This window comes from Buteo buteo, chromosome 17 (genome assembly GCF_964188355.1).
Source record: "Buteo buteo chromosome 17, bButBut1.hap1.1, whole genome shotgun sequence".
NCBI lineage: Eukaryota > Metazoa > Chordata > Aves > Accipitriformes > Accipitridae > Buteo > Buteo buteo.
In genome coordinates this window covers 29,857,043-29,958,068 of record NC_134187.1, presented here as the reverse complement: position 1 = coordinate 29,958,068, position 101,026 = coordinate 29,857,043, and the positions used below count along the sequence as shown (strand labels likewise).

The 101,026-nt window shown below is 52.3% G+C and overlaps 4 protein-coding genes across 11 annotated transcripts; 1 reads left to right on the top strand and 3 right to left on the bottom strand.

Moving 5' to 3' along the window:
• Nucleotides 1-2,363: 2,363 nt before the first annotated feature.
• On the top strand, nt 2,364-8,235 carry TARBP2 (TARBP2 subunit of RISC loading complex). The gene is made up of 9 exons (XM_075049561.1): nt 2,364-2,459; nt 3,416-3,597; nt 4,372-4,477; nt 5,089-5,172; nt 5,360-5,432; nt 6,295-6,412; nt 6,520-6,647; nt 7,380-7,569; nt 7,722-8,235. The coding sequence occupies exons 1-9, from the start codon at nt 2,407-2,409 to the stop codon at nt 7,877-7,879; spliced, it is 1,092 nt and encodes a 363-aa protein (XP_074905662.1). The 5' UTR covers nt 2,364-2,406; the 3' UTR covers nt 7,880-8,235.
• A 14-nt stretch (nt 8,236-8,249) lies between these two features.
• Nucleotides 8,250-9,467, bottom strand: NPFF (neuropeptide FF-amide peptide precursor). Its single transcript, XM_075049562.1, has 3 exons — nt 9,347-9,467; nt 9,068-9,189; nt 8,250-8,594 (listed from the first exon to the last, which is right to left on the bottom strand). The coding sequence occupies exons 1-3, from the start codon at nt 9,461-9,463 to the stop codon at nt 8,477-8,479; spliced, it is 357 nt and encodes a 118-aa protein (XP_074905663.1). The 5' UTR covers nt 9,464-9,467; the 3' UTR covers nt 8,250-8,476.
• Nucleotides 9,468-10,212: 745 nt separating this feature from the next.
• LOC142041034 (cyclic AMP-dependent transcription factor ATF-7) lies at nt 10,213-80,551 on the bottom strand. 8 transcript variants are annotated; one of them, XM_075049553.1, is made up of 13 exons: nt 80,454-80,538; nt 65,323-65,399; nt 59,451-59,519; nt 33,906-34,002; nt 30,627-30,745; nt 27,843-27,977; nt 27,037-27,194; nt 24,331-24,430; nt 22,984-23,097; nt 21,689-21,835; nt 20,163-20,360; nt 18,760-18,868; nt 10,213-16,029 (listed from the first exon to the last, which is right to left on the bottom strand). In XM_075049553.1, the coding sequence occupies exons 3-13, from the start codon at nt 59,496-59,498 to the stop codon at nt 15,812-15,814; spliced, it is 1,443 nt and encodes a 480-aa protein (XP_074905654.1). In that variant the 5' UTR covers nt 59,499-59,519; nt 65,323-65,399; nt 80,454-80,538; the 3' UTR covers nt 10,213-15,811. The 8 variants fall into 8 exon arrangements, with proteins under 8 accessions (XP_074905654.1, XP_074905655.1, XP_074905653.1 ...); XM_075049554.1 differs by lacking the exon at nt 80,454-80,538 and adding an exon at nt 70,908-71,273; XM_075049552.1 differs by lacking the exon at nt 65,323-65,399 and having other exon boundaries at nt 80,454-80,551.
• Nucleotides 80,552-81,200: 649 nt separating this feature from the next.
• ATP5MC2 (ATP synthase membrane subunit c locus 2) lies at nt 81,201-83,513 on the bottom strand. Its single transcript, XM_075049930.1, has 5 exons — nt 83,437-83,513; nt 82,554-82,627; nt 81,920-81,997; nt 81,540-81,700; nt 81,201-81,452 (listed from the first exon to the last, which is right to left on the bottom strand). The coding sequence occupies exons 2-5, from the start codon at nt 82,590-82,592 to the stop codon at nt 81,338-81,340; spliced, it is 393 nt and encodes a 130-aa protein (XP_074906031.1). The 5' UTR covers nt 82,593-82,627; nt 83,437-83,513; the 3' UTR covers nt 81,201-81,337.
• Nucleotides 83,514-101,026: the final 17,513 nt, after the last annotated feature.

Here is a 101,026-nt window from a genome sequence, read left to right as displayed (position 1 = left end):
ATATCGGCACCGGGACCCCCATACTGGCACCAGCACCCCATATTGGCACTGGGACCCTATAGCAGCACCGGGACCCCAATACTGGCACCAGCACCAGCACCCCATACTGGCACTGGGACCCTACAGCAGCACTGGGACCCTATATCGGCACCAGGACCCCCAATATTAGCACTGGCACCAGCACCCTATACTGGCACCGGGACCCTATACTGGCACTGGGACCCTATATCACCACCAGGACCCCTATACTGGCACCAGGGCCCCCATATTGGCACTGGCACCAGCACCCTATACCGGCACCGGGACCCTATACCAGCACTGGGACCCTATATCACCACCAGGACCCCTATACTGGCACCAGCACTGGCACCCCATACTGGCACTGGGACCCTATATTGCCACCAGGACCCCCAATATTAGCACCGGCACCCCTATACCGGCACTGGGACCCCATATTGGCACCAGGGCCCCCATATTGGCACTGGCACCAGCACCCTATACCGGCACTGGGACCCGATACCGGCACCGGGACCCTATACCGGCACCGGGACCCCTATACTGGCACCAGCACTGGCACCCCCTACTGGCACTGGGACCCTATATCGGCACCAGGACCCCCATACTAGCACCAGCACCCCTATACTGGCACTGGCACCAGCACCCCATACCAGCACCGGGACCCTATAACAGCACTGGGACCCTATATCGTCACCGGCACCCCTATACCAGCACCGGGACCCTATATCGTCACCCCCATACCAGCACTGGGACCCTATACCGACACTGGGACATTATATCGCCACCAGGACCCCCATACTAGCACCGGCACCCCTATACCGGCACTGGGACCTCCATACTGGCACCAGGACCCCTATACTGGCATGGGCACTGGCACCCCATACCAGCACTGGGACCCTATACCGGCACTGGGACACCCATACAGGCACCAGGACCCCTATAACAGCACTGGGACCCTATAGAGGCACCAGGACCCCCATACCAGCACCTGGAACCCCATACCAGCACCAGGACACCATAGGGGTGCCAGTGCTGGTATAGGGGTCCCAGTGCTAGTATGGGGGTCCCGGTGCTGGTATAGGGGTGCCGGTGCCAGTATGGGGATCCTGGTGCTGGTGCCCATATGGGGGTGCCAGTGCCAGTATAGGGTGCTGGTACAGGGGTCCAGGTCCCAGTATAGGGGTCCCGGTGCCAGTATGGGGTCCTGGTGCCCTCTATCCCCATCTCTGTCCCCAGCGTTCCCAGTCCGACCCCAGTGCTCCCAGTCTATTCCCAGTGCTCCCAGTCTGCCCTCAGCACAGGCGTCCATTTGTCCCCACAGCTCCTTGTCTGTCCCCGTCACACCCCGACGGCCCCAGCTGGTCCCAGTCTGACCATTGTCACCTCTGGCCTGTCCCCATCACTGCCCGTCCATCTGTCCGTCCCCCTCCCCGTCTGTCCCCATCGCACCCTGCCTGTCCCCACTGTCCCCGTCCATCCCTCTCACACCCTGTCCGTCTGTCCCCGTCCCACGCTCTCCATCCCCGTCCATCTGTCCCCACCACGCCGCCTCTGTCCCCATCCATGCCCCCCCATCCCTCCCTGTCCGTCTGTCCCTGTCCACCCCATCTGTCACCACTGTCCCCATCCATGGGTCCCTGTCCATCTGTCCCTGTCCCACCCTATCTGTCCCCACTGTCCCCATCCATGGGTCCCTGTCCCTCCCTGTCCGTCTGTCCCTGTTCCCCCCCCGCCTGCCCCCACTGTCCCCATCCATGGGTCCCTGTCCATCCCTGTCCATCTGTCCCTGTCCCCATTGTCCCCATCCATGGGTCCATGTCCGTCTGTCCCTGTCCCCTCCTGTCTGTCCCCACTGTCCCCATCCATGGGTCCCTGTCCGTCTGTCCCTGTCCCCACTGTCCCCATCCATGGCTCCCTGTCCATCCCTGTCCATCTGTCCCTGTCCCCATTGTCCCCATCCATGGGTCCCTGTCCGTCTGTCCCTGTCCCCTCCTGTCTGTCCTCACTGTCCCCATCCACGGCTCCCTGTCCATCCCTGTCCGTCTGTCCCCGTCCCCCCTGTCCCCATCCATGCCCCCCCCCCTCCTTATCCCCCCCCCCCCGCCCCCGTCCAGAGCGGGAAACTGAGGCAGGACCGCCCCCCCCCCGCCACGTAGCCCCGCCTCCCGCGTCCTCCACCTTCCCAGCGTTCCCCGCGCGCGGGGGGTTGTGGGAAGCGTAGTCCGCCGCGGGGGAGGGGGTGGGGGGGAAGCGGCAGCAGCCGGCGGCGGACTACGCTTCCCATAATCCCCCGCGGGGCGCCCCTCTCCTTTCCCATCATCCCCCGCGGGGCGGGGCCTCAGCGGGCGCCCCCTGGCGGCGCGGGCGGCGGGACGGAGCGCGGCGGGGATGAGCGAGGAGGGGGCGGGCGGCGGGGCCAGGCGGAGCGGCGGCTTCCCCAGGTACCGGACACCCACCTACCCCCCCCCAAACCCCTCCTTACCGGGATACCCCCCTCCTTCTCCCCCTTCCCGGGATACCCACCCCCGTCCAAACCGGGATTATCCTTCTCCTGACGGAGAGAGGGAGGTTGAGGCCTACCGGTAGGCCGCTGGGGTTGTCCCTCGGTTACCGGGGTCTGTGGGACCGGGCTCTACGCTGCGTGTGTGTGTGTGTGTGTGTGTGTGTGTGTGTGGGGCGGCTACAGGCCTGTCCCCTTGCTCTGTGGCGGTGTCACCCGTGTCGCGGCTCCGTCCCTGTCCCCGTGTCCCCACGGCGTGTGGCCGGTACCAGCCCCCTCTTCCCCTTGTCCCCCACGCTACCCGGGGGCTCCATCCCTGTCCCCGTGTCCCCCGTGCCACGTGGTGAATGCCAGCCCACCCTGCGTGGAGGCTTCGTCCCTCGTCCTCGTGTCCCTGCGCTGCTTGTCGGTGCCAGCCCTGTCCCCGTGCCAAGTGGCGATGCCACCCCTGTCCCCATGTCTCCACACACCAGTGCCACCTCTGTCCCCGTGTCCCCACGCCGTGTGGTGATGCCACCCCTTTTCCCACACGCCGGTGACACCCCTGTCCCCGCATCCCCGCTCTCCACATCAATGCAATCCTCTCCCACTTTACCCCTCTCGCCGGTCCCCTCTGCCCCCTGCTCAGGCTGGTGACAGCCCTGTCCCCATGTCCCCATCCCATGTGGTAGTGCCACCCCTGTCCTCCTATCCCAATGCCATGTGGCGATGCCACCCCTATCCCCACGCCCCTACGCTACATGGCAGTGCCACCCCTGTCCCCGTGTCCCTGTGCTGCCTGGCAATGCCACCCACGTCCCCACACCACGTGGGCCATGCCAGCCTCTCCCACCACCCCGCTGCCCCCAATCTGTACCCGCACCGGTCCCTTCTGACCCCTGCTCGGGCTGGTGACAGCCCTGTCCCCAGCCTGGAGCAGATGCTGGCCGCCAACCCCGGGAAGACGCCCATCAGCCTGCTGCAGGAATATGGCACTCGCATAGGCAAGACCCCCGGGTACGACCTCCTGAAGGCCGAGGGACAAGCCCATCAGCCCAACTTCACCTTCCGTGTCACCGTTGGGGACATCAGCTGCACTGGTGGGTCCCTGACACCCTCTGCTTCCACGCTGTCCCCCTGCCTCACCTCCCTCGCCCCCACGCCGGCAGGGAGTGAGGTGGGGGGACAGCCCAGAGAGGGTGACCTGGGGTGGATCTCGCTTGCCTGGGATGTGGAAGGGGAGGGACAATGAGGACATGGGGATTGTCCCCAGGAAGGTGGGGATGTGTGCTGGGGGATCCCTAAAAGTGGGTTGTGGTGGGGGATCCCCTGGGATCCCTAAAAAAGTGGGTCCTGGTGGGGGAATCACCTGGGATCCCAATGCCTGGGACACTCAGGGATCTCTTGGGACCCCAAAAAGTGAATCATGGTGGGGCATTACCCAGGACCCCAATGTCTGGGGCACTCAGAGATCCCTTGAGTCCCCAAAAAAGTGGGTCCTGGTGGGGGATCCCCTGGGATCTGTAAAAAGCAGGGTCTGGTGGGGTATCACCTGGGACCCCCATGCTTGGGACACTCAGGGGTTCCCTGGGACCCCTATAAGTGGGTCCTGGTGGGGGATCGCTTGGGACCTCGATACCTGGGGATCCCCTGGGGCCTCAAAAAGTGGGTCCTGGTGAGGGATCACCCAGGACCCCAATGCCTGGGACATTCGGGGACCTCCGGGCACCCTGCGGCCGGGGTTATGGCAGAGGGATCCCCCAGGACCCTGACCCCTGGGCTGTGGCAGCCGTAAGCACAGCCCATGGTCTGCGAGGGGTCTGTGGGGGCCCCAGGCGTCCCCCCAACCCTCGCTCAGCCGGTGTCTCCCCCAGGGCAGGGGCCCAGCAAGAAGGCGGCGAAGCACAAAGCGGCCGAGGTGGCCCTGAAGCTGCTCAAAGGGGGGGACATGCTGGAGCCCACCGCCCCCGAGGAGCCCAGGTGAGGGGGGGACGGGATCCCCAGGGTGCTGGGGGATCAGGGTGGGGGTCAGGGTGCAGTGCAGGATGGGGTTGGAGGGAGTTGGGGGGGGCTGGGGGGTGCTGGGTGCACAGGGGAGGTTGTTGAGTGTGTCCAGGAGGTGTGAGGGGAATTTTGGGGTGCTGGGTGGGGGCTGCGCAGGTGGTCTGGGGGTACCCAGGGGGTTGGGAGTACCCCAGGGGTGCTGGGCACCCAGGCCTGGTGCGTTTGTGGGAGGTCTGCAGGGGCTTGAGGGTATCTAGGGGAGTTTGGGGGTACCCAGGGTGATTGGGGATGCTGGAGGACTTGTGCATCCCAGGGGATTTGGGGGGTTTGGGCAGCTCAGTTGAATTTGGGGGTGCCGGGGTGGGGGTTGAGGTGGTGGGGGGTTAGGGGTGTCTTAGGGGAGCCAAGGGACTTGGGGATGCCTGGGTGGGGGTTGGGAATACCAGGGGATCTGGGGTCCCAAGGGAATTGGGGGTGCCTGGCAGGATTTGGGGCACCTGAGGGGCTGGGGGTGCCTGGGGCATTGGCAGAGAGAGAGGTTTGGGGGGGCCAGCTCGGGCGTTAACGTCTCACCTTTTATCCCCAAGCTCTCCTTTCCCCCCAGAGCCCCCGGTTGAGCTCGGCCCCGTGGCCGCCCCCCCAGCACCCGCTGCGCCCCCACCCTCGCCCAGGTAATGGGGTGGGGGGCACCCAGGTGCCGGGCCTGGGCAGGGGGAGCACCGTGCCCCCCCAAAAGCTCAGCTCCCGGCACCCCGTTACACCTCCTTGCCTCCCCAACCTGGGGGTCCTGGCGTGGGGGGGCTCAGAGCTGTCCCCCCGTCGTGCCCCCCTCATGCCGTGCCCATCTGCCCCACGCAGGGGCACCCCCCTGGAGATGAAGACGCCCGTGTCCCCCCCCCAGTCGGAGTGTAACCCCGTGGGGGCTCTGCAGGTGGGTGACACCACGGGCTGTGACAAGAGGAGATGTGCCCCCGCCGCCCCGACTTGGTGGCTGTCCCCGTTTTGGGGGTGACGAGCCTGTTTTGGGGATGGCCATCCCTATCCGGGGGGGGCCATGCCCCTTTGGGGGTGACCTTACCCATTTTAGGGGTGGCGGTGACATTTGGGGGCTTCCTCTCCCCAGCTGGGGGGTGCTCTTGCCCCTTTTGGGGATGGTTATCCCTGTTTTGGGGATGGTGGACCTATTCTGGGGACAGTTCTCCTTGTTTTGGGGACAGTTCTCCCCACTTTGGGGATGTTTATCCCCATTTTGGGACTAGTTATCCCTGTTTTGGGGACAGTGGATGCATTTTGGGGATGGTTATCCCTGTTTTGGGGATGGTTATCCCTGTTTTGGGGATGGTTATCCCTGTTTTAGGGATGGTTATCCCCATTTTGGGGACAGTTATCCCTGTCTTGGGGACAGTGGACCCATTTTAGGGACTATTATCCCCATCTTGGGGATGTTTATCCCCATTTTGGGACTAGTTATCCCTGTTTTGGGGACAGTGGATGCATTTTGGGGAGAGTTATCCCTGTTTTGGGGATGGTTATCCCTGTTTTAGGGATGGTTATCCCCATTTTGGGGACAGTTATCCCTGTCTTGGGGACAGTGGACCCATTTTAGGGACTATTATCCCCATCTTGGGGACGGTTATTCCCATTTTGGAGGCAGTGGACCCATTTTGGGGCTGGCCCCGCCTGTTTCGGGGTTGGCAGCTCCTTTCTGGAGGCAGCTCTCCCCGTTTCAGGGGGGGGTCCGTGGCCCTGCCCTCCCCAGACCCCGCCATTTGTGTGTCATCCCCCCCCGCCAGGAGCTGGTGGTGCAGAAGGGCTGGCGCCTGCCCGAGTACACGGTGACGCAGGAGTCGGGGCCGGCGCATCGCAAGGAGTTCACCATGACCTGCCGCGTGGAGCGCTTCGTGGAGATCGGTACGGGGCCGGGGCAACCCCCCTCCACCCCCCCAACCCCGGGTGCATGTCGGGGGACACGACAGGGTGCCAGGCTCACCTTGGTGTCCCTTGTCCCCTCCCCGCAGGCAGCGGCACCTCCAAGAAGCTGGCGAAGCGCAACGCAGCTGCCAAGATGCTGGTGCGGATCCACAACGTCCCCATGGAGCCGCGGGAGGGCAGCGAGGCCGAAGTGGAGGAGGACCAGTTCTCCATGGTACCGGTCGGCGAGGGGTTAACGGGGGACACGGGCACCCCGAGACCACCCCGGGTGGGCTAACGGGGGACACAGGCACGCCAAGATCACCCTGGGAGGTTAACAGGGGACACGGGCACCTCTGTACCCCCTATTTCAGGGCTTATGGACCCCCAGTGATTAAAGTTGGGGGGCAGTAGGGCAGGGGGACACTCAAGGGTGACCTGGGAGGGGACCCTCTGGATTTAGGGTCCCTGAGTGGGTGGGCTTGATCCCCATGAAGGGTGCTTGAATAGGGCGGGAGGTCCTGCAGTCCCCAGGCCCCCATGTCTCCCGAAGGGACACTGTGTGGGGGTCCCAGCAGCCCCCATGTTACTGGCGTGGCCCTACATTGGGGGTCCCTGAGCCCCCTTGTTGCCAAAGGGGTCCCCATGTCTGGGGGTCCTGGCGGTGTCTGAGCCACTGTGTCCCCACATAGGGTCCCTATGGTTCCTGAGCCCCTGTACCTCAAGGGTGTCCCTGCACGGGGGTCCTGGTGGTCCCCGAACCCCCACGGGTGTCCCTGTGTTGGGGTCCCTGGAATTCCCAAGCCCCCATTTCCCCACGTGGGGGTCCAGAGGGTCCCTGAGCCCCCGTGTCCCTGCGTGGGACTCTGGGTGGTCCCTGAGCCCCCACATCCCCGTGCAGGGGTCCAGATGGTCCCCAAGTCCCTCTGGGGGGTCGGGATGGTCCCCGAGCACCCTGTCCCCACAGGCGGGCCCCAGGCTGGAGGGTCTGCGGGGCCGAGCGCCCGGCTGCACCTGGGACTCCCTACGGAATTCGGCGGGTGAGAAGATCGTGCAGCTGCGGAGTCACCCGCTGGCACCCATGGGTGCGGGGGCCTGTGCCCTCCTGCAGGAGCTCTCCGAGGAGCAGAGCTTCGCCATCAGCTACCTCGACATCGGTGAGCATCCCCTCCTCTCTGGGCACCCCACCAAGACCCATGGGTGCCCCCGTTCGGGCTCGGGGGGGGGTGTTGTGGGTGGTTTGGGGGGGTGGATTGGGGGGTTAGGGTGATGGTGGCCCGTCCCCATGTCCGTCCGTCCGTCCCCCCAGATGCGTTGAGCCTCAGCGGGCTGCACCAGTGCCTGGTGGAGCTGTCGACGCAGCCGGCCACGGTGTGCCACGGCGCGGCCCCCTCCCGCGACGGCGCCCGCTCCCAGGCCGCCCGCAACGCCCTCCAGTATCTCCGCATCATGGCGGGGGGCAAGTGAGCCCCCCCCCACTCCACCTACCCACTGACACCCGGACGGACCCACAGACACTCCGACAGACCCACAGATGGACCCCTGGACTCACCGACCAACACACGGACCTCGGGATGGATGCCTGGACCCACTGGTGGGCACCCAGACCCACCCACGGACACCCAGACAGACACCCAGCCCCACTGACACACCCTGTGGGCACCTGGACCTGCTGACAGACAGACAGACGGACAGACACGCGGCCCCCCAGACGGAGCCCAGACAGACCTCAGGGCCCGGGGGCACCCTCCGTCCTGGACCCCCCGGGAGCAAGGAGGGTCCCCAGGCGAGCCCCCGGGAATAAAGCTGGGGGGGTTTGTAAACTCCCCGCGTTGGTGTCTTTTTGGAGGGGCTGGGGGGCATTTGTGGGGGGGGGGGGGAGCAGAAAGGGGGCAGGTCTCCCCCCAAGTCCCCCAGGGGCAAAACCAGAGCAAGTGTTCAGGGTGAGTGGCACCAGTTTATTGGGTGACGGATGGACCCACGGACAGACGGACTCATGGACGGACTCACGGACGGCTTTCCAGACGGACGGCTCCAGGAACGGACAGAAGGACGGACGGACGCTCAGCGGCGGCGGCCAAAGCGCTGCGGCGTCGCCATGGTCCAGAACGGGGCGGCCGGAGGGTCCCAGCTGCGGGGGCTGAGCCGGGCCTGGGACCCCCCCTGCAGCCCCCGCCCGAACCTGCGGTGGGGACACCGCACCGCTGACACCCGCTGACCAGGACAGACGGACGGGGACGGACGGATGGATGGGGATGGACGGACAAGGGATGCACAGGCACAGATGGGGTCAGAGGGACAAAAGGGGACAGAGGGACAGAAGAGGATGGACAAACGGACAGGGATGGGCACGATGGGGACAGACAGGGATGGGTGACTGGGGACAGACAGGAGGGGATCAATGGAGCCAGCAAGACGGACAGACGGACAGATGGGAATGGACGGAGTGAGGGACATGGCAGGGGACGGACGTACACGGACAGACGGACACCAACGGGCACCCCCATCCCGGCACCGGCCAGGCCGCCCCCCTCCATCCCCTCTGGGTGCCCCCAAACCACCCGGGTCCCTCGACGGCCCCGCAGCTCCCCGGCTCCCCCGGGGTTCCCCAGACCCCCCCTACACCCCGGCCTGCCCCCCCCCGGTCCCGCTCACCTCTGCGGCTGGAGGAGGGACCCCGGGCTGCGGTCGGGGCGCTGCAGGGAGCGGAGCAGCGCGCCCAGGGCGGCGGCGGCGGCGGCGGCGGGGGGGGGCTGCCCCGGGGGGGCGGCGGCGACCTGTGGAGGGGTCGGACGGGGGCGTCACGGCAGCCCGGGCGTCCCCCGTTTCTCACCCCCCCCCAACCCGAAAAACCCGGTCTCCTGCCCCGGCCGCAGCCCCGCTTGCCTCCCCCCCCCGCCCAGCCCCGACGGCGCGGCGCGGACCGGGGCTCACCGGGTCCGGGCCGAGGTCGGGGTCGGTACCGGGGTCGGGGGGTCCGGGGCAGCAGCGGGCGGCGCGGAGGGTCCCCGCCAGCAGCAGCAGGAGCAGCAGCAGCAGCCGCCCCTCCATCGCCCCCGCCGCCCACCGTGGCCGCCCGCCGCCTTCGCCGCCTTTTATAGCCGGGCCGGGCCGGGCCGGGCCGCCGGGGGGGTCCCGGGGGAGCGGAAGATTGCGGGGATCAATCCTGGCCCCGCCGCCGCCGGGCGCCGCTAATTAAACCCATTTACCAGCCGCGACAGCCGCCGCCGGGGACTGACGGACGGACAGACAGACGGGGAGTGCCCCGCACCCCCTTCCCCCCCCCCCGGGACCCTCAGCCGGGGCTGCCCGCCCCGTCGGAACAAGACACCCCACCCCGCTCCCCGTCCCGTCCCCGGGACCCCCCCCCAGTCCCGCAGCGGGACCCCCCGCCCGCTCCGCCGCGTCCCGCTGCCGCCACCCCGCGGCCGCTCCGCGCTCCTGCAGCCCCGACGGGGCGGCCGCGGGTTTCAGCCCCTCCCTCCTACCCAAATCCAGCTGGAATCACCCCAAATCCTCAGCCCGAGGGTGTCCCGAGCCACTGCCCGCCCCCCCTCAGGCTCACCTGCTGTGTCAGCCAGGGGGGCGACAGCCCCCCCGTGTCCCCAAGCCGGTCCGACGGTGTCACCCAGGTGATGGCCGAGGGTCGTCACACAGCCAAAACTGTCACCCCAGGGACACCCCACGCCGTGTCCCCCAGCCAGGTGATGGCCAAGGGTTGTCCAAGGTGACACCAGGGTTGTCCCCAATGGAGCGGGACCCCCCCCCCCCAAGCAAAGCAGAGGGCAGCAGCCACCAGCTCCTGGGTAATATTTTAATGTTATATTTGCAGCATAAATAAAAGGCACATTACATGTTCGGTACGACGCGGCCGAGGTGGAGGGGGGGGCGGGGGGCTGGGACATGTGTCCCCCCCCTCTGCGTCCCCCCTCCATGTCCCTGGGCCCTCGCGGGGGCTGTGAGGACCCGCTCACAGGAGCCTGTGCGGAGGGGATCCCTCGGGGCCCGGGGGGGGCCGCGGGAAGGGGTTACAGCTAGAAAACCATTTCATTGCATAAGGAGCTGCGCATCCGTTCAGGAAGTTGATATATGTCTATATAGGTCTGTATATACTCATAGATATGTATTTTTTTTATAGATACTACACCCTCATGGTTACGCTTTCCGGAGGGGGTTGGAGGGGTGGTGTGTGTTTCCTTTTTCTTGGCTTCTTCCATTATTGATCGTCAAAGCTCGCCCTACAAAGCAGCTGGGGGGAACGGGGGGACACCCAGGACCCTCCTGCCGTGTCCCCAGGGACCATCGGGTCCCTCTGTCACCTCCTGGGCTCGTTTCGGGGCAGGAGAGCATCACCGCTGCCTGAGCCCGCCTGTCCATGAAACTGGGGAAGGGGGGGATAACACTAAACAAAAACAGCTCCACAAGTCCAAAGATGACATATTTCCCGGCTAAGCCATTGAAATCCAGGACCAGTTTGGGGGGTGGGGGGGGAAAGGTGGCATCAAACCCCCCAACCCCCCCAAGTCCTGAAGTGTTTGGAGGTCAATGAGGAGATCTTCATCTCCACCGAGGGAGAGGAGGGAGCGCTCCCCTCCATCACGAGCCCTCCTGGGGTTCAGCATTGCCCCGGGGCAGGGGAACGGCTGCCCTGGGATGTGTTTTCAGCCATTTGTTTCTATTCGACATTACAGCAAAGACGGATCTATAAAAAACCCTGACTCCCAACGGCCGATGCCACAAGTCGGGCTCTCCCCAACCCAAGCGCAATCTAAACGCGACCTTTAAACGCAGCAGGGCTTTCCCACGCTCTTGCGAGGAGCCCCCATATCGCTCTCCCCTCATCCATTAGGCCACGGAGGAAGGATGGAGATCCCAACCGATCCAAACGCCGCTACCGCAGAGATGGGTTTTGGGGAAAAGCGCGTGGGAAGCCACAGGACTGATACCGGCACTAACCGGGGTTTCGGTTAAGGCACTGCGGCTGAGGCCTGAGGGATGGCAGAGGAAAGTGCAGGTGCCCGGCGAGCTGCCGAGCGGAGCTGGCCGGGTGGCTGCCAGCCCCCAGGAGCCTCTGAAAAGCAGGAGAAATGATCCTGGAGCAGAAATCAGGTTGGGTTTTTTTTCCCCATCCAAAGATATCCGCAAAGCCTTCAAGCGAGAGTTGAACCAGCGTAAGAAAAAGCCACCTTCACCCTCACCCATCCTCACGGGTCTGGGGGGGGGACCCCGCATCACTGACCTGCCAGAAAGTCTGTCTTCCCAACCAAAACCAACCCCTAACTACCACCAAAACTAAAGCACATCCTCTACAGTTACTGCCATGCTGACCTAGAGAAGAAACCGCCTCCAAGAGAAGCGATGAGGAAGGAAGAGATGATGTGGGGCAGAAACCCACCAGCCATTCGGCTTGTTGGAGCTGTGTGAAGTGCTCAGCGGGGATTTCCACGCCTCGGAGCCCAAAGGCTCCCTGGGAGTGGCACGGGCAGCTTGGCTCCGGGAGAGGAGACCACATCAACCCTGGCTTTTAATTACTTGGGCAGCCCGATGTATCCACGCACGGCTGCTCTACCGGTGTGGAGGTGCTGGAGAAAGTGCTGGTGGAAAATGCTCTATGTACCCTCCTGTCCAAAAAGCCTGGGAAGTCACCTCTTAAAAACCAAACCTGTCCCTCCTGCTGGAAAAGTGACAGCCACCCCAGCGTTGCAACGTTCAGCCCCTGAGGTTTAAGACCTCCTCAGCATCAGCTCTGCCAGGCACCTTTTCCGACCCCAACAAAGGATGAACCTCACCCATGTGCCCAAAAAAATCACATTTATGGCTTGGGACATCCATCCACTGCACCGGGATGGGACCGGAGAACTCCCCCGGTGCCTGAGGCTGGCGGGGGGAGATGTGTTAGCTATGCTGGATTTTTGGCTACCTTCCTCATTGCGGGCTCAGCCTGTCCAGGCCGGGAGGATTCCTGCTTCGCACCACTTGTCTCCCTCCCTGCAAGCAGGGCTGCTGTCAGCAAGAGAAATGGGGACCTGAAACCTGCTCCAGGACCTGCTTTCGCAGCAGCAGTGCAGGTATCGAACACTGTTGGGGTAAAACACACCTGAAGGGGGACACGGGAAAGCTGCAACCCTGTCGATTAAAAAAAATAAAATGTTAAGGTATGGTCAAACACTTGTTCCCTGATTATTGCTGCCCAGGTTTGGAGCTTTACAGCCACGTTTTCATGGGTTTGCAGGTTTTTCAAGGCACTAAACACTCGCAGGCGGAAGGGAGCCGAGATGGGAAGATGCTGGAGCGTGGCAGCACGGATGACATCAGGAGCACCGAGGCACAGAGGGATGAGGAGAAAAGCTGCTCTTTGCATCCCCCCCCCCTCGTCACCAGCAAGGTCTGAGGTACCTCGCGATGCCTGATGGTGCTATGAGGTCTCAAGGGTCGGAGCAGTCAGGGCAGGGAAAGCCCTTTTGTGGGACACAGACAAGTCGCAGGCAGGCTGGGCCATCTCAGCTCTCCAATCATGCAAAATTGGGTCACTTCTAGTCCCTAAGGGTAAAAGTAAGGGGCCGGGGAAGCTGCTGCATTCAATGCTAACGCTGCCGTGTGCGTGTCTGTCCCAGATTTGCTGCCTCTCCAATGTCACCCTTCGCTCCCTCCTTCCAACCCTGCCAGCAAAGCCACCAGCTGCTCCTCGCCTCTGCCTCACCCACCAGACCCTGACACCACGAAGTGAACAAGGAACTGGCGCTGGGATCAGCCCAGAGCTCAATTCCTCCTTTCTCTATTCTTTCAACGAACACTATTCCTCGACAGATGGAATTTTTCTGCAGAGCTGAACACTTGGTGAGCCTAGGAGGAGCTGGTGAGCTACAGTCGGCACTGTCGGACACAAAACTGCTCGCTCCCCGCATGGTGTCCCAGCTCCTGGCTCTGAGTACTATGCACCAAGGGACAGGGACCCAACGGCTGCCGGGCGACGAAGCAAATATGTTTACAACACATTTTTGTCATTCCTGCTATTCCCAGACAAAGAAAGAGAGAGACACACTTGTTTCAAAGCCCCCTGAAACAAACTGAGGAGATCTGAAGACCAGAGCAAATCCCTTTGCTGCGAGACGGGTCATTTTTACACCTTTTTGGACCACGCGAAGGAGCAAAAGGTTTTCTGCTGTTCCCTGTCACAGGTCTACAGCCTACATCCAGCAGCAGCAACGAGAGGAAGCAGAGCTGGGCTGGATCTCGTACCTCCTGCGAACCCTCTGCCTTAGATCCTGGCCCCCCAAAAAGGTCCTGATCCCCCAGTGTGCCTCACCTGGTTGAAACCCCTTTTTCTCCAGGTCACACGGATTTAAGGCACGCCAAACCCCCCCGTGTCCTGTTCTCACAGCTCACTCTCACTGCAGAAACACATATCATGTCGGGATAGTAAGAGCCAAAACATCTGTCCACACACAGACTCTGCAGAAACAGTTTTACAGAAACAAAAGGCAGGTCTGGGGGGGCTACGCAGGATCTGAACCAGAAGTGCAAACTGCCGAGGCCAGAACTGACCCTGATTACGCATAAGACGACTCTCAAGATGAGCAAGAGAAACCAGAGGAGCGCAAGAGCAGCACTGTATCAAGACAAACCAAACCCAGGAAACGCCACGGTCGATACTGCCAAGAAGTCGACGAAAACCTGAAAAAGAGAGGAGAGGAAGAAGACGGATCCCATCGATAGAAAAACCAAACTGCTGAACTTCCCCATCCATAATGGGATCCAGGTTCCTTGCTCAGGCTTTGCTTTGGGTTTTGCTGTCCCTGGAAACCTTCCAAGTCTGGATAAGCCAAACGAAATCACTTTGACAAACAAACTTGGCTCAAAAGTGGCGAGTGCAACCTGAGGTGGGCGAGAGCTCAGGTGAGGAGGGACCTCCCGAGAAGGAGACGAAGACCAAGGGCTGATGCAGCTCCATGGACTTGTGGCAAGGCTCCTTCCAAGAGCCTGAAAAGCACCCCTTTCCAAACTATCAACTCCACTCGCTTGCCCAGGGCCAGCAGCAGCCTCGGGAAGCACACACAGACACATACGCCTGCTATGCCCGCCCAGCAAGAAAGCAGACCCGATTCCAAACATCTTTCAATATCGAGGTTGGGTTTTTAACCTGCCCTGTGAAACTGGAAGCTCTGTGAATCCTTCATTTGCTCTGGCTGGGAAGCAACAGATGCTCCATCGCCGAGAGCAGAAGATAATCATGAAGAAGAGGTAAAGGACCGGGCAAATAGAAACACTACTTCATGCTCTCTCCCTTTGGAACAGGCAACTAATTCACGATTTAAGGCCACCATTATTAAGGTCATCGAGGTTATGTGTAAAGGAGATGATCCTTGGAAATGGAGGGATTTGTTTGCTAAGGTGTACAGTGGAGTTGGGAGCAGATGATGAATTCTGGGACTTGCATTACTACTGCCTGCTGGGCTGGCTCATCCTTTCATGTACCTCCCAGAGTGCCTTTGCACTGGTCCCAGCAGATGCAGAGCAGCACCAATTTACTGTAAGGAAGACTGAAAGCAGCCCCTCCGCTGCCAGAAGAGACGGTACCTTTTCTCCAGCAACCACAGCGTCCTGTTACGAGAGCAGCACGTGAACGTCTGCAGCTCCCAGTGTGGCACAAGTGACCAGGAACGCATGTCCCCACCCGGCCCCATGTTCCCCTCTCCCGTTGGGCACAAACTGATTTACAGCGATTACACTCCCATCGTGTCCAAATCTGTCACTGGCATCTTGGGAGTTAGCATGTGACAAGACTAACCTCGGTTCCTTTAACCTCAGAGCTCAAGGAGGCTTCTTGTGCGAAGGTGCAATGTTTCAGGTAGCTAGAGCAAAGGGGGGAGCAGATGCCTGGAAGCAGCATGCTGTTAAAAATAAAATACATTGACAGCACGACTAAATGTCACAGCCTCCCAAGAGCTATGTTTTCCTTTGCTGAGAGTGGAGGAGGAGGGAGGGGGGTACTTGGAAGAGTGAAAGCGCCAAGGGGATCCACCAAGCATGGAGGTTTAGTGTTAATGTAACTGATACCTGAAAGTGAACCTTTCAAGGTGCTTTTCAAAGTGAGGCTCTGTGTGTTCAGATGACTCTCTGAGTTGACGGATCGTCAACTGAAGGATCGAGAAAAGCACTCAATCCGCGGCCGTCCTGTGGGGACAGGCAATGGCAAGGCAGCGACTGGGGGCCAGGATCTGTACAGGCTACGCAGTGTAAGAAGCGCCATAGCTGCCCTTAACTCACTTGAAAAAAAAAAAAAAAAAAAAAAGAAATAAAAATCCTTATCGGCCCCCACTCATCAGGGACTTAGTAATGGTCAGTCTCTCTGGCTGCGAGTTCGCGGTTAGCTCCGTGTCACACGCACAGGCTGTGACATCATCTGCCAGCAGACTGCGACTGTGGAGCCATGATGACGTGTGACGGTATCGGCATGCTCAGTTCTGTCCTTTGGCTCGCCATCTGAGTGAGCACCGAAGTGGCAACCGCTTCTGCTGCTGAGCGGACGCTGAGCCCGTTGGGGGAGGCCGTCACGGAGCTGTGCTGGATGACGGGAGCAGGGGAGCCGGTGGGCTCAGAGCTCTCCTTTGGGCTTTCTGCTTGACCAGAGAAGAAGGGGATGGAAAAAAGAAAACAAGGTTAGAGAGAGGCTGTGCATGTTGCTATCTGTGTTAGCAGCGAGGTGATGGGATGGGAGACTGCTTCTGCCTTGGAGGGCGTGCAGAAATTAGCCAGGTATTTACTTAACACTCACCTTTCCAGCCAAAGCAGCCTGGAGCAGAGAGGCTGATCCCTACAGGAATCCCAGCTCCCCCCACCAAGCTGGGCCCCCGCAAGCAGCTGCTTGGCAAAGCAAGTGAGGACTGGAAATAAAACTGATTAGAGTTGGGACAGAATGACCCACCAGGTCCCGCTGGCCACATCCCTTGGAGAAACACCACCGAATCTCACTGAATTCATGCCAGGAAGGCATAAAGCGCAGGCTTCACACCAAGGATGGCAGACCCAGCGTAACCTTTATCGTAATAAATCTGTTTCCTCATTATAAGAAATGAACTTTCCTACATGTTGTTTCCTGGCGTGGTACTTGGTTCAAGGCCATTTAGCCCAGAGACTGAATAGTTCCTTCAGAGTCCTTACCATCTGTTGGGTGAGCACACAGGAAAGCGTGCAACAGAAACCCTTCTGCAAAGGCAGGGTTTTTTTGGCCATTTTTTATATAAATTACCTGGTTTGCTCTTTATTGTTCTCTAGAACATTAAAATCAATTAGAGCCCATTACAAACTGTTTGCTTGCTCGATTTCTTTCGGTAACTTGAAGCAATATGATTGAAGGGATGGGAGGCAAACAAAGGCAGAGACCTTCTTCCGTGCTCTTTTCTGAGCAACGCAGATTGGTTTCCAAAACTTTGGATTCTCTCCCACAAACAGCCCACTGTGCCCAGGCAGAGCTTCTAACACAGAGGATAATTTGTGACCTATCAAATGCCAAGGCGAGAGCAATCAGACCTCTCTCTTTAGGGGTATACACTCATTATCTACAGATGTCAGGAGGAAATTCCCTCCTGTGCACTTGGCTAGATGAATTACGGGTAAGATGCGGTCACCTTTCTTTAAAAGAGCAAAATAATGGCATGGGCTGGGATACTTCTTCCACGTCAAGAGGGTAAACCCTATGACACCCAGAAAAAAAAAAAAAAAAAAAAAAATCAGAGAAGAGGTTTACAACCTTACTGGGCACTGGCAAACGTATTTTAGGGCTCAGTTTTCTACCAGGTGCTTGAATACTGTACCCCTTTCCCAAATGGGTTTTACCTTCCCTTGTGAAACCTTGGCTTGGCCTTCGCCAGCATATTGAAAGATGCGGCTAGCGCAGCAGATTTGAAAACTGACTTGGCGGTGAGAGAGAAGGTCGAGCAGAGCAATATAATAGTTTGGCATCCCAAAAAGGAGATTTACAAGGTATTACAAATAAAACAACCCAACTGTACATGAGGCAGCTGTAATTCCATCGAGGGAATCTGGCATTTTTGTTTAAGGACCTGCTTAGTCACAAATCTCAATAATAAAAAAGGCAGCCAGGGAGGGGGGCATGGGGAGGGAGGTGTGAATTTCATTTTTATTATTCAGATGTGTGATGAATTCCTATTATTGGAGTAGACAGACTGTGAGGAATAATAATAGGAACTGTAAACTTTGGAAGTTAACAGGAAAAATCATGTTGCCTCTCTGCATTATACACAGAGCGAACACCTGTCTGCAAGGGCTGGGGGACAGCGAGGATTTTCACGACCACATTACTCAAGCTCTGAGTCACTGTAATGAGTGAAAATAAACTGGCTGTGCCAGGCCCCGTACAGCACGTATTTGTGCCTCACCGCACAGGCGAAGAGCGTTTCAGAGACCCAGGAGATGGGAATCAGGAGGCAATCAGGAAGGACAGTGTCTGCTTTCTTGGCTTTTGTTTTCTCCCCCTTCCTTTTCTTATCTCCATCCATCCCTGCCTCTCATCCCGTTAATCTAGGCAACACTAGGGGACTCCAGCATCCTCCCAAAGTCTTTGCACAAATACCACAGCATGGAATTGTTATTGCAGAGATGACATAAGAATCCAGACATAATGTTTAGCTCCCGGGTTGATTATAATGAAATAGGCAGCATTAAAAAAAAAAAAAAAAAAAAAAAAAAAAGAAAGAAAGGAACGAAGATAAAAAGAGGCCTTCTTACTTCCAAACCCGAGCCAATTTGATGTGAATTGCAGAGAATGAGATATAGAGCCTCATGATGTCATTTATAGAGTCTGGCCTTTTCTGACTCTGGCTTCGCTTTCAGAGCAGCAATAGTTTTTAACTTCAAAGAGAATATCAAGTGCTTGGCATGCTGCCTGGGAGCGAGTGGAGAGATGCTGGCCCACACTCCAGGGAGAAGCGGAGATACGGATCTCTGTCAAATATTCCACACTACAGAGACATGGAGGGGCATGCACTACCTCCTTCCCTTGGCGCTTTTGCACCATGGTTGCCCTCACTGCCTTGTTGCAAGATCTTATAAACCAGGTTTAAAGTGCCAATTTGCAGTGCAAATTTGCAGGTCCAGCCTGGGTGGACCCTCCTCAATACAGAGGCTATGGAGGCAATACCAGCAGAAAACACAGGACCAAGGTCTGTCCTGTCCTGCCTGGTGCACTCACTGGAGGGTGATGGAGCAGAGACTAAGATGAAGACTCCCTTCCAAGATGAAGACTCCCTTCCTTTATGCCTTACGCAGGTTTCATCTGCTTAGACCTACTTAAAGGGTAATAAGGACCAGAAAATGTCATCACTCACCGAGATAGCCCTGTGTTTTCTTCTGTAGTGCAGTGACGGGGCAGTCCTTGTGAGCCAGCAGGAGCTGTTTAAGTTGAGCAACTTCGTTCCTCAGTAGCATAACTTCATTCTGAGATTGAAAACCAAACATGCACGTATGCATCGCTCATGGTCTTGACAGCAGCCTCTAGCAACATAATTTGTGCCCTGCAAACTTACAATTTGTTGTCTAATTTGCGATGCCTCTGGCCCAAGAACATCCAAAGTTTCTGGGTTTGGGGAATTTAGTGTGCAAGACACAGACTGCAGCATTTCCCTCCAGCAGCCCCCACTGCTGGCTGGAAAGCCCCTCGCTATGTTAATCATCTAATCCTGGACATACATTTGCCTGAGCCCTCCTGCTAATGCCAACTGCTTGAGTCAGACACTCCAGCTTGCTGTTGGCTCTGATGGAAAACTAAACAGAGCAAGAAGCTGAGTGTACAACCAGCTCAGCCCACGCCAGGCCATGGGGAACATCAGAGCTCCTCCAAGCTCTCAGTACCTCTGTGAGCTTCTTCTGTAAACCAGGTCTATTCCCCTGAAAGGCATATTATTCCTCTATTGAAATGTTTGGAGAAATGGCTGAAACATAGTCAACTGTATTTCAAAATTGCCTGAGGAAACAGTTTCTATAATTATCTGGGGAAGAGATTAAAAATGCCATGATCAGTGCTATTGAAAAAATCCCACGGCATGAGTCACTAGCCACCAGTGAAAGAAAAAGCCCAGAACGGACACGAGTTTAGTCTTTGCAGACCCTTCAATCCTCAGCCAGTGCTGAGAGCATTAACAGGGGGGCTAACGGCAATGGAAGTGAAGCCTGTATTTTCAGATGTGCTGCACTTCTGCTAGGCATGCTGGGGGTGCTGCCAGAGAGCCAGGGAAACCAAATTCTCCAGAAAAAATCGGTATGGCTGCAGGCCACAGATGCAGAGCCTCCCTGCTCACCCTGGTGCCAGGTCCACCGTGCAGGGAAGGGAACTGGGACTGCTTCTGCTGACCCTGTGCCAGCAGAGAGCTCTCCCTTGCACAGGGGGGGTTTCCACTCTGCAAATACAGCTGCTTCCCAGGGCCTCGGCACTCTGCTCCTGAGGCTGGCGTCACTCCTTGAGCTACTGCCTTGATGGGCAGAGGCAGAGCCCTTTTGAGGGGGACAGGGAGAGAACCAAGAGCACTGAAGCACTCTTCCCACATGGCCTGTTCAAGGCAGAGCACCAGGATGGAAAGCAAGGAGTGTAATCTAGGCAGAGGCAGCAGCCTTGCTCCAGAGAGCACCATCCAAACGCACGTTGTGTCTGCAGCACAGCGAAGATGTTCCCTCTGGAGTGACGGTCCTAACGCTGGCAAAGGGCTGTGCTCAGCCTCCATGGTTACATACTCACGCTCAGCTGGATGTTCTGGGTCGTGAGCTCCTCAGCTTTCTTCTCCAAGGAAGACACCCAGAGCTTGCGTTTCTGACGGCAGCGGGATGCGGCAGCCCGGTTCCGCTCCAGGAACCGCTGCCGGCGCTCGTCTGGGTCTTCATCGACCGTACGTCTCCGTCGCCCGCCAGTGCTGGGGGTGGGCTGGGCAGGGGAAACCTGGAGATGGGGCATGTGGAAGAGAGATACTGAAAAGAAGCTCTGGTGCAGGCAGGCAGACACACACCGGTGTAACTAAGGTTTGGCAGAGGACATGCCAGCACTCATGGCTGGGGCAAAAAGGGATTTGCTTTTGCAGAGCAGCCCGAACTACACACTGCGGGGATGGACCGAGGGCAGCCCTGGCTGCGACGGGGGAGCTGGGGACAAAGCCCCTTTCACAGGCATTTCTGGCAGCCCTTTCTCAGCTGAGTCTGAAGTGCCCTCCAAAATTCAGGTGTGAATCCACATGAACTCTCTGAGATCCTGAACCTGGTGAACTTGTGAATGTCAGGGGAATTTAGTTAAAACCCAAACTCCTACAGTCAGCTAATGGCACGTAACCATCAGCAGAAGTTTCCTCCCCTCCGTACCAAGGAGCTAATGTGGTAAATGACTACGGGCAACGCAGAGGAAACAGCCTTCCTTTTAATTTCACTTAAGAGACTTTAAAAAGCACTTCATGCGGCAATGACTTAGGAGATTCCCACACGGCCAGAGACCATGTATCAGCTGATGGAGGGTAACTTCCAGCTGCAGGGCTGCGAGTGCTCAATCCCGCTCTGACGCACATAACCACACAGAGTCAAAGCACCGTCTCCATTTGGGTTCAGTAACTTGCGGAGCACAAACAAATTACAGTTTTTGAGTGGGCAATTTGCTTTAAAAATTAATTTGGGTTGAATTTTCCCTGAATATGTTCAGCTAAACAAACTCTCAGAGGCAACTGGTACAAATGATTTTCTAATGTTGCACACTCCCTGGTTTTAATTCAGGAGAACAAAGGAAAAGTCAGCGAGGGCAAACAGTCCTGCAGACACAGGCTTGCCGGTGCTTCTGCGAGGGCTCTGTAATTACACTGCCACAATCGGGGAGTGCAGTTACACTTCGGTACTCGCTGTCAGGCAGCATATGGATATTAAACTTTTGGAAGCCTATCTAACTGACGGAGCAGGTGGCGATCCTGATGGAAGGCTGGCATTTGGTTAGCTGGCAGGAGCCAGTGGAGTTGATTGCCTAAGAGGGGAGCGTTTAACCCCAGTAATTGAGCAGGGAGAAGAAGCAAAATATTCTTTCAGAACTCCAGACCTCGTCAAGCAAATTAACATGTTGCTGAAGTTTTCTGCCTGGTGGTGTTTGAGACCATTAGTGCTGAAGCGTCACTGAAAAAACAGGGTTTTTAACTCATTCTGCACACCAGGAAGCCACAAGGTTTTCCTTCTCTTTCCCCAAGGCCCAGAAACCCCCAGCATCTCCAGCCCAGCTTTGCAGGCTAAGCAGCAGCAAACCTGTGGCTGAGCTGGGGAAGGGGCGTCAGGGTGCTGGACAAGTATCTGACTCTGCTCTGGACGTGCGGTCACCATTGTGCTGGCTGAGCCCACCACCAAGCTGCTGCCATTCAGTGAGGAAGATGCCGTCAAGCTGGCCTTCAGCCTCTGTTAAAGGAGAAAAAAGGACGTCAGTGGACCTGTTCTCTGTGCTGTTAAGGCTTTAACCAGCTCCTCCATCATTCAAGGAGCCAGGCCGCTGGGGAACGGGCTCTTCAGGGACTGCGGCTGATTCAAATCCAACAGAAAGCCACCACCATCTGGCCTACCCAAAGACAGACAGTGGCTTCCAACTTAGGCTCAAGCAGGCAGGTGTCCGCATCCCAAAATTGCTACTGCAACTGGCACCGATCCACAGCCCAGCTGGCAGGCCCTACAGAAAGACCATGGACTGAACAGGCTGTGGAGCTCAACTGTCCTTGAGCACCCGCAGAGGGGTCCTTCTGGAATGGAGTAGGACCTATGCATGATCGAGACCAGGTCTTACAAGTTCCTTCTCTGGGCAGCCAGACGCATGCCAGCAGGGCAGGATGGCTGTTTCATGCCTCCAACAGAGTTTAAGATCTCTCACCCCACTTGTAGCTCTGATCCGCCCATGAATCCTGCAGACACCTCAACAGGGTACAATGGGAGCAGTGACAACACACCAGCAACGGTGAGCAGCACCACCCTAAGAGGTGGGTTTGCAAACACCTCCACCCTGTCTCAGCCAAAAAACCCAGGGTTTTTGCTGCTCTCTGCAAATTTAGGTTTGCCTTCCCCCCTCTGCGTGCACCTAATTTGAGCCACTAAGAGCCAAGACAGGAAAATTCTTTTGCAAACTTTTAGTTAAAGGGGCCTACATGAAAACCATTACCAGGATCCTTGGATTACAGCACAACATCTCTCCTCTTGGCTCTGCCTTCCTCAAGCCCACCTCCAACCCATCTGTTATCTTGGAACTAGAAGCACCAGCTTTACAAAACAGCCGTGTTTAGGATAGGGCTGAGGTTTGTCTTGACAATAGCGTGCCTGCTCTGCCTGCCAGAGCCGCAGTGCTGATTAGTCTAATATTCCTGGTGGCGGCATTTGTAACACCTGCTCTCGGTGTGGGCAGGCGCTCCGATGGCTGCGCTTGATTTCGGAGAAGCAGTGGCTCTTCGTGAAGGCTGCAGGGAAAAAGCCTCCAGATGGACTCTCTTCTGGAGGAGCTAGTGAAGACTGAGGAACAATGGTGTGGATGTGACACCCTCCCCGGCATGTATTCGGACCCTTACCATTTTGGCTTCAGAGTGCACTGGAAGTCCTGATGGTGAAATGGACCCGCTGCTGTTGATGGGTGGCCCAGGAATACCAGGAATGTTCGGCACCATGGACATCGGCCGAGCCAGCTATCGGGGATGAAACAACGCTTGGGTTATGGAAGCTGAGGTGCTTTCACAAGTGCGCTCCGTGAAGCGGCTCTGTAATAATTCCCCGACCAAGCACATTTATAAATCTTGACAAACGTTCAGCGTTTAACTACTGCCATCAATTATGCCTGCTGTCACTGAAGGCCAGCAGCCACTCCTTTGGTGGCCATGGTGGCTGTTTCAGAATCACCCAGCCATACCAGCCTAGCGCTGAGGACAGGGAGGAGGGCAGCCCTAAAGCCTCCCTCCTTCCCTTCCATCCCAGAGGGCTTTTCCCCACCAGTACACGAGAGTGGATGGAGAGGGAGGGTACAAGATCCCCTGTGGTTCTCTGCCCGGTTCTTATTGCAAAGCTGCCGCAACACCAAGGGTAAGTCACAGCATCCCCTCCTACACATGGAGAGCTTTGTCCCTCACCAAAGAGGGGAAAAACCAGAGTTTGTGCTTGCTTTTATAAGCCACTCAGGTATGCTGTTGCAAAGGTCTACAAACGTAAGTCATGTTTCAAGCTATCAGGAAGGTGTGAAGATGTTTCCGTGCCCACAAGCTATGCCAAGCTGCCTGCTGTCTGCCTACTTTGATGTCAACATTCCTGTTACCTGAGGCAGAAGGTTTTGGCCATTACTCACTCAAAACCCAGAAGACATGCCCAGCAGGACAGACAGGATTCACACGGGCTGCTTGGTCGGGAACTGAAGCGCTCGGAAGACGTACAAGCCACCCACCAGGCAAATCTGCTCGTGAGTTCTGCACCACGGCATATTCTCCGTATGCAAAAAGCACAACCCGCAAGGCTGATATTCAAACAGCTCTTTAGCACGCTGGCGAGGTTAGGGTGGCTTTCCTGGCCTGCAAAGACCAACATGTTCTCTGCAAGCTCGAATGGTTTCAATTGAGGCACGCTGTTCCAAATGGAAGCAGCTAATCAGGGATCCTACAGTTCCCAGCCCTGGATCAATGGCATGAGCCATCTGTCCAGGCAAGGCTTTGTTTTTTTCCAGACTTATTGCCCTCTAGTGTGATCGACATGTTATTACTACCTTGCCAGAGCTGGGCCCCCTCCTCCTCCTCCTCCTCTTCCAGTCATATCTTGCACAGAGGGGGAGATATATTTTAATTTTTACAAAATGGAAGTGTCTGCATATATTTGGCAGGGGAAAAAACACTGTCCCCTCCTCTGCCACGCAGAGCTGTGTTGGAAGTTTCTCTCACCGATATAACAGAAGGCATCTGTACGGGAGGGCCTGGGAGGACGGGCATGGTCTGTCCGTTTGCAAGCTGCACGACAAGTGGAAGGGAACCTGTGGGAGACCTGGAGAAACAACAATTCAAGTTCTCATGGATTATTTCAAGTTTATGCTGTCCAGGCAGCCCCATGAGCTCAAGGGCAGAAGCACGAATTAATTCTGGTTCATGGATTTGGGCTCATTTTCCCATTTCTGAATGGCACGTTCTAAATGGGTGGGTGCAAAGCCTAGCTGAGCACGTGTTAAGGTAACTCAGCCTTCTGCACACTCACTGCATGGCAGCCAGCACGTGCCAATGTCACGCCGAGGAGACCCAGGCTGCAGCTCCTCGCTTGGGGCTGGCAGCGACACTGATGGCCAGCATTACGGTGTGCCCTGTTTAACTCCTATGGGTACGCTGGCTGGCCAAATACACCATGGCTGCCAAAGCCCCAAGACATGATGCCCACCTGGATAGACAGAAAAGCACATCCAGGGGCTGCTGCAACTCCTCCTCAAGGAGATTAAAAGTGCCCTCCCAGGCTGAGCCTGGCACTAGGCAGACGGGGGATCTGGGCGTCTGTTCCTGCCTACCAGTAACTTCCTGGCCTGGGAGCCACGTCTGCTGAGCTCCCACGAGAGGGTTTGCAAAGATTTAGCTTTCCATTAACAAGCACTTCTGACTCTGACTCCAGAGAAAATCTCCTAAATATGGAGTCGATGCAGGGCTGGCTTGTGTCTGCCCAGACAATGGCTCTGGGAGACAGAAAGGGTCCCGCACACTGCAGGCTGGGGGAGGAGGCGATTGCACTGGAGCCTAATTGTGACAAATTAACAATACCAAGAACTTTTTCCATTGCAGATCACTTTGCAGCAAAAGGCGGTGTTTCTGCATGTGGTGACAAACAGGCACGCATCCCCCTGCCTCCGTTTTAGAGTGTCATAAACCTCACCATGCTCCAGCTCTGAACCTCTGGACTCAGCCTTTCCAGGAGAGCGGAGGAAAAGCCGGAGCTGATCTGGTCCGGACAACGGGGAGAGGAAGGAAACTGTCCCTGCCAGCAAGGGCTGATCTCCCGCTCCTCCTCCGTTCATGACAGCACAGCATGGAGGCAGAGATGAGCCAGGAAGAGAAGAGTAGAGCTGCTGGGAGCCTGACTTTCCAGGAGGGAGAAAAAAAATTTGCCGCTGCCTCCTCTGCCGAGCCCAGGGAAGGGGATGGATGAGGCTGGGCTGCCTGGGATCCTTGGAGGAAGCTGTGCTGGCATGGAGCAACGGCAGGGTGGGGAAGGAGGGGACGTGGGTCAGAGGTTGGAGTTCATTGTGCCAATAACTCAGGCTGGAATTTTTAAGGCTGCCTTGGGAACATGAATGCGCAACTCTCATTCATTTCTATTGGGCATCCCAAATCCTCCAGGCAGCTTTGAAAATCCCAGCCTAACAAGCCGAGTTACAGGGAGGTCACAGACTCCCCTCCATCTCTGTCATGCTGACAGCCCCACCACGGCCGCCGTGGCCCTAACACAGGGACCCTCGTTAAAGTTGCAGCCCGACCTCTCCGTAGAGTGTGTTCAGCTCTCACACTATAGGAGGGATCTACCTGCACGGACTGCAAAGGGCACATAAAATCGTATTAACGTCTAGCTTACTCCAGTTCTGATTTTTTCATGCCTCCAAGCACAAGGCGACTTGGTTCCAAACAGCCCCGCGAGTCTCTGCCTGTGCGGGGTTACAGAAGGAATATAATGCCTTTTCAAAACCCCAGGACAATCACTTAACCCCTTAATGCCTCAAGACAGGATTTAAAACTTTCCGTCAGGAAGTCTGGATTGATGGTGCCAGAGGGTCAAAGCAAAAACACACACAAAAATATGAACTGACAGTCGAAAAAAATGGCCTGGTTAATGTAAGGAGCCAGCCTCAAACAAGGGTAATTAGAAAGAGGCCAGGACCACAGCAAAAAAGAAGCACCCTGACACCAAAGAATAGAAGTGGGGCTAAATATACGTCTCCTGAGGGCTCATTGTAATGTGTTTCCTGCATCCTTCAGGCTCCTTCCTTTTATGTGCAGGGCTGGAGCTACCTAACAGTGTGGCAGGCTCATAACCACTGCAGCGAGTGCTCTGGAGTCTCCGATCCAGATTGTTAAAGGGGCAAAAAGGAGCAGGTCATTAGATCTGCTGAAACAAACAGCTCCCGAGGCAGAAGCTGACCAGGAAGGAGGCCAGCAGGTTGCAGAAGAGGTTACACTTCAGAGGCAACAGCTGTCTGAGAAAATCCCAAAGCCATTAAAGATCCAGACAATTTCCTACTGCCAGCTTAACTGAGCTCTCTCCACTGCATCAGGCTGCAAAAGCAACTTGGGAGTCCCCAGTCAGGCCACGCTCCCATCGTAGACAGTGAGTGTCATGTCAACGTGTTTGGGGATTGGGTTTAATTTTTCCCTGCGGTGAGTTTTGCCTCGTTTCGTTACACTTTGACAATTAGTTCCTGCTTTCTGCACTTACACCCCATTCTGCTTTTGCAGACAGTGCTGCAACGAGGCCCTTATGCCCAAGCAGCCGCAGCGGGAATCGCAGCACCTCAGTTGTTCTGACAATCAAGGAACTTATTTAGGTACCTAATTACTGCCCAGGAAGCCTGACAGTACGGGAGAAAAACCTCAGCACACATGTCCCTCCTCTGTACTTACCCAAGCTGTCTGTTGGAAGGGGGAGCCTGGGTAATGACAGAGGTTGGGGAAGGCAGTGTAGGGTGGAGCGGATCATAACCCAAGTGTAGTGGCAGCGAGCCTGGACGCACGATGGCTGGAGTAGGTGTAGAAATGATTACAGGCTTGGAGGTGATCTCCTGAAGAGGATCAACAGACAAAAGGAGAAACGCTGTTACTTATTAGCTTAATAATCGCCTGGCTGTCTCTTCCTTCTGATGGCTTAAAAGCAATTTAGGGAAAATTAAGGCACCTTCGCCACAGAAAGTGAGGCACGGAGGGGAGCAACTTACCCAAAGCCACACTGATTTGATGTCAGTGCAGGGAGTGGGGCACAGAAATTCAGACTCCTGCTGCCTGCAGCAGCCTCTGGGAAATAATCTCCCTCTACGAACTACCACTCCAGCCCTAGCTAGCATCTCTAGGGCGGGAAGTTATTCAGATGAAGAATGTGTCACCTGGACTAATCTGCTCTGAATCACAAGCCAGCCCCCACCAGGACACAGGGAGCTGGTCTGCCAGAAGATGCGTTACTTGTTTGGCGCTTTCGCCCTGCTGGAAAAGCATTCCCAGGGTGAACAGCAAGGCTTTCTGCATTAGCCAAATCCACATGGAGACTTAAGGGCACCAAACGTGTATTTCAGTGAACAAGTTTTTATCTTTCTTTCTAAAATGAGGGGAACCTCACAAGCCCAAATCAGGCCTTGGCACCCAAGTGGAGAAAAACTTGTTCTCAGTCGGAGAAGGAGAAACCAACATCTCCACAGGGCATGGTCAGGGAGGCCTACCTTCTCTTTGTTCTGTGGCGACTGCGGGTTAGATGCAGGGCTGTCTGGCGGGGAAGAGTCCACCTCCACCGGCTCTTCCTCCTTTATCTTGATGTCCGGGGTGGAGGGCAGAGACATGTCCAGGGCTCCAGCACTCTACAGGAAAACCAGCCATGGATTGAGAGGACAATTAGCTCATATTGTTTGTGAAACATTCGGCTGCTCCCAGAGGAAGAGCTACAGCTCTGAGCTCTTGCCAAATTATTATTATTTATTTGTACTGAAGTAGCATCTGGGAGCCCGAGGCAGAGAGCGGTGCCGTGCCACGCCGGCCCCATCCAAACAGAGACAGAGACCTAGGAAAGACGGTCTCTGCCCCAGATGGCACCATTTTGTGGTTTCTCGGTAACACAGACACAATTCTTTCCATGGGTTAGGTTTTGGGGTTTTTTTTTCATAAAAGGGCTCTGCTAAGGAGAACAGGTAACAAAGCCAAACGCCTGCGAGTTACAGAAGGCACTTTCATTCACAGAAGAGCTGTAAAGCATTGTATAAATCAGCCTGAATTATTTTATTACCCGATTATCAAAAGCAAACAAAGAGCCATGCAAGTTATTAAATATCTATGAGCGCCCCATTAAAATAAAACCCAACCATATGCCTGAACCTGGCAACTTGCCACCACCCTGGGTTCCAGCAGTGCCACGTGCCCCATTTTAACCAGTTAATGACTTGCTGGGGACGGGAGAAGGGCAGGGTGACAAGGGAGGGGGACTAAACTGAGTGGCCATCTCTCCCCTCCCCAGACCTGGAGGAAGACAAGACCTGGGAGAAGATGGCGTAAGGGAGCACCGGAGGAGCACGCAACGGCGCGAGACTCCGACTGCAGGATGCTGCATTCAATTGGGCTCCAACAGACCTCGCAAATCACCCGGTCCCTCCCTCCGTCTGGGGCAGGAGAAACTCTCCCTAAATCAGTCCTGACAGCTGTTTGTCCAACCTGCTTTCCCTCCCTCCACAATCAATCCCAGCGCTTTCCTTCACTCGCCCGACTGCTGACAGTTCGTCCTAGCATCTAACCTAAACCTCCTCCTTTGCTGCATTTTAAGTCCTCTCAAGGGAGGGAAAATTGCGGCAAGAGGGTAAATCCGGGCATCTACGGATGTTCTTGCTGCTCGAGTGGGGTGCGGCTCCAGCGCCTCAGCTCTGCACCGATTTACGCAGGGGCTTTGCTCATGGTAAGTGCAGTAACCGTTTACCTGCCCTCTTAAGCAGAGATGTTGCACTGGGAATCACAAAGGAGAAGGGATTAACATGCAGGAAAGTTTCAAACCACTTAAAGTGCCTCCAGGGAAGCGCCTGCTGTGCCTATGTTTTTAATTAACATGCTGGTGTAGAGACCACCCTTGGAACTGGAGGACAAAACATAACAGCAGCAACTGGGCTCGATGCGGCCAAATGTTGAAAGCATCTCAGAAATGCAGGAGGCAGCTCTGGCCAGGTTCAGTGAGTGACAAGCCATCTGGGTCTGGGGACCTCGCCTGTGCAGAGATTTTCTAGGAGGGATAATGCTTTCCCTAACGCCTGAAACCATCCCAAGCTTCACGCTGCCGCGTTCGCCTGGCTGCCAGCGGAAATATTTAGACTGCAGTCATCCTAAAGCAAAAAAGGAAAACAGCTAACAGCCTAAGGATCATAGCTGCAGCTATTAGGTAGCACAGCCCAGGAGATGGGTGGTCTTACATATAAAACAACTGGCTAGACTGTGGGCTGCTCAACCATTTATATGTGAAACCACAAACGAAAAGCTACCTTCTCCCAGTGCTCAGGGTCTGGGCTGCAGAGAACAAAAGGCAGGGAATTCAGAGCATAAAATGCCACGCAGCCCCGACAAGGCCCTGCAGCATACCAATGAGAGAGATCAATTTATGCTTTAAAGAGCCCTGTTATTAGAAGAGCGGGTGAAAGACAGTTTTCAGTTTTAATTCTGAATTCCTCCGTTCCCCATCTCGGTGAAGATTTACGTGGCTGTGCTCCTGCAGTTTATTTCCAAGCAGCGCCGCTGACTGTGAGCGTATGTACATACATATATCAATTTAGTAAATGTATGTGCCAGTCTAAGAGCCCAATACGCATCTGCTGCTCCTCAGATCCTGGAAAGGTGGTGTGGGGGGGAGAAATGTCCTTAATTAGCTGCTATCTGACGAGATCCTGTTGTCCTTCAGACCCTTGCGCTCCTGAGGTTGGCAGGGGCAGCCTGAATCGATAGCGCTTGCATATGAGGGAGCTCTTTGTTAGAAAAAGCCTCACTCCTCCATGGAGCCCGGCTCTCTATTTGCATGTACTGTGACACTGTTCAAATGCTAAAGGCACACGGCTAAGCTTGGTCCCTTCCCTGCTGATTGCACCTTAAAGGCATCATCGTCAAGGATCTTGATCCCTGAGGAGGCTCTGAGTGAATTTTTGCTCAGATCCTGAGCACAGAGTCCTGCTCTTTTCCCGCATCTCCTTCCCAAGGTGCGAGGTATTTCGGGTACTGCCTTTTTTTTCTTTTTTGAAGTGAAAAGCCAAAGGAATAATAAACCATTAAAATCTGCTCTCACCAGGCCTCGGATTGCAGGATAGCCAGCCAAAGTCACCCAAGTTAAAAAAATAAAGTCCCATGTAAGCCAGCATATTAAATCCGAGACCACACTTAGTTACCCTACAACATATGCCTTTCATCAGAACAGCACCGTCCCCCCTCCAGCCCCCACAATATGCACCCGGCTCAGTTTTACGGCAATGGTGGCCTTTGCCTCTTGCCTTTTTCTCGTCATCTTCTGCGGCTTTCTTGAACTCGTGCTCAAAGGAGCTGGCCAGTTCATTGAAGAGTCCCACTTCTTCGCAGTTCTTCAAGAACCGAGTTGGGGTTGGAGTCTGATCTGTTTGGGTTGTAACACCAAGCATCGGTCAAAGAGAGGCTAGAAAATTCATTTTAATCACCTTAGTCCTCTCTGGGGACCCCTAGCAAATGTGGCCTCTGTTTTGTGGAAGTCTGGATGCTTTTCTGCTAAGGTGTATGTCATGTTTGTAAGACAAGTGACAATTCAGAATGGGGAAAATAATTCCTTGTTAATTTTGTTTCTCTGGTAAATGCTGTTCAAAGAAATCATTGCAGCAAGACGCATGCAGTGATTTCTGTGAAATTCCTGCCTGTGGGTCGTGTCCTGTCCCTCCTACCCCAGGGTTTTGCTTGTCCTCATCTGAATTGCTGCTGCAAGGAAGGAAAATAGTGGGGTTTGATCTCCCTGAAACAGCAGATCTTAAAAATATGGAGTGATGAGAGGGGAAACGGCTGATTGAAGCAGCTCCACCGCTGATGTGGAATAGAGCTGAGAAGAGTTGCTTCTCTCCCTGTGCCGGCTCCGTACATTAATGCACATCCTAGGACAGACGGCTACGTGGGAGTGCTAATAATTACCACCACTGTCCAAAGCAATCCCTCTGGGGCCCGTTTTCCACCATATTAACACGTTGAGTCATGATCTCTCTGGCCATCACCCAGGCTATAAAGCAGAAAGAAATCTCCCCGCTCCCAGCGAGCCTCGTTTTTCTGTGTGACGTTAGGTCAGGAGTCCAGGTACTAGCAGGAGCCCAGCACAAACATGTTACACTGAAAGAATCCACCTGGCAGAAAACTACATAGATTTTTAAGCACAAAGGGGATCCCTGGGATAGTTTAGCCTGACCTGCTGCATGAAACATCGGCTGTTTGGCACGGATGCTCCCTGTTCGAGTGCACTAGCTGTGCTCGAGCTGAAGTGTCTACGGAAAACATCCCATTTGATTTCAAACCGGCCAGTGGTGGAGAGTCTCCCACAGCCTTCGGGAAGCGACTCCAGTGATTACTTCAACTTGCTGTTACAGACCTACACTTTATTTCCAGTCTGACTTCAAACCCTACCTATTGGTTTTGTTAATAAAGTAAAGGCCTCCTCTGAGCACACTTCGGTTCCCCCCCAATCTCTCTTCATTAAACCAAGAAACTGTCAACTAAAGATCTCAGCAGGAGGCTGTTTTTCCAGTGCTTTAACAGCTCTCAGGGCTCTTTTCGGACCATTCCCCATTTAGAAATGTCCTTCCAAGCCGCGCACACCAGCCCGGGGCCCAAATCTCCAGCAGAAGTTTTCACAATGCCACAAAGCAAAGCCATATAACGTCTCTTGTCTTACCCTTCCCCAATTCGTACCTCCAGGAATTACAGCAGCTCTTCCACCCACAGCATCACCCCAGAAGTGCACGTTCCCATTAAATAAGTCTCTCTGCTGCCAGCTAAAACCGGCAGAGAGAGAACAATTCTTTACGACTCTCTTTAGCTTAACCGCAGAGTTACAGCAAGAGATGTACACTGAATCCTCCTGCTCATTAACACACGGGCTGCTGCCCTGGACTCGGCACAAAGCAAGAGGGAGGGAGAGAACAAGAAAACCCAGAGACAAAATGGTGGCTTAAAAAAAAAAGAAAAAAAAAAAGGACATTAGGAACATAGGGCAATAACGCCCTAGATCTCACTGCTCAAAGCCAGCATGCTTTATAACCCTTGCAACCCCCCCGGCAGCTCTATCTACCATCAAGATCTCTGCCAGGAAAGTCTGTGTTAAATAGGCTGGTCTTGCACTGACCACAGCTAAATAAGTTTGGGGTTTTTTTTGCTTTGTGGCTTACCCCAGAGTGACCCACTGAGCATCAGCCCAGAAGAGCTAGGAGAGGGGGCTAGACCCGCCCTCGCTGCTGTTCCTTGTGCTAAAACAACAGTGTTCATTGCACCCACGGTTTTACCCCTGAGAGTTTACCCATGCACAGGAGGAATGTACACCTCCGGGAGCAGCTAAGATGAGGGCTTTTAATGCCACATCCCTGTTAGAGCCGGTGGAATTTCAGCTGGAGATAGGACTGTACCCCATTTCTGCTCCCTCATCACCACCCAGGCAATTTACGCCCTGGGTTTATCAAGCAAAAGCTAACCCTCCCGCTGTGCACCCTGTTTAGAAAGGGGGTGAACTGAAGTAAAAATAACCTTTAGGAATCTGAGGTTTCTTTCAGCCCCTGCCCCAAATTCTTCACCATCAACTCCCATTAGCCTGATCCCATTTGAAATTAATTCTCCCTCTGGGAGCCTGTTTCGTCTCTGCAAGCCCTCCCCTCGGAGAAGCTTTTTGCCCTTCCAGCAAAGGCTGCACGAGCTCTGTTACAACCCTACCCACAGCTAGAGTTAACTTGAAGGCTTTAAGAAACCAACTGAATTGCTATTTCCTACTTCAACACTAAATTTGGGCTGGAGATGAACCTGGGAAAAGGGTGCCAGGCTCTTGCAGCAGACGCTTCGTTTCCCCTTATGAACTCTTCAGAAAGGCGTCAGAAAGCATTTCCTCCTCTCTTCTTGTTCTCAGCAACAGCCTTTTCATCCAGCGGTAACACAAACCTCATGCCCTTTTAAGAAGCCTGAATGAAAGGGGACTGACAAGGCAGGAGAGTATCTGTAACCGGCAATGATCTGCTGCCAGACAACAATATATGTATTTTTTTTTCCCCCAATCTTATAAAGGCTGCATTGACCGCACGCTGCCAGAGCGCCTCATTTGGGCTCTGCAAATGCACTCTCGGCAGTAGCCAGTGCACTCGATGGCGTTTTAATTTATTAACTGCTAGCCTAAAAGCTCAAGAAAATTGACACCTGGGCTGAGGAGAGGAAGCTGGGTTTGTCAGATTTTGTTCATCGTCCTCAAAGCACATGCAGAAACGTGAAAGACCTTTTGTCCATAAATCTTCCAGTCTTAATAAAAAGGGTGAGAGAGCTAAAAAAAAAAAAACAAAAAAAAAAACCAACCCCCACAAAACCTGATACTACCATAAAAAAAGAAAAAAAATAGAAACTTGGAAGCCTCTGGCTTTCCTTTCCTCCTGATTAAATGCAGATCACAAGAGCTTTTTATGGGAGGTAGAGACGTTTTTCAGTGCATCTGGTCCCTGGTATTAATCTTGCAGTCATGCTATATTAATGTGCACCATTTTCAGAGCTGGCCTGGATTGAACGCCGCATACCTGCTATGATGACTGAGTCAGTTCGAGCAGGGCCGAATTTCAATGTCATCTCATGCTTGTGTTTATGAACCGCCAGGTGGTCCTCGTTTGTAAACCTCTGAAATGAAACAATTTAGAAAATCGTGAATAAATGCATTTTGTGTTTTACGGGTACATCCTGCAGCAGGGTGGGGGAGAGAGCCGCCCGGAGAGCAACTGTAACACAATCGCTGCCGAGCGTTAAGCAAAACCAGAGCGGGACAGATTGTTTGAGAAGCGGTGTGTGAACACATTGCTCAAAATGAAAAAGCCATTACATGGGGCTTCTGGGGAATGGGGGACAAATATTTTTAATAATCCATTTTTTTAAGCGGCAGGGCCACACAGCGGCTGCAACCGACCTAGGAAATGCAAATCCGCCCCGCTCGGTGAGATGCGCCGCTTTATTGCTGGCTAATGGAGGGATGAATTAGGTGCTATTAGGGGTCGGGCAACTTTTTTGGATGGCGTGCGACAGAGCTGGCACCCGCCTGGCAATTCAGGCCGTGACTTTATGGAGCAGGACGGAGGCGGCTGCCCGTCGTCCCTGCCCGTGGCTCTTTGCGATGGCACGGAGCAGCCCGAAGTACGACCACCGTCAAACCGGAGGAGGGGGGGATGCATTTCACACGCCGTAAAGACGCCGTCTGAAATTCCACCTGCGGGAGAACTGCAGGATAAAAACCCACCCGTGATGGCTTTAGGAATGTGCTGGGTGAGGGGGCTCACATCCACCCTGCGAGAACACGGAGGCAGGGCTGGATGCGTGGGGCCATTGCTGACACCCGGACAAAAGGGCAGCATCGCTGCTGCGGGGCTGCTTTGAACGGCCGCACCAGCCCCAAGCGTCAAGATTGAGGAAAGTGAGGGGGGGGGGAGAGGCAGGGATGGGGTTAAAGCAAATAATCATAAAGACCCGAGGATGGATTGCGCCTCTCCTAATAGACTGCGACAAACCGGGCGGCTGAGGGCATTGCACGGGCCGTACTGCAGGATTTTTATGCATCCAGGAGCCGCGCAGCATCAGGCTTGTTTCTAGAAAGAGCTGCTGCTGCAGCAAAGGATTTCTGCCCTTTTCCCCTTCCTTTTTTCTCTCTCTTTAAACCATCCAACAAATAAACCAACCCAAAGCCACCTGTTTCTGTGAATTAGCTCAAGCGTGACACCCCGGGTTCGCTCACTCTTTCCGAAGCTTATTTACGACTCAATTTTTTTATCGAGCAAATCTGCATTTTCCAGGCTGGAAGCCGCCGCGGCGCCTTCCCGGGAGCCGTGCAGTGGGGGGGACGTTAGCGGAGGCAAGGGACAGCACTGCCGAGACAACGGGCGCATCCACACATGTCCCATCCATCTTCCCCTTCGGTGCAATAACAAGTGTATTACGCAAAGTGTCCTTCAAACACATTGTATCAGAAGGTGCTTTTGATAGTGACTCGTAACTGGAGCTCAAATTAAAAGAAATTAGAGCTGGTGGGTCTTAACACGCTTGCAGGGAGAAAACCAAAGAGGTATTTGCCCACGTAACCCCAGGCATACACATGCCTGCCTTCCCAGCCACCGCTCCCCGATTTGGTCTGTAACTAAACCTTAAATAACATTTCTCAACGGTTTTGCTGAAGATACACATGTTCTGGGTTTCTTTCCTCCCCGCAGCTTCTGAAACCCTCAACTCTGCTCCAGCCCAAACGTGACTCATTTCCAAACAGCATTACAAATCTCGGCAATGCCAAAAAGCCACCGAACAAAGGAGAAGTGAGCGAACTGCCGCCGTTTTCCGAGGGAGACAAAATTTGCAGCATCGTTTTGCATCGCACCATAAAGCGCTCACGGAAGGGGGAACCGGGGAGAAAGGGTGGGCACCGACACTTTGTCATGTTTCTGGCCCAAAACCGCCCTGGCTTTTAACATAGTCGGCTGCCAACCCCGCTCGCCCCTTGCGACGCGGTGACGAGCTGTTAGCGGAGGAAAATAGGTGGGTTACGGTAAGCAGAGAAAAATAAATCAGTTTTTTTGTGAGGACAGAGGAGCAGCCGGTTTCAGATGAATATTTAGTAGGCAGGCGGCCGCTGCTCCTGCGGCGTCTCAAAATACTAAACATGCAGAGAGAGGGGGAAAAAAAAGGAAAAGGAAGAAAATTCCCAATTCTCCGGCTCCGTTTTGTACTGGGTAAAGAAGAAGGAGATTTTTAGGTCAATGAGGGAAGCAGTAAGAGGATGAGGTGGAGAATGGGGTCACATTTCTCTCCCCCCTATGCTCTCCCCACCAGCCCCAGCTCCACGAGGGGCACGCTTCAGCCCAGCCTCAGTACTGCTGAATTTATTTTAATCTTTCATTTTGCTCCATCGCAGGAATTTTTATTTTTTTTTACATTTTTTTTTCTAGGGCACTTTTCCTGCTTTTGGTGTGCGTTACAGCTCTATTTAACATCTTTATGTGGTCTCACTAGCTTGGGAGCGCTCTCTTTCTCTGCACAGAAATGCTCACAGACACAATATATCTTTCTACATACATTTCCAAACGCCGAAACCTAGAGGCTGAGTCTGGCACTTCAGTTCTAAATCATGTCATTTTACACAGAGAAGAAAGCAGGGGGGGTGGGGGGAGAAAGGGGAAGAGTAGGGGGGGAAAAAAAAAAAAATCGAATGAGTTAAAGCCACAGCACTGGCTTTAATATTTAATCTCCTTCCATCAGCAGCTGACATATAGCAGTGTTATTTCAGCCTGCTATTTTGCGGGTGTCTGAATTAAAAAGAAGATGTAGACTGTAAACTCTTTGGGGCGAGGGACAGGCACTGGGATAACGCTGCTGCCTCCGTACTGCAAATCGGCCCCGAAAGCAGCAGCGACTCTTCACGCTGCAATGGCGAAGGGCTGCATAAAATAGAGTTTAAACACCGCACACAGCCCTGATTTCTGCTTTTCTCTCCCCTTACGATGGCCCTACGACTGCCTTCAGTGCAGGGGACAGAGCACATGGATGGCATTTGGGGTTTGGATAAACACGGGGCTGGGTTTATTTACCCCAGAGACTGTAACAGCTTTTTGGAGAAAACAGATTTGAGGCAGACTAAGGCTGGCCAGTCCGCATTCTTTACTCAACAGGCTGTGACAACTCGATGAATAAATGTGCTCATTTAAAAATCTTTATTTAATAGGACACAATACTTCCAGCTGGACCAACACACCATCTTCATTAGAGCAAGAGCCAGAGAATAAATGCAGTAGGCTGAAGCCTGGATCTTTAGTCAGAAGGAGATTTTTCCATCAGCTTAATAAGCACAACATGAGAAATGAGGGGTTGCTCAGGGTTTTTCCTTGCTTTTGTAAAGCCTACAACTGCATTTGATGCAAAAGCAGGGTCAAGCGAGCGCCAAACCCACTGCAACCAACCCTCCGACCGTGCAGGAGCCCAGGCACTCGCTGGCTCTCCCGGCAGCTCCAGCACACAAGCTGCACGGCTATTTTTTAACCTTGACAGTAATTTTCAGAGAACATAAACACCGGCTGCGCACCGAGCCAGTTGCCTGGCCAAAATTCTGTTTTAATATAGACCGGGTGTAGGCTGCAACAGCACACTGTTCTACGGGCGCATGCTTGTAAAAAGGAGACTTTACCTTGCCAAAAGCACAACCTCTGGTACAGTCTCACCAGACCTGAAAGGGGTGAGGAGCCAAACCTGTCTCCATCAAGCTCATCACACGGCTGAATTAATAAGCTGCCATTAATACAGGGAAGCCGAAACGCTGCTCCAACCTTAACTCCAGCACAACAGTGTGTTATTCTGCCCATGGACACCATGGTACTGCCGTGACACGGTTGAAACACCTGGATACCAGGGGAAACAAAAGAAAACAGCACGTGTCTTGCAACTGCAGGGCTGGATGTGAATGACTGCACTAAGCACACCAGCGTGGATAAGCTGAACTCAAAGTCATCGACTTTAAAAGAAGCCACAATAGGTTTCACTTACGAAGTCCGTCTGGTTGCTGTGATGCCCTACAGCGAGCGATTACGGTGTGATCAGCCCAGGGTGAGGGGACCAGGGGGATGTCCTGGGGTCTGCCTTGCTTTCCTGGCACCACCTTGGGCAAGGGGCACCTACCTCCTTCATTTGGGGACCTCCCGGTGCGCAGGACACCCACGTGAGCTGGGAGACAGCGGCGTGCAGAAAGCAAGGCCAATGCCACTGGGAGATGCTGGACCTCCTGCATGCATCCCAGCCCACCCAGCGTCCGACGCAGCACATCCTCCCCACGCTTCCCGGCTGCGGCAGACCCGCTGCCTACGCCCCATCCATACATCTTGCCGTGACAGGGCTCAGATGGATTTCTAGCCGCATGGCAGGCTGGATAGATATTCCCCGTTCATTCCACACAACCGCAGAGGTAACTAATGCAGGGTCACGGATGCCCCCAAGGGCTGGGTGCCCAAAGGTTAGCTGTTACAGCTGTGAGTGATGTGACCCCCCAGTTCTTGCACAGATCTGGGCTCCATCTCACCCATTTCCCATCTGAGCAATGACAACGATAATTCCCTCCCTTGCAGAGAGGCTGTAAGGATTAATTCGCTAATGTGCATAAAGTGCCCCGATACTGGAGTGATTCATAGATTATAAAGGCCGGGGGGACCATTACAATTATCTGCCCGGGACCACGTGAATCCCCAGATGGGCCCAATTCCATAGGAAAGGAGGCGTCACGAGATGACGAGGAGGTAGCGCCGCAAAGACTTGTTGGTTTGAAAGAATGCAACAATAGTATGGCCAAGTTGACTTATTTTTACACTTACGTGAGATGACACAACAAGATTTTGGACCTGTTTCCTCTTGGAGGGTTCCCCATAAGGCGATGCACACTGGGCCAGGTTTCAGAAGAGCTCGGAGCCCACCCGCTCCCACTGGAAAGCTCGTGGCTATGTTTTCGAAAGCAGCCAAGGCACTGAGTCCGTGCAGCTCGAAGGTGGCCGCAGCAGCTATGGTTACCGAGCGCTTCTGGAAAGCTGGTTTCAGTGGCAGCATCCTTCCGCTAGAGGAGGGAAGAGACAGCACCTCTGTGAGCCTGAATGAGGATAAACGAGAAGAAGAGTGAAGGTTTAAGAGTGATCAGCTCAAGAACAAAAAAAAAACCAGATCGTGTATCGCACATACAGGTATTCAAAGAGTTCTGCCGCTCCTGTTCGAACACAAAGCCTTTTGCAGGAGGGGGAGCGGCTGCTCGGTGGACTGTGAGCACAGCACAGGCTTTATATAGAGAACGCCCCTGAGCCAAGGTCATTTCACCCCAGCCCGTACAGGGGAGAAACAAAAACCTGAAAGAGAGGCAAGAAGGTAATCTCCACGGCCGCATCAGCCAGGAGACATCAGCTCAGTATCGCTTCAGGGCTTTGCTTTGTCGCTGCCACAGCGGGGCCATTTCTTGCATTGCAGCAGGATGCTTGTCTGCAAGTGCCCGGTGCCCTTCTCAATTCATAGGCAGCAGGAAAAGCTTATTTCTACTCACTCAGGTCCTGTGAAAATCAGAAAGACCACAGCCAGCCCAATCACCTCAGAAAGGAGCGGGCTTGGATGCATTTTGTGCAATGCCCCCCTGCAGCTCCCCCCCACCACTAAAACTGCATCAAGATTAAATCTTGAAATGTTATTTTTGGCTCAGGCAGCTCCAGGGACCCATGTGGCTATGCATTTTACCTTAAAAATCTGCTTACATCCTGCCCTATGATTAATTCACGTTCCTTTTTTTTTTTTAAACAAGGAAAAGAAAAAAAAGAAAAAAGAATAATAATCAGAAACTTCAGCCTGTTCACAGGCAGCATTGGGTGCTGGTGTTAGCAAGCCACGTCCAAACAGCCAAAAAACCCTTTAACAAACACTTTGTTTGGGACGAATATTGTGCAAACCACAAAAATTTGGCTTTTTTTCTTTTTTTGCTTAGAGAGAACCATCTGCCTTCAGATTTTGTTTTTCTGGGGTATTGTGTGTTTTGTTTTTAAGCTAGTTATCACGGATCGGCACTGCACAGCAGCATCTTCTCTGTGTCATATAATCTGCCCTCCAAATGCAGACGGCTCCATGTCGGCTTCTCCCATCTCCAGCAAGCCGAGGGAGAGCAGCAGCAAGGTTAAGATGCCAACGCGTGACACAGGACACTTTGCTTTCCCTGAGATCAGCACCTGGGAGGTGACAGACGAGCTGCATTTTTTATAAGGCAGTGACGACCAGGCCGGAGGGAGCGGATTTTTACGGGCAGTTCAGTATTCAGCTCCTACCAAATCACTGGTAATTAGTGCCAAGATACTCAGGTTGCTCCACAAACTTCCCTGAAATTTAAACAAAGAGTTAACCAGGTTCTGGAGCCCATCCCATCCCGTTGTTCCTCATTCCTCCTTGGCCAGAAGGGCAGAGCATTTAACTCGGAGTAGGTAAATAATTTAATTTACATTTCTATAGCTTCCCTTATCCCAGAGGGCTTCTCATACACATGCCCCTCCACCGAAATGCAGGTGTTTCAGCAGGGGGGAAGGCAGCAACCATCTGGCCTACAGCACACCATGTAGCGGTTAGGAGGGAAGCATTCGGCCAAGGACATACGGGGCAAACTCTTTAATAAACTCTGTATTCAAAGTTGTTTTTTTTTTTATTTTAATAAAGTCTCATATGGTAGACACAGCCTCTCCTTCATTTCCAGTGCACCTGAGTTGTGCATCAGCACGCCCGGGTGCAGACAAAAACAACCACCAACCCGCTGGAGCAGCCAGCAACTGACCTACTCGGCCAGGAAGGCATTTATCCCAGCTGCATTTAACCTGGGTTGGACACTGAGCGCTTCGGCTATCAAACTCAAGCCTCCAGCTACCGAGGAATTTCTCTGCAACACACTGAAGGACCATGAACCAACCTCCTCTCCTTTTTACAAAGGGACACATGTAGAAAATTAGCAGATGGTTGAGGTGGTTTATTGAGTATCTGGGAGGAAAGCAGACCCTTGTTTTGCCCAAGGTACACCCAGCCGCTGCTGATGAGGAGCCCTCAGGCACAGCTCCTCTGGGACGGCCACTGGAATTACAGCCCAGACCCCGGGACGCAAACCTGACCTGGGAAGATCAGGCTCCTAAACCTCCAATGGGTCTACACTACGTGAGAGCAGGCAGGATTTTCTAAGACACCGATACCCTCCTCCTTTGCTTGAGCGATGCTCGAGGGCAACAGACACCTCAAGGAGTCAAGTCCGCTCCCCCTGGGCTCTCTGTCCACAGGCATCGGCTGCTCCATCCCGTCAGCAGCAGATCTCTGCAGCCAGACGCAGACGAGCGATGCGGGGACCTGCCTGCAGTCGCACAAAGCCTGCGGCGCTTGGCTAGAACCTGGAAATGCAATAATTATTTACTTCCACACGGTGGAGCATTTTTAGCCTTGTTTCGATAAAAGTGAAGGTTATTAAAATACATGTATTAATTACCGCTGCCACATAACTTAAGAGGAGAGGCACAGCGGTAATTAACGGAGGTGAGCGAGGGGGTGGAGTTGCAGAGCGTCAGCGACTCCACAGCTTGTGCCTATGGATACGCGCCTGCCCCATGGGAACCCCCAGATAGCTCCAGTGTGGATGTGAATCATTATTACGTCCCCGGCTCGAATCCCAGCAGCACCACAGGTTTTCAGTGTGACCTTGGGCAAGCCATCAATTCTTCCCCTACCTACCAGACAGAGCAAATAAAAAGGGAAAAGGCACCATACTTCACGAGGGCGTTAGGAGAGGAAGCCGACCGCGCATGCAAGTACCGGGAGCCATGTGAGAAGCACTGCAGAATAAAAAAAAATATTAACAAAGGCAATTACAGCTGTGTTTCCCTAACCGTATTTCAAGCACGGGTGCTCGGTGATTCATTAGGAGCTCAGCATCTCTTCCCGTCACAAGAGCTGGGGAACAGAGACCAAGGAAAACGGGCAGAGGCACGGCAGAGGGCAGGGAGCTCGGGCTAAGTGAAATTCCTGCCCTGCCCTACCGCAGAGAGCTGCTCGGGCTGAGCAGTTTAGGAAGTTATGCGGCATTGCGGGAGGAAAAGGGTGAATTATGCAGCCGTGCTGTTGTGTTATTCGTGAGGCCCTGCCCTCGTGCAATGCAGAGAAAGAATTGTGAGCCCCTGGTGCTGCTGGTAGAGCAGAAAGGGTAAAAAAGAGAAGGAAAAAAAAAATCCCCCCCAAAGACTTCAGATCTACCACAGAAACCCAATCTGGGCTCCTGCCTTCCCTTGCAAGCCTCTGCTGTTTACCAAATGAGTCACCCTTCCTGCCTTGAACGCTCCACAGCTCCTGAATGAATAATCTGGGAGCAAAGACTCTTTCTCGGCAAACAAACAGCATCAGCAGCAAGCCCCGCACAACGCATGCATGCGAGAGATAATTTATAGAGTGAAAAGAAAAGAATAACAGGAAACTCCTTCTCTGCATACCCCGAGAAACAAGAATGTATGTGTAAAAATAATTAAATCCGAACTGGAGTCGATTAATTTGTCTACAGGGCTGAGGATTTGTGCTTTGGGAGGCTGCACGGGGATCTTAAAAAGTCTCTGGACGGTGGCCAAGTCTGTCAATACCGCACGGGCGAGGAGAGGCTTTGGCAGCAGGTGCCGGAGCACATGCAGCTCCGGCTGCGCCGTGGTACAAGCCACTCCGGCTTCCCTGCTCCCTGCCAAGCCATACATCGCAGCCGAGTGCTCGGCCTCAGTAGAAATGCAGCCCTTAAGCCCGGGGTGACAACAGGGAGTCTTGCAGCCTGCACGTCCCCTGCACCTGGCGGGGACGCTGCGATGCTCCCCCAGCAAGGCAGTGCTATCGGCACCGGGAAGGAGAGCTTAAAAATTTAGGTAAAGGGAAACAGAGTGGTTTGAGCCAGCAGAACTGAGCCAAAACCAGGACTCGGATGTCTCCCTTGGACCCGAGATACCCAACGCAGTCGTGTCTGAGCAAGGGTTTGTGGTCAGGTCCTCGAGCAGCAGCACAGCACTGCAGGGGGCTGCTGTGCCCACGCGCAGGACGATGGTATCTCCCTTTCTGTACTTACCCTGGGAAGAGCATAAGAGAAAGCTGTGCTGGGAAAGTGGGACTCCAGCAGCGGACTCTGCTCCGAACAGCCGGTCCCTCAACTCCAATCCAACCCCCTCACGGTCATTTCCAAAGCAAATTCTCAAGGGCCGAGGGACTGGAGCTTAAATTTGGTCTCATCCAAGAGGTGTGGTGGTTGTCCTCTTGGAAGATGCCTTGCACTAGGCTAACATGATCCGCTCCGCTGTACTATTGTTTCAGGGCTATGAGAAAGCCGATCCTAAAAAAAAAAGTTAGCTCCAATGGAAAAAAGCACTCATTGTGCCAGTATGCTGCAGCTTGAAAAAGTCGATGTGACTCAGCCTTGACCTTTGAACAACACTACAATTAGAAAAAGGATGCTATGGTCCCCATTCAGTTTTTTAATGCATTGGAAGGTTGATTTCCTTCAATTCATTTGCAATATTGGGTGCACGCCTACCCATTCATGATGTGTGAGCCTCTCCTTACAGGCTTTACTGCCTGAAAAAAGGGGTGGTTTTTGTGGACCAGCTAGGTCCTGAGCTAGGACCTCTCCTGGGGAAGCTCCAACAGCAACAGTCTGGAGAGGGCATCATGTTAAGTGACAGAATTTAAGTGGCTTAGAGGCTTGGGTTTTTTCCCCCTTTACTGTTGGCATTTGCTAGTCAGAGGGAACAAGCTATAAGGAAGGGTAGACCCACATAACCAGAGGTGCGTGGGCATGATTTCAATACATCCACATAGTCTAAAAATGGGGAGGGTAATTGTTGAGGTTGGTAGATGGGATATCATCAAGTTGAGAGGGGCAAGATGCAGGAGGCAAACTGAGATTTATGGATCCTTGCCTTGAGAAGCGACTGGGGCATTTTGGAAATGAGCTGTAGAAATACGAGGGGTCTGGCCCCCTTCGTCTATACCTAGAAGTATGAGCTCTCTGCAGAAGCTCAGTGGAGATCCCTTCAGCCAGCTCCGATTTCCACATATGTCCCAGTGTAAGATGTGAAATGAGAGACTGAGGAATTCACCAAACCCGGGCAGCGACTCGGCCAGAGCCAGTCCTGCCCTCACACCATCCGTATTTATGGAGCTCCCAGATCTTACCTGAGGGCATGATTTCCCCCCAGAACTAACCCATTCTGTAGCTCCCTTCATCTTCTTTATTCCAAGAAGCCCTTAAAGCACAAACAGCTTTCCAGCACCAATCTCACCAACACCATGCATGAAAACGCATCCTTTCTTTGTCCCTCTCCACATCTTTCTCCCAGAGATTTTGGCTAACCTGCAGAGTCCCTTCACTCTTTTTCTGCCCCTGCTTTCCAGACACGGATGTAAAACTAAGTCCTGTATTTTATAAAGGACCATGATTACCCATGATAAGTTGTCAGATGTCAGCGCACCACGGTAATTAAGCTTTTAAAAGGAGATAGGCAGCAGCAGAAAAAAAAATCCGGGCGTTTGACTATTTTTGCCTCTTGGAAGAGCCACCTGTTTTATCGTAACAGGTAGATTTATGGGCATATTAACGTGGCGCTGCTGCTCCCACCCTGATGAGGTTCTCAGTGACCCTCTTCTCTCTCAAGATTTATGATTTCTCAGAGCAGACTATTGCAGAGGGGTCTAACTTCAAGCTCTTTGCCTGACTCCATCCTGCACCCAGAGTGCTAGGAGATCTCCTGCACCAAGGATCTGGATCCTTTTTTTCCCCCAAATCATCTGCAATCATTGTGCAACTGCACTGTCTTTCAAAAGGTGCCAAGTTTTCCCCAGCAAGTCAGGTCAGGTTTACGGGGAAGCAAGTCTCCTTGCTCTTCTCACGTTCATTTCCAAACAGCTCGCAACGCCTGCCATTACAGGAGCTCACGACGGGGACGTTTCAGCTGTCTACACAACAGGATTACATTCGAGGAGTGCATTAATGCGCTCCCAGCTCTTGGGCACTTGTCTGTGTACTTAGTGACCCGACAAAATCCCCAGCAAAAGCCTTTCTGTGTCTGAAGCGGACTCCCCAGCTGCAATTCGCACCAGCCCAGGGCTCTCGCTCGCTTCTAATTGCCTCCTCAGCCGCTCCTGGCTAATGGTAAACCCTTTCAACATTACCTTCCACCTGCAGCCCTTAATAAAAATTAAGTGGATAAACTCTTAAGTGCAAGAAAAATCAGACGAGATAGAGCCAAGCATAACGCAAGCAGCTTTCCCATAAGCTTTTCCCCTCGTTGTTTGATCTACAGCCCTCCTCCCCAGCCCCGTCTGTGCTCCCAGCCTCGCAAGCAGAGATTACCCCCACTGAGGTACCAACTGGGTGATGATTCAGCGATGTAGAAATATACAGCTGAGGTCACCAAAATCGCTTTACTCGCATCCTTAGGGTCTTAACAATTTTTTCCGCCTACGTTATGGGCTGCAGATAATAAAATTTCACATGCAGTCAAAGCAAAATGCATTTAAATTTTCTTCTAAAGCTTACAAATGTTTGAGGTTTATAGCAAACATCACACAAGCCTCTTAAAAGGGAGACAAGCTAACACAGCAATCACAAATTGTTTTTAATACCTAAAACGTGTGCAGGAAACACCTCCCCCAGCCACAGAAACAAAAGCTTGGATTAATACCCCAGCGAGTAGGTGAATTAGCAGATTTTACAAGTGCAGAAGCCAGAATTAAGATGTCAACAGCGATGCTGTGCAATGAAGAGCTCGCACCTGTATCTTCAGCGCTGCAAGTATCTGGTAACACATCGCACAGTGACTTTGCAGATGCCTGGGGTAGCAGAAGCAATGGGGAAGGCAGGAGTCTCGCAACAAAAAAGCAAAGAAAAGAGCCAGCAAGATACACACAAGCAAGACATCAGTGGAATGATCTGCTCCTTACTTTTAAGTCTAGCTTGGATTGCTTAAAATCCAGTCCTTTGAATATTTATTCTTACGAATGAGCTTTTTTGAGACTAAACCGCTCGTCTCCCTGTCTGAAGCCCACATTATGGGGGTTTAAGCAGATAAACATGACGGGTGATGCTTTGAATTCCTGTCAATTACTCTAGTGACCACAAAGCCCTCCCTGTCTATCCCCCAAAATAAACCCCGCTTCTCTGCCTAAAAGCAGCGACTGACACAGCTACACAAGACACATTTACCATTTATAAATAACCTGAAGAAGTTAAGAAGCCAAAAATCTTTAACTGCCCCAAAGACAGACTAATTCAACATTTTGCAAGAACTTCATTTTATGAAATGGTTTAATTTAGCAGGCTTTACTGCTGAGATTAATTTATAGCTTGTTTTGCACTGCTGCAAAACTCTCCCACCCCATCCCCTATACACACACAATTCTTTATTGTCTAGATGTTTACTCTCAGGGGGAATTTTAGGACTTTAATGTTTTTATTGTTTTAATCCAGCATATAAAAAAATTATTTGAGCAAAACAGCTGGTACAAGTGCTTGGGAAGTGGTGGTGCAGTTTCTCAGCTTGCATCATTAAGCAGGTGTTAAATAAACACGATGCCACGCTCCTCCCGAGATTTACCACGGCAGGAGATTTGCAAGGAATCTTTTAAGAATGGCAGGGACGCGACCGAGCCGACAGCTCAGAGTCTCCTGCACGGACCTTTGCTTTTCTGCCAACACACCCAGGACCTGCTTTAGCCTAAATTCCTCCAGACAGTACCACTACGCCAGGGAAGGGGAGAACTGTGGCAAAGAAAAAATCCCCGCTTGCTACCTTCTGTACACAAAGGGGACTTCTGCAGATAGGCCACGTGCCCTGTTCTTTACGCACAGAGAAGAAAAAGCCCAAAAGGTACTTTTTTCTTTCCGACATGCACATGCTAGCCCTTTGTGTGGCTACAGCATCGCAACCCCCCCAGCGGCAGGATAACACAGCATTTGCCCAGCGAATCCATCAGTACTTTACAAATCTCACATTTCCTCCCACGCCAAAAGAGCTACTAGAAATAAATATATTTATTGTGAGCTTTTACACCTCAACCCAAGAACTGACTCTTTAAGAAAGGTTCTCATGCAAAGCAGCAAACCCCAAGGGGAGAGAAATGTTAGCCAAAAACCCCCTAAAGCTTAAAAAAAGCATGACTAGAAATCCCTTCTATGAATAGCTCCGCTTTCATTCTCAGATCTCACATGAAATCTCTAGAAAGGACACGAGAAATTATGGCTTAAAGGTTTTTTTTCCACCCTGCTCTTCAGCAACAAGATGCTCGGGGGGGTTTCTCCCCACAAAGCGCATAAGGACACGGCATGTCCCATTTGCCCGTGTTCCGGCATCACCGCTACCGCCGCCGCCACGGCTGGGGAGAGCCGCATCGATCGCCCGACGCGTTGCTTTGCACCAGCAGCTGTGCTGGCCCAGCTGCCGCAGAGGGGCGGAGCGGCCTCCGCCATCCAACAATGCCCGACTTCGGCCCGGCGAGCATCCTTGGGAGAAAAAGAGAGGATTTTAGCTGCCTTTCCAACTACCAAGAGCCATCTCTAGCTGCCTCATCGCGTCTTTGCAAAAGTTCAGTTGTGTCCTGGGATTAGAGAACTGAACAGGGGAAGCGGGGTCAGGAAAATAAAAAATCCCCTGGTTATTTGGATATTGAAATAAAACCAGGTCACAGGCTTGTTGGTTACTAATAACTCTGTGCAGGGCCTAAGGAGCTGAAGGAAAACATGACACTCTTTCTCCTTGCGACCCAAAGCAGCCTCCTCAGCATCGTTTTTGCTGGGGAAGGAGATGGAAGTCCCAGGTAGAATTGTCCCTACTTGTTTTTTTTGTCCTTAAGTGTCAACTTGCCTGGATTTTATGCAAGAAGTTTACAGAAAATCCTGCAAACTCATGAACCTTTTTGAAAATTACACTTATCCATGATGGCAAGATAACGATGCCTTTGTCAAAGCTATGTGCAGCATCCGCAGTCGGGGAGTAAGTTATCTGTTCATGCAGTAAAATAGAAAGAATTTGTAATTTTCTCAGAGATTAGCAGACAAGTACCAAGTAAAGCTTTGAACAACAACAACAACAAACCCCCCCAAAACAAACCACAAAACCAAACAGCCTTGTCTTCAAAAGACTGTTTTTAACATAAGGAAATATTTTACTGGCCAAAATAAAATCTACAGCTCAAAAAAGCCAGGAAAAATTCAATCCTGAGTGTAAGGCAGACTTTGATTGTACCTTAAGATCTCTCTCTTGTTTCCTAACCAACCCTCCTTCCTCCCTCTTAAAACCTCCAAACCCAGTGCCCTATTTCTCGTTTGCTTTACAAGGGACAGCAGCTGCCATACAGCAGGGATGAAAAACAGGTTTTGCAGTTCTGGAGATAAGATCACATGAGGTTAAACTCACAAGCCACGGTCAACATGGCAACACTCACAGGTTCACATTCGGCTTCGAGAGTATGCAGCTACCGGCAGCTTTCTGCTCTTATTAAACTCAAGACCACAAGCAAGCTTTTAGATCAGCCTAATTTCAAGTTAATAAAAGAGCCTGGCTCAATTTATGGCTTCGTGCTAGCAGCACATGCAGTTTGCATTTTTGATATAGAGCAAGAGCTTTAGGTAAGGACTGGGCTGAGATTAGTTTGTTCAAAGCAGAAACTCCATGGTCATGAAACTCCTTTAAATCAAAAAGAGAAGTAACCATTCCCTGCAAGTACATGGCCATGTTCCTCTGTGGATATTTTTGCAGCCCTGATCATGTTGCCAAGAAAGGGGAAACGCTCCATTCTCGTTCCCCCGCTGCTGCAGAATGTGGAAACCATCCCATAATCTGGGAATAACGAGGGTATGGGTCAGTAAAAAACCAAAACAAAACACAAAAGAAAACAGAAATTGAAATAATAAGAAACCCGTCAGTGTCTGAGAAACTCCAGACCCGATGCGATGGGCTTCGATGGGCTTCGCTGTCCTGCGAGCAGCACAAGCGACTGGTGCTGTGGGTGTGAGATGGGCATGGGGGCTCTTGCATGCTCTGCGAGAGGGGAGGCAAGAACAGCCTTACCCTCTTTGAAATGGCAAGCCCCCGAGTAAAGCGCACACATCACTGGATATTCTGCAAAACCTCCATCCCCTGGCACCGTGCAGAGGCCACTTTTCAAGCAGGGGATGCTCTCCTACATCGATGTCCAGAGTAACAACTGCTGCTGACTTTCCTTCCTGCTGCCCTCAAGTACGTGGCATCAAACAGCCCCAGTAAACGGGGACTAGTAGCCAGGATATGTTCATATTCATATAAATATATATGTAGATATACATATATGACTGCTTATGTAGGAACATATCCTGGCATGCACGGTCTCTCTCTGTACATATATATTTATAGTTGCTGAGTCTGCAAGTCACCCATCGAAAAGCAGATGGCTTAACAGTCCAGCTTTCCCTGGAAATAAGGCTTGATGCCCCGCAGCGCTACTCGGCGCCCTTCCTCTGAAACGAGGAAGGTTAAACGAAGTTTTAAGCGCCTCTGAAGAAAACCGTGCTGCTGCCTCCAAGCTCTCAGCCCCCCATCTCACTGGCAGGAGGGGCTCCCTTTGCACAGGAGACCAGAAACGCACCTTCCCCAGCGCCGCAGCGCAGCGGTAGGTGCATTTCTGATGTGATTTGTGACCAGTTGAAGAATCCTTTGGGAGAAGAGGTGCTCCAAAAGGGCAATTAGATCCATTACTGGCTATTCTATTGCCACATGAAATAGGTTTACTAGTTGTGTGCCGCCTCATATACTCCATTTTTACGCCAAAATGAACAAGTATGCTAATGAAGCGATTGGAAAGCGTGCTTGATACGGCGGCAGCGGACGGCGAGCCAATGCTTTGCAGCACGGCTCATCCTCTGATAGCGTTTTCTTTGACAGGACCTGCACTAAAGCTGGCTTCTGCATATTTTAAGGCGTTATTAGGTATTCTGCAGCCTCGGCACAGCATCTCTAAGACGATAGAGGGGAAAACCATGCAGCTATTTCTTCAAATCCAGAGGTGCTATTTCTTCATTTTAATTGCTGCAGCAGCCAATATGGCTAAGAAATCCTAAAGAAGGCTTGTTCTAGAACAAGCATTCACCGGAACAGAAATGTAGAAGCTATTGCCAACCTCACTGCATCTCCAGAGCAAGAAGTCAAAGTCACAGCCCACATGTTTCTGAGAAAATCTGAACTAGAAAGGAACTAACATGAGTTGAAGGTACTTATCTCCTCTACATACCCATTAAACTGATTTGTGCTAGTAAGCAGTTACTTCACACAAAAAAACCCCACGGATATATTTCATCAACCAAATCTGGGAGGTTTCTAGTGAAATATGCAGCTGAGCCTTATCAAGCATGTCCACTGCGGCTCCCAGAGACCTTTTGCCAGTCATATTCTAGCACTGCATGCGCAGTACACACAGGAGGAGGACACTGTGAGAGCTGAAAATACATGCAATAACAGTTTCCAGATAAATTTTGCTGCAATGCCTGCCCTTTAAGACAGCCTCCTCCCAGAATGGCCTTAGGGGTGGATGTCCCAGCTTGTGGCTGTCCCTGCATAGGAGGGAAAAGCTGTTCTACACACCCAGCCCTTCACACGTGGCTGCAGAAGGCAGAGCAACTCCGGTGGCTCCCACGAGGAAGGAGAGGGAGGACGAGCAACAGTGTGTGCACACACTGTGCTTGTAACATCATGCAGTTTCACTTAGAAACATGTCCAGTTTCCAGATTAAGTTGCCTTCTACCAGTTGGCTTCTTCCGATGAAGACTTTTTAACAAAACCCCTATACAAAACACATCACCCCAGCAGATTAAGGTGAAGATCTCACGGGTCTCTGCATCCTGCTATCAGCATCCTTGATAACAAAGGCTGTCCTGAGAAGGTATTTGGCAGCAGGATTAAAGCCGGGAAGCTTATTCGCCTGCAAAAGGACAGCAGAGAGCAAGAAAACCAGCAGGAAAACAGCGAGGACACCATGCAGTAACTGTTACTCTCCCACCGCTAGTTCCACTTTCAAGCCGGCCATATGCCAGTACAGGAACCAGGTGTTGCAACAATCCCTGCATCTGTGGCACTGCAGCAACCATCCAGGGGTTATTTTTAAACGGCAGCATTTCACATGGGGAAGGGGGGGAGGAAAGAAAGGCAGCAAAATAGAGGAATTAGCAAGTCCAAGAAAGGGGGCAGGAATGAAAACCAAGCCCCACACGCTGGGTGGGGTGTGACAGCTGCACAGCACCATCCTGCCCCGTGGCACGAGGCCATCGCCCGGCACCAGCGCTAATAAAAAGGGCATTGGGGATGACTGCAGCCTGGAGCTGCGACAGCAAGCGCACCCCTCCGGGAGGGGGGAGAAGACTGCGCAAAGCCCTTGCAAAAGAAAAGCCTTTTTCCTGCAAGGACGGCTCAGAGAGCCGTCCTTCTGCAGCACGAGGGGCTTCCAGATTCATCACGGCCAGACCGGCTGCTCGGTCCCTGGCTTTCCAAAGTGCCCTGAAAGGCTGTCAGCATGTGCTGAGAACACCAAAGCAGCCATCACGCTAAAAGCACAACTCCTAATTAATACCTAATCAGCCAGAGGGGATGCAAACATGTTTTCCTGCAAAGAATGAACCACCGGCATTTCACATTATTAAAAGTTGAGTCTTTGGCAGAGGCTTACACGGCAGTTTCTTCCCAGAGCCACAGGATTTGTGCAGAGGTCCAGCGAGTCCTTTGGCATTCAGGCTCTTATTTAGAAAAGGGGAATTTGGAAAGCTGTCCAGACCCATTTCCATTTGACAGACAAGTGTCTGTGTCGGTTCAGCACTGCACACGTGCTTCAAATGCAAAGCAGAGCTGGCATTCTCAGAACTGGCAATGAATCCCAGCCATAGGAATGATAAAGATTTTAACTTACAGGAAATGCTGCTATTAAATAATATTTAAGTCTTAATTATATTTTAAAACAGCCATTTTATAAAAAAAGAAGTTCTATTATAGTGCTTTTGTAGTTAAAGGTCTGTCAACATTTCCATTTTAAACCTTCATTTCTAGGGGGTTTATAATTTGGTCATAAAAATTCATTCTAGGCTGGAACTTGGCATACAGGGGCTCAGCCTAGGAGCAATATTTTTTATTATCCAATTTGGTTTAAATTGGTTTGGCCGTTTTTAAGTTATAGGAGTGTAAAAAATAAACGTTTACTGGTTTCAGATGCCTTCTCAAGCTTATTATTATTCAAAATTAGCTTTCCCCTCCCCACCTCCAAAAATACCTTCAGCAAGAGGTGGGAGATATCATTTTACTCTGCTGACAATACATGAGTTACAATTCAAATTAATTCACTTCTTTTGATGCTAACTACCTCAAGAGTTACTATAACCAACCACTACTTTTACACGGACCCATTACATACTGTAAACGCTTGGAGATTTGTGTAGCATCTGCCATTTTGTGCTTGATGTACAGGTACTGCAGCTGTAAAGGCCTTAATTTGAAATAAATAATTAACTCTGGAAACCTGCATTCCTGTAAAATAATAGAAGACCTTTAACCAAGATGTTTCTCTGTTGAATTTTATTTCAGCTGTGGCAGCTTCAAATAAAAAGCTGCAGATGTGAAGCAAGCAGGCGTATACAGCTAGGAATTCCTCGCCACAGAGCTTCAGACGTTTCCTTCAATTTAAAAAACAGAAAAGAAACTCTAGTTTATGGCTCAGCTCTTCAAATCACTTGGGTGCAGTAGGGACACAACATATACGTGACTTTGCATGCTAACTACAGACAAGGGGTATCTGTGCCCAAGCATAACAGAAAGCTCGGAAGATTTTATTCTCGATCCATCATTAACATCCACAATTTTTCATTTTAATATTTGATTGGTAGCTGGGGGCATCAGCTGCAGCTCGACCCCAACCCTTTTGGGCATGCAGGCGAAGTCTTGTGCTGCCTGGGGCCACCTGCAAGGGCTCGCAGGCGGATGGGATCTGCTTCCCGTGTGATCCAGCCCTTTGCTTGGGTCCCCTGGTGACACACGGCATCCAGCCCCATGACATCGTGGTGTCCAGGTCACCTGGGGGCCCCTGGAACTGAGACCTGATGTCGATCGTGCCACATAACCCTGGAAGGGGCAGTTGCAAGTCCTGCTCTTGCTTGCCACCCTCACCACACCTATCCAGCTTTGGCGATTAGCATTATCCACCCTGCTCCACAGAAGCCATTCTCCTGATTAATAAGCCTCCAATTTCCAAAGACATAACGGCTCCTACCTCATTAAATCAGTGGGTGTTAGGAGTCTGAATTCTTTAGGAAAAACACCCTACGCCTGTGTCCAAGTCCAGTCCCACTCAGTTTTCGTGCCAGGACAGTAACAATTTCTACTGGAGGACAGGGTGTCATAACTCTGCTTAATAACCATTTAAATTCCTGTTTGCTCTAACAGCAGGTAGCCAATTGGGCTGAAGTTTCTCAAAGATTCAATTTTAACTCTCTGAATTTCTTAGGCAGTTTGTCTGGCTTCCCTTCATAAGCTTCAGGAACAAAGTCTCAAGAGGCAGACTCTAAGGAGGCTGTTAAATCAACACACAAGTATTTCTTTCTGTACATGCTCATATTCAAACCGAACACATTCGTGTCCTGCACATGCGTGGTCCTGGCAAGGGCTGGCAGCAAGCTCCAGCAGGGCTGAGACATCCCTTTGGATTTTCTCAGATAAGTAAAGAAGGCTCCCGGCAGCTTCGAGACAGGGAATATTTTCTTACCTTTTGCTTCATGCCATAACTGGAAGGAAAGAAGGACGGTAACAAAGCAAACCTTTGAAATTATCTCAAAAGAAAGATGCTTTGTTGTAAAGTAAGTGGGCATGGGCACTTTCTTCTTCCCACCTCTGGACTGCTCTACACGCCTGCCTACTTGCTTCACTATATTATTCTGCCTCTCTTAATCACAATAGCTTGTCTTGAATGATCTGTTTCCACTGAGGACATTCAGCCACTGACAGACCTGCAGAGACAGGGACAAGACTCCTTCCTCGCACTGGCGGAGCTGGTCCCTACCTGAAACTGGGATGGAGATACACCGGTACAAATCACAGCTCAGGCTGCTGACAGCAGTAACTCCATGGCTGGAAATCCCACAGCAAACCTCCAAGAGGCCAAGGGACTGTGCATGTCCTGGGCCACTCGAAAGTTTGAACTGTGACAAGAAGAGCTCACTGCTTCTTGGAAAGAGAAGAGGGCCATTTTTTCCTCTCTACACCAGGACTCATATAAAAAGAATAATCTATATTCATTTGGATTATACAAGCTACAAAACACACCTTAGTTTCAGTTCCACATTTAACCAATCGCAGAAGCCATTTGTTGCCTCGTATATTACAAAGCAATAGAGATTTAAGGGATAATGGTCATGGCAGCAGAGTATACAAAGCAATAAACTGCTTTTGAGGTTGGTTAAATGCCAAGTGATGCTGAGGCCTCAATGCCATAAACATTATTTCTATTATATGACAAGATAAGAGGATACAATAAACCACAAAGAAGAAAAATCATTTTCTGGCCTCGTGAAAGTTCTGGGCTCCACGTTTCTCGGACACTGCACGAGCATCACCTCAGTGGCATGGGTTTAAGGGGAATAAATTGTTAAATTAAGGGTGGGTTTAAAAAAGCAAACGATTGTTTGAGGAAATGGCCTGTATAACTGTAGTGCTGGAATTAGGGCCTGAGTGATGATTTGTGTCACTTATAAAAAGTGAAATGGTGTGGAGTGGGGAGGCAGGGGCTAGGGTAAGTCCTGGTCCCAGTAGAATACATTCAATATTATGGCTCCTCCATTAGTTTGGGCAACAGGAGTGGACCAAACAGTTTTATTAATAAAGATGTTCCTCCATTATGACACTTCATAAAGCCTTAAGCAACCAGCACTCCTGAAGCCTTCAGGAGAAGAGCAGAAGCAGCACAACTGTTGGAGAGGCACCTCTATCCACCAATCTACATTTCACACTGCCAGCTTGACTCCTCAAATCACCCATCAGGCACCCTGAGAAGGGTCTGACACAGTTTTATAAGGGAGGATATAGAGCCAGACTTTGAGCAACTTCCCTCTGCCACCACTAGCTTATGGTAATGAAGCAGCACCAGAGCATCCGAAGCCCCCGCCTTCCTTCCAGACCTTTGCTCTAGATGCCTTAGACAGGACGGCCGAAGTTTTAATTACCCTGTGTTAATGAGTCAGAGCTGTCTCATTATATAGACTTAGTTAATACCTTTCAACTTTAATGGCAATGCTAAAGTTTACAGCTAACACTTGGTTGCACTAAGGCTGCCTTTCATCACTCAGTATGTTTTAAATGGGATTAGAAGATTTTAATAATGATTAGCAGCGCACACCACCCCCAGATTAGTTTCACTTAACAGATTCAATGAAAGCCTTACTTGAGGCATTGCTCTACGTCTTCTGCAGACATTTCGGAGGCAGGGGCCTGCCTCTACCTCCCTCCTTGCCTTCAGACAGCGGCATGGGAGGGCCATGTCCCTGCTGGAGAATAGCTCTTGTCCCTCTGTGCAGAGGGGGCCAGGGGGAAGGGGGTCAGGGAAAAATGCGTCACCTGTCCTCTTAGAGAAGAAACCAGATAAATGACCTTGAGAAGAATCTTTTTTAAAAGCAGTATATATGTGGCACATTTAGAAGTCAGCTGTGTCACAGCAGACTCACTGTTGGGAAGTGATCGTGTACAGAATCCAAAAATAACAACCATTAAAGACCTAGCAACCAAAACATGTTTACATACCCACTGAAAGCCCACTAGCTGTGATGATATGGGGGGTACAGCAAGATCTGCTTATCTATTTTCGGTGGCTATTCCCTCTTCCCCCTCCTCACTTCCCTGAAAAGTTAGCTTTACAGCCTTTTCCTACATAGAAACAGTGAAGGAAAAGGAGGAAAACGGGGCATACAGCATAAAAGACGGGGCTGGTACCAGCTACAGAGGGAAAGAGGCAGCTAATGGTTCAAAGAAATTACACCAGAAAGCAAAATCACTTTTTTCTTTCCCTTTAAACTAAATGGGGGAAATCACCACTAGCTTCACAGTAATTGTCTCCAGTCTCCTGTTCAAATTAGTTTGGCTCTGCTCTACCTTCTCCTTCTCCCGTGACCTCCCATGCTACTGCATGTCTCAATGCAGCGTTTGCAAGAGGCAGATCACTAATTTTAGCGAGCGGAAAAGGACCAGGCGATTTGTCCCCATGCCCACTGCCCCAGCTGACAGTGAAATCCAGAAGCCCATCCCATCTTGCTCAGGACCAAAGCAGCCTGTTCCTGTGCAGCGGGAGCAGCCCACCAAAACCAAAGTGCACTCCTCAAACAGGGGAATACCCAAAAGAGCAGGAGTCTGCAAGGATAAAAACACGCCAATGGATCGGGCACGGGATCAAAGGTTTAGAAATGAGAAAGGAACAGAGATGCTGGAGCCATGGTGGTGAAAGGACCCAGCGTGCCAGGCGTTATCCCAAAAATGTTGACCCTGATAACCCAAGAGGCTCAACAGTCACCGACACTCTCCCATTCAAATGGCTTTTTTCCTAAGCAAAATGCACCCGAAGGTCTTAGAAAATCAGGAAAAAAGGCTGAATCCTGCAAACAAGTCTCCCTTCTCCAGTGCCAGCCACAGTTTGGCTTGGTTTTGAGCTGGGAAAAAGCCTCCCGTGCTATAAGCAGTAACACAGCACCACTTGGGCGTGCATTTGTATGCCTGTGTGATTACCTTAGAGAAAGCTCAAAACTCTGGATCGTACAGACTCTGACGGGAGCCATAGGCCCTCAGCACCTGTGGGAAGGTCAGGATGTTTCTGAAGCAGATCACACAGAGATGACTGCCCCTTTTTGTTCCCTGTGTTTGAAGACAAGGGTCTCGATCTTTGGGAATGAGGGAATGAACCGAGATAGGTGCAGTCCCCTCTGACCCTTATTAAGGCTTCACTTCAACATGAGTCCACACAAAGAAGCCATTTCTGATGGGATGATCCACAGTGGCTTGTCAAGGGTCAGGGTTTAGTGCCAGAAGGCAGCACAAGCTGCTGGGGAAACAATGCAGCACACGCTTCAGAGGTCGAGCCCTGCGGACAGCTGCTGGCCACCACCAGCCCCCCAACTTCAAATTCGGATTTATTTTTTATATTCAAAGCTACCAATTGTGTTATCCTGTCCAGCTCATTGCAATGACCCAATTTTACTCCACTTGCCCCAGAAAGCACAACTCATCGAACATTCATTTTAGCTGATGATCGTTCCACAGCGGTCTGTACAGCTCTCGGGAACCACTGTGCTTCCACAGCGGTACTGCTGCGCATTAGCGGTGAGCAGGATTTGTTAAGGCTCTTAAAAACCTTCAACGTGAAGCTGATGTACAGAATACAGGACAAAAAATGCATGTAAAACATTAGGACTTATAGGGAGACACTCGGAGCTCCATGTATTTAGTTAGTCTGAAGGACTGTTAAGGGATGACTTGATCAGTCAGCAAATACCTACAGACATCAGAAATTTGATAGGAAGGATCTTCTGTTTAACAAACAAAAATTAACAAGATCCACAGCCTGGAAGCTGCAGCTGAACAGGTTTAGACTGGAAATAAGGCATAATTTTTCCTCACCAGTGAGAGCAATTAACTATTAGAACAACTTAACCAAGGGCTGTGGTGAATTTTCCATCACTGGAAATATTTTAAATCAAGCTTGGATCATCATTATTTAATACATGCTCTGGTTTGAACAGGTATTGAAGGACGTTCTAGGAAACTGTGCACGAGGTCAGGTTAGATCACAATGAATCATACCGGTATGAATTACCCGGATTCTAACATTTCAATATTAACATGAAGAATTGTCAGAATTACCCATAAGCAGCAGTCTGGAACAGCGAAAGGAGGAAGCAACCACCTTTATATGTCATTTGTGGGAGATTGTGGGAGATTAAATTTAAATACATTGTTGTTTGCCTTAATTGCTTGTTTGAATCCGATTTTAAGGTTGTATGATTGAAGTCCTCACATCATTAAGTGCTCAAATACAGCTAATACATTTTATAAATGACTTGCACAATTTCACAGGCAAAGAAGTTCAAGATAAAAAGAAGCCTACAAAAAAAAAAAAAAGGAAGATCACCTGCAAGTGGATAGAAAATGCTTCAGATGAGACTAGTGCTAGAATGACCAAAAAACTGAGAAGTCCTAACTGTGTGTTTTTAAAGAGCCTCAGTCCCCAAGAGTTACCAGATGAGATTTTTGACCCATTTCTGTGCTATAAAAATAAATGCGTCACAGAATTCACATGCAGTCTCAGAGGACATGCCCTGGGGATGCAGAATTATCTTTAATTGCAATTGAGAGACCCACAAGTGGCATTAAGATATTAAATACACTGAAGAATTAGGGGGGGGAGATGGGAGAGGGGGAGTACCCTGGGATCGGTTAGAGCTCCCAAACGCGTCACAGCCATAATTGTTTGGCAACCCGACATCCAACGGTTGCAGCCAGGAAAACAAAGTGTGTGCACTTCACTAAATATCTAATTAAAAGCCACAATTCTACCCCACTCCTTCCCCTAGAAAAGGCATCTTAGCATTCTGAGGTTCAAACACTTCAGAACAGACAAACCCAGTTCTCCCTGGACTCTGCACAGGGCTGTACTTCCACAGAAGCCCCCGTTTCTAATAGCTCCCATTCAAATAGCCCCAGCAGTAATTGCACAATTCCCCTGTTCCTCCCATTAATACAGCGTGTGAGTCGCCAAGACGCTGCGCCACCGAGTGCCAGAGAAACCCTAAGCTTGGCTTTGAGAAAGCACTATCTTTATTGCAGAACCAAGCAAAACGCAACGGAAAGGTGCCTTCCCAGGCAGGTGAGCCTACGAGAAAGGTCGTATGACTGAAAAGGGGATGTGACTCATTCAAAGCAATAATCGTTTGCCCTAGGAAAGCGAGCAAAAGTTTTGCAAGGCCATAGCCAACTCTAGCATGCTGTCCTTTGAGGAAAAATTCACAATGGTTTGGGTTTGGGGTTTTTTTGTTGTTTTTTGTTGTTTTTTTTTTCAAGCCCAAAATAGACTACAGCAGTTTGGGGTTCACGTAACACAAACCATCAACTGTCACATTCTCAGCTGCTTTACAGAATATGCTACAGCAGCTAACTTATCCCGACAGAGAACGAGTATCTGTCCTTTGGTTAAATAGCCTTGAAAGAAGATGAGCAATGTTATCAGAAAACATTAACAAGAGATCAGCATGTTTTCTCTGGGCTGCGTGGGTCTCATGGAAAACACCAGCAGAATAACAATACGCCACAAAGCAAGGCAGATTTCATTACTTTGGAGTGCCTGCACTTGCTCATAACCTGGATTTACACACTGCAAATCCTCTGATCTGATTACCTCCAGTGATCACGTAAAACACCGGCTTTAAACTCTTTGCCTCAGTGATAAAACAGCCACTTTGATTCACAACGACACATTCACAATAAAGTATACTGTAAACGTACCTGTCCACAGCCAGGGGCATTGCACACAAACGGCCTGTCGTCTCCCATATTTCATGCAGCTGAGCTAAGCTGAGGAGAGAGGAGAGAAGAGGAAATTGTTAAATAAGCTAAAAAAATTAAAAATATCAAGAGCAGAAGCTGCCCTTTGCAGGGCTGTAATTAATCAACGCCATGCTCACAGGGAAGGAGGATCTCTTTGTGCCCCAGACATGATCAGGGAAGAGAAATTAATCCAACCCAAGTTTAAATAAGACTTTGGAGGGCCCAGTCAATTTTTCACGTATGAAGAGAAAGCACTGCATCGCAGCTAGAAGAGCTCACAGGTAACTGTGACAAAGTGAGACAGTATGGGCCAATGGGTAGGAAAGGGACAGGAGTTTTCCACATCTGCGCTCCCACCAAGGCCCACCACCAATTCTCCAGAGGGTCAAGGGACTTTCTGCATCTCAGTGTCACCACCTGCAAGATGGGGACAACACTCATCTCTTGGAAAGGACTGGCCGGTGCAGCAAAGACCTACGAAACTCCCCCCCCAACGGAGGGTGTTGAGGAAGGGCACAGCCTGCTTCACCCTCCCTTAGTATTTACAGTAGAAAGTACAGACACATAAGCAAAGACAGTGACAATCTACAGGAAAAAAAAAGAAAAGTGCAAGCAAGAAGCGATCAAATAAATCCAAGTCCTCTCTATGTACAAGTTATATTTTCAATGGGAGAGAACTAAAATTTGTCATTTAATTAATTAAGGGATTATAGGAGTGGTGCTCCGTTTTACAAGGCAATAATCTGGCTCCCTAGTGGGTAAACTACAAGGCTGATGGCAGGGGTAGTTTATCACAGATTATAGCCAAGGATAACAAAACACTCAGTCCTATTATGCTACAAGTGAAGCTATTCTTATTAATAAAAAATAAGAGTAAATAAAGTAACCCCCACCACCTCAAATTCAAGAAATAATGGTTCCCTCCACCCACTGATATTTTTATAGCAGGATTTTAAAAAGCTATAATAAAGCAAATGCTATCTCTTCAGGGGGTTTACTGTGCGAACATGTTCTGGCTGTTCATGTTGCTTCCAGCATCTCTTACTCCAAGTTCAGCACTTGGCTTCAGAGACTCATGTCAGCCTGCTAAAGCCAAGAGCAGAAATGAAACCAGAACGCAGCCAAAATGCATTCACGAAGACACAGGCTCTTTTAGTTAGCTTTTTGCATTTCTAACCATTAATACACGCACGCACACACACACACACACACACACACACTGAGCAGCAGTGAGAGGGTGGGGAGAGTTGTTATTTTTAGGAGCTATATGAGAAAGTGCTCCAAGAATGCAACATAGCAGCAGAGGGTGAATGCATGTGCTACAGAAAACAGTCCCCTTTTCAATAAAAGCAAAAGACACAGAAATCAATTATTGCTTAATATGAAAAAAAGATTATTTTTCTATTAACATGTGCTAGGGCAGTGTGCAGCTAAAATGGGTGGCTACAAGAGGTGGAATTCCCCTCCCTGAGTGTGGCTCAGCCACACCACACAATAGCAACAACCAAAAGCTATAAGAAAGTAGCTGCCAGTTCTTCTCCCACAAAAAGGGGAGAGAAGTCCACAACACTAGACTATGTTTGGATTTATTAAGCAAAACTCCAGGGCCTATGCAAACAAGAACTCGCAAAGGATAAATAGCCCTCTCACAAATGGAACAGGCAAGCAGCCAAAACGCTCCCTCGCATAGGACAAGCGTAATAATAAAGGCAATAAAGATGGCCAGGAACATCCACCCACCACAGCAGCCCCCCAGAAAAGCACACAGAAGTGACATGGGGCTTGCAGAACTGGAGAGTGGTGTGGCAGGAGACAACAGCAGCTCTGTGTCTTCACCAGGAAGATTAAACCCTGGCAAAGACTAGCCTTGAGGTGACGGGTACAGATGACACCAAGATGAGTCTGAATGAGGACACATTAAAAAGGTAGGACTCTTCGTACCATCCTCCTGAAATTCTAACAAAGCTTCAAACTGGGAACTTGAGAAACCAAAATACTGACCCATTGTTCTTGCCTGCTAAACAAATGGGATCTCACCTCCAACTGATCCTCCTCCAAGAGGAATCTCCTTCAGGCCCTGAAGTAGCTGACTTACATGCATCTGCTGCATCCTAACAGTGGACATATAAGCCGCTGTCATGACCTGCTCTGGAGGCACAGAGAAGCCCAGGCTTCCTCAGGAAGTTTTAACATGCAAAAGCAGCCTCTAGCAAGGAGGGATGAAGAGGTCAAACCTTCTTGTAATAGCAAACCACTGCTCAGATCAACTCCCTGATACTGCAAAGAAGAGAAGCACAAAACTCATTAAACACTTTTTATCACCTGCAGTCAAGGTCCAAAAATATTGCACCTAAACCTTCCACTTAGCTGCACAAAAAACTACAGCTCTGAATGAGTCAAGAGACAGTGCTTAGTCCATCACCCACCCCTAGCAGAGGGCAGCCTACTAATTAGTATTCTTTCTGTAAGAAAATAACAAGAGAAATCAGATCAGACACAAAGGAAACTCGATGACTGCTATTTTACCATTACCTCTGCAGTATGGTGGCAGGTAAGACTATGGTTATCAGGATACAGACCAAATAAAAGTCAAGAATTGCTGTCTTGGGCAACCTGGACCTTGTTTTTCCCCCTCCCAACGGTCAGACTGTGACCAGTCTCACTTTGCACCTCTCTTCCTTGTTGATAAGAGATAAGGATCTGTCCCACAGCTCTCAGCACGGTCAAGGCTCCCAGGAGCTGCAGTCAGTGTTGTCTATCAAGCTGAAGGTAGAAGTGAGAGTCGTTAGTTCCAAATTTCTTAATCCCTATTTAGTCAATGATTTGTGCAGGCTTTGACAAGTTGGTTACCTGCCTACAAAGTGAGGGGCACAACTTTGCACTTGCGGGGGCTCACAGGTTCATGTTTGAACAGCGCTTTGACAGTGTAATTAGCACCAGGAATGACCATGCTTACAGCTAGCAAGCTAAGCGCGTGGCCATATGAGAGCCTGAAGGCTCCTCTCCGAGTCCTCACAGCCAGGTATGCTGGTGAACTGCTCTACAAAGGGAGCCTGGGGCATCAGACTTTACAGTTTGTTCTCAAACTAACCACAAAAATCAGAAGTCCTCTGCCAGTCCAACACTGCATTCAGCAATTGTCAAGTGATTAAGCAGCTCCAAGTTAAAAGCTATGGTATTGAGACAGCAGCAAAGTCACAAAACTTTAAAGGACAGTTGTAATGCCCCTTGCTGTCAAAGTCAGGCTGGTGCTGGAAGTATTTGAAGACTGTTTAAATCACCCTCCTACGTATAAGCTCGGTTGCGTGGGATGAGGTTGGGGATGTGTTTATTCCATCAACAAACAAGTCTTACTGTTAAACATGCAGCATAATTATTATGGAGGGAGACTGCTGTATTTCACAGGGCAGCCAACCCTATGCTATTTTAATTAACACAGGTCAAAGATCTGTCCTTACCGCTGTCACTTAAGCGGCCTGCTGCCTTCACCAATATGAAGAACTTTGGGGTCTCTCTAGCTCATATTTATGCTTCTGATGCATATAAAAGCTATTTGAGAAATTAAAGAAATGGATCAGCTGTCACTCCTGGGGCTTTGATAACACTAACTGAAATGGAGAGCAGGAAAAACAAAACAAAAACCCAATGGCATTTCAGGCTGCCTGCCAGCTACTTCTGATAGCATAACAAGCAGCTCTATTAAAAAAATCGGAACCAACACACTGCAAAAACCTCAGTTTACTTGATCTTGCAAAGTGTCAGGAGGATTCACTCATTCTTTAAAGAAAGATTTAGCTGCTCATTCACTACAGAATATGACTGGTATGTACATACATGTGCTCAGATTTATATCTCATTTAGTCAGGATAAATTGCTTCAATAAATTCTATTCTTAAGAACAGGCAGAATAAGCAGATGATTGGATACTGGGAACACATTCTCATTCCTCTTCCTGCAGCCGCGGGACAGTATTTCACTGTTTTGATGATTTTTAGCATGTTGGAAACAGCAAGGGGAAGCAGAGAAATGCAGACAGATTACTGAAGCGTGCTTCAAAGTTCTGTCAGCACAGACCTGACAAGCAGCTGCTGTCTCACGGAAAACTGAAGAGACATTTTCAACCAAAATAGACTGTGCTCCTCTAGTCTGTATGTTTTTCTCTCTCTCTTGCCTTATTAGCTGATGCAAATAACCTACAGGCTGTCTGTAAAAAGAAGTAAACTCAAAGCCACACTTCGCAGCAGTCTCAAGTGTGTGTTGTGCTAATAATCAGGCACCCCTTGGAGTTTGCACAGGGTATTTAAGAGTACAAATTTTCTGAAGACTAGCTTGCATAGAGCAGCACTCTCAACAGGAGCAACTCCTCTGGAGCATGCACAGCATGCAGAAAAACAGAATAAACATGAGCTTTGCATCCAAGAGTGCATCTGCTCTGTTGTGGATCTCATTCCCACCTTCAACCTCAACTTTAACGTCTCAAAGCAACTGCAGCATCACAAGAGAATGTCTGCAAAGCCAGACAAGTGTAGCAAGGACAACAGCCACACTTCACCATTTCTCCAGCACTGCTTATCCAAGGGTGTCAGCACCGACAGAGCAATGACGACTTTTTCCTGAAGTTAATCTTGTTCTTGATTTGTTGGGGATATTGCCTCTTCCTACTTCTGGCAAGAAGATAAATGAGAACTATTATGTGGAGTGGTTCTGTGCATGCCAGGATGCTGGGCTGACATGAAGCTGACACAGGAGGCACGTGTTGTGATAGCATCTGAGAGACGAGGGGCTCTTCTCCAAACAAAGTAAGGCAGAGCCCCAGAGCAATGTTCACCCGAGTCCTGTTCCCAGCTCCATCACTACCCTGTGCTGTGGTCCTGGGTGACCCACTTATGATCGCTTTGCAGCTAGAGAAAACAAACCTTCTAGAGATTAAATGCATACCCACATAGGCTCCACTTACTCAACTGCTCCATGCATGGCATTTGCAGGGTATTTAAAGATATTTAAAGTTTTGATTCCACAAGGAACTCATGCGCAAAGCCTTTTGTGAATTCAGGTCCTTAGCTGGGAGGGATCGCATGCATTTTTTAAAGGAAAAAGTAATCAAGTCACAGCTGATGTGTAATAAAGTTAAGTATTTTGCTTTGTGTGCTATGAAGCAGCATGTTTTAAATGTCCATTAACAAGAGAGCATTTTGGGCAGCCTGAGGCCTTACTGATAGCAGAGGGCTTATATTAAGTTCAAAAGAATTACAAGACATTGTTTTGGAGATGATTATTGGTCTGATGAAGAAAGAATTGGAGACAATCTACTTTGAGGCTTTGGAAAATCTGAGTCAAGAGTGTGAACATGGTGGCGCGGATGCCACATCAATTTTGTTTGCAATACACCAAGCATGCTGCAGATTGCTTAATAAATAATTCAGTCAGCAGACCCACCTGAAACTTGCTGGAAGAATTCCCTTGTGAAGAGTCAAGAGAATTAAAAAAGAAAACCCTCAAACAAATCAAAATATCAAATTAGCACCTGCAGAACTCAACCCATACAAAATCCCCTTAGAACCATGGAGACTCATAAATGAAAAATCTATCACGGGCTGAACCTGGGCACAAGAGCTTACTCTGAGCGATGAAGAAGGTGGCAATTCGCCCCTGTAACAGGCATTAGGAGACCTACAGGCTTTGATACAGCTACACAAAGAGACTACTTACCACTTTTGAACCGTTTTGTCTTCTCAAAGTTTAAACCTAACAGAAGGCGGCTTTCTCCACATTTCCAAATATATACCTATTACCTTAGATCAAATATATGTAGAACTATGTTTTAACTAACCTGTTTGCAATGCCTGGTGTAGACAGGATCGACTGTAATCCAAGGTAGCCGTGAGGACCCCTAATCTAGGCAAGTCCCTGCAAAGGGAAGGCAGACAGATGGAAGTGTTGAGTTTTGCCTGCAGCACCAGTGCCAGCACAGGCAGATTACATGCCGTGATGTTTTCTGTGCCTCCTCCTAAGTGATGGAAACAGAAGAAAAGGGTCTTCCCAAAGAGCTGTGTAAGGCCACAGTCAGAGCTGGACAAGCCTTTGCCAATTTTGTGACGACAAAGCATACTGTAATTTGGAGGAGATTCACAAACCCCTACTACCACCATTTTAGGGATGTAAAGCTCCACATACTTTTCAAATGGGCGCTTTGGAAGTTGCTTTGCTATTATTCTTCCTTATGACTTTTCACAGAAGTCTGCCAGGAAACGAGACAGTGCAAATGAATTGCTGGGATGGGAAGCAGGAAGGGGGTCCAGCCTATGACCTTCTACTTGAGAGTCTTTTTAGTAGACAGGTCATTTCCCCCAGCCCAGGCCCTCCCTCTCTTGCACATAATTCTCCCCAGTCTAATAGGACAGTTCTGCCTTTTCCCACCATTACTGCTGAGTTTCTCTATCATTCCTTTTCTCCACCAAAATCTACGCATGCACACACCTTACTCATCCCAATCCCCTACCGCCTCCCTGCATAAGGGCATTAACTGGCAGGTACATTAAACACTAACAAAAGGTATAATTTTAAACTTGGCGATGAACCACAATCTAGGTGTGAAGTTCTAGAGGGGTTAAAAGTGATGCCTAGGTTTGTATATAGACAGGATGATGCTGTCAAATTAAAATATGCATTTTACCAATCTAAACAGGCTCTTGGTACTCCAGCAAGAGCTAGAGGGGAAAAGGCTGCAGGTATCCAATGAAAGCTGAAACCTCCCCTTCCCATCCAAATGAACTGAGCTGCCCATCAGATCCTCTATTTAGGATGAAGAACTTGACTGGGACACTGGTCTGGGGATAAGCTGGTTTTTCTTACCTCGATAATCAAAATTTCCTCTTATTTAAAAGTTTAATTCTTCCTGCAGATACTAAAGTCAGCCCATATGCTACTTTCCCCCTGGTATATCAGTCCATAAACTGAAGTGGTCCCAAAGCATGTTAACTAACCCATTAAGAAAAAACTAAGCCCGTTATCCTAGTCTAGACAGACACCTAGGGGTAATATTTTAACTCCCTTAAAAGGAATTAGACATATTACATGCATCAACAACAGCAATGAAAGACCAGCCTTCCTGAAAAGGATTTCCCCCAGGACATGTGTTGGCACCTCATGGAACCCATTTTAAAAACTTCAATTTGGAAACAGTTTAGGAAAAGACATGAGAAGCAGGATACATGTTTTCAAAAGCACATTTGGCATTTATGGATCCTTTCATTCAAGATGCTCTATATCCTTTCAAGATGCACTATTTTAGCTTTACAGAGGAAAAGCGTTTCTGAGGTATGCCTGTAGCCACAGGACAAGTCATGGTTTTGGTTGGCAGCATTAGCCTGATGCCACAGAAAGGGCCACAGTCACACTCTTAATTGTCTTTAGTATTGTTACCCACAGCCACACTTTCACAAGCACACATTACCACAAATATCCCACACCCCAGCAGTAAGTACACTCGATTGCCCCAGTATGCATCAGGATCCAGGTACGAGCAGGGTTTTTGTGTTTGTGAAGCTTTTAGAGACCTGTTCCAGTTGAATTACTGACAAGTAGCTGAGGTCTGGAAGCAGTCTCAAGCCCAGATTTGTAAATCTGAGTCATGCCTCTTCTGGTTTGAGAAAGTCATGAGCAACTGGCCCTTCATCCCCTCCGAGGACATTGCTAGGTCTCTTACCCTTCCATGTCCAGCTGACTCCAACATTGGCCCAACATCTCCTGCGCCCAACAGCAGGACCCTCACAGCTCCCACCAACTGGAAAGCACTTTTTTTTCTGGACCAACTCAAATCCCCATCAAAATAACCGTTTTCCTTAAACTCCAGTGTTAAGATGGGAGAAACTCCCAGGTCATTAACTCTGCTGAACATTGGGGGATAGAGTTGGTATGAAAAATGCTCTAAAAATAAGGCTCTATTGTGGTACTTCCATGTGACTATTGTTATTGCAGGAATGCTTGTGCCCAACACTCTTGCATCTGTGCCTTGCAAGACAAGCTGAAATACTTCAGATCCCAGTGAACACTTGGGCGTATGCAAAAATTGTTCTGCTTCGAGTTTGCCAGCACAGCTCCACAGCATAGCTCCCCTCTCCAGCATGAATACACTTACTAGTATACCAGTACAAGCACATTTATGGTTTATTCCCATAAATCATAAGGATAAACTTTACATTAATATGACCACAAAATTAAAGCTAGAGGTTGCACCAACTATGAAACAAAACCAAAAGAGCTGCAGAACAACCTCCTAAAAATAGGCTTAAAGTAGAACAGAAAACAAAAGCAAACTGCACGCTCTGCTGACAGAAGTCTTTCTCTGCTAAGATTTACTTGCCTAGGAAGACCTGAGTGAAGAATGAGCTGCAAAATGAGTTAGAAGAAAGAAAATTGCTGGAGATAGGGACATCAAGAGAAAGGACGCACCTAGGGAACTGACTGTAAGTTAAGACTGTCAGTGAAAGGTGCAGTGCAGAAACAAAAGGGCTGTTAGTTTCCCAGAGATGAACAGACGCCTGCAGGTACGATCAAGCTTCCCTCACTCTATATTCTGCCTGTGCATGAGTTTATATACGGTTATTTTTCAGATTCCAGTAAAAAGCTTCAGTCTCCCATCGCGCTCTCTTACCCCTCAGATTTGCAGCCTCCAAAAGAACAAACAATTGCTTGAGCGCTACACTGCAAAAAGGGACAATTTAGGGAATGTCAGCATCAGTTTTAAAAGTCTGCCAAGAGTTATGGCAACGATGGAAGGAGAGGTGGTGAGGAAAAGCAAACAAATCACAGAGGATAACTGCATTGGTGCCTCCGTGTCAGGATCAGTGCTGACACCACGGTGACTGCGGCACCCAGCCACCTGAAAAGGCTCTTATGAGGGGCTCTAGGACAACGGAGTTCATCTGAGACGGGCAATGCCGTCTGCAAGCAAAAAGAGGATACCCAGATGGTTCAGTGCAACTGCCCCAGTCCTGTATTACTGCAGGACACATACTGGCATAGAGATTATAACTGTTTTACTCTCCAAAATGAAAAAGCACCCTTCACAGTCAGATGTAAAACCCATCACAGACACCAGCCTCAGGCGTGCAGGAACAAGTCCAAGCAGAGGTGCAGCTAAAGGTAACATGTCTTTCTACCACAGGCAATACAGAAAACCTGTTTGCAATTGTCCCAGGCTATGAAATAGGTGAAAGAGTTTTCAAGAAGGGTGGAGGATCCAGGGAGAGCTATGACCTTTGTAGGAAAATTACAGTACTTAACTGACAGCAGGAGCAAAGGCAGAACTGGATCAGAAATGGTGTTTTTATAATAATCCCCATATTTCCCCAAAAAAGAGAAAGAAGTCTTCCCACAGAGGGCTTCATCACCTAGGATTATTGCGAGGTACAGCCTGGGTACTACTACACCTCTGGCAAGCAAAGCTTGTTTTCTCCTTGATGAAGTCACTGTGCTCCTCGCTACTCTTCTACTTTTGGCATGCCAGTTTAATGCAAAAGGTAAAACAGAGCTAGGAGTTAACTTTTTATGAGACTGAGCTACATGGGATTAATTCGCAGAGACTAATGAGTCGCAAGGCCATCCCAGATCAATTTGGGTAACTTTGTTGAGACCTGGGAGCCATGCCAAGAGCGTTAACAACCAGAGCCGCAATACAAACAAGCCTATTCAAACACAAATAGTGCTCAAGACGCTAGACCAAGCCCCAAGGACAGGCAGTACACTGCTACTGGGAAGAAGAGATAAAACCACAATAAACTAGATTATTATAGATGGCTGCACAGAATCTGTGCTGTAGCATACATCTTACTACAGGAGAATATACAAGATCGCAGGCAGACTTGAGACAGAATCTGTAATTGCCACTGGGAGCTGGAACTGGAAGAGAGGTTGGTTGCAATCAAAAACCAAACTGCTTTTGGTAAGTATGAGGGAAAGAAAGTCAGACTAAGATGGCCATTTGTACTCCGCTAGCCAAAAGAGAAGGAAGCATAAGGCACTGCCCCAAGCTCTCAAAAATAGTAAAAGACTTCCCACTAAAATGCAAGGAAGGAAACATGTTGCTTTGAGACCGTTCCAGGAAAGGCTCTTTATTATTTTTCTAAGTGCAGTCATTAACAGCTCTCTGCCTCGAGCTTCCTGACCATCGAAATGAATATTCAGCACACAGTTCTCTGAATAGGTTGGGATCAGCAGGGTCACAGAGGCAGCAACAAGAGGCAGCTGCACCCAGAAAATGCACAGAGGGGAACCCAGTCCTTCCACAGCACTTGGCTGCGGTTGTGTCAGCATTCCCCATGCTACCCTGGATTAACGTACAATACTCCGGTGATGATTCAGAACACCATAATCCATTGTAAAGTGGGGTAAAAATTAATAGGTCAAGTTCTTCCCTAAAAAAAAAAAAAAAAGAAAAAAAATCCAAAACAAGCCACATTTAGGTTTCCTTGTTGCAGGGTTAGCTCTACAAGACAAAGGGCTAGAGGCCCAACCTGCTTTTAGGTGCTTTGTAAAGTTAATTTGGCACCTAATTTCCACCAGTGAATGACTGCTGACTCTCAAACTAAATAAGATGCCTGCAGGGACTTAGGAATAGAGCTTGTTCCGCACCTTTGGGTGCCCAGATCTCTGTTTGACTATTGCCAGCTATTATACACCCAAAGACATTGCGAAAGATTTTAAGTTTTACAGGGAGAGGCCACCACCAAGCCTAGTGAAAATGCGCAGGCTGCTGTTAGTCCTAGGCTTTGACTTTAAAGTTATTTTGGGGTGTGAGGGAAGGAGTGAGAATGTTTGCTTTGTAACCAAAAAGCTACAAGAGAGCTTAAAATTGTCACCTGGGAAAGAAGGCCAAAAGCCGACGCTATAAAATCTGCTTTAGAGGCATAACACCCTTATGCTTTATAAGCTTGATAAAGCAAACCCAACTGTATAAACTGGAATATTGGCAAGGAACTCACTTGAAGTAAATCTCCAACAGACATACAGTATTTAACAAGTCATTACAAGTTAACCTACAGCACAGGGTGAAAGCAAAGTCCAACCACGTACCATCTGACTGTACCTTTCTGGGTGTTCAGCACTGCTCTCAAGCTTGTAGAGGATCCCCTATCCACAACAGCATCCCCAAATAGTTGGGACACTATCACCTCGATAGCAAACATGCACTACGTCCTCGCTTCTCACTTGCAAGTGCCTTAAAACAGCCATGGAGCGTCACCACCCCAGCGAGCTGTGGTTCCTGCTATCAGAAGAACGACCTTTCCTACCAGGCATGATATTAGACCCTAAAGTGATGTAAAAAGCAGCTCTCCTCAACTCACACAGGAGCAAATTAACAGCCTGACTGCAAAGAGTATTTCCATGTGCTTTGGGAAAAAAGTCAAACCTCACATGAAGCCATGGCCACGAACAAGAGTCGCTCTCCTCCTCTCAGTGCACGAGTGATGGGATAGGGAAGCATTGTCAGCATCCTGTCAAACGTAAAACAAACTCCAGCAAAAGCAATAACATGGGCCCCAAACCAGCGCATCAGCCATGAGAGACTTCACTGAGACCAGAAAAGCTTTTGCCCTGCAGTTAGAGCAACAAACCCCCTCGGCTGAGAGCTCCAGGCAGCCAGAAGGCTTTTCCCAGCACCGCTTCCACCCGTCCTCCCAACTACGCAACTTACACTGTTTATAACACTCTTATAAACACTAACAAGTTTACTGTTACCATAACAAAAAGTGTAATTCCTTAACGTTGCCGCCACATTAGGGTCTGGCAGGATAAAAAACATTATAGAAGCTCCATTGTCCAAGAGCCTGCTCGCACTGGCCAGCCTCCAGATCAGATCTGGCCTGGCCTCCAACTTCAGAGCGAGGTGTTAGAGAAAGTCTCGTGTCATCTCGGCACAACCGGGCCCCAGCCGAGCCACGGGTCTGCCTGTACACCACAGGCAGCACAAAGGGAAGGATACCGTGTTTTTTTTAATCTATGCAGAACACCGTGGCAAAAAAAGCAAGTGAGACCAACTGCAAGAGTGATCTGGAACCGTCTTCAGGAGGTCCTTCTGCTCTCTAACATAGAGCTGAGGGACACCGGTGTGCAGATGCCTTGTGAGTACTTCTACCGTTTGGTGGTTTTGAGGTGTGAGGATGTCACATTTCATTGCACTAACAGCACGCATCCTCCTGCTCCTCCTTTCAGTGTCAGATTTCTGAGAGAGAAGTAGCTGCTACTCTTCAAATACCTACTTTAACAAATCCTTGCCAAACATCACCGAAGCAGCTGTAGCTTGGCAAAACATGCTTTAACACAGGCAAGGTTTCTCTAGTTAGGTGCCAAGTATCAGATTTCTAATATGAAAAGGCACCTGTCCAAAGTGTTTCAAAGCCTTTGATGAACATGAGACAAAATCCAACACAAACCAGCAAGTCAGCAACTTCCCCAGGCAAGAAGATGGAGAAAGACCATCTCTAAATCATCATCCAATTACTCATATGCCAAAGTTGTGCTTCCACTCCAAACTTCTGGAGGAAAGATGGACTCTACAGAGTGTCCCTAAGGTATTTACAGAAAAACACAAAGGAGAGACCAAACTGCAAGACACCGACAGCAGACAGAGCAGGACTCACTGGCAGCACCTGGATAAGAGTATTTGATGGGGGCACCTAGCCAGCTCCCATCAAATACAGCATCCAGCCTCAAACACTGCAATAAGCAGCAAGGCTCCAGGCATGGTTCACCATCAACTGGTTGCTCCAGGACCTCCTCCAAAACAGGAGGAACTACGTGGAAGTCCCTGAGCCTCGCCACTGCTGTCAGACAAGCCTCCACTTAATTCCTACCGCTGCTGTCACCTTTGAGATCAGAGCAGACCCTGCGCTTTTGGCTAGACCCAGAGGTACATCTGTGACCAGGAGCAAGGTAACAACCTAAGCACAAACGCAGAGTGACAACAGATGAGAGCACACCTGTATCCAGCTCTAGCCAAAGCAACACAGCACAAACCTTCCCCAAAATCTCAAGTAAAAAGCTTTTCTTTCCTCCTTCACACCACAACCAACTGAAGCCTTGCAGCCTGCCGAAAAAGGGGCTCTAAGTAGACATCACCAGGTAGGAAATGTTTCTGGCGTTGCTTCCAGCAGGTTCGAATATGTAGCATGACGGCACACTGAGTAAACAGACGCTCTAAAAGGCAGACTCCAAGACGCACGCAGGCAGCCTCCAGATCTTGGCACTACAGCTCTCAGGTCGCCTTGTGCTTCTTCATTAGCAGTGATACATCTTCAGCTATATACTTCCTCACAGCAGGGACAACATATTGCAAGAGATCTACTACGGGAGAGAGAAATAATTCAAGTTTAAGAAAGGAAGGAAAAACCTAAGAGACCCACTGTCTCTTACTGAGTAGAGATAATTATAAGAAAGCCATGACAAGCCTTAGAGAATGCATTATTTTACCTAGGAAATGCCTAAGTGACCTAGAAACTGGAGTCCCATTTCCTGAAATTATTTAGCCGCTTAAGAGCCCTTATTTCAATGAAAGGGAGAAAAAAGATGCTGAAAATGGGACATAAGAGCCCAAGCCAAGCTTGAACATATTTTCCCCACAATGGTGTGTGAATAGTTTTAAAGGAAGACCAAAGTCAATGCTGCACGGAGTTAAGAACAGGAGAGCCCCTTATGTAAGTGACTACCTATGGATAAAACTCTTGTCAATGAATTAAAGTAACTGAAATAGCACCAGCGGGACAGGGGACAGAAAGGCACGACACTCTTGTATGTACGCATGGTCATAAAGTAAAAATATTTTGTCTCACCTGTTATTATTTACATCACATGTGGGCATTTTTATTTATTTAGCATTCAAAGGCACACACATTTTATGGCATCATTATTTGATATGCGAGCCCTAAAATCAGAGGGGAGCAAGAAATATTCCAAATATAAGCAATGTCTAGAAATCTGGTACATTATTGTGAGTTGTTTAACTAGAACTGCATTCTGCCTTTGGAATGATTGCGTTTTAGTGGTGAACAAAGCAATGATTTCCTATATATAGTTTACATAATTCAAAACGTTCAATCTTACATAGATGAAGGATACAGCGTCCTAAACGTGGATCATACAAACGGGTGCTCTATATGCATTAAAAATAGAGAGCTTTCCAAAAAACAAAGGAAAAGAAAGCAACATGGGGTAGGAAGATGAAAAACATCCACACGAAGAAGAGCGAGCATCCCTCAGGAAGTTTCTTACCACCTCCACCAGAAAACATACTCGCTCGTTAAAATGCTGCCAACACACTCAGGATTATGTTCAAAAAAAAAATCACGTTTCGTCCTGTTTGCTTTGCACATGGCTCAGTCAGAGTGAGGATCTGGATGATGAGCAATGCTCACTCTTACATAAACTCTCCAGCTTTGTAACAGTGCACTCTGCCATATAAAGACTTCTAATCCGATTAAGGTTGTAGATAAACTTCCTCAGCTTCACTTTCATACAGTAAACCTACCCTGCGCTGCGGGATGCTCAGCTAAGTCTCTGCCTTCACATTTTCGGGACCCAACAGTTAACTCCAGGAGACCTGACACCCAGTTGCTGTCACCCCTGGTGACAATCTGCCTTTGGGTCTCAACTCCCTCCGCTGCTCCTCCTCCGGCTCTATTTTACCAATACTCAAAAAAGTAAGGGAACATTCCTACCCCAGGAACAGTGGAAGAATGGCCCATGAAAGGCTGCCAAGCCTACCTTCAGATCCTCCTGCAATGAGAACAGCATGAGGTAGAAGAAAACTTTACATTTCACTGCAAGGAGATTAATTGGCAAAGCTTTCCCTGCCCACACGCAACCTACTTCAACTTCACCAGCAGCAGTTCAACCTCACTTTCAAGACTTCTAAAGATTTCCATCATCTTCAGCCGTGGACACGACCAGCTGTACCTCTAGAAACAAGTCTATTTTAAACACCGGCTATTTTAAATAATTGCAAGCATTAACCACTTAGCGATTTGAAGATCCGTTCCCTTCATCTCAGCAGACTCAGCACCAAAGAGAGCTTTTTGGCAGAAAACCCAAAAAGCCATGTTCTGCTCCAAGTCTGGTTTACTCACTTTGGAAACAGTTAAAGGGTATAAGACAGCTCAGTACAGTTAGTTACACAGGTATAAATACACTCATTTGGGCATTGCTTATTCCCTAGCACTGCCAAGTCCACGTCTAGCCAAGTCTTTAATACACTGAAGTCTGTGAAAGACTGCTTTTTTATTATTATTATTATTATTTTAAATAGTAACAATGGTATTCAGAACAAGGTCTTTGCCAGCCAGGGCTGAAAACATTCTCCATCAGCAAAAAAAGCAGCAGCAAGCTGTGCAAGAGTTCTGCTAAAGGCAGCACTGCAAGTGTGGCATCACATCCCCAAAAGGCAGACAAGTGGTGAACTTTGCAGCTTTACACACTTCTGAACTTCAGGTACAACATGCATTTCATACCCAAGGAGTTCGAACATCTTTTTTTCATGAGAAGGGGAGGAAAATGTCTTCATACAGCTTATCTTTTAGGGTTTTCGGTAGCCGTGCCTCACAAAGAGAGCTCAGAGCTCTGCAGAGCATGCACAGAGAAATACCCGCAGTGGGTAGCACGGCCCGTAGCTGGCAGAAAAGCTTTGTTTATTCATGAACCGGCTTGCAATGGCTGGCACCGTGTCTCCACTGCCGCTTTATTCTCTCGCACAAGGGTGGGACAGCAGAGTGGCATTCCAGACCGCTGCAGGCTCTCTGCGGGCTGGCTTGCTCCTCTGACGAGAGCGGCAGCGCCGTTCGCAGTCCCCACGCTGCTCCCCGTGAGCCAAACACATGGCTTTCGTCGGGAAACTTCAATAAATGGCTGCTGTCGCCTGGAAGCTCAGCTCTGTGCTTGTCCCAATGCAGGATGGTAGCCCCTGCTCACAGACAGCAGCAAATGGGAGACGTGGACATAGGAAAATTCACCCCGGCCAGCTTGGCCTCTCACCACCACCCCAGCAAAGTGTACAAAGAGCTTAGAGGAAAGAGATGCAAGCCAAAAAATCCCGCTCCACTAAATAATTAGCCTGCATTAAAATTAGGCTTAGCCTCAGTGAAACCACACTGTTGTGGAGTTGGTTAAGGCACTGAATTTATCATGTTTCAAAGATAAATGTCAAACTTTGGCATGCATTAAAATACACTGTGTGCTATATAAAGGCTACTGTACGGCTGACTTCTGCATCGCACATGCCCCACCAGGTGTATCAGGGAGGTGGGAAAAAAAAAACCAAGCAGCCTCCTGGAAGATTATGAAATTGAACTTCAGAGAAGCAATTAAGCCAAACTCCCACGAGCCAAGACTAATTGCGGCAAAACACACTGTAAATATCAGCTCTAAAGAGGGAGAACAAACCCAAGTACATGAATATCAACCAGCAGCTTGGAGAGGAACCTCTCTGGATACCAGCACCTCCAAGGGCTGTAAATTAGGAAATCCTGGTGTCCTCCAGCTTACGCGCCTGCATGTGCATTGCATTGCTTGGAGGAGGGCTGAGGCCACAGATACAGCTCAGCCAGCCTCAAACTCCTGCTCCCACTGCTTCTGCCAGCAGAACAACACTGCACGCAGGTTAAGCCTTAATTTTTTTGGATCTGTGCAAAGCAATCTGAAGAAGCGGAGGAGCAGAATTAAAAGATTCGCTGAGGACTTCAAGTGACATGATGTAGGAATTCATCAGCCAGACAAAAAAGTGTGACAAATATTGCGAAGGCTGATTAAAACCTCGGGTTTATATTCAAAAGGAAGCGAGACTATAAACGTGCTCTTGTTTTAGTCTCTATAGGCAGCTTCCTACACACCTCTACACCAAACAGAAACCATTTCTAGCTCCCCAGGGAAACCCTTGCTTACACGTCTGCTCAGCCTACACTACTCAGCATTCACCCATTGTATCACAAGTTCCTCAAAACCAAAACCAAGAAACTAGATTACTTTAAAAGGGGGGGGGGGGGGGGGGGGAAATTAATGAAGTTACAGGAAGCAACAGGTCCCCACTCCCGAAGGTCTATTGCAAAAAAATGTTTTCTCCCAGCGTTTCCTCTCAAAATGCATCATAGTTGGGTGCTAAATGACTGGGGGAAGAGCGGTTTTGGAAATCTGGCCTCAATTCTCAGTGCTAGGAATGTTAAAAAAAAAAAAAAGCCCCAAGAAAGTCAGAAGGGTAAATAAAACCAAACAGAACACGAAAAAGCATCACATGTGATGCAGCAGAAAATGTGTCCAAAACAAAATCCAACCCAGAGATCCTCTACTAACACATGCACCATGAGGCCTGCCAGAAGCTGAGCGTATTTTACTAAGCCATTTTAAAAATGTTTCCACCACAAAGAGGCAGCAACCCGCTCTGGGCAAGGATGTGTCCTTGTTGCCCCGATCCCCACTGCACACCCTCAGAAGAGCTCCAGTTCCTCCTGGCTGCCTCGTCACGTGAAACCGGTGGACTTTGCAAGCAGGCTCCTGCGTGTTCAAGGAGGACCAAAGGAGGATTCGGTTTCTTCCCCTCCCCAACCATCCTCTCACACCCATCCACTCACACTTCCTCTCTCAAACTTCCCCATCTTTCAAAACAGGCAAGGGAAATTTCCTGCCTGCCCCATGCCACGTCCACAAACCCCTTTCAGCCATCCCGAGAACGTCCTCCAGACAGCGTCTCTTCCAGTTGGGCTCCGAGAGGTTTCGGAAAAGATGGTAACAAGAAATTAATGTGAAGTTTGATTTTTTTAAGCCATGTCCTTTTATTTTTGCCATCTTCCTACACGGCATACCTATGCAATCACCATCACAGTCGTGCCACATGGATTATGCAGCGCTTCCAAGTTAACTCAGACTAGCAACAGTCCCATCAACCAGCTTAAAAAGAGTAATAACACTTGCAAAGTACCAAGATGGGCTCAACATCTAACAGCGGGACTCAGCAAGGCTCAACAGCAAGTTCATTTTCACGTGACATCTTCATAAATCACAGAGAAAGAAAATCAGAGCACTAAGTACATACAGTGGGAAATGCTGGAGAAGACTGGAAAATAAGGAACCTTGAGAAAATAGAAATATGAGCAAGAACAAGTAGAAACTAATATTAGAAATACCCCTCAACAGGGAAAAGTTAAGTTAGAGCAAAAGACAAATTGCAAGTGGGAGGTTTAACACCTTCACAAAGTTTGCATAAAGCTTTTCCTTATAATCTGAGCAGAGAGCAAGGAGGGAAAGTCCCCATCTCCAGCACTCTGATGCAAACCACGTTCAACTCCAAGCTATTCGGTATCAGAAGGATATTGGCAAATTGGAAGGCATTCAGGAAAATACAGTTAAGCAGCTGGAGGGATTGATTTACAAGGAAAGATTAAAATAACTAGATGCCTAGTTTGGCTAAGCTATAAGTAAGGTGGACATGATAATTTTTTACAGTTAGTTGACAGACAAGTGCCAAAAAGGAGAGGAAGTGTTTAACATACTACAATTAGTTATAACCAAAGGATTGGCACGCAATTAAGGAAATTCATGGCTGCATTAAAGTTCTCAAAGCAGTGAGGTCTATCGGATACTAAAATAGCCTCCTAATTCTCAATTCCCAACCAACTTCTAGGATCAGAAATAAAACACTCTTCTGAGAAAAGACCATCCTGGCCGCAGGTAATCATTACAAACCTCGCAGGTCGATTGCTGACTAGCTGCTTCCACCAGCTGAACCCACACCTTTTTTGTTTGTTTGTTTTTAACACTAAGAGCAAACAAGCACTCCAGCACTCTCCAGCCCGCAAAGTGATTACAGTTGGCAACAGTCATTACCCCACTCATGTCACAGAAGGTGAATATGATCTCTCACTTCAAGGAAACAAGGACCAAGGATGTTAACCCTACTCATTTTCCAAACGAGAATCTGGCTGTTCAATCCACCTCCCACAACCTTCTCCTCCACATTCAAACAGTGAAGTTATTCTTAGTCTCTGCTGAGAAAACCCCAATCCAAAAAACTGTTCAACAAAGCCAGTGGTTGGGAACTGCTGCTGAATTCCTCTCCAGAAATGACTACATTTTAGTGATAACTACTTTAAAAGCAGTTTGTGAAGAACTAGACAACTCCTTCAGACCGTGCCTGGCAGAAGAAAAGTCCCTGCCCAACAAGCACTCTAGTGAGGCAGAATAAATTGGGAAGTCCGTTGAAGTGTTAACGACACTTTTACGTTGTACTCCTGAACGTTAAATTGAAATGTTGTCTTTCGAGGGACCTGAGCAGGGAAAGAAGTGATGGCTTCATAAAGAAAGAGAACGATGGGACTTGGTGAAGAAGAGGTGACAGACAGAAAGAGCAAAACAAGGAAAGCTGAGCAGAACAAGGAGTTTTTGTCGTCACACGCATTTCATCTCACATCTGAACCAGCCGATCTCTTTTCCTTAGTAAGTTTGAGGGACTCCATACCAACACTTCTGGCAGTAGGAACAAAACAGTTTTGAGACGTAACCCAGGTTGTGCTCGCAAAGTTGGAGCTACTGAGAGGCAACAGATTCCATGGCACCAGTGGCAGATGAGCAAGTGCGCAGTGAAATCTCACTGCTTCAACAAGCTCTCAGAACTTTGAGCTCTAGAAGTGCCCCAGTGAGAATTAACCACTGTTTCAGACTTCAGAAGAAACTACTTAATTCTCTAATTCCTGCTGTTTGCATGTCTTCCTTTACTCAGTGTTGTGGGAGTCACTGATCCACCTGGGACTGCATGGGGCTGAGAGTCCCCCACCTCCCAACACCCTGCAGATCCACAGCCATACCCCAGCCTACACCCTATTCCCCACCTCACCCCATAAGCACCTACAACCCCTCCACATCCTTTACACATCTGCTTACCACTGGGAGCCCCTACATATAGGCCTCGATCCTCCCCAGCTGCCCCAAAAGAGTTACGAGCCACCAGGCCAAGTCCAAACCCCTCTTTATCCAGGAGGACAGAGTCCCAATTAAAAGGGTTCCCCCAGCACTTGCACCTCAGGGTGCACCCCACACAATCCCTCCTGAGGCTCCTCTAGCCCCTGAGGTCCCTGTATCTGCCATCCCCCAGGACGCCCCGTATCTTTTCAGGGTCCCCCAGGACCTGCATACCAAAGAGTCTCCCATATCTACAATCTCCAAAGACACCCCCCCCCCCCGCCCAATTCTCTCTCATCTTCCAAAACTTCCCCACCCCTCAAGACCCACCCCCTCGTGTGTGCAGTCCTTCAAGACTCCCCAAAACCTCTCCAGTGTTCTCTCCTGACTCCCACCACATGACCCCCCCTCCCCTTAACCTCCCCCCATCTGCAAACCTTAAGGCCCCCTCAAGACACCCACCCCCTATTTGCAATCCCTCAAGCCCCCCCCATATTCTCCAAGACCCCCCCCCAAGGCCCCCACCCGAAGTGTCCCCCCCCAGACCTCCCCCCCCTACTCCTGACGTCCCGTATCCCGCTGACCTCCCCACACCTCCACCCCTAGCCCCCCAAGTACCCCCCATTTCCCCGGGTTTCCCCCCACCCCGGGGCCCCCCAGGCCTCCGGGCTCCCCCCCTCAGGCACCGCCCGGGCCCCTCACTGCCTCCAGCAGCCCCGCCCACCTAGGGAGGGGCTTACCCCCTCGCGGCGCCCTCCTAAAGCCTCCATTGGCCGCGGCGCCCGCCACTCCGGGCCTGGCGGCGAGCCGATTGGCCTGCGGGGACTGTCATTCAGCGAAAGGGGCGGGGGAGGGCAGAGCGGCTGCCTCACGAAAACTCGGGGAGAGTTGTGGGGTGGGGGGGGAGGAGGGGCCGACCGGGGGCTCCCCGCGGCCCCCCCGGGGGCTGCCCCGCCGTCTAACTCTCGCCACCGCCCCCGCCCGGGTCGGCCCCGTGGCCCACCGAGCCCGGACGCTACCGGTTACCTGAGGGAGGGCCGGGCAGGGCCGCGCCGCCGCCGGGGCCTCGCGCTGGCTGCCTCTCGCGCTGGTGCTCCCGCCTCCCCTCTCAGCGAACCGCCCCCGCCCCTCCCCTCCCCTCCCCTCCCCTCCCCGACGCCGCCGCCGCCGCCGCCTCCTCCACCCGCCCTCACGCGCGAGACTCTCGCGAGAACCCGAGGCGAAGGTAAAACGGCGCCGGGGCCAATGGGAGGGGGGCTCGGGGGCGGGGTCTCGTCGCTGAGGGGAGGGGCCTTGCCGCTAAGGGGCGGGGCTAGCCACGCCTCCTTGGGAGTGGTCAGAGAGAGAGGGAGGCCTTGCGGAGAGGGGGAAGGACAGAGAGAGCGCCCGGGGCGGGGGTCCTACATACACCCCGAAAACGGGACACCTCTGATACCAGCACCCCAACACCCAGGGACAGCCCAGACCCCAGCTCCTGGGGCTGCCAGGCGGGTGGTCGTTGTTGCGGTGTTCCTAAGGGGGTGATGTCCCCGGGCAGGGATAGATGGAAGGTGACCCGAGGGCTCCTGGCTGTCCCCGGAGATCGGTGATGTCCGAAGGCTCGGAGTGGCAGCAGGACTCAGCTCCAGGCACTTGGTGTCACCTCTGGGGACACTGCCACCTCCCCAAGGGGGAGGGAGAAAGCGAGGCCAGGGTAGTGTGGTCCGGTGCTGCGCCGTGCCGCGGACAAGTGACACAGGACAGGGCCACCAAGGAGACACGAGGAGCCGAGAGCCCGTTATCAAACCGTCTTTATTCGCCTCCCGCCCATGGCAGGGCTGGAGCTCTTGCCTACCCCCCAGCCGGCATTCACGGCTGGGCATGGGACCGGGCACGGCGGGGTGCCGGCTCCGTCACTGTCACCATCTCTGTCACATGGCGAAGAGGATGAGGAAGGCCACCATGAGGCAGAAGAGCCCCATGGCCTCGGAGAGGGCAAAGCCCAAGATGGCGTAGGAGAAAAGCTGCTGTTTAAGCGAGGGGTTCCTGCGGGGAGACAAGAGGCTGGTCAGCGGGGGCACAGCCGGCCCCCAACCCCCCCATTTCCACCCCCTGGTGTCGTTCCCCCCCGACCTGGCATAGCCGATGATGAGGCTGCCGAAGACGGTGCCGATGCCGGCACCAGAACCGGCCACCCCCACGGTGGCAGCGCCGGCGCCGATGAACTTGGCGGCGGTGTCGATGTCCCGGTGGGCCGTGCTCGTCTGGATGGCCCGGTGGGTGCTCAGCCGCGCCTGTGGGGACAGGAGGGTGGACAAGAGGGGGGGAAGCTCAGCCCAGCCCCGCCAGGGGCCTCAGTTTCCCGCCATCGAGCTCCCTGCAGCCTCTTGGGGAGCCCCAGAACGGACAGGGGGCACAGTTGCTTCCCCGTGCCCCTCCCAGGGCTGGTGCTCAGCACCCCCCAGCACCCCCTACCCCCCCCCGTGTCCCGCAGTCCAAGGTGGGCACGTTACCTGCTCTGTCTGGGCCTCAGGTCTGCTCAGGACGGAGGCAGAGAGGGGCTGGCACAGCACCCGTGAGCTCCTCCTCACCTACAAGGCACAGCACCCTCAGGTTTGGGTGGGAAGCCCTACCCCGCGCTTCCTCAAGGCAGCAAAACTCCACCTGGGGGTCGCCTGAGGCCACCGCTGCCACCTCTGCTACCCCCCAAACCTGCTCAGCCCCTCAGGGTGCCCTGTGAGCCAGCAGCACCCAGACGGGAGAGCCTGTCCTGGCACCCGGCAGCAAAGAGGAGCTCCTGGGCACCCCACGGCCCTGCCACGGGCACCCCAAGGCCGGAGGGATGGGCGTATGGATCCTGTATGCCGCCGGAGCCAGCACCCAGCCAAAGGCGCTTTACTCCTGGCACCATATCCACCTCCACATGGGTAATTAGTAACTACCGAGGGAAGGCAAACGATCTTTAAGCAGAGCGGCTGAGTGCTCACTGCTCCAGTTGCCTTCAGTGCAGTCCAGGGTGGCTCTAAATGTGCAAAAGTGTCCCCAAACCTCTCCTCCTGTCCCCGAGGGGGGCACACATTACCCCCTGCACACCCTTATCCCGCGGAGGGGACATTGAGGGCGAAGGAGAGGCTTGTCACTACTCACTAGCGCAGGAGCGGAGACGAACTTTGCACAGGCGTACATGGCGAGGGACGGAGGGACACACGTGTGGGACACGGCTGGAAGAGACACACAGACACCGGGGTGTGAGGAGCCGCAGCACGTGGGATCCAGCCTCACGGATGCGGGATGGCCCCTGGGGACAGGCAGGGGACTTGGGGACACACAGGAGGTCTGAGCCATGTGGGAATGGCGGGGCAGGACATGTCTTTGTCACCCAGGTGACAGCTCCTGGCTGAGTAGCACCACGGTAGCAGTTTGGGGCTCAGGAATTTGGGGTCCTGGAGTTGCTCCAGTGCAGAATCTTGGGGGGTTTCACCCACCTGGGGGTCAATAGATGCTTACGAGGCCCCTGCTCCCCAGCAGGCAGGACAGGCCCTGGGGATCCCGCCTCGGCCCTGCCTCCCAGGGCTGGTATGGGGGGGTCACGGCCTGGGGACTCCCAACTCTGGGGGACATGAGGGCTGGAGAGGACAGAGCATGGAGCGCAAAACCCCAGCGTGGAGGGGGGGGGGTGTCACCTCAGAAGGCAGCGTAAGGGGATGTCGCCCCAAAACAGTGTGGGGGTCACCCCAAAACTCAGTGTGTGTGTGTGTGTGGGGGGGAGGTTGTCACCCCAAAACTCAGAGAGGGGACGCCCCAACCAGCTCCTTGGGGGATGGGGGGGGGAATCGCCCGTCGTATCCCCACCCGGGGGTGGTCTCTCTTCGCTGTCCCCCACTCCTGAGCGGGGGCCTCCCCTCCCACACACCCCAGAACTCTGTCGCCCTCCCCCACCCCCGAGGGGGGTCTCTCTCCCCTTCCCCTTGTCCCCACCAAGGGGGTCTCTGCCTCCCGCCCGAGGCCCCGGCCCGCCGCGGCCGCTCACCTGGCGAACCGGCGGCGGGCAGGTCGCGGCGGCACCCAGTGCGCAGGCGCAACCGGAAGCACCACTGAGAGGTGAGCGGATGCCACCGCCCAGAGCGTCGCCCGCCCCGCGGCGCCGCCTGCGGGCCGGGAGGTGGCGGGGCCGGAGGCTGCGCGCCTTCTACGGGGAGGTGGGGCGCGGGGGCGGGGCCGGGAGGAGGAGGCGGGGTCTGGAGGAAAGGGGCGGGCCCGCGCACCGCGCCCCCTGGCGGCGGCGAGGGGCGCTGCGTGCGGGGGGGGGGAGTGTGCCCGTGGGTGCGTGGGGGGCTGTGTGCACACGTGACACGTGTGTGCGTGCCCAGGTGTGTGTACGTGGGGGGGTGTGCACGTGTGTGCGTGCCCAGGTGTGTGTACGTGGGGGTGCGTGCACGTGTGACACGCGTGTGCATGCCCAGGTGTGCGTATGTGGGGCTGTGTGCACACGTGACACGTGTGTGCGTGCCCAGGTGTGCGTACATGTGTGTGCACGCACGTGACACGTGTACATGCCCAAGTGTGTGTACATGGGGGTGTGTGCGTGGGCATCACTGTGGTCCGTGTGCTTTGCCTGCGTGTGTTTGCACGGGTGTGTGCAAGGAGGGTGCACGGGTGTGTGAGGACAGGAGGGCATCGTGTCACCCCAGGGGGTGTGGGGGGTGGGTGGGGGGGCATGTCACCCCAGGGTGCTGGAGGACTGGGGCACCCCGCGGTTCAGGGGGGACGGTGTCACCCCAGGGTGCTGGAAGACCGGGGGCCCCCCAGGGTGTGTGTGGGGGCAACGTCACCCCGGGGTGCTGGTGGCCCCCCATGATGTGGGGGGGACACGGTGTCACCCCAGGGTGGGGTGCGGGGCGGCGGTGTTGCACGGGCTGTCAGGCAGCCGTATTTATGGGCAGCCCTAATGCGGGAAGCCATAAAGGCAGAGAGAGCCGCTATTAATTAAATCATTGTTATAATTAACTTTCATTAAAGGAAAATCAATAACGAGGAGCCGGGATTGAAAGGAGGCCATCCATCAGCCCTGCCCTGCCGCCGCGGGGGGAGCGCGGGGGGCTCCGTGTGTGTGTAACCTGTGCGAGGGGTGCCTGTGCATGGGGCTGTGCGTGCACGTGTGCGTGCGCGTGGGTGTGAGCGTGGGTGTGGGGGTGAGCACGTGTGTGCATGGGTGTGAGCGTGTGTTTGTGCGCATAGGCGTGTGCATGGCGGCGTGAGCGTGGGTGTGCGCGTGGGGGTGTGCACGCAGGGGTGTGCGCGTGTGTGGGTGTGTACACGGGGGGTGCGTGCACACAGGGCTTTGTGTGTGCGTGCACACCGGGGGGGTGTGCACACGTGGGGGGGGTGTATGCACATGGGGGGTGCGTGCGCACAGAGGGGTTGCACAGGGACACACGTGTGCGAGGCGTGTGCCAGTGCCTGCCCGGGTGTGGGTGGGCAGGTGGGTGCCCCCAAGTGGGCGCCCCCCCCCCCAAACCACCACCCGCAGCCCCCAGACACCCCGCACCCCAAATCACCCACCAGGGCACCCCAAACCACCGGCTTCACCCTCCCCCAAACCCACCCCACTGCCCCACTTACCCCTTTTAACCCCCTCAAACCCCCGGGGAGGCCTGCCCCAGCCCCCCCCCACCCCTCAGCCCCCGCCAAACCGCCTCTGCGGCCTGTCCGTCCGTCCGTCTTTGTCCGCCTTTCCTCCCCCCTCTTCTTTTTTTTCCTCCTTTTCCCTTTTTTTTTTTTTTTTATTCCCTGATTTAAACCTCGGCTCCATTTGCTGCCACTGACCTTAACGGCTTAAATTAAAAAGCAATGTTCTGTGCGCGCCTCCAAAGCCGTCGAGCCGGGAGTGGGGGGGGGAGAATCGAGGAGGGCCCCCCCAGCCCCCCCCCACATCCCCCCCCCGTGGGCTCTGATGGTTTTAATATCACCGTAATGGCTTTGACCTTGCGATTAATAGCGGGATTTGCAAAGCCGCCGTGGCGTGACGGCGGCCGCCGCTCTGGGTGTGTGGGGGGCTGTGGGGGGGTGTCCCACTTTTGGGGGTGAGGGGGGTTTGGGGTGGGGGGGGTGGTGCTGGGTGGGGAAACTGAGGCACGACTGGGGAATGGTGGGGACTATGGGGATGCTGTTAATTGTGGTGGGGGGGTGAGGGGGGGCTGGAGGTGGGAGTAGGGGTGCGGTGGGTGTTGGGGGGTTGTAATGGGGGGGTGTATGGAGGATGGGGGGGTTAGTGGGTGGCACATGGAGGGGGGGCTTACGGCTGCCTAAGGGGGTTCAGAGGGCTGGGGGCGGGCACGGGAGGGGGGGATTCCTGGGTGTCCTCGGGGTGGGGGGTACCGGGGCGGTGGGGGGGCGAGGGGGGGGTGCTGGTCCCCGTCCCTCTCCCCGCTCCCGGTCCCCGGCCCCGTCCCGGTGCTGGCGCAGTCGCCGCCTGCGCTGCATCCTAATGAGGCGGCGGCGGGAGCGGGAGGGGACCGGCCCCGCGGGGACCCCGGGAACGGGGACGGGGACGGGGACAGGGACGGGGGCGGGGACGGGGACCGGGATGGGGACCGGGCTGCCTCCCACCGCCTCCGTGCCCCGACAGACCCCCCCCCGAGGGACCGGGGGAGGGGGGTTTTGGGGGGCCGGGGAGATCCCCCCCCGTGTCCAGAGGGTCGGTGACAGGCGGTGGAGGGACAGTCACCCACACCGGGCACAACGGCTCACACACACGCACAACCCCCCGCCGTGGGTGTGAGCACAGGCACCTCTGCATCGCCCGGCCATGCCACACCCGCACAGCTGGATCGGGGGGGTCACTGTCACGTCCACAGCTGGATCCCAGGGATCACCATCATACCTACACAGCTGGATCGGGGGGGTCACTGTCACATCCACAGCTGGATCCCAGGGATCACCATCACATCCACAGCTGGATCGCGGGGGTCACCATCATACCCACAGCTGGATCCCAGAGATCACCATCATTCTGGCACAGCTGGATCTCAGGGATCACGATCACACCCACAGCTAGGTCCCAGGGACCACCGTCACACCCACAGCTGGATCCCAGGGATCACCATCATACCTACACAGCTGGATCGGGGGGGTCACTATCACACCCACAACTGGATCGTGGGGGTCACTGTCACACCCACAGCTGGAACCCAGGGACCACCATCACACCCACAGCTGGATTGGGGGGGGTCACCATCATACCCACAGCTGGATCCCAGGGATCGCTGTCACACCCACAGCTGGATCACAGGTGTCACCATCACACCCACAACTGGATCCCAGGACCACCGTCACACCCACAGCTGGATCGGGGGGGGTCACCGTCACACCCACAGCTGGATCCCAGGGATCACCGTCACACCCACAGCTGGATCGTGGAGGGTCACCGTCACACCCACAGCTGGATCCCAGGGATCATTGCCCCCAGTTCCCGCCTCCCACCCCAGCCCCGGGGACCTCTCCCTTGCCGGTCCTCCTGTCCCCAGGGCCTGGCCCAGGGTGCCGGGGTGCAGCGGGGACGGTGTGGTGCCAGGGGCCGGCTGCCATTTTGCCATGGGAGGGTAGAGGGCAGTGATGGTCCAGCCATGCCAGGACCAGGCCCGTTTCTGGACAGCGGGTGACACTGGGCTGTGGGTGACACTGGGCTGTGAGTGACAGTGGGCTGCGGGTGACACTAAGCGGGCACGTGTGCGTGATCCTGCATCCAACCTGGCTCTGCTTTCCCCAGATTTGGGTGGCATCCAGGCTGGATGCCCAGCCAGGGTCCCCAGGGTGGCATCCAGACAGAGGGACACGGCATGCGTCAAGCCAGGCGGATGCTGCGCAGGAGCGGAGCAGGAGTGCTCACCCCACCACCCCCAGAGCACCCACTGCCCCCACGAAGCACCCAAAACCCCCACCCTCTGCCAGCAGAGCAGCACCCTTGGGTGCTCAGCACCTCCCCTTGCATCTCCCACCTCCTGCCTCCTCCGCGGTGCTCCGGTGGGGACTTTCCCCACCCGTGTTTGCACCACGGGGCACGACCAGCTCTGGGATGGCAGCCAGGAGGACCCCCAGGGTGGCAACCGGGACCCCCAGGGTGGTAGCCGGGACCCTCGGGTGCCGCAGCCACACGAGGAGGGTGCTGTGGCTGCAGGGAATCGCTCGCGGCTGCACGGTGCCACCGCACACCTATGCGTGAAATACGGCCCCATAAATCCATGCCCTGTTGTGTCTTATTGCTTAATTAGTACATGAAACGACATGATTCAGAAGAGCCCAAATGGGATGGCGTCATGGGAAGCATTAAAATGGAGGGGAATTAGCGGCTGGCAAGCCAGGCGGGGAGAAAAAACTGAGGGGGGGATGTCTTTTGGGGGGGATTTGGGGGTTTTTTGGCTCCCCTGGTGGTGCCAGTGAAGGGTTGGGATGCGCCTAATTTATCCATTGGGATTTGGGGTGCCAACTAAATCACGCTGCAAAAACACCCTTAACACCGCCCCCCACTGCACCCACACCATCCCTGTTCCCTCTCATCCCGGGAGCAGCGGCTTGATGGAGCCTTTTTGGGGTGGGGAGTGTTAAAATGGGTGTCTCCCCCACCCCACAACGATGGGGACAGGGTACCCGAAACATCCCCCAGCGCCTTCGGATGCTGCCATGCTCCTTTCTGGCTCCCGGCCCGCCTTGGCGGGGTATTTTCTTCTTTTTTTTACAGGCTTTTTTATGACAAACTTTACTTTACGTTTGACATTTAAAAGCTGATCAGATCTTCCCTCCAGGACAGCAGGAAATGGAGATATTTATTGGGGTCTCGGCGATGCTGGGAGAGCCGCGAGATTTACTCCGACAGCACGGCAGGATTATAGATATCGTCTGTCCGGCCGGGACGCCGGTGCCGCGGGACGTGCCACAGGCAGAGGACAGCGATTTACTGGGGGCTTGCGGCTTGTTTTAGTCCCCCTGAGAAGGGTTGTCAGGAAGGTGATGAGAGCCCGGCCCAGCCGGTGGGGATTCTCCGGCGGCAGGTATGAGGCTGTGCTGGGGTGACCGTGCCGCTTTCCCGAGGGGTTTTGCTGTTGGAAAGTGAGAGGTTTGGCTTTTCCATGTCACCCTGCAGCTCCTCTCTGCCCCCCAGACCCCTGCCTGCTGCTTCCCTGCCTGCCCCTCAGCTCTCCGGCTTCTCCTGCCTGGGGACATGCCTTGGGCTGGGGACAGCATCTCGGACGTGGGGACGTGTCCAAGTTCGGGGATGGTGTCTTGGACCTTGGAACATGACTTAGGGACAATGTCTTGGACCTGGGGATGGTCTCTCAGGCTGAGGACCATATCTTAGACATGGGGTTGGTGTCTTGGGATGGTGTCGTAGAGCTGGGGACGCGTCTTGGGTCAAAGGAGAGTGTCTCAGACCTGGGGCAGTGTCCTGGGAGAGCCCTGGACTGGAAGACGGTGTCCCCGGTAGGGGACAATGCCTTGGACCTGGGGACATGTCTTGGGTTGGAGGATGGAGTCTTGGGACAAGGGATGGGGTCTTGGACCTGGGAATGGTAGCTGGGGATGGGGGACGGTGTCTTTGGGTTGAGCGACAGTGTCTTGGACCTGCAAGGAGCATTTTGGGACAGTGTCTTGGAGTCATGTCTGGGGTCAAGTGACAGTGTCTTGGACCTGGGAATGGTGTCTTGGGTTGGGGACAGTGCCTCAGACCTGGGGACATGACTTGGCTGAGGGATGCTGTCTGAAAACGGGGGCACCCTGGCGCCCAGGGCTGGTGTCTGCAACCCTTTGGGGACACACATTTGAGGACAACATCTCGCAGCTGGGGACACCAGCAGGATTTGCAGCGATGGGGCAGGGGGGGACAGACCAGCCACGCGTTTCTCCTCCGGCACCGTCACGCTCCACCTCTCCAGCAGCCACCAATATATCACGCTCCCCTCCTTGTGCCAGGGCGGCTTTCAAGAGCCAGCCTCGTAAAAAGGCACAAATAAAATATTATCGCTGCCTTTTCATGCCCGGGCCGCTGTTTTCCACCGCTAACGAAGGAGATTTCCCCTGCGTGGGAGGCAGGTCACTGCCACCGCCGGCTCCGCAGTCCCGGGGACCCCTCGGGGACCCCCCACGTCCTCTTTATTTGCTGCATTTGGGCACAAATATTCCTGGGGGGGGCAGATTTTACTGGTGCTGCAGAGGCAGGGGAAGACCAGCCTTCCCCCTTTTGCTCAGGCCACCCTGCCAGCAAAGCAAGCAGCGAATGCCCGTCACCGGGGTGTCTGGTCCAGACCTGCAGCCATGGAGTGGAAGAGGTGATGTCACTGCTTGCCTTGATGATGTCACCAGTTTTCTTAGCAAGCCAGTGATGTCAGCAGCCCCCCAGACCAATCCTAAGAAGGTTATTTGGCTTCTGGACCAATCCAACCTCAGCACTTTGCCCTGCCCTGCCCAATCCCAGCCAGAGCTGCCCCCCCCCCGCCCCATCCCAAGACCGGGAGAGCCCTGGGGGTACAGGGGGAAATTTGGGGACAACCCCCCCCAGTCTGGGCCACCTCCAAGCCCAAACACCCACCTCATTCCCAGCAGCACCAGGAAAGCCAGACTGAATTTTGGGTTAAAAACTCCCACTATTGGGACAATAACCCCAGGCCCCAAGCAGAAACCCCCACTTTCCCAGCTGCACCAGGGAAGTGGGGCTAAATTTGGGGCTAAACCCCCTCAAATTGGGGCAAAACCCCCAGTGTCTGCCCCAAACACCCACTGTGCCGGCAGCGGGCTGGGAAGCTGAGACCGGCCAGCTCATCACATGAGCCCAGGGTGTGGTGAAAAATGGGGATTTGCTGCTTTTTGTCACTAAAGATGTAGCAAAATTTGTTTCTCTTCTTCCTTTTCCCTTTATTCTTTCCTTTTCCCCCCATTTTCCTCTTTCCTTTTTCCTCCGTTTCCCTTTTTCCTCCGTTTCCCTTTTTCCCCCTGTGTGAATGTGATTCCCTGCCGTGTGAGCGTGATCCCCCCCGTGTGAGTGTGAACCCCCCCATGTGGGTATGATCCTCCCGTGCGAGTGTGTGCCCTCCCGTGCAAGTGTCCCCGCCGTGCAAGCGTGATCCCCCCTCTATAAGTGTGATCCCCCTGTGCGAGTGTGATAAACCCCCCGTGCAAGTGTGTCCCCCCACGTGCGATCTCCTTGTGCCGGTGTGATTCTCCCCTGTATGAGTGTGGCCCCCCATGTGACTGTGACCCCCCCGCGAGTGTGATCGCCACAAGTGTGACCTCCCCATGTGGGTGTGACCCCCTTCCATGAGTGCGACCCCCCCACGAGTGTGACACCCCACGTGAGTGTGACCCCCCTATGCAAGTGTGACCCCCCTATGTGAGTGTGACCCCCCCCACGCAAGCGTGACCCCCCCCAGCATGTGACACCCAACATGAGCGTGACCCCCCATGCGAGTGTGACCTCCCCATGTGGGTGTGACCCCCTTGCATGAGTGTGACCGCCCCCACGTAAGCGTGACCCCCCCCAAGTGTGACCCCCCCACGCGTGTGACACCCAACATGACAGTGACCCCGCACAGGAGGGTGACCCCCCCCGAGTGTGACCCCCCCCAGGCGGTTGTGCCCCCCAATGGCAGTGTGACCCCCCCCCCCCCCGCCGCGGTCCCCGGGGGATGCTGCGGGCTCCACGGCGACCGTTGCCGGGGCGACGGCGGGGCCGGGGCGGGGGGGGGGGACACGGCGGCGGGGGGGGGCGGGCCGGCGGCGGGGGCGGGAGCGATGCGGGACGGGCTGCGGGTGAGGCACCGCCGGGGCACCGGCACCTCGCGGCGGGCCGGGGGGGCGGCGGGGGGGGGACACGGTGTGTGCTGCGCGCGTGTGCGTGTGTGCGTGTGTCTGTGTGTACGTGCCTGTGTGTGCGTGTGCGTGCATGTGTCTGCATCTCTGCGTGTGCGTGTGCGCGCATCTGTGCGTGCGTGTGTGCATGCATATTGGTGTGCATCTCTGTGTTCACGCGTGCGTGTGGCTTTGTGCGTGCATCTGTGTGTTCGTGTGTGTGTGCATCCGTGTGTGCGTGTGTGCGTGTGTCTGTGTGCATGCATGTTGGTGTGCATCTGCGTGCGCATGTGTGTTTGTGCGTGCATGTGCGTGTGTGTGCGTGCGTGCGTGTGTGCATGCATATTGGTGTGCATCTGTGTGTTCACGCGTGCGTGTGGCTTTGTGCGTGAATCTGTGTGTTCGTGTGTGCGTGTGTTTGAGTGCATGCGTGTTTATATGCAGCTGTGTGTGCATGTGTGTGTGCGTGTGCATATGTGTCTGTGTGTCTGCGTGCATGCCTCTGTGTGCGTCTGTGTGTGCGTGCGTGTTTGTGCACATCTGTGTGTGTTTGTGCATGTGTATGCGCATGCATGTGTGTGCGTGCGTGTGTGTGCGTGCCTCTGTGTGTGCGCATCTGTGTGTGCATGCATGTATGTGCATCTATCTGTGTGTGCACATGCATCTCTGTGTGTGTGTGCGCATCTGTGTGTGCATGTATTTGCATGCATGTGTGCATATGTGTGTGGGCATGTGCATGTCTGTGTGTGCATGTATGTGCATGCATGAATGCCTGTGTGTGAATGCCTGTGTGCACGTGTGTGTGCGTGTGTATATGCACGTCGGCGTATGTGTGTGTATCCTTGTGAGTACACGTGCATACCTGTGTTTGCATGTATATGCCTACACAGGCACTTGTGTACACATGTGCACGTGGCGGGGGGGTGCAGGAGTGCGTCTGAATGCCTGTGTGTGTGTTTGGGGGGGTGCAGGCAGGCACGTGCAAGGGTGGGCACTGGTTGTGTGTGCGCAGGCATGGCATGCACATGTGTATATATGCAGGCATATGTGTGTGCGCATGTATGTGCGTGCACTGGCACCTGTGTGCACGTACTGACACGTGTGTGTGTGTGCAAGCATGTGTGCAGGCAAGTGAGTGTACATGCATGGGCGTGCCCAGATTGGGGGTGCGTATATGTGTGTACATGCCTGTACACGCATGTGCACGCATGCAGTGGTGCAGTCTTGTCTGGCCTTACGATTTACAACCCCTTCTTCTCCTCCCAGGAGCTCGCCCGCTGTGGGGGTGCATGTGGGGGGCCCACACGACGCTCGCCCCGACTCTGCTCCCAGGCAAGCCAAAAACGGGTATTTTTTTTTCCCCAACCGCAGCCCAGCAGTTCCCTTATTTTGGGGGAGGAAAAGAGGGGGTTTGGGGGGTCCCTTCGCCGCCGTTGCTCTGCGGAGCGTGGGGGGCGGCGAGGGGCGAGGGCTCGGCTCTTTCTTCCTCATCTGCTCTCTGCACTGCACCACGATGCTACGGAAAATAATATCCCCGCAGCGGCGAGCGGGAGAACATAAAAAAAAAATGGGAAAAAAAGCGAGACGAGAGGGAGGGGAGGGGGAGACAGAGCTGGGAAAGGTCGTCCGCTCCGGGCAAAGCCATTTGGGGACGAGCCGGCTTCTTCCCTTAGCCTTGCCGTGACCCCCTTTTTCCACTCACCCCCATCCTGCAGCTGGGAACCCCACAGAGCCCCAGAATTGCCCCCGCAGAATCCGGCCCATTATAAATACCCCCCCCCCTCCATGGACCAGACCTGGTTTTGGGTGCCATCGGATGCCCACAGCCAGGTATCGGGGTGCTGGCACGAGGGCAACTTCGTTAGGGGCCCCAATTACCGCAGCTGAGTGAGGAGCAGTGATTTATAGGCACAAAGCTCCCCCCCCCCCGCACCACGAACCTGCAACAAAAGGCTGGGGGGGGGTGGGGGGGGGGCGAATCAATCCGGCGTCTTTTCTCCCAATATTTTCTGCCGTTCCTTTGTTCTCCTAACGAAGGTCTTGAAACGAGCAGCGCTGCAGGGACGAGCAGCGCCCCGCCTGCGAGGTCTTCATCTTTTCCCACGGTTTTAATCTTTTCCCCTTCTCCTTAAGAGTTTCCACCTAAACTGGGATTATTTTTTTTTTCCCCTGTTGCCCCCCCCTCTGGACCCCCATCCCTGGCAGCGTGATGGGGGTGGAGAGAAGATGGAGGTTGATGAGCCCGGGGATGGGTGGTGGGTTGTGGGATTGGTGGGGAGCAACGGGATGGGGTGGTGGGACATGGGATGGAGTGGTGGGACATGGGATGGGTGGTGGGTCATGGGATGGGGTGGTGGGTCAGGGTGTGGGGTGCTGCGTCATAGGGTGGTGGGACATAGGATGGGGTGGTGGGACATGGGATGGGGTGGTGGGTCATGGGATGGGGTGGTGGGTTGTGGGATGGGTGGGGAGCAATGGGATGGGGTGCTGGGTCATGGGGTGGGAAAATGGGTGATGGGATGGGACGTATGAAGAGCCAGGGGACAGGATGGGGTGAGACAGGGTGGGATGGGACAGGGTGGGGTGGAGTGGGATGCAGGGTTCCAGGATGGGAAGGGGAACCACAGGCCAGTGCAGCGGGGCATGGGATGGGGCTACGTCGCAGGATGGGACACAAGCACCCATGGGTGCCCCACAGGGAAGAGACGCAGTATGGGACCCGGAGCACCCAGGGGTGCTTGGGGGACGCGAGCAGGACAGGGGCACTGCAGGGACTGGGGGGGGGGGACCCGGGGCACCCAGGGGTGCTCAGATGGCACCCAAGGACCCGGCGCAGGGCAGAGCCGAGATTTCGGCTGCCGCCAGGCCCTTTGCCCTCGCAGCCGGGTCTCCTGGGCTGGAGTCAGTCCCCTGAAATGGGGAGGGGGGGAGAAGGAACCAGCAATTCCCATTTTCGGGACAATTGCTCCACCCTCCGGGCTCGTCCAGGAACGCAGCGAGGCGGCCGCCCCTCGCCCCTGGGACCACCCCAGGGTCTGACACCCACCCGGGGGGGTCCACGGGGGGCCGAGGGCTCGGCTCGGCTGCCCACCCACCCCCCAAAACGACAGTGACCCCAGGCACAGCGCAACACATCCCCCCACCCCCGCCAGTACCCTGCCGCAGTGGATTCTCTGATGTCTAATAAAGGTTGTGCTCGCTGGGCTGTTCCCCACAGCCGGCCACGCCGGCTCTTTGCCTAATTCCCCCCAAATTTGGCCAAACCGGTGAACTCTGTATTTTTTCTCCCCGACTCCCAAATTTGGTTGCGAAAAGACAAAAAAACGACAAAAGTTATTCAGGGAGGAAAAAGCTGAGGTTTGGGTCAAGGGGTTGCAGCGGAGCTGGCTGGCTCATACACTGACCCCTCTCCTGCCATCACCCCCAGCCCCGGCTCTGTATTGGGGTACCCCAAAGCCAGGCAGAGGCTTTCTCCCCCCCCACGGCAACATTTTCGGGGAGTGGTGAATTCCCGGGTCCCGTGGCCACCCCAGCGCTGCCTCTGAAAGCCGCCCGTGTTCAAAGCGAGCTGGGAAATGGGATTCGTTCCACCAGCCCCAGCGACAAAAGGAAGGGAAAAGAGCCGCCAAAGCTGCTGGAAAATGAATATTTAAAAGAGAAGGAAACCCATTAAAACGGCTTCATTTTTATTCCCATTACAGCCCATTAAATCAACGCCGAGGCAGGGCGGCTGCAGGAGGGGAAGAGGGGAACAGCCCTGCACTGAGGGGGGACACACAAATTCGGCCACCAGCTCTGCCCTGGGGAGACCTGCGGCAACATGGCCCCTCCAGCACCTCCCTCCCTCCCGTGCCTCAGTTTCCCCATGTGCAAATGCAGGGGAGGATGCCCAGCTCCCTCCATGTCTCCCTGTTTTCCTACCCAAATGGGAAATTCAGGTGCGGGTTAGTGGGGATGAAGCTGCCTCGGAGTTGGGACCTGGATCTTGGGGCTGGAAATGGCTCCCCAAAACCCTGATAACATCAAGGCCACAAGGCCGTGGTGCCACCTGAACCCCAAACCCGATAAAATCAGAGCTCCCCGATACCACCATTTCCGCGGCCACTTTTATGGTGCCGAACATCAGGACTTTGGGTAATACAGGCAGGTCATAAAGACGACATGAGCAGAGCTGCAAAATGGGTGGGGAGACCCATTTTGGGTAAAACCCAGGCAAAATAGGGAGCGATGCCCACACCACTGTTTCGTCCTTCCCTGTGGGAAAGCTGCCTGCAGGGGTTTATCCTCAGGGGATGCTGCAGGGATCTGCTCCACCCTGAACCTCATTTCTCATCCCCAGGGCAGGGGACACCCAAGGTCACGGTCATGGTTGTGCTGGGGACCCAGATGTCCGGGGCTGCCCTTGGGTCCTTATCCATCACCCAGTGCGTGGCACGTTCTCACCCGTCCCCACGAGCCCTTGCAGGGTACCACGGGGACCACTTTCCAGCTGAACGGCCGCCACGTTGGCCAGGGATGCTTGGAAAGTTGAAGAGCAGCCGAGGGAAGGTTTCCATGGCAACGGCCAAAAAAAAAAAATCTACATTTCTCCATTTGGGGGTAAAGGCTGTCATTTGTATGCAGGCGGGCGCGCGGCGCCTTTGAAATTCAAGCAGAAAATCAAAAAGGCGAAGGCAGGAGCGTAGCTGCTGGGTGATTATGCGGGAGGTGGGAGAGCGGCGCGGCCCCGCTGTTATTTAGTGCCGTCCCCGGCGAGGAGGACAGGGATGGGGACAGGGATGGGGACAGGGACAGCAGGGAGGTGTGAGGGGTCGAGGTGCTGTGGCCAGGTTAGTGTGGGAGCAGTGAAGGCTGGGGACAAGGAGAGGGGTGCCGGGGGGAAGGAGATGCCCGAGGAGAGAGAAATCCTTCTGGCCATCTGTCCTTCATATCCCGTGCTTGCTTCCTTCCTTCCTTCCTTCCTTCCTTCCTTCCTTCCTTCCTTCCTTCCTTCCTATCTATCTCTCCTTTCTCTCCATCTGTCCTTATCCATACAGCCTTCCTATCCCTGTATCCTCCCTATCTGTCCTTCCTACCAATGTTTGCCCTTTCTGTTTGTCCTTTCTATCTGTTTGCCTGTCCTTTCTATCCATCTATCCTTTCTACCGATCCATCTACCCTTCCTATCTATCTACCTGTCTATCCATCTATCCTTTCTGTCTGTCTATCCTTCCCACCTGTCTACCTGTCCCTTCCCTCTATCCATCCTCTCTATCCATCTAGCCTTCCCAGACATCTGTCTGTCCTTTCCATCCATTTATCCATTTTTTCTCTTTATCCTTCCTATCCATCCCTCTGTCCTTCCTATCCACACCAGTCCCGAGGGCAGTTTCTCCCCTTGGGTTGCAAAATCCAAATTATGGATTTGGATTCCCCGGGCTGGCAAAGCTGAGCCTCCCAGTCCCCGCATCCTTATCGCAGCAGAGCCGAGCTTCCCAGTCCCCCATCCTCATCCCAGTGGGTTTGCCCCATCCCAGTTTCCGACCAGTTTCCTGCAGGTTCAGTGAGCTGAACTGGCTGGGGCAGGGACCGGGGAGGACAGACGCAGCCCAGACCTGGACACGCAGACCCGTATTAATCCCTCCATCCTCCAGTGATGCCACAACAGGCACCAAACCTCACCCTGGGGGTGGGTGATGCCACAGACCCCCCCACCGCAGGCAGAGTGGGTGCTTTGTGGGGGGTGACACCCAGCCGGAGCATCCCCAGTTGTCCCCTGTACTTCCAGCCCCGGGGATGGGGAGCCGCACCGGCACAGCCGTGATTTAATAACGGCAGCTCCTCGGGAGGCATCTGCCTCCTGTCAAGGCTTTGTTTCACGCGGGCGCTGCAGTCCTTTGTCCGCGCCACGCTCCCAAAATGGGGGGGTTTAACCTTTTTTTCCTCTTCCAGCAGCAGTTTTCCTTTACCCGCAGCAGTTTTCCTTTACCTGCAGCTTTCCCAGGGAAACAGGGATGGGGACAACAGGGACATGGGGGTGTGAAGCACCGGGATTGGGGTTTCACCTTGGTTTTAAGCTTTGGGATGCTGTGGGGATGCAGCCCAGATGCCACGGTGAAGGGCACCTGCCACCTCCACACCCCAGTTCACATCCTTCCCTTCATCCCCCCCACAGCAGATGTCCGATAGGATCCATTTGGGTTAGAAACACCTGAAAATACAGCAGAGAAGAGCTTCTTCATGGTTGCTTGGCCAAAATGCCCATGGCGCAGCCCCCGTATCCCGGCCAGGTGCTGTAGGATGGGTGATGGGGGGGGGGGTGGTGCCGAGAGACCCCGATTACTCCTGAGGCTTCAGTTTTAATCACATTTTGCCCAAACCAGGAGGCAGCAGCTCCTTGGAGGTGTTACAGGGACTTCTTCCCTCCACCCCCCCATCTCACATGGGTGCTCCCCAGGTGCAGGTGAGGCCTGGATGAGGCAAGATGTATTTTGGGCAGGGTGCCTGGCTCCATCCCCCAGGACTGGGACTTTCCAGGGAGATCCTCCCTCCTCTGGGACGGGATCCTCCATTTTCACCCCAAAATCCCAGCTTATTTCCTTACACCAACTCCCCTCCAGCATCTCCTGCAGCAGCGCTCCTGGGAAGATACCAAGATAAAAAAAAACATATATGTGGTGGTGAAATAGCAATTTTTTCCACCATTTTTCAACCATTTTTTTTCCTCCACCTCATTTTTGGATGTGGATGTTTTTGTTGGAAGCACTGCTTCCCATAGGGAAGACTCATTTTTGATGAAGAAACATCAAATTTGGCCATTTTCAGCCTTGAGGTGGAACATTTAGGAAAATTTGGATGCAGTTTCAGGTCTGGTAATAGCAGCCTTGACACCCACAGGGTATTTTCATCCCCCAAATCCAAATTTTCTACTGATGGAAAGAGAATTAAAGGACATTTTTGGATCCTAGGTTTTGCCCCAGTGGCTTCTGAAGACCCCCTAAGGGTCTGGCTGCTGGTTTTGGGGTTATTTTCCCACACTTAAAAATACCCATTGCAAATGGTTTTACATTCCTCAGCCAGCAAAATCACCAAAAATCTCAAATATTCACCCAAACCCATATTTTCTCCAGCCCTTTTTTTAGCAGGCATTTCTGCTCCTTGCGACAAGAGGAGGTGAAACCTTTGCCGATGGGAGCGGGGTGGAGGTTGGCTCTGTCCCTCTAATATATCATTTTTATTTCCTGTTGTAACTGACAAATTGTTCTGTATTTTATATCGGATCCCTCCAGGCAAAGGGGCTGCGGGATGTGCTTTTTTTTTGGTATTACCTGGGAAAAAAAAAAAAAAGAGTCGTAAAATCAAATAATAAAATAAAAAAAAAGTTAAAATAGTCCGAAAGAACAGATACGGTGGTAATGAGCACCGCAGAGATGCTCTATAAACCTGAGCAAGGCTGCAGGGATGGGGAAGGAGGGGGAATAAAAAGCGACCAGGCAGAAATCCCCCCCCCAAACCCGTTATCACCTCCAAAAAACGTTGGGGAAATTTTCAGCCCCCGCACTGCGCCCAATTACCATCAGCAGGTACAAATGCACCCAAAACCCCACTTATTTCCCCATAAACCAGCACCGCTCGCTGCATCATTTCAGCTGGCAAAAGCAAAAACCTTCCTTGGGAAAAAAAAAAACCTGATTTTTTTTTTTTCATGCAAAGCTTTGATTATTCTCCTTAAAACGCCGTTTCCGTCAGGATTTTAATTGTCTTTGAAAAGGTCAGGCGACGCTCCTTCCCGCAGGTTTCATTTCACTTTATTTATTTGCCCCCAGAGAAAAACCGCGTTGGCTGCGTTCCGCTTGAAAATCCACCGCTTTTGAAAAAAATAATGTTAATAAAATTAAAAAGAAATGAAAAAAAAGACAGGGTTTTTTGGTCTGAAATCCTCATATGGCTCTTGCTGATCTTTGCTGCCAAGGACTGGTTGGCTCCGGGCTCCCTGCAGTGCTCCCCCGTGGCAATTTTTTCCCCTATATCCATGGGTTTTGCCCCATTTTATGGAGATATGTGGGATTTTGTGCACCTGATTTAGTTGGGGGGGGGGGTAATCAAAGCACAAACCCATCCCCATCCATCCAGCCTAGTGCCAACCTTGGACACGTGTACGCGATGGGATGGATGGACAAACCGGTTCTTTCCCATCACCCTGGTCATGAGTGACCCCAAATCACCGAGAATTGCCCCATTTTGCATTTTGTGCTCCTTTTCCTGCGATTCCAACCATCAGCTCAGCTGCCACGTCCTGGGGTGTCATTTGGGGTGAAACTTGCCCTTTTGGGGTTGGGGAGGTGGCAGAATGGGGCTTTTAGTGGCCACCACTCTGCTTTCAGTAGCCGCACAGCAGTGATGAACCCCACAGAGGGACACCCATATCCAAGAGCGACTGAGACCCTTGGGGGGCATTTTTGGGTGGAAAACCAGGATTTTCCAGCCTGAAGAGCCAAATCCCTGGGGAAAAAGGAGCAAAGCCCCATCTCCCGACGCCCCACAGCTGGGGGATGCTCCACGATGCTGCAGACCTCAGCTGGCTTCCCCCCTTCTCTTGCCGTGTCCACCTTGCAAATCTCCTTATTTTTATGGGTTATTCGATCCGTTCAGAGCGTTTCTGGCTTGTTTATAAATATCCTCGTCTATAAATAGCTGCACGGGGAGAAAGGAGCCGTTAGCCCAGGGCTCTTCAATCAGGCCGGGGAGCTGCAGGTAAATAAATTCAAGTAGGAAACGAGATGCTCTTCTCTGGCAGAGCAATGGCATCGTGGCAAATACGGATTCACCTGGCAGAGGGGCTTCTTATTTGAGATAAGGTGGTGAAAAATGTCACTTGTGGATGGGTTATTCCCCTGGGGACCCCGGTGGTGGCTGGGGAAGGGGACCGTGGCCACATGTGGTGGCAGTGGCAGAGGGATGTCCCCGTTTTCCCTGGGGTTGGCTGCTGCAGGCTGGCTTGCCTGGTCAAAAAAGTAATTAAATGGTTGTACTGAGGGAAAATTAGTAATTAGTAACTAAATGCAACTTGTGGGGTTGCATGAATATGGATGCAGGACCCCCAAACTGGTGGAGAAACAGCCCCACATTCCTCCAGGCACCCCAAAAGGGGCCACCAGCTGAATTAATGCCCCTTTTCCGACCTGGCATTCCCCCCCCCCAGCTGCTCTTCCCTGGCCTGAAACCATTTCCTCTCCCCAGAGATTAATTTCTTCAGGGGAAAATATCTATGAGATGAGATGAAGTTGAAATGCTGAAAATTTAGGGGTGCCGAAATGCCGTGCCGAAATGCCTTGCCGAAGCCCCCAGTGCCGAGCAGCATTTTGCAATTCAGCTTTTCCCTTCCCCGAGGTTACAAAGGGCTTGGGGGGGTGGGGGGGGGCAGGTCCAGCACAACACGATGGAGACGATGAGGTTTTGGGGGGTGAACACCCCCCCACCACTCCCCAGCCCCATTTTCTCCCAGCTGGAAGAGGCAGCCGTGGCTCTGCGGCAGCACCGATGGATCCCGGTTTTCCAGCCCATCTTCGACAGGGGGAGCGTTGTGTCCGCACATCCGCAGCCCTGCGTGTCCCTACTCGCAGCGGGGACACCGCCGGCATCCCGCGACCTTGGGCGTCCACGGCACCCCCATGTCACCCAGCACCCTGGGGTGCTCCTGGTCCCCCGCTCCCCCTCCCAGTTCTTCTATCAGAGCATTTCTTAACACTTTGCGGAAGCATTCTTGCAGGTAGCTCATCCCCTTGCCAAGATCGAACCGAATT

Bases quoted from the DNA above. Each gene is read 5' to 3' on its own strand.
- ATP5MC2 (XM_075049930.1), bottom strand. From the start codon at position 82,592: ATGTACGCCTGTGCAAAGTTCGTCTCCGCTCCTGCGCTA. The intron at 81,701-81,919 runs GTAACGTGCCCA...CTGTCCCCACAG, and splicing joins CTGAGGCCCAGACAGAGCAG to GCGCGGCTGAGCACCCACCG. The intron at 81,453-81,539 runs GTCGGGGGGGAA...GTCTCCCCGCAG, and splicing joins CTCATCATCGGCTATGCCAG to GAACCCCTCGCTTAAACAGC.
- NPFF (XM_075049562.1), bottom strand. From the start codon at position 9,463: ATGGAGGGGCGGCTGCTGCTGCTGCTCCTGCTGCTGCTGGCGGGGACC. The intron at 9,190-9,346 runs GTGAGCCCCGGT...ACCCCTCCACAG, and splicing joins CCGACCTCGGCCCGGACCCG to GTCGCCGCCGCCCCCCCGGG. The intron at 8,595-9,067 runs GTGAGCGGGACC...TCCCCACCGCAG, and splicing joins TCCCTCCTCCAGCCGCAGAG to GTTCGGGCGGGGGCTGCAGG.
- TARBP2 (XM_075049561.1), top strand. From the start codon at position 2,407: ATGAGCGAGGAGGGGGCGGGCGGCGGGGCCAGGCGGAGCGGCGGCTTC. The intron at 5,433-6,294 runs GTGGGTGACACC...CCCCCCCGCCAG, and splicing joins ACCCCGTGGGGGCTCTGCAG to GAGCTGGTGGTGCAGAAGGG. The intron at 6,648-7,379 runs GTACCGGTCGGC...CTGTCCCCACAG, and splicing joins AGGAGGACCAGTTCTCCATG to GCGGGCCCCAGGCTGGAGGG.
- LOC142041034 (XM_075049552.1), bottom strand. From the start codon at position 59,498: ATGGGAGACGACAGGCCGTTTGTGTGCAATGCCCCTGGCTGTGGACAG. The intron at 30,746-33,905 runs GTATGCGGCGTT...CAACCCAAACAG, and splicing joins TGACTCAGTCATCATAGCAG to ATCAGACTCCAACCCCAACT. The intron at 16,030-18,759 runs GTGAGTGATGAC...CTGGTCAAGCAG, and splicing joins GAAAACACAGGGCTATCTCG to AAAGCCCAAAGGAGAGCTCT.